The sequence below is a fragment of the Emydura macquarii genome, unplaced genomic scaffold (assembly GCF_026122565.2).
Source record: "Emydura macquarii macquarii isolate MOO-44397 ecotype Brisbane River unplaced genomic scaffold, CSIRO-AGI_Emac_v2 contig_1375, whole genome shotgun sequence".
Classification (NCBI taxonomy): Eukaryota; Metazoa; Chordata; order Testudines; family Chelidae; genus Emydura; species Emydura macquarii.
Window position 1 is genome coordinate 3,514 of NW_027131512.1, and position 141,922 is coordinate 145,435.

Sequence of the window (141,922 nt, forward strand, 5' to 3'; positions counted from 1 at the left end):
ACCTCATCAGATTTCTTTTGGCCCAATCCTCCAGTTTGTTTAGGTCCTTCTGTATCCTATCCCTACCTTCCAGGGTATCTACCACTCTCCCTAGCTTAGTGTTATCTACAAACTTGCTGAGGGTGCAATCTACCCCATCCTCCAGATCATTAATGAAGATATTGAACAAAACCGGCCCCAGGACCAACCCTTGGGGCACGCCGCTTGTGACTGGCTGCCAGCTAGTTACAGAGCCATTGATCACTACCCGTTGAGCCTAAAGATCTAGCCAGCTCTCTGTCCATTTTACAGTCCATTCATCCAACCTATACTTCTTTAACTTGCTGATAAGAATACTGTGGGAGACTGTATCAAAACCTTTGCTAAAGTCAAGGTATATCACATCAACCGCTTTCCTCACATCCAGAGAGCCAGTCACCTCTTCATAGAAGGCAAATCAGGCTGGTCAGGCATGACTTGCCCTTGGTGAATCCATGTTGACTGTTCCTGATCACCTTCCTCTCTTCCAAGTGCCTTAAAATGCATTCCTTGAAGACCTGCTTCATGATTTTTCCAGCGATAGAAGTCAGGCTGACTGGTCTGTAGTTCCCTTTCTTGAAGATGAGCACTATATTTGCCTTTTTCCAGTCATCAGGGACCTCCCCCAATTGCCACGAGCTTTCAAAGATAATAGCCAATGGCTCTGAAACCACATCAGCCAACTCCCTCAGCATCCTTGGATGCATTGCATCTGGCCCCATAGACTTGTGTATGTCCAATCTTTCTAAATAGTCCTGAACCTGTTCCTTCAGCTCTGAGGGGTGTTCACCTCCTCCCCATTCCGTGCCGCCCAGTGCAATAGTCTGGGAGCTGACCTTGTCTGTGAAGACAGAGGCAAAAAAGGCATTGAGTACTTCAGCTTTCTCCACGTCCTCTGTCACTAGGTTGCCTCCCCCATTCTGTAAAGAGCCCACACTTTCCCTAATCTTCCTCTTGTTGGTAACATACCTGTAGAAAACCTTCTTGTTCCCCTTCACATCCCTTGCTAGCTGCAACTCCAATTGCACTTTGGCCTTCCTGATTTCATTCCTGCATGTTCGAGCAGTATTTTTATAATCCTCCCTAGTCATCTGACCAAGCTTCCATTTCTTGTAAGTTTCTTTTTTGTGTTTAAGATCACCAAAGACTTCTTTGTTAAGCCAAGCTGGACGCCTACCATATTTGCTATTCTTTCTGCACATCGGGATGGTTTGTTTCTGCGTCATCAGTAAGATTTCTTGTTGTTTTGAAGATAATCTCTATTTCCTATGTATACACAGGTAACTAGTGCTATTCATTAGCACAGTGCAATTAACCATCCAAACAGTTCACAGGTAGTTTACTGTGTGGAGTTACAAATTTCAAGGAGAAATGAGGATGATAATATTATTGTAGTACAAGTCACATCTAAATGTTAATACCTTCTTTTGACTCTGAATCAATAGAATACAATAATGAAGCATTGTGAGATTGGAACAGAATTTTATCATCTACTAGCTAATTAGATCACGTTAAACTTCTAATGAGACAGGTAAACACAGAAAATATACTTAGTATCTACCTTTTGATTCTATGACAATACAGCCTGTGGGCAGGGGGATGCTCCATGCTGCTCCCAGCTGGGCTGGCTGTGATGTCCTGCTTTGTGCAGAGGAAAGCTGGCTGTCAGTGCCCATTGTTTGCAGTGACTGTGAGGGATTAGGGCAGGAACAGTGACACCTGGAAAGCCAGAGAAGTGTGTGAGTTGGAAGGGGGCTAAAGAGGGGTCATGGGCTCTGAGAGCAAGCAGGCAGTGTGGGGGGGGGAGGGGGGTGACCAGGGATGTGTGAGGGTGCAGGAGGAGGATGACTGGGAGACAGGATGGAGCCATGGGGATGTCCACTGAAGAGAGGATGAGGGAATACACAGGAATTAGGGGGCAGGGGGTGATTTATGGGGCTCAGGGGAATAGAGGGAAACTGAGGGGGAGATAAAGAGAAGGAAAGGGGATGTGGAGAGAGGGGGGACTATGGGGAGACTGGAGGGAAAATACAAATATTCAAAAAAGAGCTGCAACTTAAAATGGAAACTTCATTTTTGACTACTTATTTTTTAACTTTCCATGAATTTTTCTAGTGTTTTTGTGTTGTCAAATGAACATCATTTTTTATGAACAATTTGAGCAATCTAAAATAACATCTTTAAATATTTGCTTTGTCATATTGGACCTATGCAGTGAAAGGATACATTTGAGACCTGGAAATTTTCTTTCCACACTCGTGTTGCTGGATCTGCCAGTACAGTTTTTGTTGGTTGATACAGCTTGGGCATAACATTCTTCTGATGTTCCCAGTAGTTTGACATGTTTTCTGTCTTATTGAGACGTGGCTTATCTGCAAATGAATCAAGAATTGGCCCAATCCTTTTTTGGGCTTTCTTTGTCCAGATATCGCTTCCTTTTTGGACATTTCACAAGCTTTCAGAAGAAGTTCCAATTCATCGTTCAATTTCACACGTGTCTGACATTCATTCTGTGACATCATTATTTCTGACTCAAACATTTTCCATCTTCATCTATGTTTTGGTTAAGTAAAATTTTGCCTTGACTTTGTCCTCTTGTAGCAGTGAGAATTGATATCTAGGCTCAAGAGGTATATATGAGAAAGATATCATTCCAACAGTTTTTTTTTCCCCCTCATTTTTTCATTGACGCTAGTAAGGATTCAGTAAATGGAGAAGAAACTTTTGATATTTTCAGTTGGCATTTTAACCAAACACCATAAAATCACCCATGGTCAGTGCAGATTGAAGAATCTTTTTCATCACTTGATCAAACTTAAGTGCAATTATGATGCCTTCAGCGGCCCTCCGTTCTGCTTTTGTCAGTTCATGGCTTGAGGTGGTCACGTGCTGGCAGAAATCCCTGAGCTCCAGGAGTCGCTCAGGCATGCTCACTGCAGCAGCAGGGCTGGGCCAGCAGCACCACCAAGAACACACTGTGCTGCATACAGACTGGCCTGCCTCCCATGCAAAACTTGGCTCTGAATCTGAGTCTGCCATAGCCAGCTAGGATGGGTGAAGAGAAAGATCAACTCTGGGAGTGGAGTGGGGGGTTGGAGGTGGGTATCATATTGACCTGGATGGGTTGGGACTGGGCTCTGCAGCTGGCTTCAGTGGGGAATGGAATTTGGAGCATGAACCCTGCTTCAAGTGGAGCAACTGAAGGGAGCAGCTGCCCCAGGCATTGGGGATGGTGGGCAGAGACCTGTCTAAGGGGAGAAGGTTGGGCAGCCATTTCCTTTGCCCTTGGGCTTGAAGAGTTGTTAGGAACTTCAGATCCAGGGAGCATCCCACCTATTCTGTCCCCAGGGGACATCTCAGAGATGGTTCATCTACATCTGGCCCCTCCTTATTCCTCCAGGGTGCGCAGGAAGCTCCCAAGCCTCCCCTCTCCCTCCCTGCACATGTGGGCTGCCCCCTTCTATTCTCGTTCTCTTCTCACTGTCCTGGAGCAGCCGTTCTGGGAGCCAGCACCAGCCCATTGGCTGTTTTGTTGTTTTCTGTTCACATGAAAATAAGATCACTGTAGTTTTTTTTTTTTTTTTTTTTTAAACTATTGAGTTTAAAAAAATTCGGAATCTATTTCAACAGGTCCCCCACCCGCACCCTTTTTTTGTTCAGTTCAGGTTCTGTCGGTAAAACAAAATTATGGTTCAGATTTGGTTTCAGTTCAAATACGAAATACCGGTTTGAACCGGTTCTCCGGTTTCATTCTGAGTCCAAATGGGCAAATGAGATCAGCATTGACCAGACTGTCCCTGGGGACTGCAGGAGCAGCACAAGGAGGCTCTGTTATTAACTGTCCCCAGCAGTGGGGAGTGTGCTGCCCCAGGGACAGTGTCAGTGGGAATTCCCCAAAGTGGCTCCTTTAAATCTGCTCTTTTCTAGTGTTTCGCTCAGAAACTCTGTTATTGGGAGCGTTGAAAAGTGTCTCATGGGTTTAGTCTCAGTAGAAGGGGTCAGCTCTGTTTTGTAATAACATAACAGGGTTTTCCAGCGTGGTGGAATCTAGAGTGTCTGTCTACAGGGAAAAAGCCTGGGGGGAATCGGGGTGTGAAATGGACTGATGCTAATTTGGAAACCTCCCCAATTGTCTTTCTTTCCCTGACAGGCTGCAGAATAACAACCACATTTTGCTCCAGATCATCCCATTTTTCTAGGGGACGGGGAAGGGAAATGGCTGTGATGGATCCAGCTCAGGTAGGGTTTTTTGGGGGAGGGCTGTTGTAAAGGGGGAGGGACAGGAAATACACAGGGAGAGGCAGGGAGAGGGACAGTTTACGATAACCTGCTGGGATATGCTCAGCCTAGGGCCTGGTTTATGAACAGGCCCATGGGGGGTAGGGGTGAACATTCCCCCATTTCTGAAACAGGAAACAACCCCCCCCCTGGACAGGGCTGGGAAAACAGACCAGAGTGCTAGAGCCTGAACCCACTAGGCAGAGACTGCGGTGAAATACAAAAGGAAGGTGCTGGGATTCCTGTCCTTGTTCCCAGCGTAGAACTCTACTTCCCATACCCAGCCTGCACCTAGTAAGTGTGTGGTAAATGAGAAGATCCTGCCCTCCTCTATCTGCAGGGAGGGACAAGGAGCTCTCACCTTCTCTCTGTTCCCTGGAGCCTCCTGGCCACTTTGAGCAGAGTGGGGATGAGATTCTGCTCCTCTGGCCCTCCGAGAGCTGTCCTGTTTTGTGCTTCTTCCCCCATGAACAGTGGGATTGTGGCTGGGCAGCAGGTACTGAGTGGGGAGCGCCTGTTGTTTCAGATGCCGGTGACCTTCGAGGAGGTGGCTGTGTATTTCACCGAGGGGCAGGGGGCTCTGCTGGACCCCAGTCAGAGAGCCCTGTACAGGAACGTGATGCAGGAGAATTATGAGACTGTGACCTCACTGGGTAAGGATTCCTGCCCCATCAGCTATCTGAAGCCATGGGGCCTCCATTTCTGAATCTGGTCAGATTTTTCCCTGGTCAGTTAGATTACAGGGAAATGGGTCGCCTAGTCCACAGCTCCTGTGTGAAAGAGACATTCACTTCCAAACCCTTTCCCAACTGGATAATGGAGTCGTAAATCTAATGGACATGCTAATTCATCCCCATCCCTCCAGCTTTCATAGTGGCAGAAGCAGTGTATTATCCTATCTGCATTAATTCTCACTCTCAAACTGGATCTCTGTTCACTTCCCTTTATGGGACTAACTCCCTGTGTGGGGAGAGCTCTGGATGTTTAGACAGAGGCGGGGTTTAGCACGAGCTGTGTGTGCCTCAGCAAGTCCCCCAGAGCGCACACATCCTGAAAGCTCCTAGTGAGAGTGACATCCTAGTGAGGGGCTCAGTGACCATGTTCCCATCTGTTCAGATCTCACAAACCCCCCAGAAAATCATGGGGTCAGTTTAATCTCAAGATGTGTTCTTTGTGACAAATACTCCACCTTTCCTCAGTGCGCTCTGCTCATGCCTGATTTCACCCCCTGAACAGGACTCTCCGTTTCCAAACCTGACTTGATCGCCCGGCTAGAAGAAGGGGAGGAGCCGTGGGTCCCAGATATTGAAGGCTCTGAGGAAAGGAAGATCCCAAGAGGCACCCGCACAGGTGAGGAGTCAGTGACACTGACACAGGAACTAAATGGCAAATGAAAGAAAAAACGAAAAATTCCCAAAACTGAGCACTCACTTGTACCTCATCTCACCCAGATCAGGCTGTGGTCAGGAGGTGTCATATCATCATGGCAGACATTGCTCATGGCAGGAGTTTTCTCCCTCACTCCACTTCACTTTCAATATTTGGATGGGATGTAGAGGCAGAATCCAGTTTCTCAGTCTCCACCACAGTTATTGCTTCATGTTTTCCCTCTTTGCTATTCCCCTTTCTGTCCTTTGTACCAGCCCAGGCAATGACTCCTTCCTGGATTCTTTGTCTCCCCCCCTGCAGGCGATGAGACAGTGAGTGGGAACGAGGAGGGAAATCCACAGCAGGAAGATCTGGAGCAAGTGGAACTGCAGGGGACGTTTTTGAGAAGAGCTGGAGGGAATTTTTCCCAGTGCTTAGACCAGAGAAAAGCCTGGAGTAATTGGCACAGGTCAGAGGGGACGCTGGGAAACCACCCAAGGAAGAAAAAGGATGAATCCCTTGAAGGTGAGGGAGGAGGCCAGGATCCCAAGGAAACCACAACCCCGCAGACGTATCAGAAGAAAAAGAAACCCTTTAAATGCTTGGACTGTGGGAAAAGCTTTAGTCGGCGCTCAGTCCTTATTAACCATGGGAGAATCCACACAGGAGAAAGACCCTATAAATGCTTGGATTGTGGGAAAAGTTTCAGTCAACGCTCTGGCCTTATTAATCATGGGAGAATCCACACAGGAGATAGGCCCTATAAATGCTTGGACTGTGGGAAAAGCTTCAGTCAGCACTCAGGCCTTATTAACCATGGGAGAATCCACACAGGAGACAGACCCTATAAATGCTTGCAGTGTGGGAAAAGCTTCGATCGGAGCTCAAATCTTACTACTCATCAGAGAGTGCACACAGGAGAGAGACCGTATAAATGCCTTGAGTGTGGGAAAAGCTTCAGTCAGCTCTCAGGCCTTATTAGTCACAGGAGAAACCACACGGGAGAGGGACCATATAAATGCCTTGAGTGTGGGAAGAGTTTCAGTGCACCATCAGCCCTTATTACACATCAGAGAACCCACACAGGAGAAAGACCCTATAAATGTTTGGAGTGTGGGAAAAGTTTCAGTCAACGCTCACACCTTATTAGCCATGGGAGACTCCACACAGGAGAGGGACCATATAAATGCCTTAAGTGTGGGAAAAGTTTCAGTGCACCATCAGTCCTTATTATACATCAGAGGACCCACACAGGAGAGAAGCCCTATAAATGCCTGGACTGTGGGAAAAGCTTCAGTGAGCGTTCAGTCCTTATTACCCATGGGAGAATCCACACAGGAGAGGGACCGTATAAATGCCTTGAGTGTAAGAAAACTTTCAGTAGACCATCAGCCCTTATTATACATCAGAGAACCCACACAGGTGAGAAACCGTATAAATGCTTGGACTGTGGGAAAAGCTTCAGTCGGAATTCACATCTTATTAGCCATGGGAGAATCCACACAGGAGAGAGACCATATAAATGCTTGGACTGTGGCAAAAGCTTCAGTCAGCGCTCAGGCCTTATTAACCATGGAAGAATCCACACAGGAGAGGGACCATATAAATGCTTGGACTGTGGGAAAATCTTCAAACGGAACTCAAATCTTATTATGCATCGCAGACTGCACACGGGAGAGAGACCCTATAAATGCTTGGACTGTGGGAAAAGCTTCAGTCAGCGCTCAGTCCTTATTAACCATGGGAGAATCCACACAGGAGAGAGACCCTATAAATGTTTGGACTGTGGGAAAACCTTCAAACGGAGTTCAAATCTTATTACCCATCGCAGACTGCACACAGGAGAGAGACCGTATAAATGCTTGGACTGTGGGAAAAGCTTCAGTCAGCACTCAGGCCTTATTAGCCATGGGAGAATCCACACGGGGGAGAGACCCTATAAATGCTTGGACTGTGGGAAAAGCTTCAGTCAGCGCTCAGTCCTTAATCGCCATGGGAGAATCCACTTGGGAGAGAGACCCTATAAATGTTTGGATTGTGGGAAAAGCTTCAAACAGAGTTCATATCTTATTACCCATCGCAGACTGCACACGGGAGAGAGACCGTATAAATGCTTGGACTGTGGGAAAAGCTTCAGTCGACGTTCAGGCCTTATTAGCCATGGGATAATCCATACAGGAGAGCGACCCTATAAATGCTTGGATTGTGGGAAAAGCTTCAATCGAAGCTCAAATCTGAATACCCATCGCAGACTGCACATGGGAGAGAGACGATAAAAATTCATTGTATGGGAAAAGCTTCATTGAGAGATCAATACTCATTGCACATCCAAAAACCCAAATTTCTGTGAGACCTCAAAGCTTATTAAATGTCAAACAATCCACACAATAGAGGAACCCCGTAAATGCTTGGATGATGGAAAAAGCTTCAGTTGCAGCTCATACCTTCCTGAACATTGGAGAATTCACATGGGACAGAATCTACAAATGCCTCAACTGTGGAAAAGATTTTCTTCAAAGATCAAATTTTGCTTCACATCAGACAATCCATGCAAGAGAGAGATCCCATAAATGCTTGGATTGTGGGTGTGGCAGGATCCCTAGAGTACAACCTGGAACTGTGGGACCACTGTGCCCCCTTAACTCACTATACTGGGTTGTCTCTCACAATGCTTTGTTAATGGCAAGCAGCAAACCCCTCCAGGCGCTGTTATCACTCAGTACAACAGCATGTGGAGCTCCACACTCTGCTAAATTGCAAGAATGCTCCCTGAGCCACTCGTGAATCATACAGAGAAAAGCACCAGCAAATCTCCCAAGTCCCCAGCCTTGCACCCCAGGAATATACCATCTTGCACTGCTCAATACCTTCTCTTGAGCAGTGCAAGTTTATTAATTGGTTCACCAATTCATCAAAGGAAAGTGGACATGCACCAGCCTTCATAACCTGAGGTGATTTCCCAAACACTTTAGACAAACTCACTGGTAAAGATAAAACATTAAAATAAGTTTATTGATTACAGAAAGGTAGATAAGTGGTAGGCATGAAAGGTCAGAGATAGTTACCAAAAGAAAATAAAAGATAAGCCGCAGTCTAAATCCTAAATCTTTGTTAAACTAAGCCATATTTGTATCAAGCTGTTTTTATCACCCCCCTAGATGTTATAGGTAGGTTACAGTCCTTAATACACATGCTTTCCCTTTAAATTTAGGATCAGTCTCCTCAGTTCAAGTTTTTTTGTTCCCAACATTCTTGTTGCCTTCAGCGTAGGTGGAGGAGGAAGAAGGTGTCCTTATGATGCCACTGTTCCTTATTTTATACCCTCAGTCCATGTGCCTGGAATATACTGGTCCAGACATGTCCTGGGGGGCCTTTCTGAGTCACTAAGTTGAGCAATCTCCCTGGTGTGGTTTTGTGCAATTGAGTCATAGAATTGAATTGTAAATCCCTTGTTTACTATTCCCCTGCTGGTCAATGGCTGGTGGTGATCATTCAACACCCACACAGGTGTTGGTCATCTCTTTTGGTGTTGTCACTAAAGTACTAGCATTGGGCAACTCCCAAACTCACAATAACAATCATACAGCAAAATCTCATAATTTCATACACACAAACGATATATATATTTTGACAAACCAATGGGTTTCAGCAGATCGTGACCTTTCTTATGATATCTTACATGGTATGCTTGGTATGAAATATTACGACCAAAAATAAATGATGAATATGGGGGTCACGGTGCTACTTTGAGTTATCACTGTGGGAAAAGTTTCAATAAGTGCAGCAAAAGATTCAGTCTGAGCTTGCACATTATTCCACTTTGAATAATTCACAGAAGAAAGAGGTTGAATGGGCAGGGAAGCTTCCCACAGTATCTAGGATTGGCAAATCGACATAGGGAAGAGCCCTTTGATATGTCCTTAGCATAGAAAATGCTTCGTTTGGAGCTAACGCAACATTGGATATCAGAGATTCCTCCATATAGGAGAGAAATTCTCTCACCATCCTAAGGCTGTCATAATAAAAAATCAATTTCCTAATTGCCACATACATCAGTGGTATTTGGCTCCCAAGTATCCAGCTGCCCATCTTTGGGGGCAGGTTCCAACAGCAACTGACCTGGAGCTGCTCAGTAATCCTCTGCCTTTATCTGGTCTAAGCAAACCCCCAAGCAGAGGAGAAGTACCAGTCAGCCCCTTCTCCCTGTTGTGGCCCTGACTGATGGGCTTTCTTGCCTCCTGCTGGGGGAAGGGAGAAACTCCTCCAGAAGCTCCTTCTGCCTGGATGAGTTCCACGTTCTCCTTTCCCTTCCTAGACATAGAATCATAGAATATTAGAGTTGGAAGGGACCTCAGGAGGTCATCTAGTCCAACCCCCTGCTCAAAGCAGGACTAACCTCAGCTATATCATCCCAGCCAGGGCTTTGTCAAGCCTCAGCTTAAAAACCTCTAAGGATAGAGATTCCAACACCTCCTTAGGTAACCCATTCCAGTGCTTCACCACCCTCCTAGTGAAAAACTTTTTCCTAATATCCAACCTAGACCTCCCGCCCTGCAACTTGAGACCGTTGCTCCTTGTTCTGTCATCTGCCACCACCGAGAACAGCCTAGCTCCATCCTCCCTGGAATCCCCTTTCAGATAGTTAAAGGCTGCTATCAAATCCCCCCTCATTCTTCTCTTTTGCAGACTAAACAAGCCCAGTTCCCTCAGCCTCTCCTCATAAGTCCTGTGCTCCAGACCCCTAATCATTTTTGTTGCCCTCCGCTGGACTCTCTCCAACTTGCCCACATCCTTTTTGTAGTGGGGGGGGCGCAAAACTGGACACAATATTCTAAATGCGGCCTCACCAATGCCAAATAGAGGGGAATAATCACTTCCCGTGACCTGCTGGCAATGCCCCTCCTAATGCAGCCCATGGAGACTAGAAGAGGGATGCTTGGGCCAGGTCCCACATTCACTTTGAACACTTGTCTTTACCCTCTCACAGTTGGTCCCTGCAGAGTGAGTGACCCTGGAGCTGGCAATTCTTCCCCTCCCTAAATCCCCTGAGGTGCTGGGTTCTGGAAATCAAATGTGAAGGGGCAAGAAGGAATGGGTTTGGGGGAGGAAACTGGAGGATTCAATGGTTGAATCTTGTGGATGTCGGAAACAGAGGGTGCTGATGAAATCAAATGTTAAGGATCATGGGATAAGAGAGTATGGGGAAGAGGTGCTGCTTGTTATTGCTCCCCCCCCCCCTTGTGCCTTTTCCCAGCCCCCTCTGCATTCAGAAAACACTATTGAGAGGAACTGATTTCCACAGGGTCTTTTGTGGGAGGCCTATGTGCCTAGGGATCCCACTTCTGCCTCCACAGCATCGGCCTGTGAGATCAAAGTGGCTGGGATTAGCTAGCAAATCTCTTTTGACCCTCCCCCGTTTTTCCTAGTCTAGACTAACCCTAATTATTTTATATATTCTGATCCCCCCCCCACCACCACACACACACAGTAGGAGAGTGATCGTTAGAGTCACTGAGTTCTCCCTTTAGGTAGAGATTGTCTCATTCCCAGATTCTCACATTGCTCCAGGTTTTGCCAAAAAAAAAAATCTTATTTTTTGTGCATTGATTCCCTTAGAGACCAGATTTAAATAGATTCTAAAAGTGCTGGAGCAGGGATAGCAAAATGTGGTGTTCTGGGTTCTATTTTATTTGTGGGTGAAGAGGAATTGGAGGGATTCCCCATTCACCGTCATGCTCCACTGTGATACATCAATCTCTGTCCAAGCCTTGGATAGTTTATCCTTTCCCACTTCTACCCTCCAGCTCCCAGCATGACATTTGCCACAATGTTCTTTGCTCTCCATGCTGAGGGATCACACTTTGAGTTCTTCGATCCTGAATCAGACTCCTGCGGGCTAGAGATGAGTGTCCCAGACCTGGAGGGGGAATTCAAATGAACCCCAAAGCTCCATTTGAGCATTCTAATCTTAAATCCCTGTTTCCATGTACTGGTAAAGTGGCTTCTGGACTTTTTCCATCGAAGTCCAGAACATTGGGAGATGGGCAGATTTTGGTTTTGGTTTGTTTTTTTCTTTCTTACATTATGACTATGCAAAATCTTTTGTAAATGACACAAACAAATAATGAGGTGCTGAATACAGCAGGCTTAGCCAATTCAGAAGAAAATGGAGAAATTTGTTTTCTTTTTTTTTGGGAGTTATGATTCTGTGGGATTTCACTTTATGAACCTGAAAGTGTTTTGTAGCCTTCCTTGTAGTGTTGGTTTTTCTTTCTTTCTGAAGGCCACTTGGTCACATATTTTGATATTAGCTTAGTTTGACAGGATGTAGCACAGCTTTACTGAGGACAAATGATCATCTGCCAGAAGAGTCCTTTTTTTATTTCATTTTATCCTTTACCCTTTGTCATGAGATTTTTGTGTTGTTTGAACAATGAATATTATAAATATCTCCCAGCACGAACAGCTTAGGGTGAGTGCTAGATTCACACTCGGAGAGGCCGAGACCTAACAGGGCATGAAGTTACTACCTGATCCCTTCAGAGATGTGAGATACAGTCAGGAGGAGAGAGGGTGGGAGGTGAGGGGAATAGAGCTGGGAAACTGCAATTTTCTCTTGAGAGTCAGACCACTGAGGCTGCAAACTATGAACTTGCTGCATTAATGTCATAGATAGAGGAATTGCCCCTATTAGTATTGGGTGAAGCCATCACTGAAATCTAAAGGGCTACAAATGATGGCCCAAGAGGAATTACGATGGTAGGTGGCAGCGTCTCCCGATTGCTGAGAGAACGAGGCTGGGCAGAGGCAAGAAGGAAGCTGGGAAAGTCAACAGGCCTGGGCCAGCCTTGAAATCAGGCTGACCCCATCGTTGATGCCAGAGGAAAATGAGCCTGACAGCCCAGCTGATCACCCCTTCCCCATTTACCGCAGTGTGGTGTGGAGATGACAAAGACTCTCTCTGCCCCACTCACCCCACACTGCGTCCCTCTCATCTCAGCTCCTTGGATTCCCTGCCCTTGAAGTGTTTGCATCTCTTGTGGACTCTCTACACTTTTCTACCAGTTTGTAAATGTTGCTCTCTTGCAGGTGCACGGGGAATTTGGATGCAGCGATGTGCTTGGCTGAGATGAAAAGTGCCATGGTGAGCTGGGTGGGAGTGGGGAAAGGAGTCTTATCTTTGTTTGACTTTTGAAATAATAAAGTAGAATTTAGTTTCTCACACTTCCAGTGTCCTTTGTTTTGCATTAAATACCCACCAGATTCAAAGCAGAGATTAAAAGTTAGATAAGTTTCATTTACTACTGTGATCTGTATTTGTTAATTGATTTATTGAACTGCCCCCACTCACTTAAATTAGTGGTGACATTTAATCTGTGCTATATATCCTGTTTCCTTAAATTGTTAAGTAAAAGTGTGTTAACTCTTAACTGTATATTAATTATAATTGGTATTTTTGAGTTAGATCCATTGCACAGATTAGTTTAGGTTTATTCCTGGAGGCTCCCACGGCACGCCATTGAGTGTGTCCAGGACCCAGCCAGGTGCAGGCATTGCCAATTTTAATTTCCATTACAAAAGAACTGCAGCAGAAGGGTGGAAAGAGAATTTCTCGCCTATCCAACACTGCCACTGGAATACTCCTCAACTGTCAACAGCATCAGGTACCTGGGCATGCAGGGAAGTGTTGCCTGTTCCCATGTAACCCAGGAGGAAAGGGGGATTAAATATATAATATGGCTAAAGTGACTGGTTTCTGAGCTGGGTTTCATCCTGCAGACTCTTAGTTGGCTTGGCAGCGGCCATGGCTCCTGAGGAGAGAAACCACCCCTAGGTTTCCTTCTGAGCCTCAGCCTGGGGCAACAGTTGGATGTTCTCCTCCCTGAAACAGACTGGAACTTGCTGAACAGGAGCCCATGTCTAGGCAGTGGTGCAGCTCCTAGGGGTTGGGGTGAGACTTGCCCACTCTAGCTAAGGACTAAAGGAACGAAGGCCTGGAGCCACAAAGGGACCTCACAGCACTGAACTTTTAGGCAACTAGAAAATCACTAGAATCCACACAGCCTGACTTAGGTGCCCAGGCTCCCATGCCTCTACACTGAATGGGAAGAAGGAAGTGCCTGAGAAGGGAATCCACAAAAAACTGCTAGGCATTGCCACACCCAAGCTAGCCAATGGGAAAGGCCAATGAGAGGGGTGTGTCCTAAGCCCCACCCGCCTCTGGGACTTCGGCACCTAAGTCTGGCCTGGAGGGAGGTGCCTGTGTCTGCTTGGCATCCATAGCTGGGACCCCTCTCTTGGCATTCGGTGCTTAGGTCATTCTGTGCAAAAACCAGCCACCAGAGAAGTGAGAAACCATTGTGCTGCTGCCTCCTGATAGCAGTTAAAGTACTCAGCCAGGATGTGGGAGTTCAGGGTTCAATTCGCCCCCTTCCCCGCCTCTCATGGGGAGAAAGGATCTTAACAAGGGTCTCCCATGTCTCAAGAAAGAACTCTAACCCCTGAGCTATGAATATGTTTGGTAGAAGTCACTTGTTATTTTTAAAATAATATTGGTTGTATTTTAAGGGGTTTTTTTTCTTTTTGGTCCATTTAAATTTTTACAATTGCCCCCAAAACATGGGTTTCACTCATTTTTGATTATTTAAATTTCACAGTGGTGGAAGAATAGTAGGGGGCTGTCAATCCCATCCCAATGGTTGGGGGGGAGGATGAGAATTATTTCATGACATTAGATACTGAGATTCAAAATGTAAAAGCATTAAACCAGTGAAAACACAAATGGCCAACCTGCCCCGTCTCAGACTTTAAGGCCAGAAGGGACAATCATGATCATCTATTCTAATCACCTGTTCACTGCAGGCCATAGAACCTCACCCGTCCAGTCCTGTAATAGACCCAAAAATCTCTGGCTGAATTACTGAAGTCCTCAAATCATGATTTCAAGACTTCAAATTACAGAGAATTCACCATTTACTCTAGTTTAAAGTTGCAAGTGACCCAGGCCACATGCTGCAGAGGAAGGTGAAAAAACTTGCAGGATCTCTGCCAATCTGACCTCAAGAGGAAATTCCTTCCCAACCACAAATATGGCAATCACTTACACTCTGAGCATGTTGGCAAGACCCACTAACTAGACACCTGGGAAGGAATTATCTAACTTAGAGCCCTTCCTATCTAGTGTGCCATCACTGTCCGTTGGCGATAATTTGCTGCTAGCAGTCACAGATCAGCTACCTGCCAATGTAGGCAGTCTCATCATACCATCTCTTCCATAAACTGGTCTAGCTCAGTCTTGAAGCCAGGTAGGTTTTTTGCTCCCCACTGCCTCCCTTGGTTGCCTGCTCCAGAACTTCACTCCTCTGAGGGTTAGAAACCTTCTAATTTCAAGCCTAAACTTGCTGATGGACAGATTACATCCATGTGTTGTGGCCACACCGGTGTTTAATTTAAATAACTCCTCTCCCTTCCTGGTATTTATCCCTCTGATGTATTTATACAGAGCAATCGTATCTCCCCTTAGCCTTTTTTTGCTTAGGTTAAACAAGCCAAGCTCTTTGAGTTTCCTCTCATATAGCAGGTTTTCCATTCCTGTGATCATCTCAATAAATATCCTTAAATCAAAGTCTAGTAAGTTCTCAAGGAGCATTTTTCTTACTTTGCCTATCTCTAATTGATTATTCTTGATTAAAATACTTTTTCATTGGTTTGTGTGTGTATGGTAAATTGACGTTTGTCTAGAAGGACTTCTCACAATAAAGTAGCTAGTACTTAACTGAAAGTGAATTAGAATTAATTTACTATTATTTGTGAGACATCATATCAAGTGCTTTACTAAAATCACAGCACATACCCAATTGCAGCTGCTCTCTTCCTTTCATCCATTCACTCTGTAACTCTGTAGTTATGTCACATGAATGCAGTCAAGTTTTCCTGACAAAATTTAGGCCTTGTCTACACTACACAGTTAGGTCGATGTAAGGCAGCTTACGTCGACCTAACTATGGGCTGATCTGCACTAGAGAGTTTTGTCTACAAATGTCAGCTTTTGTTGATAACAGTGGAGGGGTACACAGTGAAAGGTGCCTCCCACTCATGTAACTCCCCTGCTAGGCCGATATCATAAAACCACCTCGATGAGAGGTGTAGGGCCTCTCGGAGCCCTGAAATTGACAAGAAAACCACCTGGGAATGAGGCGAAAGTCCCTGGGTGGGTGGATCCCAGCTCACAGCTGGGACAGGAGAAGTTGTGGGTGGCTGGACCCTGGCTCCCAGCAGGGAGGGGAGAAGCCCTGAATGGCTTCTCTGCCTGCACCCTGCAGGGAGCCTGGCAGTCTGGCAGCCATGAAATTGATAAAGCTGCCTGGCTGGTTTGGGGAGCAGGCAGATGGCAGGGAGAGAAGCAGGGGCAGTTGGACCCCACTCCCAAGGGGCGAGAAGCCCCAGGCTACTTCCCCCTGGGAACGGTGGCTTGCCCGAGCTTCTGGTGGGGAACGGAGATGGGAGAAGCCCAGCACTGGCTCCTGGCAGGGAACGGGGGTGGGCAGGAGGGTTGCAGCCCTTGGGGGGCCAGCCTGTGTGGCTCCCAGCAGGAAGCTGAGAGCCCGGTCTCAGTAATTACTGCGTTGGCTGTAGGTTGACATACGTTATGTCGACTTAGTTTTTGAGTATAGACAAGGCCCTAATTGTACACATCACAGCCTTGCTCCCGCAGATAAAAGTGCCCTACTACGCTGATATAATAATTCCGCCTCCAGGAGCGGAGTAGGCTGTTGGCTATCTTGTCAATTTCACAGCTCCACTGCCTTTCGGACTTCTTGTTAATCAGTGTGGCGAGACAGAAGTTTATTTTGTTGCTGCCTTGGTGTGCCTAATGGTAGGATAACCACCAGTCTTGGGTGTGTCTGCCCTATTTTTCAGCAGTTTCTCCTGAAATCTGGCATCCTCAGCTGTGACCCACTGAGGCACGGTGACAACCCCTTTGAGGCACCACATACCCTGGGAGAAATATGGAGCAAGCAGCGACAACAATTTTACACTTGCCACACTAGGGTAGGGATAGAGTGGAGCTCCTTGTGCCCTCCTGCCCCACTTCACACCCATGTAAGGGCCAGAGACTAGCTATTTGCTACCTTCATATTAGGCTATGTCTACACTACAGAGTTAAGTTGACTTAATTTACATTGACAATCATAAGCTGCTTTAATTACATCAGCTGTACATGTCCACACAATGCTTCTTGTGTTAGTGGAGTGTATCCACAGTCCTTGCTCTAGCATTGACAGAGACAGCATTGCATCGTGGGTAGCTATCCCACTGTGCCAATCACCACAGTCTGTCACCCTCTGCTTTTTGGAGCTCTGGGAACAGATTGTGGTGCCTTATGGGGCCATGCTTGTCCTCCTGTGATGCAGTTCTTTCTGTCACATCATTCCCTGGGTTTCCAACTTCATTTTGTGCTATTTTTCAACAGCACTTGTAAACTGTTTGCTCACCGTCTCTGCCTGACAGCATGGATCCTGCACTGCTGACCAGTCTGGTGATGAGCATTATGAAGACAATGCCACTGGTCCTGCAGCATTGCATGAGCTGTTCACTAACAGAGTCAGGAGGCAGGAATAGAGATGTGTGAATAACAGATTTCGGGGGCGGGTCACTAGCATTTCCAAAAAAATTATAAAACAAATGATTTTGGGTTGAACCAAACTCATTTTTTCCAAAATTTCTGGCATATTGAAGAGTTGAAAAAATTTCACTGCCAATTGAATAAGAAGTTTTCTTATGCCAAAATCAAAATGTTTCATTTCAATTTTGAACATTTTAACATATTTTGGGGGTTTTTTTTAAATAAAATGTAAGGACATTTTGAAACAAAAAATTAATTGCTAACCAAAACATCAAAATATTTAAATTCAGATTTTCTTTTTACCCAAAACAATTCAGTGAAACTGACAAATTCACAAAACATTTCAGAATTGCAGAAAATCAGGGTTTTTCACTGAAGAATAGTTTTGGCTGAAAAATTTCACCCAGCTTTTGGAGACGAATAAGTTGCTTGATTAAGAGTACATCCACACTGCATGCATAGCCTGCCAGCACAGGCATAAATATCAGTGTAGACTGAGACACAGCTTAGACTAATAAAGACACCCTGAAGAATGTGGGTATAACCCTGAGTCCATACCCTACACGGCTCTCCACTCCTCTAAACTGTCTCCCCCTGTTGACACCGCTATTTTTAGCAGTGTCATGTCCCACTGCCTTCCTGGTGCCGGAGCCTTTCCCTACTGCAGGAAAAGACTCTGGTAAAGGGGACAGGTTCAGCCTTTCCCTGCTGCCTCCCCTCTTCCCAAGCCTTTCACTGACGTGTCACCTGCAGTATGGACACATACACTACATCACACTGACAATGGTGTGTAGTGTAGATGCACCTCCCCCAGTCTTTGTACCTCCCTTACCAGGGTTCTGCTCCTTCTCCTAAACCCTTCTGGCTTCTGACAGCATCTTGACTGCTCACATGCTCTGGTAGCGTCACCTCACTCTCACAACTCCAGCCACACCATTAATGTCGAATTACGTTACATTCTGTCTACACTGACGCAAAATTGACCCATGAAATTCGAATTATGCGCTACGCCACTTGTGGAGGTGGTTTTATTACGTTGACTTTTGCTGCGCTTTAAGTTGATGGAACTACTGTGCCAGTATAGACGCTGGCTTTAGGAGATCAACATAAGTGACGTTATGTCGACCTCCATTGCCAGTGTGGATCAGTCCTCAGAGGCTGAAGGAAACTGGGCATCTGGCCAGAGCCACTGCTCTTCACTTGGTGCCTCCGTGGCTGTGATTGACACCCAGAAAAACCTGGTAAGGCCAAGAGAGAGATTCTCTGTGAGTTGCAATTGGGGAGATGTGGCAGAGTAGACAATGCTGCAATGAGGGCCTGTCCTGCCCTGGGGCACCTGCACTGAGAGCTTAGGCAAGAAAAGTTGAGGGTTAGATAGTTTCCTGGATTACAGAACAGTCCTCCCTTTGTCTATTTATACTCTGAGCTCTTTGGGACAGGGACCATCTCTCCTTGTGTGTCTCTGCAGCACCTGACACAGTGCGGTCCTGATCTCAGCTGGGGCAGGGACTGTCTCTCACTGTGTGTCTGGGCAGCGCCCAGTGGTGTCCTGATCTCAGTTGGGGCTACTGCCATCCACATAATACTAAAATACGTGAATCTATGTTCAAGATTATTATTAATGGGCTCCATAATTGGGCCTGACATGTCAATCTGACCACAGTCCAGGTTTGGGTCAGTTCTGATCCCGCCCAGCAAGGAATTCTACATGGCACTGCCCCTAGTCTGTGTCTTGGAGGGTGGAGCAGCCTCCAGGGTCCCATTCCATTAAAGGTTTTGTAGGCAAAGACCAATGGCCTGATTCCCTGTTACCGTCTTGGGACAGGGATGGTGGAGGTTGGGGAGGTGGCCTTCAGCCAGGGCTGTGTCTTTTGCTCATTACACAACAGTGATAATATGAAGGACCTGCACAGGCATAGTGTGTGGTCCTGATAACCATGTTCCCTCACTGTATGCAATATGCCAGGCCTAGCTACATGTACGTCCTGCTGCTCTGGTTGGGTTCTGCTGGCTTCTAGAACACCGTGAGTGCTACTAGAGGGCTTACAAAGTACTTAAAGGGATACTACCCTATTCTGAGACATTACAGATGGGCTGTGCAGGGCCCTATTCAGCCTCACAAGTGTAATCATGAGCAGCCTCGGGGTTGCTCTGATTTACAATCTGCTTCCCTGGGCTCTGTATCATGGTATTTTTCTCAGTACGACATTGACAGCGTACATTTAATCATTTTCATTTGAACACGCTGGGAGATGGTACTCATGGAGACTGTCTGCAGTACTCTGATCGTCTAGAAAGCTGGGGCTCTGGGACCTTTGGTTTCTGTAGCCACACTCTGCCATAACAATGAAAGCTGCTTTCCATCCCTATGGCTCCCTGGGATGCAGAGAATAGCCACAGTGCATTCTGGCCTAGCCTCTATGCCAAGGGCTGGGTGCAGAGCCAGTACACCTGATCCACCTTGCAGGGGGATTCTCACGGGGCTGTCTGTTGCCACTTTAAGGGCTCCTTAGGCTTCCCAGTGTGGCCTGAGCATAACCGAGAATCAGATCCCAGGAGGACTTTATTTCTCTCCTTAAGTGAATGACAAGTTTGCTGACCCCAGGTGTGCTGTGAGCATCATCACCGACATTTCTCCCTTTGGTGTTTTTAAAGGATTTCCTGCTGCTACATAAAGCCTTCCTTCTCTGGAAGTGGGCGGATGGTACAGAGTTCAACAATGTGTGAGTGCTTTATTCTAACAGCTTGGTCACGGTTGAGGCAGAAACGAGGGCTCTCATCTGATAGTCAGAGCTGACGATCTTTCAGGTATTAAAAGGTGCTGCAACAACCTTTTACTACAGGGTGTCACCCTCATTCTGTGTGGAGGGTCAGATCCCTTCTCTGAGTACACAGCCTGTGGGGTATAAATGTCAGAATCTAATTCCCAGGACATTTGTAAGATAGCTGCAGCGCCTTTTGTGGGAAGATAGTGCCCTGAATAACAATACACCTGGCTGGGATTGAGCTGTGGCTCTCTGGATGTAAAACGCGAGTTTCTACTACTTGAGCTAAAGAACAAAGTCAGTTAAAAGGCAGTAGCACACTTATAAATCTTTTACTTGGTCCAGCCACTAGCGAGGGAAAAAAAGCTGCACTGGGTTAGTTAAGGTTCCCCTTGCACCTTGTGCAGTGATTTTTACACCAGTGCAAAATGGCTGAATACTTCCATTCTAATTCAGCCAATTTCCAATGGTGAAAATGTCTATGCAAGGTGCAGGGTCACATAGAATGAGCCCGAGGTGCATCACAAAGAGAGCTGGGTGAAACTTTTCAGCTGAAAACATTTGGCTACACAGAAATGGTTGGTGAATTCCTGTCAGTTTAACTAGATTGCTCATTTAAAAAAAACAAAACTCAAAAAAAAAATCAATGTTTCAGTTTGAAATAATTTTACATTCAACATTTCCTTTAATTTTTTTGTAATTCAAAACATTAAAAAATGGCTGACATCCAATACAAACATTTCAATTTTTATCAAAACATTTTGTTTGACCCCAAATAGTTTTGGGGTTTTTTGGACTATGTGAAATTGCCAAAGTACTGAAAAATCTGTTAATTTGCCCCTTCTAGGGGTTAGAATGGTTCTTACCATGGGGAATATCCTTAGTGTAGAAAAAGCTTCTGGGAGAGTCTCCCATGGGAAAATTAAATCTGTAAGTGTCGTTCAGGTGCTCTAACACTTGAGGTGGAGATCTTTGAACGTAGATTTCCTGAGTTCCAGCCTAGTGCCTTACCCCGAAGGCCATCCACTCCAGCACAGCTGCTTAGACTTTCCCAAAAAATGTTCCCAAAATACAGATCAGGCAGTGCTGAAGGAGCGGCCAGGCAACTTGGTTGGGCTATACTGATTAATTGAATTGTGGTAGCATGTAGGAGCCACATTCATGGAGCAGGACCCCATTGTGCTAGGTGATGTACAAACATAGAACAAAGAGATAGCCCCTGCATCTGTAGACCAGACCTGTCAGTGCAGCAATTACACAGAGGTCTGGTGTTTGGATTCTTCCCATGTGATTCAGATGATGAGTGACTCTACCTCCACTGTAGGTTTAAGGTGAGTGGAGATGGACAATGCGCATATCTCAACAGACACACCAGCAGCTCACGGTGCTATACGGACATGAAATGGATCTGCAGCCAGCCAGATGAACTTGCAAAGAGGAAACAAAATGGGGACCTGCGAGCTTAACTGAAGTGAAGCAAATCCCGTCTCTACAGCTACTGCTCCCACTTCCTACATAACAGACATTGAATAACTGCTTTAAGTTCAAAACTCAACCTTAATTGAGGCGCTATGACCAGCACCTCCATAATTAGGAGTCTATTACAGGAGTGGGTGGGTGAGGTTCTGTGGCCTGCGATGTGCAGGAGGTCAGACTCCATGATCATGATGGTCCCTTCTGATTTTAAAGTCTATGAGGCTAATTAAGCCATTGCTCAGAGCCAACCACCAAGTTCAAGGCCCACTGCATGGGGAGCTGTACATACACAGTAAAGAGACAGTCCTTGCCTCAGAGAGCTTACAATCTAACTAAGGCCTGCTTTACACACACATTTTGTATGGGTCTAAATAGGCTCGCCAAGATTAGATTTTTATTGGTAAATGTCGGTAAAAGTCGATTTCACTGTACACACACACACACAGAGAAACTAATGAAAATATATTCCAGTTGATAATAATTGAGGATACGATTTGGTCATGGAGGTCATGGATTCCGTGACTTTAACAGATCTCCGTGACTTCTTCAGCTTTAGCCCCTGGCGGTGGGGTTAGGGCTTCAGCTTCAGCCTTGCTGGGACCAGACCCTGATTTTGTACATTTTTACCATGACCATTCTGTGAATTTTGCCTAATTTCACAAAATTGTATCCATAAGCATTGAAATTTGCATCTTGGCAAAATAAGAAAATTGCTGCTTGAGAACCTACGAAGTCTATTTATTTTGTCAACATCCCATATCAAAATATACAATTTGTGTTTTAACAGTCAGAAAAAGCTTTAACTTCTTGAATCTTAACGTCTACTGCCATTAAGTAATTATTGTCAGGCCACCCCATTATCTGGACCCCCTAATTTCTCACAAATATGAAAATGTAAATAGAAAAAAATGCTTAAAAATAAACTGATATTATCCATCAAAATTATAAACATGGAATTCGGCCAGGCCTAGCTGTAGCTACATGGGTTAAGGACTGAGACTTTTTTTTTTAACCAATATGGTTATCCTGCTATTGGGACAGTCATGCCCTTCATCGTTTGTGTAGGCTGAGCTCATTGCATGCACCAGCAACTCCTTGCATTCCTCCATTCCCTCCCAAGGGCCACCCTCCCAACCTCTTCTATTTTAGGCAACCCGGCCCCATACTCTCCCCCCTCTGCCAGGGGCTCTGTGCACACCCCCTGCCACATCACAGGGGCTCTGTGTATCCTCTTGTCCCCCTCCCCCATACCATTGTACCTCCCTGCCAGGGGCTCTGTGTGACCCCTCCCATGAAGAATAGGGATGGGACACTGGATTCTGACACTTGGGTTTCTTTCCTGCCTTAATCCAGGACTGTCTATAACAATGTTACTGCCAGTGGCAAAATCTCCAGCGGGTCACCTGGCTTAGTTATCAGCAGTGAGCTACTCTTACAATATACTAGAGACTCTGTCATCTTTGGGATATCATTCAGAGTTTTCCTGTGGTGCTTCTGTGTCTTCTGGAGAAGGAAGTCTTGTTACATATTGCTATATATCAAGTTATTTGTATTTTCCTGCAGGCTGGCCAACCCCCTATATCTCAAACCCAGGGCTACAGAGTTGCTAGGTGGGCAACACCTCCACTCTACCACCCAGCAGCAGCTGTAATTTGGGCTCCCCTACCAGTGACCTGCTATGGACACAGATCACAAGCAGTCCCGCCTCAAGCAGTTCGAGAGACAGCAGCCTCATGGAATCTGATTGGCTCCCCACCCTATATAAACCCAAGGAATGTTCTAGCAAGTGTCCAGGCAATAATGTGGATTGCTACTTGGCTGCTGCCATGACAACCCTGCATTCTTTGTTCCTGAGCTCCCGATAGTGAACTTGGCTCTGACTGGGACCGTGTCTCCTTTGTGAGCCCCAGCACCCCAAAGTGCCCTCTGATACCTGACCCTTGGCCCGATCCCCGCCCTGTCTCTGGCTCTGTGTTTGGACCTGACCCTCAGCCCGATACTGACTCTGAACCCTGGTGGTTGTCCCTGCCTAATAAACTCTTGCCATTAGTCCTGCCTACCTTCGCCCAGGATCCTGACACCGGCTATGCAATTAGCACCAGTAGATTCTTTTCTCATAACAGAGGGTTTGGGTTTAATGTAATTGTTAAATCCCTCACTCAAGGGGCTGAATTTTCAAAGAGTTAGGCTGAGAACGTCATAGCCGCTGCAGTGATGGGGCTCAGCTCCTGCTAGCTAGAATGGGAATGGGGGTAACCACAGTCTCAGCCTCTTCAAGGTGGCTTTTAGGCATCAGCAATAGCCCAGAATGCCCAGCCAGTCAAATATGAGTCAAATAGGGACACTGCACAGTGAATGAGAAATCTGCTTGGTTATGTTTAGCCAGATCTTCTCAAATGAGGAGACAGAAGTAGGATGGTAGGACTCAGATTCTGTGACTGCTGTGCCTCAGTTTCCCCACTTATGAAATGGGGCTAAGGATACTGAACTCTGACGTGATCAAGGGTCCCTTGGGTGTTAAGTGCTGTGCAGACAAAAAGTTAGATAATTCCCAGAAAGTTCATTAAGTTCACAGGATGGACGAAGAGAAGATTATTGCGCCCAAGAACCACAGTGAGATGAATGAGTTGCCCAAGATCAGGGAGTCAGCAGTGGAAGTGGCAACTAAACACAGGTCTCCTGAGTCCTATATTGATACTTGTAGCTCTGTTGCACATTATGAAATGCAGCCTCATGTCCCTTTCACCTGGGGCAGGCCTCAGTATGTCCACACCGCAGCAGGGAGCATGCCTCACAGCCTGGATGCACAGACTTGTGCTAGCAGAGCATGTACTAGTGTGCTAAAAATAACTGCAGTGATGTTGCAGCTCAGACTCTCCAGCCTAGGGGGAGTTGAGTGGGTGGGAGAGCCCAAGCTCCTGCCTGAGCTGCAACACCCACACAGCTATTTTTAGCACAATTCTGTGTATCATCTCTGGGGTGCTCACTCCCAGATGCAGTGTAGACACACCCAGTACGTCCGCCATCATTTACTTGTCCTAAGGCGTGTGAGCTTGGAACTCCCACCTAAAACTGTTGCCTCCATAGACCTCAAAACACATCACAGAGTTCAGTATTGTTACCCCCATTTTATAGGTGGGGAAACTGAGGCACAGAGCGAGACAGAGATTTGCTCCAGGTCACACATATGGCCATACCAGGAATACAATACAACATTTGTGGTTTCCTCTTTAGCCACTGGACTAACATTGATCCCATCTTTTGTTCTGCTCATAGCAGCGCTAGGGACCAAAGGGATCAAGGACCCAAATACCCTTATTTTGGCAATTGTGTCTCTACATCAGCTCAGAGGATGACAGAGGTGTCCCATCATCATGGGGTAGGAGCACTTTCCTGGGGTGTTGATGTTTTCCTTTGTTTCATACCACAACAGCGTCTTTCTGGCAAATCCACTTGAATTCGGCTCTGCAGGTTTCCGAGTTTATCCGGTTCCCCTTTACCACTCCACAGCTGTCGGAGGCAATATGGCCCGAAACTGGGAACCTGCAGAGCAATGGTTGGATTAGACTCTCCTCTCACTGCTCTCTCATGGGAATGAAATGCTGGAATGGGAGCCTTGATCTCAGCCTAACTGGGTCTGCCTATGTTTTGAGATGCTGATGATAGTGTAACCCACAGTTGAATCCCTCTACTAACTCTACAGCATGGCTCTTTAGCACAAGCTGTAGCTGCTCCTGTTCTTAGGGTGGGAGATCTCAGGTTCTATCCCCAGCACATCAGCCATTGCAGTAGAAACTTCCAGTACATGAACTGAGTTAAGGTGTCTCAGCATTCCTTTCCCCCCATTCTAATAACCACATCCCATTGTTGGTGAGTTCAGGCTCCACAAGTCTTTAATGAAATTCTGGCCCCATTAAAGTCAATGGGTGCTTTGCCAGGATCATTTCACTCCTGCTCTCTTCCTGTGGCCTGCTCACTGCTGATTTAATAATTAGGCCCAGATCCACAAAGGTATTTAGGCTTCTAAATCTCATTGATTTCAATGCAAATTAGAAGCATTATAGTGATTGACACAAGGAGCTCAATCTCTTTAGTTTAACAAAGGGAAGATTAGGGGCAACTTGATCACAGTCCATAAGTACCTACATGGGGAACCATTATTTAATAATGGGCTCTTCAGTCTAGCAGAAAAAGGTTGAACTTGATCCACTGACTGGAAGTTGAAGTGAGACAAAGTCAGACTGGGAATAAGGTGTACGTTTTTAACAGTGACAGTAAATAAGCATTGGTACAACACACCAAGGTCCATGGTGGCTTCGCCATCACTGAGAATTTTTAAATTAAGAGTGGACGTTTTTCTAAAAGATCTGCTCTAGTGTGATCATATAGTCTGGTCCCTGCTGGCCTTGGACTAGAAATCAGGGCTCTTAATTCGTAAGCCTCTACTTGTTTTAACATTAGACCATGCTTGCCTCCCGGAGCTGGGACTAGAATCCAGATTGTCTAATCCAATGATCTGACATCAGTAGAAGCAAAAGGAGAAACAAGGCTCTTATTTATAGTCTAGTTGCAGAGGAAATGGTTAAGAACATTTGAATATCCAAGTCACCTGTGAAACCGGAGTCCATGCCGCAATGCTAGAAGAAAACTCCTTCCCAAAAACACACAGCCCCCTGCACTTTAGCTCTGTGGAATCTAAGCCCAAATGTGCAAATATTTAAAAGCAAATCTACAAATGCAGAGGAAAAATACATCTTAGTCACAGTGAATCCTCAGGCAATACTCACAGAGTTTGATTGAAAGGGGAGCCATCTACCCAAGTCCAGTTCCTGGTGAGGGATGTGATGGTCAGACCGATCCAGACGAGGTTTGTGCCTTCTGTGATAGATTGTATGAAATCCTGGGGAGTGTAAGGCAAATGTCTGAATGACTCTCACCAGGTCTTATGCCCCCTGCATATACAGAAAACCCTCCACCCCATCTCCCCCGGAGATTTATCAGAGACTCAAAACATGCAAAGAAAATGGCTTCTGACCCAATGGGGCCAGCATACTGGATGATATCCTCTCACTGGAGAGCTTCAGTGGTATTGAAGAATAGACCAGTTTCCCTGAGAGTGGCTGCATAATAAAGGACACAATAATTGGTTCACACTAGCAGGGAATTAGCCTGCCTTGTATATTTCACTTTACCATCTCTTCTTGATCCTGGATCACAAGCATTTGTGAATGCCTCAATTCACAGTCTTTCTGGCTCTCGTTCCAAAATTTACTCCCTTTAGAATCCCAGTAGCACTTTCCCCGGTGTGCCCGCCAGTCGCTAGGGCACAGTTTGCACCTAGGGCTCCCTGGAAGAAGAAACAGAGATATCCGTGAACTCCCATAAAGCCAATATAAAATATTTTTTAACCCAGTCAAAAGCGCTAGCCCTCATTGGGCCAGATTCCCAGCTGGCGTAGGCCAGCATGGTGCACATCAGTTTACACCAGCTTATGATCTGGCCCTGGAGCAACCTTGTTCAAAAATTTCCATCAGATTTTGCCATGGTGCCGGGGGAGGGGGAGGAGTGTATCCCTCTCTTCTTTTTCTCTTAATTCACAAACAACTGAAGGGATACTGCTCAGAGTCCTCTACTCCAACCCCGTACTATATACATTTTGGTCACAGAAACAAAGGAAAGGAAATTTTGTGAATATCTGAGCAGGGGAGGTCTCCTGATTCATACTGAGAAAGTAGGGCAATCGGCTAGTTATCTCAAGTGCCTATACACAAATGCAAGAAGCCTGGGAAACAATCAGGAGGAATTGGAAGTCCTGGCACAGTCAAGAAACTATGACATGATTGGAATAACTGAGACTTGGTGGAGTAACTCACACAACTGGAGCACTGTCATGGATGGGTATAAACTGTTCAGGAAGGACAGGCAGGGGCGAAAGGGTGGAGGAGTTGCACTGTATGTAAGAGAGCACTATGATTGCTCTGAGCTCCAGTATGAAACTGGAAATAAGCCAGTTGAGAGTCTCTGGGTTAAGCTTAGAAGCAAGAACAATAAAGGTGATGTCATGGTGGGTGTCTGTTATAGACCACCAGACCAGGAGGACAAGGTAGATGAGGCTTTCTTCAGTCAACTAGGGAAAGTTTCGAGTTCACAGGACCTGATTCTCATGGGGGACTTCAATCATCCTGACATCTGCTGGAAGAGCAATACAGCAGAGCAGAGACAATCCAGGAAGTTTTTGGATAGTGTTGCAGACAACTTCCTGGTGCAAGTGCTGGAGCAACCAACTAGGGGCCATGCTTCTCTTGACCTGCTGCTCACAAACAGGGAAGATTTGGTAGGGGAAGTAGAAGTGGGCGGCAACCTAGGCAGCAGTGACCATGAGACGGTCGAGTTCAGGATCCTGACAAAAGGAAGAAAGAAGAACAGCAGGATACAGACCATGGATTTCAGAAAAGCACACTTTGACTCCCTCAGGGAGCTGATGGGCAGGATCCCCTGGGAAGCTAATAAGAGGGGGAAAGGAATCCAAGAGAGCTGGCTGTATTTTAAAGAAACCTTATTGAGGGCACAGAAACAAACCATGCCGATGTGCAGAAAAAATAGCAAATATGGTAGGCGTCCAGCTTGGCTTAACAAAGAAGTCTTTGGTGAACTTAAATTAAAAAAAGAAGCTTACAAGAAGTGGAAGCTTGGTCAGATGACTAGGGAGGAGTATAAAAATACTGCTCGAACATGCAGGAATGAAATCAGGAAGTCCAAAGCACAATTAGAATTGCAACTAGCAAGGGATGTGAAGGGGAACAAGAAGGTTTTCTACAGCTATGTTAGCAACAAGAGGAAGATTAGGGAAAGTGTGGGCCCCTTACAGAATGGGGGAGGCAACCTAGTGACAGAGGATGTGGAGAAAGCTGAGGTACTCAATGCCTTTTTTGCCTCTGTCTTCACAGACAAGGTCAGCTCCCAGACTACTGCACGGGGTGGCACAGAATGGGAAGGAGGTGAACATCCCTCAGTGCTGAAGGAACAGGTTCAAGACTATTTAAAAGGATTGGACATACACAAGTCCATGGGGCCGGATGCAATGCACCCGAGGTGCTGAGGGAGTTGGCTGATGTGATTTCAGAGCCATTGACTATTATCTTTGAAAGCTCGTGGCAATTGGGGGAGGTCCCTGATGACTGGAAAAAAGCAAATCTAGTGCCCATCTTCAAGAAAGGGAGGAAAGAGGATCCAGGGAACTACAGACCAATCAGCCTCACCTCAAGCCCTGGAAAAATCATGGAGTAGGTCCTTAAGGAATCCATTTTAAGGCACTTGGAAGAGAGGAAGGTGATCAGAAACAGTCAACATGGATTCACGAAGGGAAAGTCATGCCTGACCGACCTGACTGCTTTCTATGATGAGGTGACTGGCTCTGTGGATGTACGGAGGACAGTGGACATGATATACCTTAACTTTAGCAAAGCTTTTGATACGGTCTCTCACAGTATTCTTATCAGCAAGTTAAAGAAGTATGGGTTGGATGAATGGACTATAAAATGGATAGAGAACTGGCTAGAGCACAGATCTCAACGAGTAGTGATCAATGGCTCCATGTCTAGCTGGCAACCGGTCACAAGCGGAGTTCCCCAGGGGTCAGTCCTGGGGCCGGTTTTATTCAACATCTTCATTAATGATCTGGAGGATGGGGTAGATTGCACCCGCAGCAAGTTTGCAGATGACACTAAGCTGAGGGGAGTGGTAGATACCCTGGAAGGTAGGGATAGGATACAGAAGGACCTAAACAAACTGGAGGATTGGGCCAAAAGAAATCTGATGAGGTTCAACAAGGACAAGTGCAGAGCCCTGCATTTAGGACAGAAGAATCCCATGCACAGCTACAGACTGGGGACCGATGAGCTGGGCAGCAGCTCTGCAGAAAAGAACTGGGGGTTACAGTGGATAAGAAGCTGGATATGAATCAGCAGTGTGCCCTGGTTGCCAAGAAGGCTAATAGCATATTGGGCTGCATTAGTAGGAGCATTGTCAGCAGATCGCGGGAAGTGATCATTCCCCTCTATTTGGCATTGGTGAGGCCGCATTTGGAGTATTGTGTCCAGTTTTGGGCCCTCCACTACAAAAAGGATGTGGAGAGAGTCCAGCGGAGGGCAACAAAAATGATTAGGGGGCTGGAGCAGAAGACTTATGAGGAGAGTCTGAGGGAACTAGTCTTGTTTCGTCTGCAGAAGAGAAGAATGAGGATTTGATAGCAGCCTTTAACTACCTGAAAGGGGGTTCCAGGGAGGATGGAGCTAGGCTGTTCTCAGTGGTGGCAGATGACAGAACAAGGAGCAACAGTCTCAAGTTGCAGTGGGGGAGGTCTAGGTTGGACATTAGGAAAAGGTTTTTCACTAGGAGGGTGGTGAAGCACTGGAATGGGTTACCTAGAGAGGTGGTGGAATCTCCATCTTTAGAGGTTTTTAAGCTGCGGCTTGACAAAACCCTCGCTGGGGTTACTTAGTTGAGGTTAGTCCTGCTCTGAGCAGTGGGTTGGACTTGATGACCTCCTGAGGTCCCTTCCAACTCTGTGATACTATGATTCAATGATTTGCAAACAGGCAAATTAAGCTGAAAACTGCCTTGCTCTATTTACAGCAGTGTGCACTGTGTATAGTGAGAATTACCCCATCTGACCACTAGAGGTCTCTGCTGCCATTACATGACAACGCAGGTTGATCACTGGTGGGTCTGGCTATATTGCAGATCTCTGACTGGTGCATTGAGGCTATTAGTAGTAATTGTTATTTTATTGATTGTGTGTGTCACAGTAGCCCTTAGAGGCTCCAGCCCCATTGTGCTGGGCAAACAAATTTGTCACAAGAAGACAGTCCACACCCCAGAGGGTATTATTATTCTCTGCATTGTAGTATATATGCAGTAATGCTGCCTTTACCTAGGACATAGGGGAATTGGACTGCTACTCAAGAGGTCTAGGGTCTTTTCCCAATTCTGCCACTGAGCTGCTGGGTGACCTTGGACAAGTCACTTCCCCTTCTGCCCTTTCTTTAGATTGCAAATTCTGATGGGCTAAGGCTGTCTCTCCTGGTGTGTCTGTGCAGCATCTGGCAGAAGAGGCCCTGATCTCAGCTGGGACAGGGATTGTCTCTCACGGTATATCTGTGCAGCACCATGCACAATGGGGCCTGATTTCAGCTGAAGTAGGAACTGTCTGGGTCTTTGTGTGCTACTATAATGAACATAGTGAAAGACAGTCCTTGCCCCAAAAGCTCAGTCTAAATAAACAAAGCATCCAAAGGAAGGATCATTTTGCCTGTTGTACAGATGAGAAAACTGAAGCACAGAAAGATGCAGTGATTTGCTCAGGCTCAGACAGCCAGGCATTGTGCCCAGGTCTCTTGAGTCCCACTCCAGCATGTGAACAGTGAGCTTTTCCACCTGATTTTGAAAAGCGGGCTGTCTATACTCATTCGCCCTTTATTCCCTCCTCCCCACTGGGACTCCACAACTCGGGTGTGCCCCAGACTCTGACCCCTATAGGGAAAGCAATTCAGAGACAACTTGAGCTGAGGTTACCTGATGGGCCGCTCCGGACTGCATCACACAGACTCTGCTTGAGATGAGACATGAAGGCCTCCTTCTGAATGTTGCATTCTATGCTGCAACTGGCCTGTCCAGCATTGAAACCTTCAAATAGCATCAGTGCAGAGTGAGCTTAGGAAATGGAGGGTAATGATGCTTTAAAGCGCTAGGTCACATTCCATAGCACAGTGGGCAGGAAAGAGGGAAGGGGAGTGAATCTGGTCCTGATTCTCATTATTCTGCACCTTGTATTGTCATTTAAACTAGTGCATAATGCTGCTATTCTGTTCTGCTGGAAGATCTAGTAAAAATAATCAGTATTTTTCTGTGATTTAAAAAAAAAATTTCAATAAAAAACCCAAAAAACCCTGCAGATTTTCACATCTGTTTCCCCTACCCCTCCTTTCTTCCCCCCTTTCACTTCCCCATTTTGCCACTAAAAATGGCTGGTGGAAGGAGAAATGGGGGAAGGGAATGGGAAAAAATATTTTTAAATTTTTAGTTAAAAAACCCCCCAGAAAATTCAAAAAACCTTTAGTCAAAAATAAAAAAAATATGTTCAATTTTTTTTTTTTAATTGGAAAAAAATGCATTTAGTAGCATTTTGCGCTTATTTTTCAATGGGGTAAAAGGCTGCTGTGCGACAATGTATCAGACCCATTGATCTGACCTGGTCTGGAAAATACGGTGGAAACCTGGCCATATTAATGCTCCCATGGGAGAAGCTGAATCACAGCTAGTGAGAGAGTCTAAGAAAATTACCACTGCCGGCAAGAGGCCTGATTCTCATTTATCCTGTTCCTGCACTTGCAATAGGCATTGAGGTAAAAGGGTTCTCTATGTCCACCGAAGGTAGGACAAGAAGTAATGGGCTTCATTTGCGGCAAGAGAGATATTAGGAAAAGTGTTCCAGCTCTAAGGGTAGTTAAGCTCTGGACCAGGCTTCCAAGGGAGGTTGTGGAATCTCCATCATTGGAGGTTTTTAGGAACAGGTTGGACAAACACCTGTCAGGGATGGTCTAGCTTTACTTGGTCCTGCCTCAGTACCTGGGATTGGTCTTGCTGACTTCTAGCCCCGCATTACTATGATTCTATAAAAACTGGCCCCATTGAAGCCAGTCGCAAAATTCCCATTGACTTCAATGGGACCTGAAGTTCTCCCTTTGTATGTAACAAAATTAGCATCTAGACACTTACCCCAGACACTCTGAGCAATCACAGCTGACAGCAGAAGGATACACACAGCCCCTAAAGTCCCCACAGCAATTTTATAACAGTGGAGACTGGGAGGAGAACCTGTAAAATTCAAACATATAGGGAAACCACTTGGTGAAGGATAAAAGTAGTCAGTGAGAGATTTACTGCTCTAACCCACAAACTGGATTGTTGTAATAATCCTTGTGCATTCCCTGCAGTTTTCACATCTAGTTTTGTGGGCCTAACTTGCAGGGTTATTGTGACCATTACAATGTAAGATCTTTGCGGTAGCAGATGTGTTAGTTACACAATAAATAGAAGTAATACAGCTGCACTTAGAAGGTACAGCTGAGATCAAGACCCCATTGTGCCAGGCATTGCACAGACACAGTCCCTGCCTAGAGGATCACATAATATAATTAGACAAGACAAAGGGGAAACAAAGCCACAGCAACTTACCCCACCTCACAAACAGGGATAGAACCCAGGTCCGCTGGCCGTTATTCTACCCACTACACATAGCATTCCAGAGACACACTGCTATTTCAAACCAGTCCAGCCAACAGTGCATCACACCATTTTTTCCAACTAGTGTCAACAGAACCAGCAAACAATAAAATTAAGCATTCCACTGTTTAATTCCTCCTTATCTATCCGGGTAGGAGCACGGGACTTGCCAAACAGGATCAGACCATGGATCTATCTAGCACAGTCTCCTGTCTCTGATAGGGACCAGTATCAGATGTGATAGGAGGTATAAGAACCCCATAGCTATAGCAACCATTCTGGATACTGAGAGCTCTGGATCTCACCCGGTTCACTGACAAGTCTCCTTTACTGATCTCCGTAGAACTGTTCTGAACAGCCACTACAATGATTTTGCACAATCAAAAGCTCTGTCAGAAAAAAAACACTCTTTCACTCCCCTCCTTGAGCTATTCAAAAAATGTTACAGGCATTTCAGAAAATTCAACGGAGTTTTGTATATGAAAGGGAAATAAGAAGAGTCAAAATGGAGTTTGAAGAGCAAATAGCCAATGGTATAACATCAACTGACAAGAATCTTTAAATACAGCAGAAGCAGGAACAATTTGTGAAAGTATAAATTGGTCTGTTGCATAACAATGATTTTAAGGGAGCAATTAAGGACGATAAGGACATTGCTGAGACAGTAAATTTTTCTTTGCCTCAGTCTTTCACTAGGAAGAATGTGAGGTAGATTCTGACCCTAGCTCAGTTCTTTCCTGGTAATAAAGATGAGCTCCTGTCAGCGACTGAAATGTCAGAACAGGAAATTGATCATTCAAAAAATGTCACAAAATCACTCAGCTGTGGCTGAAAGTTTTAACCCCAAGTTTCAAAAATGGCATTTTTCTGTTTTAGAACAAAGCTCTCTATCTGAATCTGTTCACCTACCAAAACTGACTGAAAGAAAAACATTTTGCAGAACAACCAACAGGCAAAAACATTTTTTTTCTTAAGTTTCTAATTCATTTTTTTAATGAAAGGTTTCTTTTAATCAAGATATTTTTGCAAAAAATTTCATGTTTGAAGGGGGAAAAAGGCCATTTTTTAAAAAAGAAAACCTTTATTTTTCTGGAGGAATTTTAACCAGCTTTGCTCGTGCCCGCACTGAAACACAAAGGGCAGAAGCCATTACTGAGGTACTTCTAAAGTGGAAGGTGTAGGTTTGTTTATAGAATAATACCTTGTCTCCCAGGTGGAAATGGCTGGGTCGTGTTTACTCTCTTTCCCTGGCGTTTCATGACAATGTAACCGTCTTCATCTTCCATCTTCTGATGCCTGTGTCAGGTTTGGTGTCTAACAGAGGATTGGAGAACAAGAAGAGAAGCCCGTAGATTTGGACTGACCTCAAGTTGGTCACCACAAGCTGCAGAGAAAGCACTGACACCTCCCCCAGCATCAGGTGAGAAACCACAGCATGCAGACATCTGGTGTCTGATGGCCCCAGCAGGACAATTAAGCTAGAGGCTTAAGGATATGTGCGCAGGTTTCAGATGGCCATATTCCTAGTCGGGGCCAAATGTTTGTATTCCCAGCCTGAGGGCCAGATGTTCTTTGGAATATGGCAGTGTAGCTCTGCTGAATTCAGTAGAGCTGTGTCGACTGCCACACGCTGGGGGTCTGCCCCATTGACTCCAATGGAGCTACAGTGATTCACCCCAGCCGGGGAGCTGGTCCCATTGATGCCAATTGAGTGATGGCTGATTGATACTGGCCGGGGATCAGGTTCAGAGCAGTTTGTGGGGAGGATAGGCTGATAAGAAATAGCTGATAAGAACATACGAATGTCCATACTGGCTCAGATCAATGGCCCATATAGCCCAGTATCCTGTCTCTGACAGTGGTCGGTGACAGATGCTATAGTGATCCATCTGTTGTCCAGTCCCCACTTCTGGTAGTCAGAGATTTAGAGCCACCCAGAACATGGGGTTGCCTCCCTGCCCATCTTGGCTAATAGCCACTGATGGACCTATCCTTCATGAACTGATCTAATTCTTGTTTGAACCTAGTTATAATTTTGACATTCACATCATCCCCTAGCAATGAGTTCCACAGGTTGACAGTGCATTGTGTGAAGAAGTACTTCTTTCTGTTTGTTTTAAACCTGCTGCCTATTCACTTCATTGGGTGACCTCTAGTTTCTGTATTGTGTGAAGGGATAAATAACACTTCCCTAGTCCCTTTCTCTACACCAGATCTCTATCACATCCCCCTTAGTTGTCTTTTATAGTTGTATATATTTTATAGATCTTTATCATATCCGCCATTAATTATCTTTTTTCCAAGTGTCATAATGGGTTAAAATCATTGTATTATGTGTGTGCCCTGAGTCCATGTTGAGAGAGGAACAAGTAACCAATTTTTATGTGATAAATGAAAGAATCTATTGAAAATTGTTAATTGTGCTTCAAGATTTTGTAACCAATTATTTTTGTAGTTGTTTCTAATTATTTTTGTAGTAGATAAGGGGAAATTGTTAGTTTTGAGATAAGGAAGTATGAGTTATGAGCCACATGGGGGAGAAAACTCAAAGGCAGCAAAAAACCCTGGCCTGACCGAAAAATGACCGATTAAACTTGAAATAAGGGGGACTTGTGAACCCAGCAGTTCCGGGCCCATATTTGGAAGTTTGCAGTCGCTGCAACGTTTAATTGGCAAGTTACACTTGATCAAGAATAAACATCTGGCCTAGGAATTCGTCAAGGAGAGACCGACAAAGTGACGTAGAAAATGCCCATAATTGGTTTGGCGGACGTATAGGCTGGAGTGGAGATAAAAGGGTTGTCAGACAAAGCAAAAATTGAAGAGCCTTGTCGTGAGGACCACCGAGCCTCCCCAAGGGGTACACCAGAATTGTACCTGCAAGAGGGTCTGATCAGCCATCCTGCCTCTTTCCAGCTCCGTCGTTGCTACATTTCCTTAGAATAGTTAGATAACTGAGCTGATAACCCATTGGGACTTGTCCTGTGGGTGATAACCTGGGTGCGAATACAATAGAGGTTCCACCTAGATGAAAATAACCTGGGTGTGAATATGATAGAGGTTCCACCTGGATAAAAAATAGAGCTCTAAATAAAAAGACCAGGTCATAAAATATTTGTTGTTTTGCTGCAGCTGAGTTCATCTCTGTATGTGGTGAGTAGTGAATGTGAATGTAAAATTAGCAATAATTCTACTTGTATTCCAGGAGTGATTGTGATTGTAATTGTTGGAATATCTGTTTTTTATATTTGCTTTGTAATTGTTAGTTGGTTTTTTTTTTAGTTTTATATCTGTTTTGAAAGTTTGTAAGAGAATAAGGGAACAAGATTTGTGGTAAAATAAATTGCTTAAGTTACTAGTTGTTATATTAGTAAGTTTTGTGTCTAGAATTTAATCATTGTATTCAAATTTTGTTGTTTGTAATTATATAAAAAATGAATCAGTAAAAGAAAGATTCAATTTAAGTAGTTGTAGCAAGTTGATAAATAAAGGCTATTAAATGGTTAAGAATCTGAGTAAGCCTGTCAAATTTTTCTGGGAAATTTGCTAAGTTTTCTAAGTTAACATTTCCAAGTCTTACACTCTGTCTTAAAAGATATACGATATACGAATCGCCTTAGTGCCTTAAAGCACCCTTCAAACTGCTCCCGTGATTTAGGAGGCCGTTTGTCTCTGGTAATCTTGATAGCCTTATCAAAACACGGCACTTAGGCATGTCACCAAGCTGACCAGTCTCAGTCTTTTTAACCTCTCCTCATATGAGAAGTTGTTTCACACCCTTTATCATTTTGATCATATCTGCATTAACAGCCACTGATACCAATCGCACTGTTGGGCCACATGGCAGCTGAGATGAAGACAGCTTCCTGTGAGTCAATCTTTGCTGATGCGTGAGAAGACATTTTCCATCTGAGCACCTTAGAGCCAGTGCTGATTGGCCGGCATTCTGCAGGTTAACACTGGGCACAGCCAGCCCTTTCTGTGGAAATAACGGCAGGTGGGGGAGGAGAACGCTGTGGTTTCCTGCCTGGAGTGGGCCCTGACTCATTCTGTCTGGAGTGGGGTTCGCTCCCATGCTTTCATGGCATAAGCTGGGGGGCTCATCGAACACCTGGATCCACAGACAGATGTGCCAATCTTGGCAGATCATCTGGAGGCCATGCACAGAAGCCAGATACCCTTATCCACCACTCCCAGAGCTGTTCATCTCTCCTCTCCCCACCTGTTTCCTGGCAGCCCAGCTCCCCCAGAAGTGGGTGTAATAACCCCAGATCAGTCATTTATTTCTACTGCCATCCTCCATGCAACCCCACTGAGGTTGCCAGAATGGCACAAAGGATTAATGCATTAATGGAGTTAATTAATTGGTCGATAGATGTGTTTGCTCCTGATTTCCTAGCCTCTGGGGACTGCACTAGGGCACAAGAAGTAGGAAGGGGTTAATGAGCTAATGATGGCCCAATCAACCCAATTGAGACAGGTGGAGGGAGACACTTAAAAGGAAGAGCCCTGCTCATTTGCAAGCAGAGAGAGCAGATCTCAGAATAATACGTAACCCAGCTAGAGAGCTGGGTCTCTGCAGCCCAGGCAGTGTTGGAGGGTGGGTGGAGAAGACCAGCTGGGAATCTGAGGCTGAGTGGCTCACAACACCAAATTTGGTCCTGCCATGAGTGAGTGAGACTCCCCAGGGAGGGAATGACAATAGGGCACACTCCTGTGAGGGCAGCCTGGAGCTTTTAGCTCTGGGGATGGTGGGCGTGAATTAAGTTTGTCACTTCACTTTACACCCTGCTGTTATGACTTCCTTTACAATAGCAGCCAGAGCATACTCTGCTTTGCCCTTGGTTAACAGATTGGAAGTGTGTTATACAGCCACCTAGTGCCGAGTAGAAATTTGATCTCACTGGTAAATGGTGATGAAAGCCTTTAGGTGTTAGGACGCTTGGACAGCAAGGATAATCCAATATTCTGCCCTGGGGGGGAGGAGGGGGCGGAGAAAAAGGAGGACGGAGTGCAGACCAAAGGTAGGGGAGAGGTTTGCATTTGAGGCTCTAGAAAGCTAGCGCCCATGATCACTGCACAGAGAGTGGAAGCTTTTGAAAAAGCTAGGAAGGTTTGCAATAGGTTAAAAAAAATTCAGACAGATGTGATTTTTATTATGTGTATTGCAGTAGCACCAAGAAATCTTCAGCAGAGATCAGTGCCCCACTGTGCAAAGATAATGAGACACACTCCCCCTGCTGTACAGCTTACAATCTAAGTAGAAATCTTATCACAGACAAGAGAGAGAGGGAAATAAGGTACAGAAATAATTAAATACAGTAACAAAACAGATTTAAAACAAGATAAATGTGATTTTCATTTTGATTAAGGCTACGATTTTGGCACAGGATTTTTATTAAAAGTCACAGAGCAGACGCAAGCAATAAACAATAAATCATGAAAGTATGAGCCCCGCCACCTGTGGCTGAATTATTGGAATTTAAGAAGTTGCAGAGGTCTTGTTTAAAAAAAAATATCATAGAATCTGTGACCTCCATGCAAGATTCATAGCCTTACTTATGATTTCTCTCACTCACACACACACACACACACAGTGAGAGACAATCCCTGCCACAAAGTGCTTACAAGGTAAATGGAGGAATATCCTGTTTTAAAGAGGGGAAACTAAGGCACAAGATGATGAAAGGCTAGATTTTCAGAAGAGCGACTTACCCAAAGTCAGACACGGAGTCTGCGGAAGAGGCAGGATTTGAAGCCAGTTCTCCCAAGTCCCAGACTAGAGCCTTAAGCTCAAGGGCATCCATGGCCTCGCACGTGGAGAAGTCACAGCCGTATTCAAACGACCAGCTAGTGCAATGACTGTAGCCACCCAACACACAGAGGAGGCTGTTACCAGATTTGCCTGTCACTTTGGGGCATGCTAATTTATTAGGGTTACGTTCTGGGGTCTCTGTAATTTTATCAATGTGCTGCTTGTGTCACTTGTGTTTCTATACGGAGCTCTATTGTTCCCTTCTGCAAGTCCCTGCCTCCCAATGGAGCTACCCAGCAGGGCTTAGTTCCTCCAGCCCCAGAATCAGTCAAAACACACACAGAGAGAGCGTGTCTGAGCAGGCAGGGTTAGTCAGCACTTCCAAACTGACACCCTCATAGGCTACGGACTCAGCACAGAACTTTGTTTAGCAAGGCAACAATAAAATGCAATTTGACACATGCACACGGGTTAACGGAGCATCTGAGCAGGCAGGGTCAGTCAGCACCTTCCAGCTGACACCCTCATAAGCCCCAGACTCAGCCTAGGAACAGAGGGTCTGAGCAGGCAGGGTCAATCAGCACTTCCAAGCTGACACCCTCATATGCCCCAGACTCAGCACCCTCCCCCTAGTATTATGTCACACTTGTCCTAGTAGTAACCCCCTTGATAAGCAGACCGCACAGGATTTTTGGGCTTTACAGGGATCTTTGGCTTAGGTAAGAAGCGTTGCTGCAGAGCAAATAGGGAAGCCAAGAACATGAAAGTGTAAACCAAGTTTGGAGAGAGTCTGGCAACCAGCTTGACCATAAAAGTTATTTTATTGCCAGGTATATAAAACTTATGATACTAAAAGCCATACAAGGAGCGACAAACAAACCAAACAGTTACAATATTACAAAGTTTCAATTGGAGTATTGGGGAAATCTAGTCCAAGTTTGATTACAAAAGTCAGGTTTAAAAAGTTGTATCTGGAATAAGAGAGAGAGAGAGAGAAAGAGAGAGATCAAATTAGATCTGGAGGGGCGGGGGGGGGGGGGGAAATGGGCTTAACTAAAGAGAGAGAGAGAGAGAGAGAGAGAGAGAGAGGGGTCTCACCACTCAGTGCAGCTTGAACCAGCTGAAGGCAGTTTAGGGTCCACAGTGCTTGAGACAGGCAGAGCCCCCAACACGATCAGTGAAGGTATTTCAGTCAGAAAAAGGTGAAGTCACAGTGGAACTGGTGCAGTGTTTGGATCCAAGCACCAGAACAGAGTTTTGAACTTGGGTAGGGGTTTTGTAGGGAATTTCAAGGGAGAACACTAGATTTGTTTATGGGTAAATGATGGCTCAAGGGAGTATACCAGAGTTGTTTTGTTTGGGCTGGACACTAGGAACTGATCATTCCTGGCTATGGGCAATGTTACTTCAAGGGAGCTCACAATGCAATCAGGAAGATTCAGTATTTTGGATACCCATAAAGGATTCATTACTAGAAGTGGTCTGTAACTGCTGAGCTGGGTGTGTGCAGGCGTGGGTTCATTAACATTTGGAGCAAAGATTGGTCCCAGAGTTCAGTGGGGTCCTTGCCTTGGAATCTCTGTTCGCTGCTCTGAATGCTAACGGAGGTGCCTTCCTGTCCCATCTATGATGAAAATGAAACTAGGGGAGTTGCTTTAATCCTGTCACCCTTGTCCAGAGGGGTTTAGGTGTGTCTCCCACTGCATTTTCATTGCTTTTGGTAAGTCTTTCCTCTGATCAGTTCTGGTTCAGGCAGAGATGGAGGGAGGTGGGGAGTCCTTCATGAGGCAGACAGGCTGGGTACTGCTCCAGTGTCGGCCCAATCCTGTTTTCTTGAAATACATGAAAGAACAGAGCCACAAACACCGCCCCTCTCCCTTCCTACCACGAGACAGTTCAGCCTGACACATTGTAACTTTAATCAAAAGTTAAAACCTCAACTGACTCTTATTGTTCAACCCTTTTAAATGTTCACTTCAGCCTTTTTAAAATATCCATTTACTGCATAATAATTCAAGTCTGTCTTTACTTTCTATAATTATTGTTTGTAAAACCATCCACTGACCATTTTATCTGTGAATTTTACCCACTTTCAATATATTTGTAAAAACCCTATTTTAAGTATAAAAAGCCACAATGTGAAATGTAATATACCTAATTGTAAAAGACACTGGCAAAAATGAAATAATGTTTGCTTTAAAAATAATATGTGAATTCTTCAGCTAGGAGTTGGCACTGAGTGACTGGAGTGTGAATGGCTGAGCAATTGAGGTGGGTGGAGACAGGGAGAGTGATTGAACAATTGGTCTAAGGAAGGGATGTCGAAACAGACAAAGAAAACACCAGCCTCATCTCAAATGTTTGAGGGAGGAAGAAAGGAGCAAAGATAATGACTTTTACCACTCAACTGGCTGAAGAGGAGTCCACCCTGATAACTTTGGAGTCAGCCCACTTCAAAGAACAAAATCTGATCAGGCTTGCAACAATGTGGGTGATTAAGGATCACACCAAATGCAGATGCAGCATGACAGTGCAAAAACCCATAGACTTACATGGGGTCTTTTTCCTATAAAATGGGACAGGGAGATGAAGGCTGGAGGTTCGTGTCTACATCACCACATCACCCAGGAGTACTGGTGCGCATCGGCAGAACCTTGCTCCTCACCCCTATGCTACAGTCACCTGGCCAGTGACTATCACAAGCACCAAGAGGCTGGTAACTATAACATCTGTGAGACCCCTATGTATGTCTGTCTGTCTCCCTGTCTGCATATGCCTGTCAGTGTGTGAGAGTGTGAATGAAAGAACCAACAAACGTGTCAACGAAGTATATTTTATTAATAAGAATCTCTGTAATTGTAGTATTGATACAACGTTGATACTGTTTTCCTAGTATTTACATTAATACTATTTCACTAAGTAAAGAACAATATTGATGTTGTTACAGTGTTGATACTATTTATCAAATTTCTGTATTCACAATAAATGTGGCTTGTTGCCTTATCCCCTGAAAAAGATCCTGTGATATTTGTTATTTGAATAATACCAGTGCTCTCCAGGAACACAGAGCTGACAGGTAATCAGGTGCCTGCACCTCATCCATTCAAGTTTACTAAAGTGCTGCCTCTCAGCTGCATTGGGGCAGACAGCTCAATCCTTGGGGCTGTCCCACCTCCCCAGTCAGTCAGTGGGATCTCTTCGCTAGCCTCTCCCTTGAGTACTTCAGTTCTGTGGAAACGGAGAGAAAAACTCTCGGATAGGTTCGGTTTGGGATACAGGGGGTTAAGCAAGACAGTGATGATTCTGGGGGTTTGCTTAATCAATAAACCCTTTATTTTACAATAAACAATCCTATCCTTATAATAAAACAGTTCTATTTCTATAATAAACAGTTTCACAGCAAGCAATTGCACAGCAAACAGTGATAGCAAAGGGCAGGAGAACTCCGTGCACGAAAGGACAAAATGTGCCATCCAAGACTTCAGCGTTTTGTGATCTCTCCTGGATCAATGCATGGCTGCCAGCATGTGACACTAGGGTGCCCAGTTTTGGAGTTCCCCAAAGAAGTTACAAGACAAACACAACAGAAAACAGTTAGTTAATCCATACTCACAAACATTATATACAGGTATACCATGCTGGCCAAATTCAGTTGCCATTTGCTTTAGATACTGCAGACAGGAGAGAGCCACTGTGAGTGATCAGTTCACAGTGAAGCGGGCTGGGGAAGATGCATCAGCCCACCAAGCCACCACAACCAAGAGATGCCCAGAGTGCCAAGTAGATTCAATTCCTCTCTGCCTTCTGCCACCTGGGTTTGAACTTTTATAGTTTCCCCTGGTCAGCAGAGGCTAAGCCCCATTGGTTGCTATTTGCTGCATGACCTTCTAAGGTCATGGCTTGGAGTTTAGCCAACCAGGTGCTCCTGATTTACTGGGCAGGTATGAACCAGCCAACCAGGTGATTACAATTATCCTGGGCAGTTGCTGACCACGCACCAGCAGGTGGGGTCACTTCATTTCCTTATAAGGAGACAGGTACAGGTGGCTCATGCTGCTGAGTCAACCCTCCCTAGGCTGCCTCTTTATCCACGGGGGGCAGTGCATGTGGTGCTGCAGACGCCACTATGCGATTCAGTCTCCACAAGTTCCAGCCTTGTGCTAGCACGAGACACAGGCTAGCACTCAAACAGGTGAGTCTGCTGAATCCGAGGTCCCTTCCTCTTCACAATGGTGACAGGTTTTGGGTCCTTCTCTTCCATCTTTCCAGCAGACAAAGTACAGCAACAATAGATAAAGTAGCAACGAACTGGTCAGTGATGCCCACAAGCAATAGCGATCCCTTGACTCTGGAAATGAAACAGAGGATGAGTCAGGTTAAACACATCTAGCGTAAGAGAAGAAAAAGGCCCAGTGGTAGGATTTGGGAGACCAGAGTTCACTTCCCCACTTTACTTCTAAGTCTCCCTCTGTGCCTCAATTCCCCAGCTGTGCATTGTGGATAACAGAACTCCCCTATTGGAGGAGGATGTTGTGAGGCTGAATACGAGGTGCTCAGATACTAACAGATCTGCCACAAAGATCTGTGTTTGTACAGCACCTAACACAGTGAAGTCCTGGCCATTCACTGCAGGCAAACAACAGATGGTAAATATAGTCACTTAGTAGACTAGAGCAAGGATAATCCTGTGCTGCCACCTCTCTTGATATTTAGTGTTTTCCTTAAAGCCCCAGCTCCTGGAGTCCTGTGATTAGAGGAAACTCTCAGATTTCATTTGGCTTTCTAGCCCTCGTGGCTGTGGAAAAGGAGTTTGAAAACACAGCCCCTAGGGCTAGGAGCAAAAGGGGGATGGAGGCTGAACATTGCAGTGCCCTGCCACCCAGAGTAGGCACCCAGGCTCCCTATACAATTCATGGGGAAAATCAAGTCCCTGAAAAAGGGATACACAGGAGCCAGCACACTAGGTGGGGAGATGCTGCCTAAGGTAGCCAGTAGGAAATGCAGAGGAGAAGGCTGTGAATTCGGCACATTCTTAGGACCCTCCCTCCACTTGCAATTCACAGCCATGCACCTTCCCCTGGAGTTGGGCGCATTGGCCAGGTCAGTCCTTTTTGAGAAGAAAAAAGATGGTGGTCCCTAGTGGTTAGAGCATTTGCCTGGGATATCGGTAACCAAGGTTCAAACGCACAGAGAGAAGCAAAAGACTTGAACCCCAGTCTCCCACCTCTCAGGAATCAGCTCTACCCACTGAACTAGGGCACCATCTGATGCAAGGCTCCCTCAGTCCCGCCCATTGAAGCTGTTCCACTGTGAATAATTATCCATAGTGCCCCAAGAAATTCATAAATACGAGACACCGTGAAATAAAATGAAACACCAAGGTATAAAATAAAAAATCATTATTAGGATTGCAGGTTTGTCACAGTGGTATACCTGTCCCATGGGGCTGTGCCTGGCTCTCTGCTCCCAGTGTTACAACCAGGTGCATGGGATCACAGCACCGCTGAGGCATGGGGGTGGCCAGGCCAAGCCAGGCTGGAGGGGTGAGCACAGCCCCATAGGAGAGGAGCTGCCACTGTGGTGTGAGTACACGGCCCTTTCACTCTCCATCCGTTCCCATGCTGGGCCCCTTCCCTTGCTCAGGCTGGCCCAGTCCTGCTCTGGGCCTTCTCCTCATGCCCCCCACAAGCCCGTCTGGTGCAGGACCTGAACCCCCGCTCACCGTGTGGATAAAACAAAACAACACACAATTCCCCCAAATAAGACAAAATATTACCCCCCCCCCCCCCCCCAAAAATAAATAAATAAATAAATAAATTTCCCCCACAGGGCTCTAAGTATCTGATAGCCCTTGGCTGCTGGGATCAAGACACAAACACCCAGAGTTCTGGGTTTAAAAAAAAAAAAAAAAAGGATGATCAGACCCTAACCCAGAACTCCACATCCCGTGTGGGGGGCTGGCTCTTGTAAAGAAATTCAGGTTATTAATGCTTACTCCCCTCCTGAGAGCCATTACTGCCCGCTCGTGTCTTATGAGCAGTCCCCTCTCTCATTGGGGAGTTCTCTGATATAGCCGGTAAGAATGAGACAGGATCTGCAGGCAAACAGTAGGTCATAAAATTTAAGGCAAGATGGTGGGACCATTAATCAGCTGGTCTGACCTCCTGTATAACCCAGGCCAGAGAATCTCACCCAGTGATTCCTGCATCCAGCCCATATCTGGTGGCTGAGCTAGAGCATTCTTTTAAAGTCATCCAGTCTTGACTTAAAGACTTCAAAGTGATGTGAGGGTGCAATATACAGTATCTTGCAGCAAGTAGTAATGCAATACCTTGGTTCTTATTTAACTCCCCCACCCCATCATCGTAGTATTGCGCACTTCACAGTCGTTTTAGAGTATTTATCCTCACAACATCCCTCCATGGTGGTGAAGTGCTGCTATCCCCTGTAACAGGGTGGCTTGCCCTTGGACTGGAGAGCCTAGTCATGTGCTAAGCCTGCCCTGATCACAGGAAGAGTCACACCAGAAGGAAATCAGGTGATTCCGACATAAAGGACAGCAGGAAGGTGTGGTTGAGAGAGAGCAGAGCCTGCAACGAGCTGGAGGACTGCCAGCAAGCTAGGTAAGCCCAGGAATCGGGAGACTTGTTGAGCTGGAACTGATGTAATACTTTGTGTTTGTTCTGAGGCTATTGAATTCTGTGCTTTTGACAAACTCCATTGCCAGCCTGGTGAAGTGCACAGAAAGTGACTGGAACCTGAGCAAGTTCTGAAAAGGCCCCTGCTGAAGTGGAAACAGAGGCAGGGTGGTGGCCATGGTACTATAGCCCCTGACAGAAGCACACAGTAACTTAGCCACAGATTTCTAATGGTATTGAAGGGTTTTTGTGCTCAGTGCTGCAATGGCTAACTGATTTAGGACCCTATACCTCATTTTTCAAAAGGGACTTAGGCACTTAAGAGCCAAGCTCCCTTTGACAGCCAATGGCATTTTGGCTTCCATGTGCCCAAATGCCTTTTGAAGGAGAGATCAGTTAGGTATTGCAATACTATGTGCAGTAACACCTAAACACCTTTACAAATTTGGGCCTAAGTGACTGGCCCAAGGTCACACAGTCAGTCAGTGGCAGAGTTGGGAATTGATCCTGTGTCTCCTGAGTCCTGAGCCAGCAGACCAAGCTCAAGGCTATCATTCCTCCCTAACTGTGGGAGGAGAAACATAGGCACTGAGAGAGAGTCATAAACAACGCTGAGCATTTACACAGAACTTCTCATCCACAGATGTCAAAGTGCTTTACAAAGGAGTCAGTATTGTTATCCCCATTTTACAGATGAGGAAACTGAGGCACGGGGGGCAGGGACTTGCCCAAGGTCACCCAGCAAATCAGGGACAGAACTTTGAATTGCAACCGAGTCGTCTAAGTCCCAATCCAGTGTCTTACCCACTTGCCCAATCTACCTGCAAGAAAGCATCTCAGCCGTCTACAAGGATTTCAGGGACACCCAGGCCAGAAGAGCAGCTCTGAACTACATCCTTAGGAATTATACACCACTACCGCACATCTGATGGAGAGCAGAGAGGCTCTGAATGAGACTGAACTGGCCACAAACCTTGCAGCAAGTTACCTGGGAAACTTACCAGGCACCGTCAGATTGATACGAGCTATGCAGATTTCATAAAGGGCACTAATGACTCGGTATTCTGTGGCCATCCATTTACTTGCATTTGTCACAGTAACAAGTCCGTCTGATAGAGAGAGACGTCCCCGGAATGTGCTGTTTTGGTAGTTGGGGATTCCTTTATTTAAAATCATGATGTGGTTACAAGCAAAGGAGGCGGCAGCAGCGCTGGTGGCCGGCATTTGACACAAAAAAGATGAATTCTTGGGCATATGAATAGGAATAAACCCAGAGGAGCCTTCGGTCACAGACAGTTTATAGAGGGGACAGTCTTCAAGCCCTAGGAGGAAAAAGGTGCATTAGTGACAAATGGACTCTAAACTGCTCTTGTGGAAGATGAGGATATCACCTGGAAAGGAAGCAGTGGCAGTCGAAGTCAGTCTATGTGCTGCAAGTCAGGACTGAGGGGTGCTGGCAGCTCTGGGCTGGAACCATTGTGGAAGTTGTGGGTCAGGGTTGAGGGGGATCAGCAAAAGTGTGTGTAAGCAGGTGTGACCCTAGATCTACAACAGGAACAGGGGCTGAAGATCAGGAGTGAGGAGCATCAAACATTGCGATATTGCGTATGGGATGGGTGCAATAGTCTAAGCAGAAAGGGAGACAGACTGCTCCTGCTACTTCAGCCCTGGGCTCCCCCATCTCCACCGATATCCCTCAGCCTAGCACATCTGGGGAGTGTTAGAAGGGGAGGGCAAGTCCAGTCCTGAATGCCTGCTGTGAAATACACACTGCTATCAACATAGATGGGAGGATACAATCCCAATTCAGCTTCACCCAGTGACGAAGTTTGCAGGGCTGGATTCCTGGCTCATTTAATCACCTGGCTAGGAGCCACATCTAGAGTACTCAGCATCCAGCAGCTCCCACTGTGACACTTCAAAGAGCTCCAATATGCAGCTCAGCTCTGAAAAAAATCTGGCTCTAAGTGTCCAGCTTGTGCGGGGAGGGAGAAGAAAGCAAGAGGTGAGAGCAAATAAATATGGTTAAGAGACACCCTCGCACCTTACCCCTCCCCCTGCAAAACAAACACCCCATCTCCTTCTCTAGTATCCCAAGCTGGCCCATAAAAACAATCAGTGCCTTGAATCCGCCCGCGCGCACGCACGCACGTACACACACACACACACACATACCTGCTACCATCAGCAAGAGGCTAACCCACCTGTCAATTCAGATCATATCTTGCAATTCCCCCACCACCCACTCTCATATACAGGCCCAACTCCTTATTTTCTAGCCCTCCTTTCTCCCCATAACACTGGGGAAAGACACCTTCTCCAGACCTCTAACTCCCTGTCCCCTCCCCCAAGCAGGAAGAAACCTCTCTGCCCCATAGCCCTCATCTCTCTACATGCTATCTCCTCTCACAGCAAAAGGGATACCCTTTCCACCCACCCCCATATTCTCCCTAGCTGCTGCTACCCTGCAGGAGGAAGGACCACTCCCCTCCACCCATCCCTAGCAGCTACAACCCCCATCCCCAGCAAGCAAGCAAAGATCTACAACCCCACCTTCTTATGCTTCCACTCTGTGAAATAAGGATTTCCACCCCATTCCATCTCCCCATTTACTACTCCCCCCCTACCCACCACCCTATACAAACCTAGCACTTTGCCCAGCCCCTTCCCCAGACAGGTCTCCCCCAGGTGTTATCACTTTCTTCCTCTTCAGGCCGCCCGTGGCGCAATCCCGGTCCAAAGCAAGCAGCTGTATCTCCCTCCCTTACTCATCCACGCTCACCTGCCATCTGTCCAAACACTACAACCAGCAGGGGTGACAAAAGGATCAGTATCTTCTTGAGTCCCCACATTGGCCCGAGTAGTCCCAGTAACTGCGGCTGTCAGGTGTGTCCTTTCCAAGGCAAATGGCTCTTGTTGTCTTTCCCGGGATGCAATTCCCAGGGAAACGATTTAGATTTATTTGCTGATGCGCAAGAAAAATGGCTCCCGTCTTGCAGATTGTATTTCCCGGGAAAAAACACTACCGGATACATGTGATTAATTTGCATAATTCAATCCGAAAGCGGACGAATAGAGGGAGCCAGCATCTATCTACGTATTTGGAGAAGGGGAGGGACAATTGGGAGACGCTCCAGTGTAAAACCTCGAAGAAGAGTCAATCCACGTAGGCTGGAAGACAATCAGGTTTTGGAGACCATGAGGTTGTTCAGAGGGACGCTGGACTAGCTTGAAATAGGGACAGATCATCGTACACCAGCTTCTCCGAACTCCCCACTCCACCAGTAGCCAAGGACAGCTGAAACTGACACACATGCTCAAAGGTAACAGCAAGAAGAGACAGAGAAACGGTGGTTTAGCTTGGAGTGGAGGGAGTCGGGAGAGAGAGCAGCTATCTTTCAGTTTTACTCATCTTTAAGGTCAGCTGCAGCTGCATGATCTCCCGGATCCAACCCTGCAAATACCAGCCCACATAAGTACTTTTGCTCACGCGGGTCCCAATCCTCTGATCAGTTGTGCAGAGGTAAACACTTATGTTCCCAGCAGAGCCTCCCCCCCCTACACACACACACACTTTAAATTCAGTGCCGAGCAGGCACGAGTGTCCCTACAAACGGCTCTGACTGCACTCCGTTCCACCGCACACATATCTGCAGAAAACAACCTACCACTGAGTCAGCGTTTTCAAACCAAAGAGAGAGAACCCAGGAGTGCTGATTCCTAGCGCCCCTGCAGCTCTAACCACTAGACGCCATTCTCTTCCAAGAGCAGAAATTTGCTTCTAGCTGAGTCCTTACTAAGAAGCTGCTTTGGTGGTCAGCAGAGACGCACGCGTGCAAGCAGGCGGAACTGAATGAGAAATCTTCCCTTTAGAGATTTCCTTTCACTGAAGCTTGGAGGACAGGGAAAACCCTGGGTGTGAGATCCTTCTTTCCAGGAGCAGCCTTGGACAATGCAAGTTCATGTAGGCAGCACCCACCCCCTGGGAGCTTTGAGACTCCGCAGAGCTGTTAGTCCTCCTCTTCCCTGAACAGATACCAACCATTTGGGGGGTGAGGGGAGGGGAGGACAGGGGAAGGAGACCTCTCAAGGCACTGCTATAAAGGAAGTTCACACTTACCTGCTTGAAGATCCCCTTTCTGTGCAGTATCCCCTGCAGATTACACCCCCCAGCCATCTCCCCCTCTTTGGCAGCAAGGAATGGGCTGGACTCCCCATATTCCTATCCAGACAATATAAGCACCTAGAAAGAAACTAACAACTGCACTAGATAAATATCCAAAAGCGCGCGATTTAGCCATGACACTGACTGGCTCTCATTAGCAAAGAGTCCCCTGATTGGACACAGGATAGGGCTGGTGTATCAAGTAGCAGAGAACAGAGTGTAGTAAAACAACGTGATCAGCATAACGCGCGGGAAACCGCCACCGCCAGGCTGGGAGGGATCCCAGGCAGTCTCTTGCACTTAGAGACCGCTTCTCTGTATTCCCTCCCAAACCGACGTTGGGGTAGATCGGCAGTAGCTCTATTGGAATCTGTGGGCTACATCCCCAGGAGCAACCATTACCCTAACCATTAGCCCACACTCCCCTCTCAAAGCCAAGAATAGAACCTGTAATCGCTCTCTGCATTCTGCTGCCTAGGAAATAGTTTAGGTAACCCACTGCCGATGTGTATATCATGTCCCCTTCCCCCCACCCTCCCTACATACACAAGGAATTCCATCCAAGGAAGCGAGAGTATTTGTACAGTAGGGTCCTGGTCCATGACTAGAGTTCCTAAGTGCTACCCTAATACACTTCAGCAGGAGACACTTCCACACACACACAGAATCTTATTTCCCTTCAGTAGGCTGTAAACACACACACACACACACACACAAATATTAAATTTGTTAGTCTTTAAAGTGTTACAGAACTCTCGTTGTCTTTACTGTATACAGACTAACAGGGCTACTCCTCTGGAACTAAACACACACCAGGTCTAATTTCCCCCAGCAGGGGCAGTTTTCTCTCTCTCTCTCTCACACACTCTCACACACACAGTCTGATGCCTCCCAGCAGGGGGCAGTAACACACAACAGATTTGCAAAAGAAGTTGGCACCCAGCAGCTCCCACTGAGAACCACTTGTGTTGTGTCGGGGTAGAGAGGCCGTGAATTCTCCACTGAGAAGAGCTACTGAGCATTTTAAAAAATCTCTGGACAAGTGTCTCTCACAACCACATGAGAGTGACAGGATTTTGCTATATGCCCATCCACTAGGGGCAGGCATGATGTAGTCGCTGTACAGCACCCCTCCCTCCACACACACACTTCCCACTAAGGTTCATAGGGATACTAATAGGATGTAATGTCCTATTCCAGCATTTGCACCTTTAGCATCCTAGTTCTTCACTTCCAGGGCATTTCATCGGGATTAGTAAACTAGGGAAGTGATTGCTCACTGCTGCTATTACCAGCCCCAGAAGGCAGAGAAGCAGGCCATTTTCTGATTGGTCCTTGACCAGAGAAGTAGCAGCTGAGAGCATTGGCTGCTCAAGGAAACTGAGGGGCTGGCTCTTACCTTTCCCAGCTCCATTCCCCTGCCTCCCACTGTCCTTCACTCCAGCTACACATCTTCCCCTGACTCCCTTTCCCCACCCACCCATTCCAGCCCTCTTCCCCTTTTGACAGTGTGGGGATCTGTCACACTGTGTGCAGGGATGGAGAAGTTTCACTGTACTGTGTCACCGTTTCCCTTCTGCAGTCCCCTCCCATCTCCTAAACTGATACAATGGGTCCCATGCAGGGAAGTGGGACAGTATTTGTACAGTGCCTAGCACCATGGGGGTCCTAGTCCATGACTGGTGCTCCTATGCACTACCATAGTACACCTAATAAAAAAAACCAACAAAATGTTCCTTAACTGTCCTTTGTGTGCAAATCACTACAGTCTTAGGTGAAATAATGGCTAACAGTGTGATTAATTTGCTTTTATTAAATGGTGATTCATAGACTCCAAGGCCAGAAGGGACCATAGAATCATAGAAGTGTAGGACTGGAAGGACCTCGAGATGTCATCTAATCCAGTCTGCTGCTCTCAAATCAGGACTCCGTAATAACTAGATGATTTTGATCATCTAGTCTGGTGGTTCTCAACTAGGGGTACACGTACCTCTGGGGGTATGCAGAGGTCTTCAATAGGGTACATCAATTCATCTAGATATTTGCCTAGTTTTACAACAGGCTACATAAAAAGCACTAGTAAAGTCAGTACAAACTAAAATTTCATGCAATGACTTGTTTACACTGCTCTATATACTATACACTGAAATGTGAGTACCATATTTATATTCCAATCAATTTATGTTATAATTATATGGTAAAATTGAGAAAGTAAACAATTTTTCAGTAGTACTGTGCTGTGACACTTTTGTATTTTTATGTCTGATTTTGTAAGCAAATAGTTTTTAAGTGAGGTGAACTTGGAGTACACAAGACAAATCAGACTCCTGAAAGGGGTACCATAGTCTGGAAAGGTTGAGAGCCACTGATCTAGTCCACCCTCCTGAATAACACAGGTCAGAGAACTGCCCCCAAATAATTCCTAGGGCAGACCTGCCCTGTTTGAAGCCAGTGCACTGTGCATGAGAGACAGCTTGGCTGGAATTCCTCTCTTCCGCAGCTGTAATAAATAAAAACAAGCAGCCACGTGGTACCCAGCTCCACCCACTTGAGCAGCCTTGCCTCTGCCTGATCTCTTGTGCTTCTTGAGCGAAGAACAGCACGGGCTGCTGCCTCTGCTTTCTCTCCTTACAATAGAGGTGCTTTTGGATTATTGCTGCTTGTCTATCTGTGCTGCCCTGGACCCCAATCCCTCCCTCTAGTCTAGTCCTAGTCTCTGTAAATTATTATCCCACAGCTTGTTGGATTATTGGTGTTTGCCTGGAGTCCAGTGAGAGTATGTCTACAGCAAAGAAAAACCCATGTCTGGCCCAGCCAACTCGGGCTCATGGAGCTGTTTTATTGCTGTGTAGACTTCCAGGCTCAGTCTGCTGTGTGAGCTGTGAGACCCTCCCACCCCGCAGGGTCCTGGAGCCCAGGCTTCAGCCCTACCCCAGATGTCTACACAGTGATGAAACAGTCCCACAGCCCAAGGGCTGTGAGCCCAAGTCAGCTGGCATGGGCCAGTCACAGGTGTCTATCTGTGTGGACATACCCTGAGTTTCACGCAGGCCCACACAGCGCTCTCTCTGCCATCCAATGGCCTGTCTGTCTATCTCAGTATTTATCTTGTGCTCATCTTCCCATTTGCCATCCCCACTGAGGCTCCCCTGTGATATTTCAGAGAGGGAACAACCAATCACAAGGAAACAAGGGAAACATGAGTCACCCATATGTGACTGCAGAATTTGAGCAGTGTAGTTGTAGTGTAGGCCTGTTGGTCCTAGGATATTAGAGAGACAAGGTGGATGTAGTGATATCTTTTATTGGACCAACTTCTCTTGGGAAGAGAGACAAGCTTTCTGGGCACACAGAACTCTTCTTCAGGGCTGGAAAAGGTACTCCCAGCATCACAGCAAAATGCAAGGTTCCAAGATTGCTGTGATGTTGAGGGTGTCTTTCCCAGACCTGACGAAGATCTCTGTGTGCCTTGAAAGCTTGTCTCTCTCTGCAGTAAAAGTTGGTCCAATACAAGATATTACCTCACCCGGATTGTCTCTCAGAATTTAAGCAGCAGACATTTTAGAGGAACTGCTGCACCTTTTGCCTCCAGGAGCTCTGGGGAGCTGGAGCTGGGGTGTTCTGAGGTAGGGGTGAAAAGGTTAATGAGGTTTATTTGTGCAATAGGAATTCAAACTCTTGGGCTGAAGATCATCAGAGGCAGGGATGGAGTGATGGCTGGGGACATTCTCTCTTATAGGAGAATGAGTTAGGAGCATAGGTATGGATTGTTGCATAGCCCCTCTTTCCCCTTTGTTGCCCTACTTTATATTGGGTCAGTGAGATTCACCAATGAGTTATTTTTAACTCCCTGATCAACACCAACACCATCACATTTTACCCTTTGTTTACTGTAAACCTTTTTATCTGCTTGATAATATTTCATTTCATATATTAATTCTGCTTCACTCTCTACAGGCAATCCCTGGGGGCTGAGTGTGTGGAGAGGCTTTTCCAGAACAGTGACTAATCAGTTAAGAACTATTCCATTAGCCTTACATAAGAAGAAATTCAATTCTGATCTAAGCACAAGTTCTCTGACTCATTGATTCTTTAGGGGATGTTTCTTCTCTCTTCTGAGATTCAGCTCAGGGACTGGCTCTGTGTGTGTTCAAGAAGAGTGTAGTCAGCTGAGTGAGCTCCTTTCTGTTTTCAAGTCTCAGAGCAGAAGCAATCAGCATAGTTAAGGTTACAGTCCAGTTTCCATGCTAATCCCCTGTGCTCAGATAACTTTGCAGGTTTCCCAGGCCATGGAGCTGAGAGATCCAGGCCCCAGGAGAAGAAGCCCAGCAAAGCAGAATCCCCCGGATGACAGGATGCAGGCTCTCTGCAGACTAAGGCAGATCTCATTGTGTCAGTTACACTTGGCCACTTGGGGGCATTTTTGGAAGCTGGTCTTTGCAACCATGAGTGGAGAACTGAGTGGGGAGCAGGAGGGTGCACAGAGAACCTGTCCTGGGGGGGAAGGAGGAATGGAGTCAACCCAGAGCACCTGCCAGGGTGGTGAGAGTAGTATGGGGGACACAGAGACCCTGGTATGGAGGGGCACACAGATTCCTGCCATGGGAGGAATGGGGGTGCATAGAGACTCTGGCCTGGGGGAGAATGAGGGAAATCTCATCTCAGGTGTATGGGAGAAGGGGGATCTGGGGGCACAGCACACAGAGGAAAGGAGGGGGCAGTTGCAGGGGGTCTGTACAATAGAGGGGGATGGGAGGTTTGCTCACGGGCAATTGTGTGGGGTGGAGGGAATGGAGGATACAAGGAGCTATGTTGTGTGCAAGGAGCTGGACACAACTGTTAAAACGTTTTATTTTTCATAAATACCTCTACAAAAAGAACACATGGGAAAAGCAGAAAGTCCCATACTTTGTGCTTGGAGAGGTTTATGCAGTGTCGTTAGCCAATGATTTCCAGGCACTGAGCGTTTGCAGTTATTCATTTTAAATCCACTTAAGGTGGATCAGGACAGGATATCTGAATCTAATGCGAACTGCAGCATGGTGCCAAACATCTGTTCTCATTTAGCCTTCTAGTCATCTGGTACATGACAGGCTGCAATAGCTTAAACCTGGAGTTGCTACAAACTAGAACTAGAGCACTTCTAGTTTAAGCTCCCCCTGCCTTTTCTTAAAGTACTACCAAAAAGCATTAAGATAGGATTGCCAGACAAGCCTGTAAATGTAAAGAGTAAATGCAGAATTAAGGCTGAAAGCCTAGGCAGACACTCCAGCACTGAGATCCAGCCTATAAAATCACACCTGAACCAGTCTGAGTTACTTTCTCAGAATTGAAAAAAATGGTCAAAAATAAACTGGGCAGTCTGGTGAGTTCTCCGGGAGCAAAGACAAGCCGAGATTTTTGCAGGGGGCCCTTGGCCAGAACAGATTCTAGTTTGTGACAAGGGGAGTGACTCGCTGCAAGCTCGGGTCGGGAGGGAATTAACTGGGGTCTCACAGCAAGGAAAGGGGCGGGGCGGATGCGGAGCTGTGGGGCGGGAGAGCTGTTTGAATAGCAGCTACAGTGGTCGGCCCTTGGCTGGTTTCGTTTTCGATTCCTCGATAGTCTGCTGCGTAGGGGCTGGTTTGTTTGGTTGGTGTTGCTCGTCTCTCCTGGTCGTGCGAAGGCTGGCAGCGCCTCCCTGGCACAGCGAGCTGACTGGCGGGTGAGTTTGTTGCATTAGGTTCCTGGCTGGGGCAGCACCCCATTTTGCTGTCTCAGTGCCCCCCAGCTGCCCTGAGAAGGGCGGTGCTGGGGGGAGTGTTTCCTCTCTGCTGCCTTGGGATGGTGGGGGGCAGGGGGAGTTGCATCTCTCCCGCTGAGCTCAGAAGCTGCTTGCTGGGAGGAAGCTCAGTCACCCACACTGGGGGGCTGCTGCTGCCTTGCACTGAACAGTGGAGACATGGGGGGCGGGGTCCTGCAGCCCTGACTGCTGTGTTTTGCACGGAGTCGGGGTGGGACTTGAGGCTGTTGCATTGGAGGACCATCTTGGCGGGGGGGCTGAACTGGTTTGGGGCAGGGGCTGGCGGGGGAGGTCCCAGCGTTATATGATACCGCACGTGTTATTGTGGAACGACACACACCTCCCATATGATGGTTTCCCAGACTGGCCCTTCAAGGATTGTCTCTACGTGGAATAACGGCCTCTGCAACCACTGCTCCTGATTAGCCCCGTCTGTGGACACTTGACATTCACATGCGAGTGTCATCGTGATTAACTTAAGCCCTTACCTTGTGACCCCCCTATTGCTTTCTTCCTTGCCTCTCCTTTATCCAGGCAGCTGGAGAGGGGGTGTTCTCCTCTTCCAGTCAGTGTCGGAAGGGCACTAGGGGGCGCTGTGCTGCAGGCAGTGGGGGGAGGGGGGGTTTCAGAAGGGGGCAGTCTCCCCAGCAGTCATTTCTTGCCCCCATGCGGTTCTAGGGGGCCTGTGGGGAGCGGGGGTGGGGATCCAGCAGGGGGCAGTCTGCCTTGACTGCCAGTGCTGAACCCAATGCCCTAGTGTGGTCCTAGGGGCCTGTGAGGAGTGGGGTTGGGGACTCAGTAGGCAGTCAGTGCAGTCCCCAGTGCGGAGCTAGGGGGTGCTGTGCTGCAGGGAGTGGGATGGGGGGGCTCAATAAGAGGTGCGCTCCCCTTGCTGTCAGTGCAGCCCCTAGTGCCCCAGAGCTTTAAACTGCATCACTGTAACTAATGTAACCCGCTGGCGTTAAGAAAGCCTGGCCCCTTTAAAGCCTTGATCTGAGGAGGAGGAAGGGAGTGACAGGGTGGGTGTGTCTGGAGCTCCTGACAAGAGGGCTACAGGCAGCAGGCCCTCACTCAGCGAAGCAGCCGAGAACCTGCTGAGGCCGGGAGGAACAGAGCTGCCGACCAGGGACACCCCAGGACAGGAGCCTGGAGCAGCACCAATTCAGGGAGGAATTGCCTGAGAAGGACTAACTGGAGCCTGGACCCATTATCCCTGTTGCCCAGAATTGTATGGGTCCATGAGCACTGGGGCTTGTGACCTTGTGTTGGGAATAAAGGGGGAGGCTGTAGCTAGCTAAGGAGTGAAGTTGTTGCTCTGGGAGGTGGGGGTGCAGAGAGCTGCAGAAGAGGGCACTGGAGGGGGGTGTTGGGGAAAGTTCACTGGCACCAAAAGTGACCAGGAGCTCCCAAGACCCACTGCTGGACCGCAACTCTGCCCAGGAGTCCTGACCTCTGAGCGTAGACGCATTGCTCCGTGTTTGTTATTTCCCTGTTCAGTCTGTGGTACCACTGGGCCTCGTGTTGGAAGTAACCCTCTTTTACCGCTCCCCGTCTTCCCCTCTGTTCTTCTCTGTTCATCGCTCTGTAAATAAATACTTCTCTTTCCTGTATTCACTGGACTATTGTGTGTGTGTGTGTTTGCGCCAGGGTATGTGGAACAGGTGCCCCTGGAGTAGAAGGGACTTTCCCTGCTGCGTTTCTGTGCATGCCATTTCTTGGCCAGAGCTGCCTGGCAGAACAGACTCCCTCTTGGCCACAAGAACCCTGTAATTACACTAAACTGATGTTAAAAGTTGATCTAGTTACACCGAGGCAAATATTTAATGTAGATGCCTTAAATGATTTGTTTCCCTTCAACTGATTTAGTTCTAATTCCAGATTAAACCAGTTGAAGAACACCTACATTAGGGATTTACACTGGTGTAATTGGAAGATCCATTTTAAAGCCGATTTAGTTACACTGCAACAACGTTTCTAATCTACACAAGCCACTAAATGAGCACATTCCATTTCTTAGCAAGCCGTTGGTTGATGATTGAAAGTTGCCATTATCCAGTGCTGGCTGACAGTGGAAGTCAGGTTTGCAGTGCTGCAACCAAGGAAGGAATCCCTTTCCAGCACCACAAACTTGCCTGCAGAGGGAGCTTTCCCCATGGAGTGGAGATGCTGGGAGCTGACGTGCAAATTATTTTAAAAAAACCCCAAAACCATCAATAAATGCAAGCCTGTTGTCAATATCCAGACCAATTAATTTTATAGTCAACTGGAGGGTATTGGTTCCAGGCAAAATGTTTCTTTTCTTTTCTGAAGAGGAGAGGGACATTCTGGCTAAATTCCTAAAAAGAATTGGCCTCCTTGAAACCGTTCCTTGGACCTGGGCAGTTCTCTTCTTTTACCGTTGTGGTGGGTGAATGAATCCCTGTGTATAATTTCTGTATATCCATTTTAGTTTCTAAATCACTGTGGAGTCCAGTGGTGGGGAGAAGGGCCAGGTTTCTGATGAAATGTGATGCTGTTTGTTACACTGATAACACCTCTGCATGTGTGTTCAGGACTGCAGAAGGAACTAGGGGTACAGAGAAACTCAGACAAACAGCCAACCCTTGAAAATCGGGACTGTTTCTGATTTCAGTTCAGTCCGGTAGCTGCCAAGGAGAGAGGATCTGGCAGTGGGATCTCTGCAATTGATTGCTGCCTCCAAATTGGACACAACTGCAGCTAGGGAGGAACTGATCAGAGCCCAGCCTGTGCCCCACAGCATTCATCTGTCTCGTTGAGTGAAGAGAGATCGGAAAAGGAGTGGATCCCATGGATTCAGAGCAGCCACTTAATGGAAGACAAGGTAACCGAAGCTTTGCTGGGTCTGAACATCCTGGAGAGGGACACTATAACTACACCTATACTGCCCTTTGCTGGTTGGCACCAAGAGATTCCTGGGTCACAGGCCCCCCAGTTCAGACCTGCAGCTGCTATTTTTCAAGCACAGATAGGAGATGATGGCTGTATGGGGGAGCGCTGGTGCTTTGTGGGCTTGCACAGTGTGCGTATGTCTGACTGGGCTTGTTCCTTCTCAGCTTTACGTTATGGACACATGAGTCAAGTCCAGCATTGCTGCACCTGCTGCACCCCTGGAATCCCACAATGGGCATTGCTAAGAATAGCTGTGTGGGGGGAAACTAGATAGCTTGTTATGCAAACACAGGTTTCTGTAAACATCAGTGCACATCAGTGCTCCTGTGTGTTCATCCGCTGGGCCCTCTGAACTGCTTCTGTCTGGAATATTTTGACATTCATTAAGCATTAAATTCTATAATTGAAGGATTTCAAAGAAACCATTATCTTCTGCCCAAAGCAGTTTTCATGGAATGGACACAGTCGTTTATTCAAACAGTGCAATGGCACCCTCCATCCAGGGGTCTTCGCACACCTTACAAACAGCCAGAAATAATCCTAACCGCTCACGCTGTGAGGTATAGATCATCTGTACGTTACCAAAAGTGAGGAAACTGAGGACCTAGAGAGGTGAGGAGTACAACTTTTAAAGGTTGCTGAGTCTCACTTTCCAAAGAAAGCTGAAGACTTAGGAGACTAAATGTCATTGATTTCCCCCTCGCCCCCCAACCAATGAAATTTAGGCTCCTCTGTATCAAAGTGAAGTTACTTTTCAAATGATTAAGTTCCTAAATCACTTTGAGTAAAAGTGTTTCAAAAGCACCTAAGTGATTTGCCAAAAGTGACACAGAGTCTGTGGTGGAATCAGGCCTGGATTGGTTGGTCTAGACTGGTAAAGAGTGACCAGTGCAGCCCCGAAATTGGGAGCTGGCACGTCTGCTCTCTGAGGGTCCTATGTGTGTGTGAGAAGGGAAAAAAAATGATCTTTCTTCTACAGTTTGGTGCCTTCGTTATTTTGGCTGGATGTAACTAACTTCAGAAGTAATCACATGAAGAGCCTTAGGGAAGCTAAAAGGAGACAGGGCAGAAGGAGAATCTTGTGGCTAACACACAGGACTCAAGGTCATGAGATCACAGTTATGTAGTCATGCTTCTGTCGCTCACTCACTGTGATCCAGGGCAAGCTGCTCCTCTCTCTGCCTCAGTTTCCCCATCTGTGAAATGGTGATGATACCTCCTACTGGATGTGCAGAAAATCTCCGTGATAGCAGAGGGCCTCGAGCACTGGAGGGGAAGGGTCTATGGAAGTGCAAAGTCAGTGACACGTTGGGATTCCCCACAGTTTTCCTGCTGCTGAGTGTAAACCTGGTTCGTTGTAGTAAATGTGGGAATACAGACCTGTGCGTGTCATACTGTGAGGGGCTCCATGCTGGGAGCACTTTCTCAGCTCGCCAGCAGCATCAATACTTTATTTGCTTCTCCTCCTATGGCAGCAGGGCCTGAGGTGGGGGAAAATTACGTGGCCTAGTGCAGGGCTTATGAACTGGATGCCTGGGAGTGTCTGATCTCCTAGGCAGGGGGCACAAGTGTGAAGTAAGGAAGCAGAGACACAGCCCATCCATTCTCCACCTGGGAAGCCAATTGTCAAGGTGATGGGTCTTCCCAAAGCAGCAGGCTAATAGAACGCTACCTGGTCTCTGGCAACTTAAATTGCTGCTGGTGCTTAATCCATCTGGTCCCTCCGTCACCACCCCAGACGACTGAAGGAACATGAACGGGTTTTGTTCTCTTTCAGGTTCTCTGTCTAACCTCAGGCTCTGGAAAGCTGCTGGATGGAAAGCCCCGCTAATCATCGGCATTGTAGTCGTAGCCATTGTGGTTGCTGTTGCTGTTACTGTTGCTGTGATATTTTTGCACAGTGAGTTGTCAGCCTTCGCTGCCCCGGTCTGATTCCCAGCCACACGTTCTCTCCTCCCTAGTCTTTGGCTTCAACAGTCAAACCAGAAATTACACATATGGGATGTTTCCGCTGACTGCCTCTGCTGGTCCCTTTTGTTACCCCCCCCCCTTACACTATGACTGCACTGGCCCTTTAACAGACACTAGCTTAAAATAGCCCATCTCTCTGAAAGTGTTTTCCCAGCTAGTGGGGACAGTCTGTCCATGTGAAGGCTCAGGAGACTCATGGGATCAGATTTTAAAATGTTCGTGGCCAGATTTTCAGCAAAGTTCAGCACCCAGCACACTGACCTCTTTGGAAAATCTGGCCCTGAAAGCCTGAAACGTCCGGCAGCTACACTGAAAGGTTATGGAGAGAGGAAGTCCGGACACTGTGCGCTATACCAGAGGGCAAGTCCTCCCAAGCCAACAACAAAAATTCCACCTTTAAACAGGCAAATCTGGGCTTGCATGTAGTATGTGAGCTACCTCAAGGAGAGAGTCAGTGTCAGTTGGTTCATTGGCACACGAAAGGGATACACACAAGATGGCATGTTTATCAGCTTGCTATAGATTTCTCCCTTGAATTTAGAGAAAGCAAAGGGACAAGTCTCTTATCACTGTTACTCTTTTAACTTCAGTGAAGTCTCCTCCAGAATCCCAGATGCCTAATGCCTCTGCAAATGCAAAACTGCCTGCCGCCTGCTGCCCGGATGACTGGGTCGGGTACAGAGGGAAATGCTACTATTTCTCTGAGACCGAAGGGACCTGGGACTCCAGTCAGAGCTTCTGCTCTTCAATCAATGCCTCCCTGGCTCGGATTGATACTCAGAAAGACCTGGTATGGAAAAAACAAAAAATAAGACCGGGATAGGCATCAGGGAGCATGTTGGCATGATCTTGTCCCAGGTTCCTTCTAGGGCTTTTTTTGATGGAAGATCAGATGGAATGAAAGCTCTGGCAGCTGAATCCTAACTCCAAATAGATACAAATATTTATATATTTTAAAAAAATCCAGCAGTGCCTATAAGAACATAAGAGGTGTCATACTGGGTCAGACCAATGGTACATCTAGCCCCAGTATCCTGTCTTTGATGGTGGCCAGTACCAGAGCTTCAGGGGGAGTGTACAGAACAGGGCAATTATGGAGTGATCCGCCCCCCTGTTTCCATTCCCAGCTTCTGGCAGTCAGAGGCTTAGGGTCACAAGCCTGGATTTAAATCCCTGACTATCTTGCTAATAGCCATTAATGGACCTGTCCTCCAGGGACTTATCTAGTTCTTAATGGTAATCTACAAAGGGTTTTTAAATAAAATTGGATTTATGCCCTTTTTTATTGCTTTGAAGGATAAGGAAGTCCTGAAAAGTCAACGAAGGCATATATGTGGGGGGGCTTAAAGATTTTTTTCTTATTTAACTGCAGTGACTAACAATCTGACTGTAAAAATCCCTTCTCTCTCAATTGCAACTTCTTCTGGCTTTTGCCTTGCTGTTATTTCCTTATATCTCCAGGGCAGAGAGGTCCTGAATTTCTACTGGGGAAGGGGTGGAACCCATTTTTTACAAACAAACTTTCTCTACCAATCAGAAAGGAAGGAAAGGGCCCAGTTTCCTTTTATGTTTGTCTTCTCAGGTCACCTTTTCGGCTATGAACTCCAGTGCACTAAAGTTGAGAAATTAGAATTCTGAGGTCTATCCACTTTACCGTGTGTACAGTATGAGCAAACTAATGTCACCACAATCTTTCTAGCCTTGTCTACACTAGGGAATTCTTACAAAATAGCTGCATCTGTTCTATCATCAGTTTGGCTGTCCTGGTTGGAGCCCTAGTATAGACAAGGATCCAGTGGCTGGATCTACTTTGAACCTCTTTTCAGAAGGTTCGGGTAACAGTGTCAATGATACAGGAAGCTGCAAGAGTCTATCCTATCCAGGAGCTACCAATGGTACCACTTTTTCAGCTGCACCAAGGGAAACTCTAGGGGAGAAGTATTCAGCCCAATGTTAATTAGATTTGCTCTCAGCAGGGTTATAAACTATATTAGAAGTCTAGTTCATAAAGTTACAAGATACCTGCCAGTTTAAATTCTGCCGTCACACCCAACTAGGAGCACTAAATCCAGGGCAGAAGAAAGATTTTTGTAAAGTCTCCCTGTCACATAAGTGATTTTTGTGACGAGAGAAAACCAGGAAGTTTCAGAGTCAGGGTGGAGATTTTCCAAAGCTGTCTAAAGCATTTAAGGTAAAATTTTAAAAAATGCCCAAGTCTCATTGATCTTTAGTGGGACGCGGGCTCCAATATCAATGAAGAGCTTTTGTAAATTTTACCCTTTAAGCACAACTTCCATTAAAATCAGTTCACGGAAGATTTGTACTCAGATCTCACCCAGCAGTTGAGAGGAGGGGAAGGAACTTTGGAAACCGAACAGGTACAGAAAAGGATGGAAGAAGTGGGAGGGAAAATATTTTAAAGTTTCTTTTTTAAGCAGTTGATAAAGTTGTTTCCACAGCCCATGGTACGGCCTGGCCTTTTCCCTGCCTTACCACCAGAGGAGGCTCCAGGAGTTTGGTCTGATTAGCCTAACCAAACAAGGCTAAGGAGAGATATGATTGCTCTCTCTAAGGGATAAATACCAGGGTGCCAGAGGAATTATTTAAGTTAAGTGCCAATATTGACACAAGAACAAATGGATATAAACTGGTCATCAACAAGTTTAGGCTTGAAATTAGATGAAGGTTTCTAATCACCAGAGTTGTGAAGTTCTGGAATAACGTTCCAAGGGGAGAAATGAGGACAAAAAACCCAACTGGCTTCAAGACACATATTCCAGTCTTGCCAAGAGTACAGGGGACTGGACTAGATGACCTCTTGAGGTCCCTTCCAGACCTACGAGTCTATAAAGACTGAGCTTGATAAGTTTATGGAGGGGATGGTAGGATGAGATTGCTTGCAATGGTGCATGGCCCATCTGTGACTGCAAGTAGTAAATATCCACAACAGCCGGTGATGGGACACGAGATGGGGAGGGCTCTGAGTTACTATAGAGAACTCTTTCCCACGTGTCTGGCTGGTAGGTCTTGCCCACATGCTCAGGATCGAAGTAATCACCATATTTGGTGTTGGGAAGGAATTTTCCCCCAGGTCAGATTGGCAGAGACCCTGGGGTTTTTTTTTGGCCTTCCTTTGCAGCATGGGGCATGGGTCACTTGCAGGTTTAAACTAGAGTAAATGGTGGATTTTCTGTAACTTGAAGTCTTTAAATCATGATCTGAGGACTTCAGTAACTCAGCCAGAGGTTATGGGTCTATTATAGGAGTGGATGGGTGAAGTTCTGAGGCCTGTGATGGGCCAGAGATCAGACTAGATGATCACAATGGTCCCTTTTGGCCTTAAAGTCTATGAGTATTGCAGATAAGTGATATCTGTCCCATTCCTCCATCAGACACCTGCCACTGGGCTCAACAGTAGTGAGTAAGTGTGTTAGCTGGATGTTGCTATTAAGACAATTAGCAGCAAAATAGTTAACATTTAGTTCGACATTACTAGGTTTCAGAGTTAACACAAGTGGAGCTGAAATGTGCAGTTCATAGCTAATGTTTGAGGCCCTCTGCAGATTCAGGGATAATCTATGCTAGGAATTGGATTTGTTTTAGGCAACAGGTCCCCCTGAAGCAGTGACTGAAAATAGCTTAACTGCTTCAACAGCATTACAGAGTATAATGAATAATGTGCATTTTTTTTAAAGGTGTTCATTATGCAGTATAAAGACGTCTCTGAGTACTGGATTGGCCTGAAGCGAACATCAGCACAGCCCTGGAAATGGGTGAATAGTGAACAATTCAACAACCTGTGAGTCCTTTTCTAACCAGTCACTTTGTTGGGTTCCAGATGGGAAAAGGGCTGAATTCGGGTAGATAAAATCATTATTCCCAAAACACTGATTGCTTTTCTCCTTTGTGATGTGTCCCCCTCAGTCTTTGGGGCTCATCCCCCTTGTGACCTAGCAGATCAGCGGGCTGTATGCCATTCCCTTCCCACCCTTTAATGGGCAACTTAGGTTGAAATGAGACCCATGGTATTTTCTGAAAAGTTCAGTGCGGATTTAAGCCCAGATTTTAAAGGTACTTAAACATTCACTTCCAAGACAAATGCCCAGTCCCTGCCTGTCTCTTATCACCAGGGCATCTGTGTTGCAGGTTTATGGTAAGAGGAGAAGGCGACTGTGCGTACCTGAGTGATGGCTTTGCTACTTCATCGTGGTGCTCCACAAAGCGATACTGGATCTGCAGCAAGCCTGATGGAATGCAAAGAGAGGATGCAATGACAGGGGGCTGAAGGGCTGGTAGAACACATCTTGACACAGCTGCTTGACACTCCAAATGCTGCTCAATAAGATCCTCAGTAGAGCTTTGCCTATTTTTTTTAAATAAGCCTAAGTTCTAACTTGCTGTCTGTTGTGGCCCCTGTATAGCCCTCCGCTTCCTAGTTGTGTAACTAAGACCTGGTCTACATTTAAAAGCTAGGTCAATGTAGCTACAGCGCTTGTGGGAGTGAAAAATTCTCACCCCGACCACTATAACTGGACCAACCTAGTCCCCTGTGTAGACACAACTAAGTTGACCTAGCTACTGTCACTTGGGAAGGCAATGTTCCTACAGCGATGGGAAAACCCCTTCTGCCACTATAGGATGTGTCTATGCTGTGCGGTTATGCCAGCATAGCTATGGCACTGTAGCTCTGCTGTCGTAGTCCCCATACCGTAGACATGGATTAAAACCCCTTCCTAGCTCCCACTGCTGTTGTCTGTCAGGGTGAGTCTACACTGCAATTGGGGGATGTGATTAAAGCTTGGGGACCAAAGATTAAAGTTGCCTTGGGTATGTCTACATGAATTATGTCGACATACCCTCACCTCGGATGTGCTGGCAGAGCGGGAAGGCAGCACTACTTAAAGACAGGTTGAGACAATCCTAAGCAGCAAAAGGCGCAGAAGATCCACTGCAATTAGGGATGTGGATGTGAAACAGCCGCTCCCATGCACCCTCCCAAAGGAAGAAAGCTGCGGCTGTGGGTTTTCTTCGACTCTTGCAGAACCAGGCTCCGTTAGGAGACAGCATGAGCTAACATTGTGCAACCGTTGTGAATTAAGGCTAACTGGGATTGGAATCCAAACTCATCGAAGGGCCCCTTGTTAAGGCTTCTAGCTCATTTAGTGCTGTCTCCTGCATATGGTCACCTTTGTTGCATTGTCTCATGGATCAAAATGTGGTAGCTTCACCTTTGATGGCGAATCTCCTTTGTGGAACCAAAAAGATAATTAAAGAGGGCCAGAAATGAGATGCAGGTTAAAATGGAAATCGAAATGTCTGTACGTTTGAGAGTGTTAGGGGCTTGCTGTGCTTATTGAGACTGTAAAGGGAAGGCCAAGAGTGCATGCTGGCCAGAAGTTGATATCTAGCTAGATTTGCTAGAAGAGTTATAGAGGCACCACCATGGGCAGTCAGGAATTCCTGCCCTTGCGAAGAGGCTGTGGAGATGCTCAGGAGAGATGTTTGCCCTTATGAGAAGGCATCAGGTTGTGTACTCTGTACTAGCAATAAGGAATTGTGGATAGGTGTCACCATTGCATTCTTGCCATGAGAATTTGCTTACAAACTCATCAGCAGATTAGACACCTTTAATGTAATTGAGACATCTTTCAAGATGAATTGCAGGCAGAGAAGCTTAAGTATGTAGAATCCTTTTGATTGCACTTGACTGTCACTGAGTTTCTAGTCAGTGAGAAAACAAACCACCAAATCTGTTTCAGGGTAAGCGGGCGGGGGGTTTCCTGACGTTGCTAAAGAAATTTAGATAAGGAGAAAGGGCAATGTTTGTGTAACATCCTTAGACTTAGTGTCTTCGTATGCTCTAGGTTCTTTTGCAAATGTTGCTTAAGAGCTTAATTCCCCTTGGACTTGCTTGCCAGCTATGTTAAAAATACTTTCATGGAGGATAAGATGCACACTATCCCCTGGCTTGAGGTGGCTGGGTATTTTCTAGCTGCACCATGTATTCAAACGATGGTGGCTGAATTTAAATAATTGAAATGTATAAAGTCTTACAACTAATGAAAAATGAATCATGATGCCCTGGAGAGTTCACTGTCACCATTAGTATCATATGTAACGATTTGCTGTTTATGACTTTTGTTTTTTAAAGTTTGATATTACTTTGTCAGTGTTATATGCTAAAGGTAACCCCCCCCCCAAAAAACCCTTGGTTTTTTCCTTCTGTTGTAGTTTGCTCACAGTCATAGAGTTTAAGGCTAGACAGTCCCTCTTGTTTTATTCAATCTGTCTTTCCTCATTCTAACTTAAAAACAATTGAAAACTTTCTAATGAAAAGTTTGTCAGAAAATAGGATTTAGTTGAACATCTAATTTTTTTGGCAGAAACTTCATTTTCAATTACTTCATCTTTTAGTTTTCTAAAGGTGTTTCCCCCCCCCCCCCCCAACACAATTTCAGGGGTAAGCCCCAATGTTTTTCAGAATTTTGTAAATGTTTTGAAATTGTGTCCTTTTTTTGTTCTTCTCTCCACTTTCTGGCTGCCTTCCAACCTCTGCCAAGTGGAAAACAAGTAAGAGTGTTTCTGAAAATAATACTTTGTGTTAAATTAACATTTAAAAGTGAAAGTTATTTAAAAAAATATTTCCCCCACCCCCTTCACAGAAACATACAAATCCTTTCTCATTCACTGTCTCCAAAGTGGAAGACATTGGGAATGAGTAAGAACATATCAGAGGGGAAAGAAGTTTTGCATTTACATTTTTCCATGTTTCAAAATGTTTGAAAAGGGATTTTTTTCTGTGAAAACTTTTGCAGGACAAAGCACTGCTTTTCCAGCTAGTTCTAGTCTGTATTGTTTTTGATCTCCTTTTATGTATGCCTCTGTGTTACCTATTTTCTGTATTACTGCATCTGAAGAAGAGAGCTGAAGTCTCTCAAAAGCTTATGCCTGCAAATATTAAATTTGTTAGTCTTTAAAGTGCCACAGAACTCTCGTTGTTTTTACGTATTGGTTTATTTTAATTTTTTTCCATGGCCTAGCTCCACCTGATAGGCCAGAGAAGACACTGCAGTATCTAGGTTTGCCAGAGAACACCCTAATCTTCTGCTGTGTAAATAGAGTGGAGACCAGGGCTGGGAGAAAGGTGGATTTGAGACTAGTTGAGTGGCTCTTCCATGCTATCCCAGCAGGGAAACGCCCACTGCAAGGATTAAAATGGGGGGGGGAGATAATATACTAATCAGTGGCATAAACTCAATACAGGATTTATTGTGCAGATTTAATGTCCCTTACTCTGTAACTACTTGCACTTGTAATTATCATCATTAATAAACACTCTGAGGCCCGTGTTCCTGAAGATGTGTCCTCTGACAGCCGTAATTTCACATCTGTGCCTGTGAAGTGCAGCTCTGTGTGGGTTCCATTTGTATGTGCATTTGCCGGCAGGTAAGATCATTCTGTGCTTACACGTGCCGCCTTGGGCCATTGTTTCTCTTGTGTCATTTCTAAAGCATCCCAGCACTGACAAAGAGGAGGCTGGTGCTTTTGCAGGCCCAGCGATGGCCCTCCACCTTTGAGAACGTTACCCACAGCGTGGACTTTAGTCCTGTGTGTCCCTTAATCAAATAGGGGATCCGTTAATGCCGTTTATATCAGGACAGCATCTCTCTGGCAAATCCATTTAAAATCACCACTGCAGATTTCACCACGAATCTGATTCTCCTTCCACACCCCACAGCTGTTTCCAGTGTCAGGGGCAGATAGTGAAACCCTGCAGAAAAACAAAGGAAGTCACTCTCAGAGTCTAGATCTATCACATAGCTCTTAGAGCAGCGCTTCCTTGTTCTAACCTGTGGACTGGATGTGGTTTGTTTATGAGTACTTGATTTTTTTCCTGCAGAGTTCAAACACCTCACCGAGTATGAAATGAACTGGCAGGGAGAATGAGAGAGAAACAAACCACCTGTGATTGACATTAGTCGTGTTACTTAATGCATAGTAGAAACGTGCATAGATGTGGGGATAACGCTGGCTGCAAGAACTTAATCAGAATAGAATCTTGGTGGCCTGGGATAGCTGTTGTATGTATGTGACACACACACCCAAGCAGAGTTAATGAGAATGGATGCTGCCCATCTCTCCTCCACAACTTTGTTCCCTCTAGCTGTCATCTGCTCCGAGTCCGCCAGATTAATTATAAACTGTATATTCAGCTTCTGTATAGCACCTCCCATCAGCCAAACTCTTCTTCAGAGAATAACAGAGCCTCAAACTTCTGCCTTGGTTTTGTTTTTGTAGATTGCAAGCATTGTTTCACTCTTTAAGCAGGGAGTGAGGGAGAGTTAATATTACTGTAGTTCCTAGGACGCTATATGTTATTTATCAGGTGTATTACAGGGCCCTGGTCCTGAAGCAGGACCTCATTATACTAGGAGCTGTACAAACACAGAACGAAAAGACAGCCTTTCCCCAAAGAGCTTCCAACCTAAGTTTTAAGACAAGAGACAACAGATGGAGACAGACAGATGAGGGAGTACAAAGAAACAAGGAGGTGAGGATCAATGGGTGAGACGGCAGGTTGCATGCACACCTCTTGCATTGGAGTAAGACCATGTCTACACTCCAGAGCTTACAGTGGCGCAGCTGTACTGATGCACCTGTCCCTCAGTAGAATCTCTCGTGTAGCCACTCTACGCCGACAGGAGAGCACTTTCCCATCAACATAATTATTCCACCCCCAACAAGTCGGCGGCAGGAGGAGCTCTTCTGCCGACATAGCACTGTCCACATCGGGGCTTCTGTCATTGTAACTTATGTCACTCAGGGAGTGGGTTTTTTCACACCCCTGAGTGGCAGAAGTTATACCAATATCAGTGGTAGTGTGGATATAGCCTGAGACTACCATTCCAGGTGGAGATGTGCAATGGCTACTTTTTTTGTGGCTCACCTTGAAAATGTGGCCCTTAGAATGTGAAGCCTAGAGTGGCCATTCCCTTAGAGTGCCAGCTCTGAAGGAGTTTGCATCTGGCCACACGAACATCTAGAATGATCAAGTTACCTGGTTATTCCAGTCTTAAATACAAAACAGGAAATACTCACGTTGCTTGATTTAACAGGGAACCATCCACCCAAGTCAAGTTTCCCTTCGAGGTTGTCAAGTGAAGTCCACTCCAAACAGGGTATTTCCCTTCTGTGATGTTTTTTATGAATTCCTGTAATGGGCATGGCAGGGATAGTGATGAATATAATAGCCTGTAATTCACTATGGTCCAGAACCTCGAAAGTATTTAGGCTCCTTTCATTGATTTCAATTGATTTGAAGTCAATGGATGCTAGGAGCTGAAATCTCTTCAAGTATCCAGGCCTAAGCTTTGAAGTTCTGTGCCCAAAATAAATCTGAGAATCTGACCTGCAGGATCCTAAACACTCATTCTGGATGTATATTTTGTAATGAGCGAACAGACACAATTGCTGCACTATGAATTTCTACCTGTCAAGTTGTCTTCCAACTACACCTCGGTCGCGTTTGGAGCTGTACTTTTTTAAACAGTACATGCATTTAGGCCCAGATCCACAAAGGTATTTAAACCTGTGTGTACAACTTTGTGGATGTGGGCCTTCGTTTATTCTCAGGATAAACAGAAAATGGGGATAATGGTCAGTGGGATTTCACTGTTTTCAAGCACTCCATACGGCTTCTTGAGCCCCCCTCTGGTTGCCTGCAGCAGTTGTTTTAGTAATTCCTCCTCTGCCCTGATCTCTGTCGATGTGCCTAGACAGCACTCATGCCACAAATAGCTTTTATATCACCCACAGTCAGCTCATGGAGCATGACTTTCCTCTTAGCTGCAGTCTTTTCTCCAGCATCTCCAGACTTCATCACCCCTCTGACTGAACTCCTGCAATGCACTCTACTCAGCGCTCTGGAAATACCACAGAAGAACCCTACCTTAAAGGAGGAGGTCTAGAGAAGCAGCAGTGAATAGGGACGTTTGAACAACATAGCTCTGGAGAGGGGGGAATGGGATCGGGTGTGGGCTTGGAAGTGCAGAGGGTCCTGATTTCCTGTAGATCCTCCCCCAACATTCACACACATCCTGGAGGGCCCAATTGGTACTATTCTGTACGTGTGGAAGCAAACCACACCTTCTGCAGTGGAATGATTCTAGGTTCTCCTGTGGGTGTTTCATAAAATCATAGAAGATTAGAGTTGGAAGGTCCCTCAGGAGATCATCTAGTCTAACCCCAACTAAATCATCCCAGCCAGGGTTTTGTCAAGCTGGGCCTTAAAAACCTCTAAGGATGGAGATTCCACCACCTCCCTAGGTAACCCATTTCAATGCTTCTCCACCCTTCTAGTGAATTTTTTTTTCTAATATCCAGCCTAGACCTCCCCCACTGCAACTTGAGAGCATTGCCCCTTGTTCTGTCATCTGCCACCACTGAGAACAGCCTAGCTCCATCCTCCTTAGAACCCCCTTCAGGTAGCTGAAGGCTGCCATCAAATCCCCCCTCACTCTTCTCTTCTGCAGACTAAATAAGCGCAGTTCCCTCAACCTCTCCTCATAAGTTATGTGCTTCAGCCACCTAATCATTTTTGTTGCCCTCCACTGGACCCTCCATCCTGTGGAGAACTCTTCTTCCGTGAGGGGGAACCAGCTGGGCCTTCGTGAGTCTAACTTTACAGTCCAGGCCTTGGGCTGGTGGAGTTGCTAACATGGCTCCAGAATAACCAGTTGCCATAAAGTGAATGACAACCTACCTGTCCAGTGGCTGTGACTCAGGATGCCAGGTTCCATTCCCTGCTCTCCCACAGACTCACTGAGTGATCTTGGACAAGTCCCTCTGTTTCCCCATCTGCACAATGGAGAAACCGAGGCACAGAGGGAATTGCCCATCTGTATATCAGAGATCATACTGTCCCATCACCCAGGGGTGTTGAGATTAAAGAGTGGGAGGTGGTCAGATACTACAGTAATGGGTGGTGGGGAAGGTCAGATAAGCAATGCGTTTTGTTAGGTCAAGCTAGACATCTCTCCAGCTCAAGTTTCCACAGCCTACTATTACTTTACCCTCTCATCCTGGTTCTGGAACATGAGCATTTGAGAGTTCTTTGCGGAGCAGTAATCATGGCTCTCATTCCAGTTTTTGCTGTCTTTGGAAACCCAGTAGCACTTGTCCCCATGCAGCAGCCAGTTCAGGGGGCAGAGTTTGCACCCGGAGCCCTCTGGAAGGGGAAATGTAAAGAGACACCATTAATGGGACTAAAGACCCAGCAAAACAGTGGAAATGGTTCTGGAGCCTTCCTGCTAAATATTGTAACCAGGACTTTTCTCTCTCATAGAATTTCATCTGCTGAGAGAAGAGCCAGAGATGGAATAGCTGTGGGGTTGCGGGTCCAGACTGAGGGGCACCGCAGAGATGTGGGGTGTGAGGAGCCCAGGGCTGGGACAGCACGGGCTGTGGGTCAGGACTGAGGGTCACCAGTAGACCCTGGTGTGGGAGGGTAGAAAAGGGTGGCAGAGGGCCTCCAGACCCCTCACAGGTGTTTGAACATCCCTGGCCCATCAGAATCCTTTGCTCAGTAAACCTTGCTCTGAACAGTGGGTCAAATGCCACCAAAATTCCTTCTGGCTGGAGATGGGGGAGGGGAAATAATCCCTCAGTCCTCTCTCCCCCATTCTCAGCTCGTTGGCCATTTCAACACCTACAGGAATTGGTGGGGGAGGAGGGAAACCCACACCCAGCCTGATCTACCCTCATCCTTCTCTAACCAGAGGTAAGGGGAAGCCAGTAGCCTGTGTGGGAGGATCTGCTGGGTCACGGAGTAAGGCCAGAGGGGACCCTTGTGATCTCCTGTGCAGTGCAGGCTGGAGACTTTTCACCAGCTCAAAAATGTCTGCTTGAGCTGGAGCAAGGGGAGGCAGAGGCTATTCAGATGTTCATTTTCAAATCAAGGGGTCTACAGAGGAGTATACAGAGGAGCAGCCCTGAATGGCAGTAGCAGCCATGTCAGAATTAAGAGGAGTTCTCACAGCTCTCCTGAGAAAACCTTGATGATGCAGAGGATGAGGCACAGCTCTCTGCTTGACCTCCACCCCTCCAACCCCTAGCCTGTGAACAGGACCCACGTTTTGAGTCACAGGGAGTTCTTCCACAGAAAGAGAAGGGCGGGTGGACAGAGTGAGTTGCGTTTACCTGCTGAGCCATTCTGGGGTGAGTCGCACAGACGCTGTCTCAGGTGAGACACCAAGCAGTAGTCTGTACCATTTCCATTTCTCCCAGTGACCCCGTCGCTTTCGCGGGCCCTCAAGGCTGCTCCAGTCTCTGCTTTACTGCAGGGGCCCTGAAAAACTTCATAGCAACATCAGTGTGAATGACTTAGGGACTGGAATGGTGAGAACATGGCGTTGTAATAAACTATTCACAGGGGTCTATTGATTGGTGGGGAGTGAGGGGATGGATATAGGGATAGATAAATGGAGGGCTGTGAAGGGATAGATTAGCCATCTATCTATCCATCCCCCCCACATACTGCCTAATCAATGTATGGGGATAGATAGATGGCTATATAGATTAGATGGTATTGGGGTGAGATGGATGGATAGATAAGGCAGTGTGTGGGGCAATAGGATGGTATGTGGGGGAACAGATAGACAAGGCAGTACAGGGGGATGGACAGATAGACATAAGGCAGTGTGTGGGGATTAATAGATGGATGGATAGATTGTTCATTACAAATGTTCAGATCCATTCCACATTAGCAAAGGGAAAGTTATCCTGAATGGGTCATTTTAGTGTCATACATCAATGTTATCTTGCTCATGTGACATGTCATGGGGGAAGTAGCGAGTCATCTCTTAGTAACTGGAACGAAATCCTAAATCAACTTCTTGCCCAGTGGTTAGAGTGTTAGTCTTGGACCTGGGAGATTTCCCTTCTGTGTCACAAGCTTCCTATGTGACCTTGGTCAACTCACTTTGTCTCAGTGGGCCTCAGTTCCCCATCTATAAAAGGGGATAATAGCTCTGCTTCACAGGATAATTGTGAGAATTAATTCATTAAAAATTGTGAGGGGCGCAGTATTCGGGTAATGGGGGCCTAAGGCAGAATGGCATTGTGGAGGGATACAAGAATTTTGGAGGCATCACTGTACCCCCCAAACAAAAGTGGTTGTGTGGCCTTGAGCTACTCACCCCAGACACTCAGTGCCATCACAGCTCCCAGCAGGATGATGTTTCCAGCCCAGCCGACCCCCAGAGCGATCCGATGCCAGCGGGGAAATTGATGGCATTCTGAAAGATGCCATTATGACTAAAGCACCGTCTGCTAGGGCAGCCAACTCTCTAATTTGCGAAAAATGGATACTGAGCACGGGAACCTCCCCGGCCCCCTGCTCCACCTCTTCTCCCCTAAGGCCCCGCCCCTGCTCTACCTCTTCCCTTAAGGCCTCACCCATGCTCCGCCTCTTCCCACGAGGTCCTATCCTCCTGCTCATCTCCCTGCCTCACTGTTGTCCATCGCTGTTCTCACCACCTCCCTCCCACTGCCAGCTGAGCTGGGCTCTAGGGGTGGAAGGGTGAGTGAGAGAGGGGGAGTCATGCTCTGGGGAGGGAGATGGAGTGGGTAGGACGGAGGAGCCACCAATACCTCTCTTCACCAGAGCAGGGCACTTCTTGAGAGCGGCTCTTGGCTCCAGGAGTGGTTGCTGCTCCCCCCCGCCGCCCTATGCCCCCCCCGGTGGCAGAGACTGGTTACTGCATTTAACTGGACACTGCCAGGTCCCCTTTTTGACTGGACTTTCTGATAGAAAACTGGACACCTGGCAACCGTACCTTTTCTAGTATTAAGTGAGCTAATAATAATAATAAAAGGGGCTGGAGCTTAGTTTTTTCCTCCTAGTTCTGACTAAAAAAATCCTCCCATGTGGGGCAGGTCTCCCCTTAGCATGGTCCAGAGGCCAATTTGTAAAGCTGTTAGACAGAAGTATGCCATTCCTAGGAGTCCCTTTGTGACTGTCTAGCCAGCATGTTGCATTGTAAATTTTGGAACAATAGAATGGATGAAGACTATGAATTTTCAACAAAAACAAAACAAATGTTTCAAAAAATCGTCACCCAAAACTGAAATATCTCAATTTGGAAATGTTGCTGTGTTTCCTCATGGGAGCTATATCTCCTATCATGACCTATGGTCTTGTCTTTTGGGGAGGAGGAGATGTGCATCATAGAGCCTCTGGCCCTGCTGCATCATGGGACATGTGGTCCAGCTGGGGAGCCCAGCCCATAGAAGAGACTGGGGACATGAGGAAACTGAACTGCAACGCCCATGAGGCATCAGGGTAAATAGTTTTATTTTCAGACATTCTGTTTTTTAACCAAAGAACCCACACACATTTTCTGCAGAAAGCAAATGCGGTTTGCAAAAACAAATTAGTTGGCTGAAAACACAATTTCCTACTGAAAATTGATTCAGTGAAAAAATTTCAACCAGCCATTCCCGTGAATTAGTAGCACCTGGGTTTATGCATTTGTTGTCTAATATGACTCTGGATGTTCTCACTATCCATCTAAATAACAGATTATTTGTACTCCTGCTATGAGTCACGTCTCAATATTTGCTGCCCACATTTTTTCCTGCATTACCAGGCCTGCATATGTGGTTATGACATATACAAGAATGTGTTAAATCTTGTGGCACCAGCACTGGCTTGCAGCCCTGACTGGTCGTACAGTCCAGTCCCCTGTGGAAAAAACGAAGAGACACGCAGTCTTTGCAGTCTTTGCTCCTCTTTGTGCTATCTGAGCCTGTGACCTACATGAGGCTCAGCACTGTACCTGAGGTGTGAAGTGAGATCTCGGTGTGGGGAGGTGTAACTGAGCTGAACGTCCAGTTGTCACTGAGCTGAATTTGTTGCTGGTTTATGATGTCAGGTTAATTTGGTGTCAGCGCTGATGGAAACGTTGGGTGAATACTGTTGCAAAAAGGGCGAACGTTACTCTCGCATTTATTAGCTGGAGTGTGGTAAGCAAGATGCGAGGAGTAATGGTTCTAATCTATTCGGCACTGATAAGGCCTCAACTGAAGTGTTGTGTCCAGTCCTGAGTGCCACACTTTGGGAAAGCTGTAGGGAAACTGGAGAAAGTCCAGAGGAGAGAAGCAACAATGAGTAAAGGTCTAGGAAACCGAACCTATGAGGAAAGATTAATCAAACCCAATTTTTTCAATCTGGAGAAGACTGGGGGGTAGGTGAGGGGGGGGGGAAGAGGGGAGGGTGACTTGACAAGTGACTTGTTATAAAGAGGAGGGTGATAAATTGTACTCCTTAACAACTGAGGACTGGACAAAAAGCAATGGGCTTAATCCTCAGCAAAGGAGATTTAGGTTAGACGTTAGGAAAAACATCCCAACCACCAGGGTAGTTAAGCACCAGAACAGATTAACTAGGGAGGTTGTGGAATCTCAGTCATTGGAGGTTTTTAAGAACAGGTTAGACCAGCGGTTCCCAACCTGTGGTCCGCGGTCCGAGGCTATTACAGGGGGTCCGTGGAAAAGAAAAATAATAAACATCCTCACCAAGGAAATGTACACTTTCAAATAAAACTAGTAGCATGTGGTGGTCTGCAAAATGTTTGGAGGTTGAAAAGGGGTCCACACATTCGAAAGGTTGGGAACCGCTGGGTTAGACAAACGCGTGTCAGGGATGGTCTAGAAAATACCTAGTCCTGCCTCAGTGCAGTGGACTGGACTAGATGATATATCATGGTCCCTTCTGTGAAATTCTGAAGTCAATGGGAGTTCTGCTATTGACTTTAGTGGGGCCAGGATTTCACCATTGGCTGATGGGCAGGGTTGGGGATGTGCAGAATTACCGCTACTCCCCTTAGGGGATGAGGCGGATGAGAGCTTTAAAGGGCTATGCTTTAAATGAGGGACAGCAGCAGAACAGGAAGAGATGATTCAATGTCGCCTCTGAGGGGCTCCCAGTGATGGAGCCCTTGCACAAAATAAATTTGCCCCCTTGCATCCTTCAGTTGGAGAAGAGGGGCAGATTTCACCACCCCTAGAGTGGAGGGGAATTTTCTCCAAACTGCACATTGCGTGAGGTTTATGTGATCAATGCATTTTGAGCTTTGGTCCTGCATAAGAGAAGAGAGTGATTTCTCTCTATCCTATGCAGATTTGAACATCTCCGGCAGTAGACGCTGGAATCGTTACACCTCATCTCCTCTTGCTCTCAGCCCCCAGAATAGCTACCACGGCTTTCTGCATCTGACGCCCCCAGCTATTTTCATAACCAATCTCTCAACTTCTCTCCATTCTCCTCTGATCTATATCTCCGCAGCCAGACTGACAGCATTTTATCCCAGTTACTCTAGGGTACATTTAGGGTTATGCAGTTAACTCAGGGGAGTCACTCCAGATTTACACTGGAGTCATTGAGATCACAATCTGTTCCTGACTCTACTGAGTGCAGTGATCCAGATCAACTAAGATCAGACTCTGTACCTGAATCTATTGACATCAGTGGGGTCACTCCAGATTTACACAAGAGTCACGTAGATCAGAATCTGGTCCTGAGGACTCACTTTGGATTTACACCAGTATAACTGAGATCAGAATCTGGCCTTAATTCTACTTCTGTTAATTAGGCAATATTTGTGTTATAGTAGTTCCTAGAGGTCCCCCTTGTAGTGTTGTACACACATGGTAAAAGAAGAGCACCTAAGATTTTGCAGTCTAGTTTAAGACAAGATGTCACAGGAGGATGAATCAACAAGCCCGCTCCAGACTCAGACTACAGATACCAATCCAGACCCAGGAGCTAGTGCTTCACACTACACTGAGCTGAATCTAAGTGCTGTACAGTGTCCCTCTAAACTCCCCATACTGCAGTGTGCATTAGAAATATGGCATCATGACCTTTGTGATAACATAGGTAATAAAATCCACTTACCGAGGCACTGAGGAGGCTGGGGTCGGCTGAGGGGGGACGAATCTCCATGGATGTTTAAATCAGCATAGATTGTTTCTCCAGCCATGGCTGGTTCAACTGGAGGAGAATGCACACCCAGGGACCAGGGCTCTGAGAGAGGGGCAGCTTGCTTCTTTATACGTAAACTGAGACAAGTGACACATCCAACATCAGGAAGTGGCGTCAGGCAAAGGCTGCTCGGTGGTTTTTTCCTTCATCACTGAAGGCTAATAAAGACACCAAGCCCAGGTTCCGCTCTAAGGCGATTATGTTTCAGAGCCAGAATGCATTAGACTTTTTGGGGTGACAAGCATATTGTTATGTTCATGGCATACCCAGAGAGAAATTAGATTAAAATATAAATGATTCTTTCTGGAAAGTTGCAACCTAACTTTAATGCTTAGAATTTAAAATGTGACACATAAAAACCCCAAAACAGTGACAGACAAAACAGGCTGCTCCCTAAGACAGAGAGGCCCATCTCAACCCCAACTTGTTCAAGGCTAGCTCTTTGCAGACTGACAACTGAGACCGACATTGCAGGCTTCCTTACAAAGTGCCTTAGCCTGTCAGCAGGACCAGGAACTCCCCTGTGAATTTTGAGTGATAGCATATAATTTTTTGCACAGTTTTCAATACCACACATATCATGGCTTTTCCTGCACTGGAAAGAAGCTGTTTCCTTTTGTGCTGGAAGCAGCATATCTGAGCACTCAAGGGATGAGATGCAGTGCATGCAAAAGTGGGAAATGGTTTGACAGTCATGTAGTAACTGGCATCCAGCAGGCACCTCAAGCCCTGTTCACCACAGCTTTAAGAGAGACACGCTCTTGCACAGATGCCAGGAGTGCTCATGGCTAAGTTCCCCTTTATGGTCTCTAGCACAGGCTACTAGGCAGGTGGTTGTGAAAATGTGTGTGTCTCCTTTAAGCCTGTAGCAGGAAGCCGGGTGGGTGGGAGGGCTAGGGAAGTTTCTAAAAAGCAAAGCCCATCTATGAAGCACACCATGCCTTTCGCGAGGCAAGAGTTCCTACCAAGCCCTGCCTCATTCAGTACACACCTTCCAAGGCCATTAAAGTTTTGGGGAAGCTGAAAATGGGGCTTGTGACAGGGTGCTCCATTCACTGCTAGTCTGGCATTTCCTCCTGGTCACTCTGGGGAATAGCTCATCAGGGCAATGTCCCTTCTTGTGGTTGCATGCTGTCACCCCATCTCTCTCTCTCTGGTCTGCAGTCCCTCTCTCACTCCAGGAATCACATAACTCAGTTTTCTGGCCATGTCACTCCACATCCCCCCTTCCAGGATATAGCAAAGTCTTTCCTTCAGGAGCCCTGGGCAGTCTTCCCATTCACTGCTTCAGGTGTCACTCCTTGAGTGGCTAGTAGGGGAAACCAGACCCATCCTCTATTCCCAGTTCCAGCCTAGGGATTCTACACCCAGCAGTTCTGGGCTTTACTTTTCTAGTCCTCACTGCTCCTTCCCTGGACTGCTTCCTATCACCTGTGGTCCCGCACCACAATTTTCTCTGGGTGTTCCAGCTCCAAACCATTTGCCCTCTTCCTACAAAAGGACTGCCTTTTCCCAGCAGCAGTGCCTGTCTGTTACCAGCTTCCTGGCTTAGGCTTTATAGGTCCCACCTATTCCTGCCCCAGCTGAGCCTGACTGCAATCAATTCCCTGTTCCCTAGCTCTTCCTCCAGGTGCAGCCTGTGGAGTTAATAGGTCACCTTAACCCCTTCCAGTCCTGCCAAATTCCCAAAACCTTTAAGAAGCTGCAAGGAGATAGAGACCCCAAACTCCCTGGGAGCCCTTAAACTTGTAAGGGAAGCCAATACTGGCTATGCAATTTATTGTTTTAGATCCTTAGGACCAGGGCCTCAGCTGTTTTAAACAGACTGTGAAGTTAATGGAGCCACTCCACTCTACACCAGCTCCAACTCTTAATATTTTACATATATAAGTAGAGCTGGGCAAATAATGGAATTTTTCAGTTTTTTGAGGGAAAGGGAAAACCCAAAACTCCAGTTCCATTCAAACTGAAACAACTTTTTCCATCAAACTGGAAAACTTGAAGAAGAATATTGTTTAGACTTGAATGAAATTCAAGACTTGAATTTCAAGCCAAACTGAAAATGAAATTTTTGCTGTTTCTTTATTTGTTTTCAGTCAACCAATTTCCAAAAAAGAAAAAAAAATGTTAGGGGGGATGTTTAGTTTTTCATTGCTGTTTTGGCTGTTTTGGAAGATTTTTCTCCTGTGTGTGGGGGTTAGGGGGAGCTTTTCTTTAAAAAAAATAAACTGGCCAGATTTAAAATCAAAACACCATTTCAAATAAAAAAGTTGAAACAAAACTTTTCAACTTTTTTTATAAAAAATAAAACAAATTGCCAACCAAAACTATCTGCTGAATACAACCCAAATTCAGTTAATAGTTCCTGATTTCTGATCCCCCCAAAATGAATTTTTTGGTGGAAAAACAATTTGCCAAACTATTTTCACTCAACTCTCTATAGAAGCTCCTAAGTGGCCCCCACAATCATTATAAGCTCTGCAGGGGTTCTTGCAAACAAGAAGTGAGGAGGCAGTGGACTTTTCAGTGGAGGTGTTTATGGTCACACTACTTGTGTGTTTGGTGAGGCAGGCAACATCCTGTACATGCAGGAATCTGGGCATTTATGGTCAGTAGATTACATTGCTATGCAGAGAAGTAAAGTGAAGAGGGTATATGAAAATTCACTGCCACGCTCTCTACTATTCTGCATCACACCAGCTCCTTCAAACATTAAATCCTCACTCAGCTCACAAGGGAAAATGAGTCTAAACAGTCACATTCTGCTCTCCATCTTGGAACCAACACAAAGACTGAGGCTTGATCTATGCTCAAAAGGTAGATCGACCTAGCAATGATGTTCAGGGCTGTGAAAAACTGAACAGCTTGTGCAACATAGTTAAGTTCACCTAATCCCCATTGTGGATGCAGCTAGGTCAGCAGAAAAATTCTTCCATCAACCTAGCTACTGCCTCTTGGGGAGGTGGATTAACTGCATTGACGAAAAAACTTCTCTTGGTGTAGGAAGCATCTACACTACAGTGGCAAACAACAGCAATGCCATAGATGGGACATTGTAGTGGCTGTAGTGTAGATGTACCAAGAGAGAGATAGAGTTGGAACAGCAATGGGGGCTGTGAGTCAGGATTGAGGGGCACTAGCAGAGCTGGGGGTGGGAGGGCAGAGCTGGATTAAGAAGAGGTTATGATTTGGGACCAAGGAGCATCAACAGAGCTGTGTGTGTGGGGAGGCCAGGACTGGGATATCAAGGGGCTGAGAGTCAGGGTTGAAGTGCATCAACTAATCTGTATGTACAGGGCAAGCCTAGACAGCTTTCCATTCCCTTGTGCATTGAACCTGCGATTTTTAAAAGGCATCAGAGGGTATGTCTATACTGACGGCAGCAAAGTCGCAAATCAACCTATCTGGATCGACTGAGCAGTCTGTGAAGACCCTCTCAATCGATCCAGAAATCGACGCTGGTAAACCACCCCCTCAAGTGGCATAGCGCTGCCTCGATGGGAACATGATTCCCATTGGCACAGTGCAGTGAAGATGCAGAAAGGAAGCACAGCAGTCGACAGGAGTTACACAAGCTACTCTGCGTAGCTGGTGTAACTCCCATCGACTGCCGCCAAATCATCAGGTAAGTGTAGACCAGGGCTAAGAAAGTGAGGCCTGGTCTACACTGGGAAATTAGGTTGGTATAACTATGTCCTCAGGGGAGCAAAATATCCACGCCCCCGAGCAATGCAGTTAAACCAACCTAATCCCTGATATAGACAGCGCTTTTCTCCCATCAACATAGCTACAATCTTTCAGGGAGATGGCTTAACTACAGTGATGGGAGAACCCCTCTCATCGGCGTAGGCCGCATCGTCACTGAAGCGCTGCAGTGGTGCTGCTGAAGTGGTTTGTGTGTAGACAAGCCCTTAGCCACCCAAATCCCACTGGACTCCTACCCTAAATTCACTCAAGTCTTCATCTGAAGGAGCAGGGTCTTCCATAGCAGCACTGCTCAATGCTGCCAGTTCATTCCCCTCTATGTCAAAACCATTTGTATTCCCAAGTATTTCTGAGGTGGGTAGGACCAAAGTATTACAGCCTTCAGGAGATGAGGCTATTATGTGCCACAGGCAAAGAACAGGAGGGACCCAGGTGCACCAGTGCTCGAGGTCCCAATGGCCAGGAAACGATTAAGCAAGATACACCCAGATAAGCCTGTAAATGACTTGCACCCATATGTTGCAGAGGAAGGGGAAAACCCCTCAAAGTCACTGCCAATCTGAGCTGGGGGGAAATTCCTTCCCAACCCCACATACAGTGACCAGTTAGCCCCTGCGCAGGTGAACAAGAACCAGCCAAGCACCAGAGAGAGAGAATGTTCAGTGCCACCTCAGAGTCATTGCGCACCGGGCCAATGTCCCGTCTCCAGCCTTGATGCTGTTATCCAAATAACAAATATCACAGGATCTTTTCAGGGGATAAGGCAACAAGCCAGGACAGAAATTTGGTAAATAGTATCAATAATGCAAATACCAGGGAAACAGGATCAACACTGTAACAATACCAATATTGTGCTCTACAAATACAGAGATTCTTGTTAATAAACTATACTTCATTGACACATGTTTTAATTGGTACTTTCATTCACACTTATGCACACAGACAGGGAGACAGACAAACATACATAGGGGTCTCACAGATGTTATAGTTACCAGCCTCTTGGTGCTTGTGGTAGTCACTGGCCACGTGACTGTAGCATGGGGGTGAGGAACAAGGTTCTGCTGATGTGCACCGGTGCTGGCTGGTGTGGTGATGTAGACCCGAACCTCCAGCCTTCATCTTTCTGTCCCATTTTATAAGGACAAGACCCCATGTAAGTGTATGGGTTTTTGCTCTGTCATGCTGCATCTACATTTGGTGTGATCCTTAATCACCCACATTGTTGCAAGCCTGATCAGATTTTGTCCTTTAAAGTGGGCTGACTCCAAAGTTATCAGGGTGGACTCCTCTTCAGCCAGTTGAGTGGTAAAAGTTATTATCTTTGCTCCTTTCTTCCTTCCTCAAACGTTTTAGGTGAGGCTGGTGTTTTCTGTGTCTGTTTCGACATACCTTCCTTAGACCATTTGTTCAATCACTCTTCCTGTCTACACCCACCTCAATTGCTCAGCCATTCACACTCCAATCACTCAGTGCCAACTCTTAGCTGAAGAATTCACATATTATTTTTAAAGCAAACATTATTTCATTTTTGCCAGTGTCTTTCACAATTAGGTAGGTATATTACATTTCACATTGTGGCTTTTTATACTTAAAATAGGGTTTTTACAAATATATTGAAAGTGGGTAAAATAAACAGATAAAGTGGTCAGTGGATGGTTTTACAAACAATCTTAAAACAAACAGAATTATACAAAGTGCAGTAAATGGAAAGGCTGAAGTGAACATTTAAAAGAGTAGAACAATAAGAGTCAGTTGAGGTTTTAACTTTTGATTAAAGTTGCAATGTGAAGTGCTTCTTGGTAGGAAGGGAGGGGGGCGGTGTTTGGCTCTGTTTTTTCATGTATTTCATGAAAACAGGATTGGGCCAACAATGCTTCAGAGGAAGGAGATAAAACAAAACAAACAAACAAAAACCAGAATACATTGAGGGGAGGAATATCTCTTCCTGACCCCAGGAGGTGGCCTGCTCAAACCCTGAAGGAATAACAAAGGGCATAAACCAAAAATGAGTTCCAGGCTGCGGAGCCCTGCCACCCACCTTCACAAGCAACCCTATCATACAGTTGCACTCACAAATTTGTCCAATGCTCTCTCAAAACTAACTAAGTTGTTTGCTCCACAAGGCCTACTGGGAGGCTGTTCCAGAACCTCATGTCTCTGACTGTTAGAAACCTGACTGTTAGAAACCTTTTTCTAATTTCCAGTTCCCTGAATTTGTCCGTGGCCAGTTTAGAGCCATTTGTTCTTGTGCCAACATTGTCCCTGAGCTGAAACAGACTTTGACCTGCAATGTGAGCAGACACAGGAGGTGAACACACACACAGTGTGTCAACTGGGGCTGGCTGGAAATTGTTCAATTTGGAAATACCACCATGGTGCCCCATGGAAATTGTAGTCCAGTTTGTTCATCTCTCTGGGATTCCCGATTGGACTACATCTGGATGCACCACAGCCACAGACTCATAATGCACAACTTCCTGTCACCCAGAAAGAAGGCTGGGCTGCATTATGCTGTTATAGAGAATGGGAGCATGAGGCATCCAAACTACAACTCCCATGAGGCACTGCGCTGGCATTTCCAAATGGAAATGTTTTCATTTTCAATTTTTCACTAAAAAGACAACATTTGCTGAGAGTGCAGGGAAAAAATCAATTTTCTGGCCAATTGTCACAATCTGTTTGGTGTTTGATAAGGCCTCTGACAACGTCCAAGAAAGAGACTATAATGCAACTAAACAGTGATGTGGTGAAAGGCAAAGTATGGATCAGACATGGCTAAGAGACAGGCAATGAACTGTAGGAATAAATGGGTGAAAAGTTAAGGGTCTGAGCCCATGTCAGCATAGGCGTGTGCAGCACATTTCATTAGGGTGTGCACCACGGGAATTTTCATTAGGGTGTGCACCCGTGATCTTTATCTGGGGTGTCAAACTCAATTCCACCGGTGGGCCAGATTTGAATTACCTGCTGGTGGAATTCTCGTCGTGTTCTAGTCTCCGACACAAAATGTCGTGAGGAGCGGTATTTCGGCAGATCGCAGCGTGTTCCCATCCACCGCAAAATTTCGCCGCTCCTTCTTTTTCGGCGGCAGCTCGCTGTGTCCTGCAGTCTGCCGAGAAATTGCACGGACAGCACTCTTTCGGTGGCACCTCTACCCTCTACCACGGGCCGTATGTTTGACACCCCTGTATTATGGTGTGCCTGGGCACACCTGGCACACCCCGTGTGCACGCCTATGCATGTCAGTGAGGAGTTTTGCTTTTGATTTTAATGGGAGCAAGAATGAGGCCTAAGTTTATGTAAACGGGGTAAATTCCTGTAGGGGGTTTCACTGAAATACGAGCTTATCCAAAAGCAAATACTTTCTTGAAGGCAAACACACAGCAGAAATGAAGGAAATTTAAGCAGATGGGACATAGGTTCTTGGACCCAGATCCTCCAAGGTGGTTAGGCACATAACCCCTATTGATTTCCATTGGAGTTAGGCACCTAAATGTCCAATCCCACCCATTTCTAAATCATTACATTTAGTGGGACGGGGTGTACCAACAACCACACTGGACAGGCGAGGGTTAATGAATAGCTTGGGGCTGGATCGGCCTTGCTTCTCCATACCTGCAAGGTGGGTCAGGCCTGGAGGGATGATCTTAAATGGAGTAGCCCCAGCTCAGATGCTGGCAGCCCTTTAGGGTATGTCTACACTGCAAAGTAAGCCCAGGGTTAGTGGGACTCAAATCAGCTGACCCGTGTTAGGGCACTTGGGGCTTGAGCGTCTATGTTGTATTTTAACCCTACATCAAGACTTTTCTAACCTGTGCTCAAACCTAGGGCTCTGGCATCGGCACTGCAGTGTGCAGACTCATGTCAACATAACCTAGGGTTACCACCTTTGAAATGCAAAACAACTGGCACCGCCCACACCACAAGGCAAGCCCCTTCAACTCCAACCACAAGGCAACTCCACAACCGCCCCCTTCAACAGTCACTTAAGGTATCTAGAGAGATAACACTTATAGATAAGAGTGACATCATTTGCTTATCTTGGTCGTGGTTCTCCAAGCCGCTTTGTTTGTGCCCGGCTTCACTGAGATTATTTTTTCCCAGACTGCAGTGATTCTATATTTTAACTATATACTTGAATATGAATGATGTAGAACTTTATACATAAAGAAAATTAATTGAGTCTAGTTCTTGAATTTGTATTTGCCCTTTGATTTTGCTGTTTCCAGCAATTTTTTATTTTTAACAGCAACATCGTAGAATTCCAGACAGAAAGAACTGAGGTTGCATCTAATGCAAAGCTCACTTTCGACACTTTGACATCTAGGCAATTCCTCTCAGGAGTCCCAAAGTTTGGTGGTGGGCAGGCAACTGCTGTACTGTCAGCAGTTTTGATCTATTGTTGCTTAAACTGCGGAAGTGGGAACACTGCAGCATCTTTAGCTGAATGCAGAAACTTTTCACACTAGCTATCCCAGTGTATTGTGATAATAATGCAAATCTTTAGATCCATGTTAAAAAAAAAAAAACACTGGCAGATTAAATTTTTTTTCTGGCAACAGGCATATCCAAAAAAAAAACAACTGGCCAGGCCTATCAAATACTGACCGGGTGGTAATCCTAACGTAACTATATCCCAGAGTCCTTAGCGCCCTCTCCTCCTCCCTTTGAAACTTGGCTGCTGTAGACCAACGACCTAGGTGCATTCTGGGAAAATTTTACTGTCCACCATGCACATGGTCAGGAAGCAACCCCCTTTGCAAATGGCTTGATCGATTCGCTCTCCATTGCAGGTCCAAGGGGCTCTCTGGCAGTGTGCTTGCAGGTGATCAGAAGAGAAGAGGTTAATGCTGACCTGAGCTGCTGCCATTTGCAAAGGGGAGGTAGCTTCCATTTTCAGTAGAGTGGATTGTAAATTGTGGGGACAGAGAGGACAAAGGAAGTTGTCTGTGGAATCAAAGAATTAATCATAGAATTGATTATAGAATGCCTGGCCTGAAATTGATTATAGAAGGCCTGGCCTGAAACTGGGTAGCCTGAACTGTGATGGAAGCCCTCAGGTTAAATCAGTGACAGAATGCCCCAAACTGAGACTGAGATAAAGATGCTAAAATCCCACAGGATGTCTCAGGACCACAATTTAAATGCAAACTCCTTTTGTGAACTCTAGCCCTTTTGAAGTCTGTGAATAGACATCTCCTGTTCTGGTAAGTATCGGGGGTACGTGCCCTGCTGTCTTCCTGGCCCCATAGGAACTTACTCCATACAAATTAGCATTTTGACATGTATTGTGTAGCCACCCATCTTTGGGTGATAGCCAGGGTACCTGAAACACATTGTATAATCAAATGGCTCTTTGGTCTTTCCTGTGAAAACATCTGGTGTATCCCATTGTACATATAATTTTCTTTCCTGAACTGTTAATCAAATTCCACTATACGATCAACATGTAAATGAATCTAAGCAACCCCTATATAAGTCTTTTGTATCTGGTAGCCAGGGGAAGTACATTTGCCCAGCATCCAGACATGCTGCTTGACTTCCCTATAGCCACCTGGGTTTTCCCTATGTCTATAGTATTCCCCATAGCTATGGTTATGTGATTGTGTGTGTGTGTCACAATTAAAGCTGCACCCGACCAAACTCTAAAATGTAGCAGTGTGACTTTATTTTTCCTCAACACGTCCCATGGAAGTGTGATCTGAGTGTCCCTAGCTAGTCTTTGTTTGCCAGAAGCTGGGAATGGACAACAGGGGATGGATGATTTGATGATCCCATTCTGTTCATTCCCTCTGAAGCACCAGACATTGGCCACTCTGAGAGACAGGATATTGGGCTAGATGGACCATTGATCTAACTCAGTATGGCCGTTCTTATGTTCTTATTGTGGAATACCTCCAGTTGACTCCCAGGACCTGAGTCTGGCACCCTGGGTCTGAGCCCTGAGTTAACACAATTGCAGTGTAGACACAAAGGGGGTTAGGCTTGTGCCTGGGCTCAAGCACAGGCTTACGTTGCAGTGTAGACATACCCTTAAACTGCAGCTCCCAGAGAAGGCTCAGCTGCCGGACCTCCTTAAGGGGAAGGCAGGCCTGCAGCGGAAAAGTTACTGAAGGACTTCTTACTGCTGATGTGCTAAACAGGACTGCAGCCTGCTAGAGGCTCCCTGGAGGAAGAGAGGCCTGCTATGGGCATGTGTTGGTTCACTTCTGTTTTTTGTCCCTTTGGATCTTTGCTAGTCAATGGGGCTTACAAGGCTGAGTCTCCTGCAGCTGGACTTGTGCAGACACTGAAGCTCAGAGTGGGATGTGGCTGGGTCATACCTCAAGGGGGAGCTGTGGGAGACCAGATGCATGAGTGCTAGGTACATATTTTTAGTCCTTGCTTAACCCTGAGGGTAATTGGAACAAAGAGTCATGAAATGCTAAAACTGTATTGTAATGTTCAGCCACCAGGAAGCACCACATGTAACATACCTGACCTAAGCTGGTACCCACATTCCTGGCCGTGCAATAACACCTCGTGCATCTCTCTTCCTGATGGAAGCTCTGTCGCCCATCCATGTCTGGTACAGAAGCCTGATGGACTAGGAGAAGCCCTGTAGCCTCCCGTGTACAAGGAGTACATGACGCAAACTCTCAAGAAAACAGGTGGATATTGTCTCTTGATATCTTCAAATCTGGACTGGATGCCTTTCTGGAAGATGCTTTCATCAAACACAAAAAATTGGGCTCAGAACTGGGGTAACAGGGTGAAATCCTCTGGCCTGTTCTGTACAGATCAGAAGAGATGATGAAAATGGTCCCTTCTGGCTCTAAATATCTATGAATAAAAGAGGGATGAGGTGGGTGAGGTAATATGAAATGTTGCTGTAGTAGCCATGTCGGGCCCAGGATATTAAGAGGACAAGGTGGGGAAGGTTGGTCCAATCAAAGATATTACTTCCTCCTCCCCTGCCTTGTCTCTCTAATATCCTGCAACTGACACAGCTGCAACAACACGGCATATATGAAAAAAGCAGCATTTAAACATAACCTGTAGCAGGGATCAGCTAAGGCAGAAGGAACCCTTGTACACGCCCATCCAAGAGAGAGTTAGGCCTGGTGGGCCGGTTTCCTTACACAATTACTATCTGGTTTCTGGGTTTAACTTTCTTTTCAGACAACACAATATAATGTTGCCTCTTTTCACCAAAGTGGCAATATATGGAGCCTTTGAAGCAGCCGGCGCTAGCCTCTGTCGGAGACAATATGCTGGACTAAAGGGACCTCAGGTCTGATCCAGTCTGGGGATTCCTATAGTCCTTCTGGTTGATAAAACTTTTGTGGTGTTGCCGGGGCGAGATCGGATCCCAAATGAATTACGGGTCAGTTACCAGAAGACAATTCACATTGTCTAGGAGAGGGGACACTGACTCTGAGCTCAATGATCAGGGTAGAAATTCAGAGTGGTCCCACAGCAATCAGTGGAGTCAGATCTGGATTCTGATCTCAGTGACACCAGTGTAAATCCAGAGTGACCCCACTGCTGTCAATGAGGCTAGATTCTGATTTTATTGACTTCGGTTTAAATCCAGTGACCCCACTGCTGTCAGTGAAGCTGGATTCTGATCTCATTGACCCCAGGATAAATCCAGAGTGACACCAGTGAAGTCAATGGAATAACTCTGGATTTACCCCATTGGGAGACCAGAATTTGGTTTATTGAAGGTACTGAGGTTATTACTCTGGATTATACCAGTCTAACGGAAAGCAAAATTCAGCCCATTGCTGGGCTCAGAAAGATGCTGATATCAGTCAGCAATGCTGTAGACTTTCTGTTTCTTTTAGACGCTGGGGAAATCCCCATGCACTTGCTCTGGCCATGGTCCTGCTCAAGCCATGCTCTTGGTTCATCAGGGTTTTCCCAGCCTGTGCTTCCCCTTGAGAAGGTGACATTAACCGCTGCCTTGCCAGTGACCTCATTGCCTTTAACACTTTTCAGAGCGCTGATTGGCTCCCCGGGTCCAGTCTGTTTATCAGCTCTCCCAAAGTGAGCGGCCTCAGTATAATAAGGGGAGAAAGGGCATGTGTGTGTAAACTAAGGGCCTGCTACCAGGGCAGGAGCACATGGGTGGGGAGCATGTACCCTATTACATGATAGGCCCGTTACCTGCAGAGAGGGTCTATGACCTGGAGCTTGTGCAATTAACCATTTTGACTCCAGGGGGAGCAGATGTGCCTGAAAGCCAGGACTGTCCCATGGTTTCTGTAACGCCTGCAGCCTCTGGCACTTGGCTGAGCCTCTGATGTTAGCCATTGAGTGCTTGTGTGCCCCAGAGACCAACCCTCTTCAGGTGTCCTCCCTCCTCCATTCTAGTTGACACCCCATCTTGTGCCAGCCCTGCCCTGCATGCAGTTCCAGGTCCCTTCGCTGGCTCCAGGCCAGCATCCAAGGCCAACTGAGAGCCTGGATCCTGATCTTCAAATAACTAATGGATCAAGCCTCAACTACAGACCACATTTCAATCTATGGAACCCTCGCAACAGGTGCAATCCCCTGGGACAATGCAGCTCACAGAGACCAGAACAAAAGCTAGCAGAGCTGCGTGCAAAGCATGCTCCATCCTGGGGCTCTGGCTGTGGAACAATGTTCCAGAGGAGATCAGACACATCTAGAGTCTGGCCATCTTCAGGAGACGTTGCAAAACCTTTCCACCATAAGCAAGGCTCATAATTTGAACACCCCATTTACTCCCAATGCCCCACCCTCCAAAAACAAAACACCCTCCCCCAAGCAGGGTTCTGATCCCATACAGGGAGAAGAGCCAGAGACTCCAGGAAATCCACTAGGGACTTTGCTATTGATTTTATGTGGAAGGTGCCCATATACAATGGTGATGGGCAGCTGGATGGAATTCTAAGGGTATGCCTACACTGCGATAAGGAACCCACAGCACCGAGTCTCACAGCCCAAGGCAGATTTCTCGAACCTAAGGGGTTGGGGCTGTGGAGCTATAAAATTCGGGCTCAGGCTGGGGCCTGTCCTCTGAGATCCTGTCCCCTCACGGGATCTCAGAGCCAGGGCTCAAGCCCAAGCTGCCCTGGAGCCCAAGTCAGATGACGTAGGCCATTTGGGGTCATGCTGCATGTCTTTTATCGTGTGTAGCCATACCCTCAGATGGTTAGATCTGCAGGGTGCCAGCAAAAGAGAAGGGTCTGGTGGGCTGAGGACAAGGAGCAGATACCTTTCTCTCTCTCAACCTCCAACCTTAACTCTGCCTCTCTTCACCCCTTAGGGAGATCACAGCACCATACCAGCCTCTGCCAACCAGTAGCGATACCTACTGGGTCAATATCGCTGCCCAGTTCACAAGGGATGACAGGGTGTATGAACAGGAGTGGCGATTGCGACCAATGCTGGGCACAGAGAGAATGACAGGTCTATTTAGGGAGGAGATTAAATTCTGTTATCCCTGATCCCACCACCATTCTCAAGGGAGCAGCGTTAAGCTGGTGTGGGAGTTTCTACCTTCGCTTTGCATTTCCTGATTTCCCCCAAAGTTTCTGGGGAATTACGTCCTTCCATTCTGGAAGGGCCCAGGGAGCACAGGACAGTGCAGAAGCTGCACCCTTAACTCTGCCTTCATGATTTTTTGTTGCATGTGGAGCTTAATTTCTATTTACGGTGCATACCTGAATTTAATGCCTTACCTCACAGTCTAATTAAAGCACAGGCTTAAATTTCTCCCGCTCTTTCCCTTGCTAAAGCTGATTTCCAGTTAGTGACAGTGAAAGGTGAGTCAGGCTTTGGCACCAAATTTTTCAGTTTATGGGAAATCACTGGAGAGAAAATAAGACTCTGGTCAGGATCAATTTGGCAGAAGGCTAACTTGGCTGCCCAGTGCTGTTCAGTTTTCTCTGTTCACCTCCCTCTCCACTATGGATCGCAGAATGTGGTTTGTTTAGCTAGCAAAGAGAAATAACAAGTTTAAGGGGGGGGGAATAGTGCACCTGGTAAACAAAGGAGACAGAGAAGAAGCATGAGTTGTGTGAAAACCAGTTTATTGTGTCGGCAGCTGTCAGAAGCCACTGGTTTCAGATAGATAGTGATCCCATATGTCATGACCAGGGAGAAGGCCAACTCCCTGCTCCACCCCTTCCCAGCAACAAGGGGATTTTTGCTTGACTCAGCAAATGCATGTTATGTGAGGGGCTTCCCCACTGCAGGCTCTGGGGAAAGTTATTTCATTCAGCTCAGCCACCAAAGAGGAAAGATGTCGAAAGAATGTCTGCTCTGGCCACTGCTGCTCCTTTTGATAGTAAGCACACAAGGGAAGCCAATCACCATCTCAGGTAAGTGACCTACCACTTCAGGAAGGGTTCGTTTTCCCCACCAGAAAAACAAAGAGAATCACAGCTGCAGCTTCCTGTCTTAGCATAGGGAACCACAACCTCCTGACCGCTAGGGCTCTTTATAGCCAGACCACCCCAAAAGCCACCTCCACCCCCCTTGGGGAAACAGAGGAAGGTCCCCCCCATCCCTACTCCAGCTGGTGTGGAGATACATGGGGAAGGGAGGCATGTATGGATTTCAGAGGGACCTGAACAGACCCAGTGGCGAGGACGGAGGGTGTGGATGATGTGAGGGAGGGTGGAGGGCTGAGGGAATAGGTGAGAGAAGAGATGGATGGATTTGGCATGGAAAGGTTGGACTGAGAGGGAAGGAGTCTCAAGAGGAATGAGGAGAGGGCATGGATGGGGTTGGGGAGGCAAAAGGAGGCAGGTTCTGAAGGGAGGCCAGGGGTGGAGGAGGTTTCTGAGTGGGGATGGATGGATTTTTGGGAGACAGGGAGCCGTGGGGTCCTGAGAAAAGAGCTGAGAGGGGATGGATGGATTTCAGGGGTCCCAAGAGGAGGATTGGGCAGCATAGATGTATATTTGGGGGGATTATGGATGGGGTATAGAGGCCTAGATGGACTTGTGAGGTTCAGGCTGAGAGGAAGGAGGGGATGGATGGGCATTTGGGAGGCTGAGAAGAGGGGCAGGATGTGTTCCTGGATTGTGTATGTACTAGCTCTTTGGGCCAGGAACTTACTGGTATATGAATGTACGGTGCCAAGCACAGTGGGGTTCCTATCCCTGATAGCACCACCACAACATCAGCCTGCAAACCAAACAGGAGACAAGATGCTGAGTGTCTCTGACACAGAGACATTAGAAAGGGGATTCAATAGCATCTAAGGGCTTCTTCACAGCAGCAGACCCAAAGAGAGGGGAAATCTGCCAAAAGGGGATCTGGAAAATCCCCAGCTGGGAAGTGTAACTTTCAAAGACTATTTTGGGGTGGCAAGGAGTGATGGTGGAATAATAGGGGAAACCCAGCATGATACAAATTAGAGATGACTGAATTTCTTTTTTTTGTCAGAAAAGATTTTTCAATGGAAAAATAGCTTTTCAAACCCTATGAAAAATTTCTACAATAAAATAATTGTACCAATCAAAATTTTATGATTTTTGACAACAGAAAATGTGTAATGAGTTGATAAAACATTAAAAATATTAATTTTGATTCAAATCACATGGAGTTAAAATTATTATTTTTTGTTCCCTTTTTTAGTGGATGTATGTTCCCCATTTTTGCCCCTTTTTACCAGTGGGGGTGGAAAAGAGGGGACGAAGAAAAAGAGAAAAAGGAAAAAAAAATCTCTAAAAAAAATGAAAATCAAAACATTGGTTTTGATTTGATTCATTTGATTTAAATTGAAGAATTGGTTTTGGTTTGAACTGAGTCAAAAATCAAATTTTGATGAGAATTAGAGATGCTTAAAAATGTGTCAAGAAGTTTTTATTTAACAGAAAAACTTTTTTCAAACTGTATGAAAATTTAGATTTTGACAAAATGGAAAATGTGTTTTGAATGGATTCAAAATGAAAAATATTTGTGTATATTCAAATCAAGTGGAATTATTATGTTTGGGGCGGGGATTGTATTTATTTTTGCCTTATTGCCACTTTTCCAGTGGAAGAAAGAGGGGAGGCGGGGAAAAGAGAGAAAAAAGGGGGAAATAGCCTTCAAAAATGAAAAAAAAAAATGTTATTGTTGTTTTAATTCCCTTTGATTCAAACTGAAACTACAATTTTTCATTTAGTTTTGATTGAAACTGAAACTAATATTTTGGTATGAATACATTCTAAAGGAATTTTTTCATTTGGTGGAAAAAATCTTGGAACATGCAGCAAGAAATTTTCAAATGAAAGTATAGTGATAGATTCAAAGAGCTCAATCTATTTAGTTTATAACAGAGAAGGCTTAGGGGGTGACAATTACTGTCTATAGGTATCTACATAGGGAACAAATATTTAATAATTGGCTCAGTCTAGCAGAGAAAGATAAAACATGGTCCAGTGGCTGGAAATTGAAGCTAGACAGATTCAGACTGGAAATAAGATGAACATTTTTAAAGAATGAAAATAAATAACTATTGGAATAATTTATCAAGGGTTTTGGTGGATTCTTCATCAATGACAATTTTTAACTCCAGATTGGATGCTTTTCTGAAAGATCTGCTCTAATAATTATTTTGGAGCAGTTTTCTGGCCTGTTTTCTGGAGGTCAAACTAGATTATCACAATGGTCCTTCTGGCTTTGTATCTATGAAACACATATTTTTGGCAAAAAGAATTCCTGGTGGAAAGCTTTTGGTTTAGGAACCCAGAAATTGTGGGCAAGAGATATAGGATGTGATAAGGGACTCTGATTTTGCTGCAGAGGAAAACATGGCCTTTGACAGTTTTCAGGCAGTATCATTCTAGAAACCCCAGACCAGCTTCCATCAACCTCACACAGCTGCTGCCTCATCCGCACACAGAAACCTAACTGCAAGCCCACATCCAACCCACCCGTGATGGTGATTAACCATTAGAACAAACTGAGTAAAGTGGTGTCTCCTCCAAATTCTTGGTGTTTTCAGATCCAGCCAGGACATCTTGCTGGAAGATTCTTTAGCAAATACAAGCTTCTGGGTTCAAAAAAAAAAAAAAAAAAAAAAGAAGAGTAATTGGGTGAAATTCTTTGACTTGGAATCAAAACAACAACTTTTATTTCTTAAAAATTTTGAGGGCTATTTTCCCCTTTTTCTCTCTCTTCTCCCTCCCCCCCATCTTTCTTCCACTGGAAGATACAGGAGATCAGACTAGATGATATAATGGTCTCATCTCTGGCCTTGCAATCTATTCCTCAAGCCACAAGCTCCTCCCACCATCTCTGCATACAGTGTGCTCCCCTCTCTCCTATAATTAGCTTTCTTTTTAACCCTTGCAGTTCCTGAGGTTTGCTGGAAGGTTTCCTGGACCACGACTGAAGGGGATTCTGTGCTCATCCCACTTCACACCATTGAGACGTCCTTCCACGTGTATTTCCTCAATGGGTCCAGCTCCCACTGGGAGGAGATCCTGGTCTCCCTCAATGGGATCTCGCAGCCTCTCCACACCTCCTATGCCGAGATGATCTCCGTGTCCAGCAGAGGCTTTGAAGTGGAGCACATGAGCAGAGGAGCTGAAGGGAGCTACCAGGTTGTCTCCACCGTCTCTGGGGAGTGCGTGGCTCACATAGACCTGGGAGTGCTGGGTGAGTGCTGTGCCATCCCCCTGAGTCCCCTAGTAACTCAGCTCAGTGCATGGCCTGGGACCTGAGACATGCCTGGGACCAAGCAGCTCAGGTGACACTTCTTTCCCTCTCTAGTCTGTGGACGGCTCTCTGGGAGCATAGACGCAGTGGCCACATTCCTGGCTGGACAAACGTGGCTGGAAATGACTAATCTGCCATGGGCGGCAGGTATAAAAGGCTTGGGGAGGCTAAGCCTCCCCAATCAGCCACCAGATGAAGCTACTTTACCCCCACACTCGTGGCCCCGTGCTCGCTGCCCCATTTCCTGCCCCTGCTCCACCTCTTCCCCTGAGGCCCCTCTCCATTTGCCGCACGTGCCTCTTTCCCCCTCCCCTGACGCCGCTCACAGCTCGCACCTCGGGGGAGGGAGCAAAGAGGCGGGAGTGATGGGCAGGGGGACCTCGGGGGCGGGGCCTGGGGAGGAATGGGGGTGGGGCCTGAACAGGGACTCGGGGGGAGGAGGCTGAGTGGGGGTGGAGCAGGAGGCGGGGCCACAATCCAGGCACCAGTGCCCCGCTGCCCAGCCTCCCCAAAGGCAGGAGTCATACGTCCCCCATGCACATTCTAGGCTTGATTTTTAAAGGCCCAGCTGGGTGCAGAATTTGGGGAAGGAGGTTAAAAATAAATCAGGCCCTTGCAGCATGAGACCATTTTTCTTTGTCCTGCCTACCAGAGAGCCCGCAGCCGCAGCAGAGGATCAGTAAGGGGATCATCTCAGCTGGCTAGATCCAGCCCTGGGGGGTCAGTGCCATGGGAGAGGTTGTGCCCCAAATCCCCCCTCTCATCTTTTACCTCTTCTCATTTCAGAGCCCACCTCATCTTCGCCTGAATGGAGAACCCTGCCTCTGGAAGAGGGAGATCGCAGCGGAAAGGGAGGTAAGTCAGTGTAAATGGCAGTCAATGTTAGACAGTGGTTAGAGAAGAGGAGTGGGCATCAGGACTCCTGGGTTCTGTCCACAGTGCTGGGAAGGGAGTGAAATCTAATGTGTTGGGGTGAGGACTCCTGGGTTCTAGCCCCAGCTCCATGATGGGAGTGAGGTCTAATGGGCTAGGGGGAGGGGTTGCTGAGAGTCAGGACTCCTGGGTTTTATACCCTGCTCTGGGAAAGCTGTGAGATCTAGTAGGCTAGGGGTGGGAGAAAGGACTCAGGACTCCTGGGTTCCATCTTCACGTCTGGGTGGGTAGTGGGATCTTTCCTGAATAAAGTCTTGGTTTTGCCAAATCTGCCTTTTCCCTACAGAAAAATGTTTCAGCGAAAAATTCTGACCAGCTCTAACTGCCAGCTCCCAGGGGCAGAGTTAAGGTGAAGTTACCAGTTAGCATGTACCTTTATTGTATTTCCTGATTTCTAGAGGTTTATGCTTAGCCTTTCTCCATGTGCTGGAAGGGCATGAGACAGCGCTGTGCAACCTTAACTCTGCATTAACGATGTTTGGGGTCCGTTAATTTGTATTGCAGCTGCACCTAAGAGACCCTGTCATGGCCCAGGACCCCAGTGTGCTAGGCACTGTACAGATGCAGAACAAAAAGGTGGTCCCTGCCCCAAAGAGCTGACAATCTAGGAACCTCTTAGTAATGCCACTGCTCTTCTTTCATTTCAGGGTCTCTGAGTGACACTTCCGGGATCGCGCTGGTGGTGGCCGGAGTGATTGTACTGGAATTCCTTCTATTGCTTCTGGCTGTGTGTTTGACACTCCCTCTGTGTGTATAAATAAAGGAGCAGCCCAATGGAGCTAACACCTGAGTTGCTACCGATCAGGAGACAGAACCAACAATCCCTTTATCCTGTAACAGGGCATACTGGTCCTTTAGGACAGAGGAGGGACATTTTGGGGGTCATATTATCCTATTCCAGGGATTCAGCTGCGAAGATATGGGAGGAAAGAGATCCACCCTAGAGAACCCAGGCTGCTGATTGTACCTAGAAGAACCAGAGCTCGGGCCAGCAGCAGCGCGACCAGTGCCATGGGTACGTGCCGTGGGCTTCGTACCGTGAGAAAGCTTCGCAGCCATCGTCGTGATCAGAAATGGCATGATAAGCATTACAAGAAGGCCCAGTTGGGCACTGCCCTGAAAGCCAACCCTTTTGGAGGAGGTTCCCATGCCAAAGGAATTGTTCTGGAAAAAGTTGGTGTAGAGGCTAAACAGCCCAATTCTGCCATCAGGAAATGTGTCAGATTTCAGCTGATCAAGAACGGCAAGAAAATAACAGCCTTTATTCCTAATGACGGTTGCTTGAACTTCATTGAGGAAAACGATGAAGTTCTAGTCGCTGGCTTTGGTCGGAAAGGTCACGCTGTTGGTGACATTCCTGGTGTTAGCTTCAAAGTTGTCAAAGTAGCCAATGTTTCCCTCTTAGCCTTGTACAAAGGCAAGAAAGAGAGACCACGATCATAAATTCCTGCTATGCCATCTAAGGTACTAATAAACTTCAGTTTGATTAAAAAATAAAAAAAAAAAAAAAAGAACCAGAGCTTTGAAATGTGGGTGGGGCAAGGACCCCTCTTCACTCAGGCAGAAGGAATCCTGGGAAATATAGTTCCAGAGGCATGTTGGGATTTGTAGGCCTCCACAGCAGGGCACCCTGGGAACCAGGGACAGCATATAAAGAACCACCTCCCTCATAATGAGGGTGGCTGTGGATGTATCTGTGGTTGTTCAATAGGCAATTGTGCATTTAAAATCTGTGAGCTGCTTTGAAAATTTCAGCGTTACTGCTACTGGGTGTTGAGTTAACCACCCAAATGTGGGTATTTGATGCTGCTATATGCTTATTGTTATTTGATTGCAAGTTGAATTATTAGGGCACCTATGGCTTTTTCTGTGAGTCTTTTATATTCTAATTTATAGTCAAATAAATATTCCTTTACACCAGAGGCTCCTGTTGACTCCTGCCGTTAATCTTCAATTGGATAGAGAACAAGGGATTCTAGACAACCCAAAGGAAAATGAAGGACATGAGGGTGCCTCCCTCCTTTTTGAAGCCCATCTATTGCCATTTATCCATACATGCCTTTCCCTTCATTCGAGCCAGGAACCAAATACTGCAACAGCATCAGGTTGAAGTTCTAATAATCAGGATGTGTGCTGTCTTTCATGTAAATGGTGCAATTCATATTAATCAACATGCAAATCAGGGTGTTGCAACATTTGCATGAAGTCTCCAGCTTTCTGGACCTTCAGCCATTAAATGGTATAAAACTCCTTGTCCTGTGTGAGCTGTTTTCCTGGCAGCTACATTTGAGTCAGTTTCAGGCTGCAGCATTGAATTTAGCTAGAGTTCATGGGAAATCATCCAGCAGAAGATATGACACAATATGGCCTCAGCTGGGCAGGAAGCTGTTGGCCTTTGAGATCTGTTTCTGTCCTTTAGCTGAACAGATTCTTGAGCTCAGCTGGCAAAAGAAAAATAACAAGGGTTAGAAAGCAGAACTGCGTGATCAAAGTCCTCAGGACAACAGAATAATCCAAGTGTCTGCCAGACGGAGGTGGGGAGAAATTACTTCTCTATCCTTTCTCCCTTACCATGCGCCCAGTGGAAGAAAATCTAGAGGCAGTGTAAACTAGCGGATAGGGCATTGGCAGGAGTCTCAAGATGTTATAGGTTCTATTCCTGGCTCCTAGCTGTCTCAGGCCTACCCATTCCTTCCCCTATTTCACAGCAACCTCTGGAAGGAAACCTAGAGGCAGTGTGGTCCAGTGGCTAGAGAACAGGACTGGTAATCAAGTAATGTAAATTCTATTCCCAGCTCTGATGCTGCATGACTTTGGGCACAGTCTAAGTCTCTTTTTCCTCTCCGTGCCTGTCTTGGCTATTTTCTATGGTAAGCTTTTGGGACAGGGGACTCTCTCATTGTGTGTCTGTGCTGCGCCCGGTACAACGGGGCCCTGATGATCTCAGCTGGGGCTTCCATGTGCTAGTGTAATACACATTATAATGAAGTCATCTGTATCGTGCATTGATCTCTGGGAGATCAATTTCACATGGGGGAAAGTTTTTGTCTCCCATCAGAGATGCAGACCTAGGCACCCCTGTCTGAGCAAGAAATACATTTTAAAAATATTTCCTACTTTGAAACCAGATAATGCTCAATTAAAAAAAATGGATGGAAATAATTCAAAAATCCAAAAGTTATGGAGTGCTGAAAATTTGCCTTTTTTTTTTTTAGATCTAATTTGGCACAGGCTGATACACAATGGAAAGCCAACAGTCTCAGCCCTGGACTGGGTCTTACTTTCTAGCTGATGTTTTTCCACAAGCAGAACCATGCAGGGTGAAGAGGCCTCACAGATGCTGCCTCTGGGAAGAGAGTTGCCCAACGATGGGAAGCAGGGAAAAATGAATGGGGGAGAAATAATAACAATCCTGACCTTTTGTCTAGGGCTTTTCATCTGTAGATCTCAAGGCACTTTATAAGAGATCAGTATCATTATCCTCATTTTACAAAAGGAGAAACTGAGGCACAGAGAGGGGACGTGTCTTGCCCAAGGTCATCCAGTGGACCAATGACAAAGCGAGGAATAGAGCCCAGGTCTCCAGATTCAAATGCTTATGGTGTTGGAGCTCATTGGAATCTAGGGTGACCAGATGTCTTGATTTTATAGGGACAATCCTGAAATTCGTGGCTTTTTCTTATATAGGTGCCTATTACCCCTCACCCCCCCAACCCCAATTTTTCACACTCGCTATCTGGTCACTCTACTGGAAGCACATGGACCATGGCAGAAGGTGCTGTGGCCAGCGTGCTCTGCATTCCAGACTGTGAATGTGCAATAAATGACAGCACCCTTGTGGCTGCTCTAACTTACATTGGGGTATGCATCAGCCTCCAGAGCTGCCCAGAACCTGGGAGGTGCAATGGCAGCTAAGACTGGCACAGGCAGCTTGCACCACCCTTATTCATAGATAGCCAGGGGCCAATTTGGCCCCTTTCACAGACCGGAGGGGGGGAAGGAAACAAAATCATCACATCCCTCCCACTTCCAGCCTTTCCTGCTCCAGTCCACCAATCCCTCCTGTACCCCATGGCCATGGCCTCTGCTGGACCCACCCTCCTCCAGTCCATAATCTTGCTCTTCAAAATACCCCATGGCCATGCCCCTTCCTCTTCCTCCTGTGATGGGGCATTCCTCAGGGGTCTGGGGCTGACTAGTGGGCCAGTACAGCTGGTGCAGTTGCAGGGTGGGATGGGAGCCAGTCTATCCCACAGCAGGAGTATGTGGGGAGAGAATATAGAGTGGAATATTGCCTCCTACTCCAGGTGCTTGCTGAGAGATAAAGTATCTGGGAGTCATTGTTGCAGACACACCAGGGGGATATAATCTGCAGGGGGCAAGGATGCTGCATGCTCCTGTAATGCAAATCAGTGTTTCTCAAGGACCGGTCCGTGGACCAGTGCCAGTCCCTGAGATCTCCCTGACACAGTTTAGGAAGGCAGCAAGCCAGTATCAAAAAGGTTGAGAAACACTGCTATAGATAGAGTGCTTTTCAGAAAGACTTGCTTGAAGAAGGTGGGAGGAGTTGCGATGACACATTAGACCAGCCATTGGCCAGCTTCGATCATGCCACTCACTGAGTTAGCAGCTGGAGAGAAGGGGTTGAAGAGAAATTGACTAGTTATAGAGACCCACACCCTTCTGCATCGCTAAGGGGATGATGCTCTCTACACCTTCAAACAGGGCAACGTGGGGCTTTTACACTGGATGGTGGGTCTTCGATCTGAGGAAGAGGAGGCTCAGCCGATTTTTTTTTAGCATGTAGCAGATTATTGGGGGATTACTGCTCAGCCAGGAAGGCAAGCATTTACACCAATGAGCCAGATCCCCAGGGGGAGCAGATGGAGCTAAGTGGAGCAACAGCTGATTGACAGCAGGCTGGGATCTGGACCTGTTGATTCTCATGGAGCGACACTGAATTAACACAGGCTGGGGGCCTGGTCCTATTGACTCCAGTGGAGCTGTGCTGATTCACACCAGGTGGGGAATCTGGATTTATTTTTTTTTTAAAATGCCACTAAAAATGCTGCTGGTTCCTGTTGATAAAGAGGCCAGTGGGGGGGGGGGGGGGGGAATGCAGGACAAACCTGCCCTGATTGCTACATCTTGGATTTCGGGACCTCTTCCTGGAACCGGCCCCCTGAGTCAGACAAACCAACATCTGGAGAGCAGTGGAGCAGAGCCCAGCACCTGAGATAGGAGGCATGAGGTGGGGAGGTGTGGAAACCCCAGCCGGAGGTGTTTCCTAATTGCAATGGAGACCCAGCTGGGCAATCTGATCCTGGCTTCCTGGGAGCTATGGAGGTAACACTGCTCTTCTTCCTTTTTGCATCCCACTTTCTCTCTCTATTCACCATTCCTCTTAGGGACCCATTCAAACCTCTCCCTGGTATTAGGAAGGTGACTATGTGGTGAGGGTACTGGCTTGGGGACCTGTGTTCATATACCAGCTGTGGCGGTGACTTTGGGCAAAGTCATTTTAGCTCTGTGTGGCCCAGATCTTCCCCCCTCCCTTCTATGAAATAATCCTGTCTTTGTCGCTTTCTGCAAACACTTATGTCCTGTACACTAGCTGAAGATCTAGTCCAATAGATGCCTATTATTAACACCAACTGGCAGGCCTCTTGAAATCATGGCTCATAGTAGTAAAAGCAATCACATATGTGAGGGGCCTTCCATTGTAAACTCTTCAGGTCCATCTATACAAATCTTTGCCCTATGGGGCCCCAGTCCTAGCTACAATATAATTTCTACTGTAATATAAACAGTTTTGATAGGTGACTGCACCGCTGCTCCATCACCGTTAGGGTGACAGATGTCCTGAGATTAGGAGCTTTGTCTTATATAGGCAACTATATGCCCCTCTCCCCCACTCCAGGAAAAAAAGGGTCCTGATTTTTCACACTTGCTATCCGGTCACCCTAGTCATGGCACGGAAAGGGTTAAGTTTCGGGGCCTCTTTCCAATACATTTTCTGCTTTAAATTCACCTCCTGATTCATTAGGGGACCCAAATGTCTCTATAAATCCAAAAGTTACAAAAAAACCAGAGTCCTGTAGCACTTTAAAGACTAACAAATTTAATTTCTGCAGGCACAAGCTTTCGTGGGCTGTAACCCATAGCCCACGAAAGCTTGTGCCTGCAGAAATTAAATTTGTTAGTCTTTAAAGTGCTACAGGACTCTCGTTGCTTTTGCTGTATACAGACTAACATGGCTACCCCTCTGAAAAGTTACAACAGTTCTCATAGATCTCCGGGTGTTATAGTTTCTGAGCTTCCAGTGCCACTGTGTGGACATTTCCTGTCATTCATTGAAAATGTTTTTCTAAACGGTGCACCAAAGGGCCCTGATCTCAGTCGGGGCTTCGTGGCAGATAATAAATGCCCTGTATCGCTAAACTGATGGCCTGTTTCTAGGGGGAGTTTGTCTCCTGGCTGGTGCAGTAAAACCTACATTCATTGTGGTAGGCATCAAAAAGCAGAAGTTAGGGTAATGAGCAAAATCCACTTCACTAGGAGTTCCCCGACATAGCAGGACAGAACCAGCATCTCAGTCAATTTCAGTCAAATCAAGCTTTGGACGTAGTCCCAATTCCACCGACCATCCAGAAACTCTGCAGCCTTTGCCTGCTGAGCCCTGGGCCAGCTGATTACGCGCTGGGCATGGATGGACTGTACTTATCAACAAGTTAGCCACAGTGCTCAGAATTCTGACCATTAGCAGGGACCAGAGCACTTTGGATTCTGAGCCAGATGCTCTTCATGTACCAGTGTAACTCCTCTGACTTCAGTGGGGTTACTCCTGATTTACCTTAATGTAAATGAAGGGAAAACCAGCCCTATCAGTTCCTCATTTGGAGATTTCCTGCCACTTCCCGTCCCTTCCCCTAGGTCTGCACTAATTCTGACTCCCATCTTTTGTCCTCTCCTGAGTTTTTTATCCCCGGCTTTGATATTCCCCCTCCTCTTTGGTTTGTTCCATTGCTGGCAGGAAAGAGATTTAGCTCCAAAGATATTGTTGGTTCAGGAAGGGGAAATCCAGAGCCCTTGGATTTATGTAGGACCAGATTCTCAGCTACTGCAAATCAGCATTGACTTCAGTGGCAACCCCAGTTAACACCAGCTGACCTGCAGTAGCTCTCTTCCACCATTCTTTCCATTTCCTGGTGTTTGAGTGCCTCTCACTCTGTGACTGTATATGGACACTAAATTCTGTTTTCTGTTTCAGCTTTGCGGTGGGAGGGGGAAGGAAATTGCATTCTGACTGAGACAACTTTGAGCTGCTACACAGAAAACATCAGATCTGCAGCTGACCACGCAAAGAATAAGCAGAGTGAAAAGCTTACAAAGAAATCCACAGTACAAGAACCTGACTTGATCCCATCTTGTCACCCTCCAAGCAATGCAAGAATGTTCCCTACCATTGGTTCTCCAGGGCTTCGCCCAGTCCTGTTTAAGTGGTTCCACTAATGGGGTTTCCATTGCTTCCTGGGGGAGAATATGCCACAGCCTGATGGACCACCTCACTGTTGCTCAGTTTCACCCATCCAAACACTCCTGCCCCCTGAGCCTTGTCACTTGTTCCCATGACCCCTGTACACGCTGTTTACCCAAGTTACACACATTTTCCTCTCAATATCATTAGTCAAATGATCCATGAGCCAGGAGAAGATCAGGGCTCGCCCACCTAAGTTGCACATGGAGGTGGATCTAGTAGGCATGTGCTGAGCAGGCCTACCAAATCAGACCTCATTCAGAATGTGGCTAGAGAGATGATGGTGTGATAACCCTGAGCCCAGAGGTTCGTACACTTACCAGGGATGCGGGAGACCCAGGTTCAATTTTCCCCTCTGCAGGAGGAGGAAGAAAAGATTTAAGGCGGGTTTTCCGCCTCTCAGGTGAGTACACCGAACTATGGGATTTGCTAATGTGAGGATCCCTCAGTCACTCCTGTTAAAGCTGTTCCACTGTAGATAAATAACTAAAGAATCAGAAGGTGATTAAGAGAGCAAATGACTCTAAATCTCTAAGGAGATGGGAGACTGCAGGTCCAGTCCCTCTGCTCCAATTATGTATACAAAGTGGAACTGATTTTGCAGCCCCTAAGTATGACATTATTTTTAAAGAAGTGTATAGCCCTCATGGTGGCAAAGAAAATCTCACAAACAAGAACCAAGTTCACGTGCGGTGGTGATGTCTGCCTGAATTAGCAAACAGCTGGCTGGACCTTATTTCTAATTTGAAGTTGCCTGATTTAACTTCCAGCTGTTGGTTCTTGTTCTGCCTTCAGCCACCAGATTCATGATTTAGCACCTAATAATTTCTCCCCATGACGCTGGTACTTGTATACTGAGATCAAGTCACCTCTTGATCTTCTATTTAATAAGATGAACAGATTGAGCCCTAAATCTCTCATTGTACGGCATTTTTTCCTAGCCCTTGAATAATTTTTAGGCTAATCACTGCATGCTTTCCAATTTTTCAACATCTTTTTTAAAATGTTGACACCAGAACTAGGCACAGTATTCTAATATTGGTCTCATCAATGCCACGTACAGAGCTTACATCACCTCTCTACGCCTGCCCTTTACTCCCCTATTTATACATCCAGAGGATAATTAGCCTTTTAGCCACAACAGTGCATTGGGAGCTCATGCTGAGTTGTTTGTTCACTGTGGCTGCTAGATCCTTCTTGGAGCAGATTACAGAGCAAAGAAAAAGAAAAAGAAAAGATACAGACAGCAAGAAAGACACAGACATTCCAAATGAAATCATCTTTCAGTCCCATGACTTACTGTCTGACCTCCACCCTAAGCACCTGATGACTGGAGCAAATACCATTGAAAACAAAAATACTCATCATGTGAAATCGAAACATACAGCATGAAAATGAGTCACTGGGAAGTACGGCTCAAGTACGGATCCCCACAAGGAACTCTCCTGCTAGCAGATCCACACCTTGCCCATCATCTCTCATTTGCTATCGAGCTGCTGATTCCCACCTCTGATGGGCCCACGGTGCCACTGCTATCACCCACTTGGTAATCTTTCAAATAAGAACTTCCTGCTTTCTCCCATGCTGCCCCGCATGCTTGGGAGAAGCTCCCCATAAACATCCATGAAACTCACTTATCATCCATCTTCATCTTAACCTTCTCCTCTGCCATGATGCTTACCAAAAACTTGGCGTGTGGAGATCACTACCCAACATGTGGACCAATGCAGTCTCATTGCTTTCTTGTGCTCTCCTGTCTGTCTATAGCTATCCATTGTCTCTCATTTTATATGTAGGCTTGGTCTACACTACACAGTTAGGCTGACGCAATGCAGCTTACATTGACCTAACTATGGATGTGTCTACACTCAAATTTTGCTCCCGCTGATGTAGCTGGCCTTCTGTGCCGACTAACGCCACCTCCATAAGAGGCATAGAGTCAAAGCTGATGTAATTAGGTCTACGCAGTGTCAGTGTTCTCAGGTTCAGATCAAGTAGTCTCTGATCACTTCCTCTTGCCCATGGGGTTAGCGTGATGGCAGCCGTGTGTCCTGCTCCTGCCAGCCACCACCACCACCTCGTTGCATGTGCTGTGGAGTGAGATAGCTAAGGTTGTGGGTGCTGGCACTCAAGGTGATGGTGACTGGCAAAAGCATGATATGCTGGCACGGCAACCTGATGGGCAGCAGGCGGCCAGAGACCGATTGCAGACACAGGGAGCAGGAGGCCCACACCAGGCTGAGCCCCAAAGATTAGGCGGCGCCAGCGCTGACTCAGGTTCAGGGGGATGTGTCAGGTTTGGGTCAGGTCTCAAAAATGACTTGACCCCATGTGACCTTGGGTGGGGAATCAGGTCCGGTTCGGGCTAGGCCGGAATAGACCTCTACAAACCCCTAACGTGGATATAACCCCAATGGCACTTTCTTCTGCAATGCCCCAAATCCCAGGGAGTACGAGAAGCAGAGATCGCCTCCAGGTCTCGGGAATCATAAAAAACCATCACCCAGGAAAACCTGCACCTGACGCAGAGCGGCAGGAGAAAGACAGAGCCAGGCTACTGAGAAAGCTGCCTTGGTTCAGGCAGGCACAGCCATGACAAATGGACACAGGATAAGACAGCAGCATGCGCACACCTGTCCTAGGCAGATGGTACCTGAGGGATCAGTCTGTTACACTGGTAGCACTTGTTCTGCCATGGAATGGACTTAAGTGTGTCTCCACCAGTGCACTTTCCAGGCTACTCTGCACCTTCACTGGTCACAACACCAGCTCAGGGGTTGTGCTGTGGAAACCCCATTCCCCAGCGCAGCGTGTTTACATGGGAGGAGGAAATCAGAGGCTTGGTATCTCTGCTTCCCCTAGTCACCCCTCCTCACCAGCCAGAGGGCCTCTCTACTCCCGCCCTCTCTCCTCAACACCGGCCCCTCCCATGAACTGGTTTGGTTTCCTTTCCCTCATCCTCACAGCATTTCTGAGAAATCACGTGTCCCTTCCCCTCCCCCCTTTCAAATGCCAGCCAACCCTCAGGGTTCTTCCAGCCAGGAAGTGAAATGAACAAGCAGATTGCAGAGTAGGAAGCTCACCCATCCTGTTCTATGTATGGGCTAGTGGGGAGATTGTCCCCCTGGGGAGAGGGGGGAATACCCACTGTCCCCTAATGGATCCCAGGACGACTGTCTCACTGGCAAGGACTCTGCTTCACTCCCAGGGAGAGTGAGGGATCAGGATGCTGAGTTTCTGCTTCTTTGTTTTCAAGCCCCTTTATCAAAGGGATTTGTTTTAGTGAGCAGGTTTGTTCCCCTCTTCTAGGGGCTCCTGCAGAGTTAACTCCTGTTATATCTCAAGTGCTGCCCTTAACCCAAATCCCAGCCACATCCAAAGCCTGTTCACTCCAGTGTGCTGGTGCTTTTAGCTTGTCGGCTGCTAACGCAACAGCTCCGTGCAGTGCAAGTGTTAATTCGCAGAGTGGCCGCTCTCACTCCAGCTAAGGTGGCTAGCAAGGAGTTCACTCAAGTGTACATACCTTGAGTTAACTCTGCAGTGAAGACCTAGCCTACGTTTATTCCTATTTCCTGCTTATTCCTGCCCATTCTCCTCTTCCTTCCCCCAAAACACCATCCCCCTTTTCTCTTGCCTTCAGTAGTGCCAGTCCTAAACTCGTGAGCTGGGCCCCCCTGAGATTTTTTTTTAAAGAGTTGTTTGTACAGTGCCTAGTGCAATGTGGTCCTGGTCCACAGCTTAAGGGTCCTAGATGCTACCCAAATATAAGCAGCAATACATTTGGGATTCTCTCTCTTTTTTCTTTTTTGCCTTCTGTTAGCTGATCACATGCTTTTCAGGCTTTTCTCCACAACTGTGAGAGCTAGAAACTCACTTTTTTTAAAAATGAAAGCTGAATTTTCACCTCACACATCTCACATTGAAGGGATCAGTGAAAAGGAGGGAATACAGCTCAGCCCCAACAACAGGGGAGTGGAGTCAGATGAATTAAGGTACTCTCATATATACACACACCCATGAGACTCGTCACAAATTGTGGGCTGAGTCTGAAAAAAGCAACTGCTTTCCGGAAGGAGGGGCAGTGTTTCAGTTGACATAGTCACTGCAAGGACTGAGGTAAGCAAAGGGGCCTGTAGGGAGGGTTTGTGAACTAAGTTCTAGGGCAGCGAGAACAGGGGCTCTATCCCAGGGCCAAGGGAAAAGGGCTGGGGGGCGGTGCCTCACCCTAACCCCACAACACTGAGGAAGGAAGGGATATAGGTGGGAGGAAGGAGGGGGCAATGGGCGGGACTCCTCTTGATTCAGTTTGGGATTCGTTTGCATCTTGTATTTCAAATCAATGCAGCCAGTGTCTCAAGTGGGGAAAGTGCCCCTGCCTTGCTCTGAAATTTGGTCAGGGGCGCAGAGCAGGAAGAAAGATCTGGTGCAGCTGCGGAAGCAAGAGGCAGGGGAGGAGGAGAAGTGGGTGGAAAATCTGCACTCCGATTGGTTGTACAGGGTCGAGTTCCATGTTGTTGTCATTTAATCTTGTGTTAGTTGCTTTTTTTTGTGGCTTTCATTTTCGAGCCTGACCTTTTGTGCCACGTTCTACAGACCCCCGAAAAGCCTCATTTTTCCTCCGCCACTGACTCACAGCTCGTCTCTCTTTGCTGCTCTTATGGTGATGATGGATTCTTTGTATTGCAATCATGCCTGGGAGCCGCAATCATGAATTAGGACCTCATTGTGCCTGGGCTGAGTACAAACACAGAACAAAGATCTTAGGAATCTCTTAAACACACACCCAACATGGGTAAAGCTCCACTGCCTCCATTTTTTTTTGCTAACATCATCTTCATTACAGAGCAGGCACCATTTCAGGAAGAGACTTCCTTCCCCCCACACCGGCTTTGAGAGAGGAACTAAAACCAGCCAATAAAACAACAAATGCAAAAAGGACACACAGCGGTTCCTCATAGCTGAGACATTTGTCAGAGGCAATCTAGATGAAAAGTACAAGATTCTAGAGCCTCCTTGGGGCAGGGATTGCAGGCTAAAGTCTGAGGTGATATGAAAGGGGTCTAAGGCTGTTGTTTGTGTTACCACTGGTGAGTGTGTTATATGTGGGCCTCAAAGCTGATCCAGAGGCTATGAGTCTAATACAGCCCTAGCTACGGGGCTTTATCTTGAGCTGTAGCAGCTTGTGGGTTTTTTTACTCTGGTGGTCCCTGGTTCTATCCACAATGCGGCCTGCTAAGAAACTGACAGGCACATTTTCAGTGGGTGTTTACACTGATTCCAGCTATTGGGGTCAGGTGCACCACTGCAAGCTTATAGCATCTGATTTCTGTTGCCCTGCATTTTGTGCAGTCATTTCCACAAGTGCAGAGGGGGTGCAACAACTTTGTACTGGTATCAGTTACTGTCAGACGTGCTGGGTGCTAGGGTCAGGCTCCTGAATTGTCCCAGGAAAGTTTGGTTTTGCTCCAAACTGGGATTAAATGCATGGATGCAAATTGTGGTTTATAGCGCTTCACTCTGTCTGCATTTAGGGTTTGGACTGATGCAGCTACACCAGTGACTGCAATCTGGGCAGATCCCCCAATGTAGACAAAGCCTTTACTAGATCAGCATCACACCCTCCCTGCCACCCTTACTCACAGACCCTGCCTTTACAGAGGAATCCATCAGCTTAACATCATTTGACGGAGTCAGCCCAATTGCTCTGATTACTATGGGAGTGGCCATGCTGTCGGTACACCGCAGTGTTAAGGTATCACTGACATGGTGCATTGCCCGACTCCCAGAATTCCTGGGCATGTTGCATTGTGGGTAATTTTACAGGCCCACTCTGTGATGGCCTTGGCCCCCTGGGACAGCAGCGTAGGAGAGGGAAGGGCTGTTTGCCCTGATGATGTGACCACAATAACACCAGATGCTTCCCTCTGCTTATACCTGGGGGATCTCAGATGGATGGATGTGCAGTAAAACATTGACTGATGCAAACTGGAGTGTGGATACGAGGGAACGGGCTGAAGGATAGAGCAGTCCTATATTTTCTAGTGCAGACAGGCCCTTGGCTACACTCCCTTCACTTACACCCACTCCACACATGGCCAGGGGAGTTTCTCGGTAATTTGCATGATGTAGGCTTTCTACATCCTCTTCCAGCTACTTGGCAGCTAGGTTAGATGGGCTGCTGCCTCCCATTAGAGACTTTGCCTTGCTTTCTCCCGCCCAGTGCTTTTTTCTTCCTTGCTGTGCCCCTTCCCCAGCTCCCACATCCCTCCAGCATGCCACTTAGTGCCTCGGCTTTGCAGTCTCCAAGTTCCCATGTGCCTGGCTATTCTCCACAGCTTCCTCTCCTTGTGTCTGGGCCTTACTGCCAATCCCCACACTCTGTCCTTTGTGTTGTGCTTCTGCCTAGCTTCTGTCTCTTTCTCCTCCTCCAAACTTAGGGAGAGAACTGAGGTTTACCTCTCTTCCCTAGTCCAGCAGGCTGCAGCACAGCATGGGGGTGGGGGTGCTGCTGAGCTCTTTAGAAAAAGGAAGACATTTTATTTAGGTTCTCGGCTTCTCTTGTGGGTGCTGAGCCCCTTTGAAAATCCTCGGCTGGGCTACATTGTTTGTTCCACCGGCAAGCATAATAAGAAGAGTTTGGAGTATTGTTTAGTGGCTTTCATTTCCATGGCGTCACTGTATCTATGGTCACTCTATCAAACAAAGGCCTTTTTTCTAGTTGAAAGGTTGTGAGTGTTGTTAACACTGGGAGCAGCTATTTAATTACCATGATGCAGCACATAAAGCTCCAAACCAGTCCAGGCAAGTAGGATTTAGCCCTGGGGTAGCAAACCTACCCCATGGTATGGTGTGCTCTGTATCAGGTCATTTTTGACACAGACACTGGTTGTTAAAGCATCTGGAATTCTCCAGAGTAGACAAGTCCTAGAGCTAGCTCTTTGCAGCTGCAGAGGCAGTTTGACCTAGTGGATACTGACTGATTCCAGTGGCTCTGCCTCTGGTTTGCTGGGTGATGTTGGGTAAGTCACTTTTGGGCTCTGTGCCTTCATTTCCCGCCCCTGTAACATGAGGATAACGATCCTGACCTCCTGTATAAAGTGATTTGCGATCTACTGATGAAATGCACGAGGTATATGAAATTGGGTTTGTCAAAAATGTGACCAAGGAGCTGCAAAAGAAGATCAGTTTAAAAAAATAAAACAAAAACCCCCAGACTAGGGGGACTTAACATACGTGATAGATACAATATAAAATAGTTAGAGGTGATTCCTCGTATATCCCTCTTATTTGTTTCCTCTGTGAGATAAACAGTCCTAGCCTTTCTAGAGCATGAAGATTATTTTTATTTATTATGTGTATTAGGGTGTTCTTAGAGGCCCCAGCCGAGATCAGGGCCACATTGTGCCAGGTGCTGCACGGACATACCGCGAGAGACAATCCTTGTCCCAGCTGAGATCAGGGCCCTGTTGTTCAGGGCCCCATTGTGCTAGGTGCTGTACATACCAGTAACGAAGCAGATAGTTCTTAACCCAGAGTGCTTAAAACCTAGGTGTCTGACAGGATGCAACAGGTTGTTGAAAGGGACAAATGGGGCAGGAGTGAGTTTGGAGGATGAGGTGCCACTAAAGCAAACAGTTTTGCCGAAGTCACAGCTTGCAAATCTCTTGTTATATTACAGAGCCTACAGGTTCCACAGCCGGGCACTCCAGCAGATTGGACAGGCACCAATTCTGGAATAAGGCATTGCCCATTGATCAGAGTGAGGCATGCCCCAGAGTGCCTAGGAGGAGATGGGGAAAGGCACACAGAAGGAGGCAACTGATCCAGAGAAGCTGCTCAAAGTCCCAGGAGATGCAGAGAAAGGAGCAAAGCAAGGTAATCAACTGAGTATAAATGCCTTGGGGAAAGGTTAGGGAGTGTCACTGAATCACAGAGAGGGAACCAAATTTTCTAGAGGAGGAGGGGGGACAAAAGGTGTTTGGGCCCAGATCCATGGACTTTAGCAACCTAAATTCCTTTGTGGATCTTCTGCACTAGCACCCAATGTATGTGCAACCTGTCACTGTTAACCCCAATGCCCTTGAGAGCAGGACGAGATGTGGGATCGGAGAGAGTGAGCCATTGGCACAGAGATGATACTTAAAGCCATGTGAGATCAATACCGGGCAGGGTGTGAAGTTGGAAAACCAGAGGGCCGAGTTCTTTAAGCTTTAAAATGCAGCTGGCACATCCCTAAAAAGCCTGTCTTGGCAAAGGTTGTGCACACCAACACCTGACATGTATGTATGCAATTGAACAGTGATTGGAGCTAGCTGAGCAACTGGGACATGTAGCTACCCGAATGAATTGGGATTTCTGTGGGTGTAACAGAAACGTACCCTGTTTTTTGACTGATGCAACCTTTCAACTTTCTGGAAATTTGGGGCCGAATACCAAAGGAGGGGTGTCTTATAGACAACATCTGTATTTATGGTGGGAAACAAGATATGTCTGGAGGGGGGTCATTACAAAGTGCAGAGGTGCTCCCATGATTTTTGGAAAGCACGGGCACTGGAAAATAATTTGTGGTCATAGCTGGGAACCAACCAAAATGAGCTCCCAAGGTGATGCTGGAATGAAAAGGGTGAAGTGGAAAGGTGAAGTCTTGTGTGTATACAGCTCTGATGAGATCATTACTGGATACCATGTCCACTTCTGATGTCCACACTTGATAAAAGGATGTTAGCAAACTGGAAGGAGTTCAGAGAAGATCTACAAGCCTGATTTGAGGTCAGGAAAACCTGCCTTAAGAAGCTCAATCTATTTAGCTTAACAAAGGGAAGGTTAAGAGTTGACTTGATCATGTTCTATAAATACCTGCGTAGAGAGATTTCTGAGAGAAGAGGGCTCTTTGACCTAGCACATTAGGGCAGAACGAGATCCAGTGGCTGGAGTCTGGAGCTAGACAAATACAGGACTAGAAATAAGGTGTGAAGTTTTAAGAATAAGGAATATTTTGCCTGGAGACATGATGGATTATCCAGTGCTTGGAATCTCCAAGTCAAGAGTGGATGTCTCTCTACCATCTCTGCTCCAGCTCAAAAAGACATTATGAGCTCAGCGGGTGGAATTCTCTGGCTCGTATTAGGTCAGACTAGATGGTCAGGGTGCTTCTGGTTTTAGATGCTATGAAGTAGGCATCAGAAGCACTTCAATTCCGCTTCTTCTCGTAACATAAACATAAACCTGCTTGGTTTATCAGGGGGATTGAACCCAGTATCTCTGGCTCTAAAAGCATAAGCAGGGATGGCCTGTAGCACTACCCTAAACCCATACCCCTGAAGGCCTGCTCACATGCTGTCTGCCCACCTATGTCCCAAAATAACCTCTGGCCATCCATAATGCTGGTCTCTAGAAAGCAGCACAAAATACCCCTGGGTTCCCTATTTCTGAGTAGAGCTGGTGAGTCAGAGCAGAACTAGCTGCAGAACTTAACTGGACAGGAAAAATAGCTCATGATGAATAAACGCAACCACTGGTTTTGTGTTGACATTTAAAAAGCAGCAGATGTCTGAGCTGTTAATGGAAGGGACATGGGGTGGGGGGGATGTGATGAGCGACTGTATTTTCCAGCTACAGGGCCCCCCCCAAAAAAATCCCACTGAACTGTGGCCCTCAAGTATGACTGTGCTAATTGGAGGCTGAAATGACCATTCTGCAGAAAATTCCAACATTTTGAAATGTCCTTTTGTCCCACATGGAACAAAAAGTTGAAATTTCCCACAAAATGACTACATTGGCTTCCCATAGAATTCAAATCACTTTCAAGATCTCAATCCTTATTTCAAGGCGCTTGATGGTCTGGGGCCAATATACCTAAGAGACCATCTAAAACTCCGGGACAAAGACCGTGCTCAACATCTCTTGTCCTCTGGCTCAATGGAACGCTCAACTATAAAAAAGTAAAACTGGTCTGGGTGGAAGACAGAACTTTCTTCGGGTATTAAAATACATTCTTAACAATGAGACATTCCACTGCACATGCCTTTCCCTCTGGGGAAAGGATGCAAGAACAAACATGCTAGATGTGTAGTCACATTTTTAATGCATGACTGGAAGGCACTCAGATACAGTGATTAGCCTAGTATAAAAACCAATTTTAAATAGAATAGACCTTACTGAAAGGTTTTACATTTATTATTTAATTAGAACAAACTGAAAATGATGAACTTTTCAGTGGAAAGTTCAACTATCCTGAAAATGATATACTGAAAACAATATAGTGCAAACAATCTACTTCAATAATGTTCCCTAGACATTTTCAACAAAATCAATACATTCCCCCCAAATGCTTCAATTGCACCAGATCAGAATTTTCCAACAGAAAACTGTTCTATCAGAAATTTTTCAATCAGCCCCCATGTCAGTAGAACTAGTTGAAATTTCTCATTCAAAACTTCCCCCCCAAAAGTGTCCTTTTTAAGATTAAAAAAAAAAATAAAAAATCCAAAATACCTGAAAATATTTCATTGCTCAAAACTGGAAAGTGATTTTTTTTGTGTGTGGTTTGTCCAAAAAAACAGAACCCTCCGCCCACAGTTTTCACACAATACGTTTGCCACTGTCCAGCCTGCTCTGTGTGTTCAGAAAAAGCGTGCATTGGATTATGACTGGAAATGTGTTTTCATAGCCCCATAACCTTAATCTGAAGTGTCTGAATCTGACCTACTGCATTTGGGTAGAAATATGGGGCACGACCTCTCCGACTCCTTACCAGCATTCCTCCTGTAGCCCAAGAGGTAGATTCGTAGAGTTAAAAGCTGGAAGAGATTATCAGATCACCTGACTTCCTGTATAGGACAGATAATTAAACCTCACCCAAATACCTCTATGTTGAGCCCAGTTAAACGAAAGCATTTTATCCTCAAGAGACAATCAGGGATCAGGAGAGACTGAAGTGTCACCAGTGCCCACATCCCCCTGGAACACCAGAGAGATTAGAGTTTCCTTGGCATTCAAAGATGATTGTCTTCCAATAAAATGATAACCAGTTATTGTTAGTGAATATGCAGGTACCTAATGAGATTGATCCAGAATCCACAGCTCTTGTCACAGTTGGGACAGACATTTCCCAATGGAAGGGGTGGATCTGGATTAAGTTGTGCTATGGCACGATCCTTCCTCCTTTCCAATTTCTCCATTTCCTGTTGTCTCCATTGGATCTTGAAATACTGGCATCCTTGCCACAAAGTCCTTTTCCATTTTGGTCGATCGAGGGCTGAGGTTTCCCATGAGTTTGTCAATATTGCACTTCTTTATGTTGGCTTTGAAGGTGTCTTTGAATTGCTTACTTTGCCCAGCCCTCGACTATTGGCCATCGCTCAGCTGTGAGAACATGACCTGCTTCGGGAGTCAATTTTCTGACATTCGAAGAACATGAGCTATGCAATGGAGTTGGTGTTGGAGGATCATAGCTTCAGTGCTGGTGGTTTTGGCTTGGGATAAATAACTGATGTTGGTGCATCGATCATGCCACTTGATTCAGAAGATCTTGTGGCAGCACCATTGCTGGTATCGTTCAAGAACTTTGTGAAACATGTCTAAATGGTCCCAACAGGCAACCCCATACGCTAAGCTACACAGGAGGGCAAGACCAACTCCCCCAAAGCTCCTGCCAATCTGACATGGAGGGAAATTCCTTCTTGACCCCAAATCTGATAATCAGTTACATCCGGAGCATGTAAACAAAACACACCAGCATCTAAAGCAACTCTGGTGTGAGCCCAGGGTTGCCAGATTTGGTTGGACATATTCATGGAGGTTTTATCACATGTCAATCTTTAATTAAAGAGTAATCTTTAAGTCCATGCTCTCCCTTTTGGTCTGCAGCACCCCCCACTGGCTGCTTGATGCATTGCAAGGGGAGGGAAAGGAGTGCCAGCTGCTACATAATTGCTGCCTCCCTGCAAAGCTGGACTGGCTTTGCTTGAACCTATAGGGGTGTCTGGCAAAGGACGACCCCTTAACCTTTTGAAATATGTTCAGCTGTCAGACTGAAAAGGTTGGGTGCTCCTGTTCTAACTCGTCTAGTCTGATAGCAAGGTATAATCTACATTCTACACTAACACACTGTGGGGTTTCTGGAGGCTGGATCATGTAAGAGATTTATGAGCCTATTACTGCTTCCTATGTTAGAGAGCATGCTCATTTAGCTCAAGCTGCAGCAACTGGTACTTTTTTTTTTTTTTTTTAAATCCAGAGGCCCCAGGTTCAAACCCCACTCATGACCTGAAAATAGAAATTAGTAGATTTGGCTACCTATGACTGGTTTCACAGTAGTTAGTGTAATTCCACCTGGAGTTGACAGACTCCATGGCTGAGCATTTAGCTGGCAGGGGCAAACGCTGCAGAGGGAAGGCCAGCATGAGACACATTCCCAGCCAGGAAGCCATTGTCCCTGCTCTGGGTGATGGCCGCAGACAGCAGGAGCCAGCAGAATTAAATAGTGTCATATCACATGTAGTGCCTCTAGTGGCGAGCCAAGGTACATGCACGGGTCTACTGCAGTTTCTGAACTTAGGCCTGGTCTACACTGGTGACGGAGGGTGACGTAATGTCACGTTGATCTCCTAAAGCCTGTGTCTACACTGGCAGGGTAGTTCCGTTGACTTAAAGCGCAGCAAAAGTCAATGTAATGAAACGACCTTCGCAGGTGGCTTAGCGCGTAAATAAAATGTCATAGGTCAACTTTGCGTCAGCGTAGACAGAGTGTAACATAATTCGATGTTAATGGCCTCTGGGAGGTATCCCAGAATGCCCCGATGTGACCGCTCTGGACATTCACGCTCTGTTGTTATGTGGCCAAGCAAACAGGAAATGGCCCCTCCCCTCATGCCCTGGGAACACTTGAATGTTCATTTCCTGTGCAGCCAACATGGAGAGAGCTTTGTAGCTGAACTCGTCATGGCTACTGCAAGGCCCAAACGTGCTCCAGCATGGAGTCAACCAGAGGTCTTAGATCTCATTGGTTTGTGAGGCGAGGAGTCCGTTATGGCTCAGCTCTGAGCCAGCAAAAGAAATTTGGACATTTGCAGCAAGATATCCCAGGACATGTTGGAGAAGGGGCACACCATGCTGCCGTGTGAAGATCAAGGAGCAACGGCAGACATATAAAAAAGCCAAGGGAAGCTAATAGCCCTTCTGGCTCTTCGCCCAAAACATGCCGCTTCTACGAGGAGCTGCATGCAATTCTTGGCGGTGACCCCACCACGGTGCTGCCACGCAGCGTTGATACCTCTGCTGGATCCCAGTCCAGGGAGAATGATGAGGACTCCATGGACGAGGAGGAGGACAAGGACAGCAGGGTGCAGGAGAGTGAGGTGTCTGATCTCCCAGACAGTAAGGACCTATTCCCGACCCCAGGGTAGTCCAGCAACACACATGACAGCAATAATGATCCCAGGGAAGACACATCTGGTGAGGTTTTTTTTTCCTTCTTAGCAACTATGTCCTTTGAAATGGGGGGGAAGAGATTTCAAGGGTTTAGTGGACTTTATGGGGGTGTTACTCCTGGAACAGATTATTTATGTGCAGAGGTATGCTGTGAGAATCATCCGTTGATATCTCAAGGAAACTTTCATGACGGTAATCTGTTATCCTTTGCACAAGGTTTCGGGGGAAGGGAAGGGGGACAGTCTTGTTTCTTCCTCCAGGGTAGGATACTTTGCTGTGCCATGCTGCAATCAAGTGAGCTGGAATCATGGCGGAACACAGCATAGCAGGATAAGGGCCAGGCTGGTATCCCGCTGCGTACATCAAATCTTCCCTTTCCTACTGTGTTACCGTCAGGAGACCGATATCGTTTATGGTCACCTAGGTAAGACGGCGCATGTTTAAAGTACCTGAGCTATACAGCTGATACCCTGTACCTCTCTATTCCCCTTTATATTGTCCTACTGAGTCCCTTAAATAATTTTGCTGAAGTATCTGCTGAGACTATTAACCCGCCCGCACTGTCCTCAGAGCCACTGTGGCCACCTTGTCCCAAAACGGTCATCTTAATTAAACTGGGGTGCCCAGTCACCCCTCTCATGCAGGGCGTTTGAAATGAGCTTTTAAGAGGTCATTAATCCTCTCTATAGCACAGTAAAGTGCCCTTGGCTTACCATCTCTGTAACAGCACAGCGAGCCGACCCTTCTGAGATGTTCAGAGTGGATGCGAGTCTGGCTTAGTCTTGTGCACACTAAGGGGAGTATTTTATACATTGCTGCAGTTGCTTCATATTCCTGGGTCTGCTAACAGTGGCAACATTGTGTATTTCTTTTTGTTCTGTAAACACCTCGGTCTTGGCCCCCCCCGAACTGCTGCGGAAAGATTATCGAAGATCAGAAAAAGGGGAAAAAATCACGGGACGACATGTTTGGCAAGGTTATGAATGCCTCCGTGGCCGCTGACACAGAGGTCCGAGCGTGGCGGCTTACCTGGTCCCAGAACATGAACGGGGAGAATTGAAGACCAATGCAGGAGCATGATCGCAGTACCCAGCAGGAGATGCTGATAATCATACATGATTAGGCAGACATGCTCAGATGGCTTGTGGAGCTTCAGGAGGAGTGGTGGCCAGACAGAGTCCCACTGGAGCCCCTCCAGAATGCTCCTCTGCCTATGGTTTTGCTGCCCTCATTCTCCTACACCCCCAAGTGGTCTCAGAGGAAAATGGTCAGGCTGCAGTACGTGGTGCACTCCGGCCCAGTGGAGGCAAGTAGAAAGCAGCGGCGGCCACACTGACAGCTGTCCTGCAAGAAACCACGCTACCCCTTGAGACTGCGAATGAACAGCCGTCACTCCTAGCGACTTGAATGTTCATAAATAAAAGTTTTACATCATTTCAATACATGTCTCTTTATTCATTCATAGATTGTTTTGGGATGGCTTTGGAGGGAACTGATATTGATGGTAGGGGGGATGGTAAGCAAAGGCACAAAACATACAGAAACAGAAAACATTACTTCATCTCATTGCAGAACCTGGTTTTCAATGCTTCCTGAAGGTGAAGCGCTCCACGGTTGGCTCTGAGTATATTGCTGACATCTGGCTGCTCAAAATTGGCGGCCAGTCTTTCTGCCTCCACAGCCCAGCCCTGCGGGAACCTTTCCCCTTTTGCTTCACACACATTATGAAGAACACAGCATGCAGATATAACTGATGGGATGTTCTTTTCAGTCATGTCCTGCCTACTAAGGAGACATCTCCATCTGGCCTTTAAACACCCAAAAGCACATTCCACCACCATTCTGCAAGTGTTTAGCCTGTTATTAAAATGCTCCTTGTCACTGTCAAGGTGCCTGGTGTATGGCTTCATTAGCCAAGGGAGCAAGGGTTAGGCAGGATCCCACACGATCACTATTTGCATTTCCACATCACCGATGTTAATTTTTTGGTCTTGGAAGAAAGTGCCCACCTGCATCTTAGAGAACAGCCCTGAGTTCCTAAATAAGCACACGTCATGCACCTTTCCAGGCCACCCCACACACGTCAGTAAAATGACCTTAGTGATCCATAAGGGCCTGCAGCACCATGGAAAAGTACCCCTTGCGGTTTATGTACTCGGTTGCTAGGTGGTCAGGCACTAAGATAGGGATGTGTGTGCCATCAATGGCTTCCCCCGCAGTTTGGGAACCCCTTCGCAGCAAACCTGTCCACTATGTCCTGAATATTTCCCAAAGTCACTACCCTTCGTAGCAGAAGGGTATTGATGGCCCTGCAGACTTGCATCACGGCAGCTCCCACGGTACATTTACTGATTCTGAACTGATTCGCAACCGAGCGGTAACAGTTGGGGGTTGCCAGCTTGCACAGAGCTTCTCCACCATTAGAGAATGTCTCAAGCGAGTATTCACATGCTTCAGGGAGGGGGACAGTGCGGCGCGAAGTCCAAGGAAAGTGGCCTTTTGCATATAAAAGTTCTGCAGCCACTGGTCATCATCCCACAGCTACATAATGATGCGGTCCCACCAGTCTGTGCTTGTTTCCGGGGACCAGAACCAGTGCTCCACGGACTGCAGATGATGTGTTACAGCTTGCAGCAATTGGGAATTGTTACACTCAATGGCTTGTAGCAGGGCAGTTCAGTGACATCGCTGTTGCCTGTGCTTTGGGTTCTCGCTCTCCTTTGAAAATACTCAAGGATAAGCCACAAGGCATTTGTGATGCTCACAATAATAGTGCAGAGTTGAGCTGGCTCCATGTCTCCGCAGCAATGGCAAGTGTGCGGCATAAACAAACGGTGCAAAAACCAGTTTCCTGTTTGGGGGAAGAAGGGAGGGGGAAGGAGCGTTGCAACTCTCAGTGCACTGCTTTGACTGTCGACACAAGCGTGGTGAGTGTGGATGCATGAAGTCGGCGTGTGAAAGTCGATTTTAAGTAAGTTGACTTCACTCTTCAGTGTAGACATCCTCAGGAAGCTGGGTTCTTCCGCTCAAACAGAGGCAGGTGTTTAAATCCTAAATTTGAGCCCCACTGCCAGCAACCCAGCCAGGCATGTTGTGTTAGAGGAATTGTTTAGCTAATTCCTATGGCAGCTCAGCTGTCCCTCACATGGGAGCACTAATAGTCTTTTCTCTTTCAGATTATGCACGCGACGCACTTTGCAGAAATCACTCCTCCAGTAAAGCCATAGCTGCAGTCATAGTCTTGTGTTTCATCATCATCATCATCATCATCACCACCGCTCTGACAACAGGTCTGGCAGGTGAGTTCTCAGCCATCCGTGCCTCGGTCTCTGCATTCCCCTGTCCCCCTGGAGCTGCTGCAGCCACAATCCCAGACCTATAGCTCTTGGCCCTTCAATGCTTCAGGGCCAAACATCCCCAATGCCGAGCAGCTCATCATCAGTCACCACATAATGCTGCAGCAATCACTGGTGCCCCAGGTCCTCTGTGCACCTCCGTGAGCCACCAGCAGCAGACCGGCTGACCCGAGAAGGAGGAATGAGGCAGAGACACCACCACCCCTTGAGGATAGTGGGACAAGGGAGCAGGGTTGCTCAGGGTTGAGATTGGGAAGGGCAGCAACAGGCTTTGCACACTCTTTGCATTCTCCATCCCTCATCGAGTCCCAGAGCAGAGCCCAATGATGTGCTCTAGCAAGCTTTAGTGCTAATGCTGTCATCCCCTCCATCTGGGAAATGGGGACCATGACCTCAAGTGCTCCTTTGCAGATTGCTCCGAGAGCCATAGACGAGTAAAGCTATGGAAGAGCTAAGAATTATTGTAATAAACCTCCCCCCAATAATCTAATTTTAGCAGAAATGTAGACTGCGAGCTTTTTGCAGCAGGGACCATCTTTTTGTTATATGTACGTACAGCGCCTTGCACCTTGGGGACTTGACCTATGCTGGAATCTCTAGGCACTAATATAATACTGATACCAAAACATGCCTATTCCATCGTCTCAGAGCAGCACTCTCCATGCCTCCCCAGGCGCCAAATGGCCCAGGACACACAGCAGATACTTGTATGGCAGGAGGCAGGCCTTAGAGTAAAGGCACTGGGCTGGAACTCAAGAGATCTGAATTAAACTTGTGCCTCTGCCACAGGCTGTCTGTGTGACCCTGAGCAAGTCATTTCATCTCCTTGTGCCTTCGTTCCCTGTCTGTAAAATGGGGTGAATGAGCCTTCCTTTCTCCCAGCCTTTGTCGATCTAGATTGTCAGCTCTTTGGGCAGGGACTACTTCCCCCTGTGTGTCTGTGCAGCACCTGGCACAACGGGGCCCTGATCTCAGTTATGGTCTCTAAGTGTTACTATTATATAAGTAATAAAAAGCTATTGAAGTGGCCCTTTAAATCACCTCCTTAAAGTCAGTCATGGGTGACTAACCCACTGCTGGGTCTAATTTCAATGGGGGGAGGGCACATGAGATAATTTTCTCTCACTCTTGTCCCGCCCTCGTACTTAGATGTAAATACCTCTTTAAATAAAAGGTGGATTGAGTTAAAAAACATGTTCCCAGGGCCAGCCTGCTTGAAATGGAGCAACCCATTCCCATTTGTGAAATCATGGTACCACCTTGTACCTGTGTCATGTCACTGAGTAAAGCGACAGCACTTTTCAAAGCAGGGTTTTGCTGTACAGCGTGCTAGGCACTGGAGAGTCCAATCTCCTGCTCTATAAACTCTACAAACTAATTGGCCCCTTAGTCACGGCTGAAAGAGTAACGGATCCATCTGTTAATTCTTTCCTGGCTGTCACAGGATAGGTTCTGCACACCCCATCGCAGCCTTATAAAGGCCTGTATCGTTATCCCTCCATTTTATACAAAGGGAAACTGAGGCACAGAGCGCAGGGGAGCCACTTTGACCCTGATTCACTGAGTGACATCAAAGTCCTGGTGATAGAACCAGTCAGTCCTGACTCCCAGCTTCCCTCCTGGTCTAACCCACTATACCCCACTCCCTACCCAAAGCTGGCAATAGAACCCAGGAGTCCTGACTTTCAGGCCCCCCCCCCTTTAATGCACAAGACCCCACTCCCCTCCCAGAGGTGGGGATAGAACCCAGGAGTCCTGACTCCTCGTCCCCCCTGCTCTAACACACAAGACCCCACATCCCTGCCAGAGCACCCCTGAAATCAGGGGCATGTATGCCTGTTCAAAAGCTTTGTTTCTAACTCCCTCTGTCTTCCAAGCCATTACCCAAGCTCTCAGCAAGGCCTGGATCTGAGGGGATTGTTTCAAATTGTTCCCCTTGGATACAGAAGGTCCAATTCCCCATGGCGCTGTGCCTTGTTCAGTCACGGACACAGCTCAGAGAGAGTGAAAGATGCTGACAGTCACATTGGGTGGTGTTGCCCATCCATGCTGCATGGCAATGGAGAATCAGGCCCCTGCCCCGTGATGGAAAGGGAAGGATCTCTCACCCTATGTTGCTTTCTTGTTTTCAGTGGTATCATCTCGTACCCTTGAATTTCCTCTTTCTGAGCCCTGCTGCCCAGACGACTGGGTTGGGTACAGAGGGAAATGCTACTATTTCTCAGAGGCGGAAGGGACCTGGGACTCCAGCCAGAACCACTGCTCCTCACTTAATGCCTCCCTGGCTGAGATTGACACCCTGCAGGATCTGGTAATAGACCGCAGCAAATAACGTGCTTGGGGTTTTTTTGGTTTGCTGACAAGTCAAAAAAAAATTGTTTTGCAGTTGTGATGGGGCTTAACCCCCAACACCTGCAAGGCGAGGGAAAGGACCCAATCAGTCATTTTCTGCACCTTTGGATTGTAACTAACTGATTCCTCAACATAGGAGGTGGAGTGAAATTTTATAAGTAGACTGAGGGAGCTCAGCTGGGGACAGATTGCAGAGGAGAGAGGTTTCCTGGACTAGCGTTTAGCAGGCAGGATACAGCAAGGGAAAGGGGCAGGAGGGGTGTTAATTTAAAGACTTGTTTGGATCTTTATTTGGACTTGTTCATGCTGCCCCTGGAATGGGTTTAAACCTTGCTGTGACTTGGCCAGACGGGCAAGCCACAGAATATCCTGAGCGGGAGTTGGGAGAAGATGCGGGTGGAGAAAGGCTCCTGCAGGCCAAGGAAGTGGCCGCTGCAGGCATGAGAGGTGAAGTCCCCTGCAATGCCTTATCCGGGCAGGAGAGCAATGCCCTAGATGTGAGGGTGTGTGCCCACAGGGTGAAACTGAAAATGAAATGTTTCATCATGAAACTGAAAAGTTGGAGGGGAAGAATTTGTTTGGGGTAAACTGAAAATTTTTTTTTTTGATGTCAAGTATTTTTTTAACACTTTTTAGAAAAATAAAATGAAAGGTAACTTCAAAATACCCTTTTTAAAATTGAAGCAATCAAAACATTTGGTTTAGAAAATGTCAAAACGAAACAGTTCTCATTTTTTTAATGGGGATTTTTTTGCCCCCCAAAACAAACAATTGGGTGAAATTGACATGAATTCACAAAATGTTTTGGTGTCACCAAATTGGCATTTTTTTTGATGAAAAATACGTTTTGGCTGAAGAATTTTGCCCGACTGTAATTGGAATCAGCTGGGATTCAGTCTCTTTAGTGCAGTGAGGGACCCTGGTGCTTCTTGTATGGGAAGGTGACTTTGTATGAGAGTTGTGGCCACTAAACCCAGCCCTAGCTAGACCCAAAGTGCTACAATCAGTGTGCGATTGCAGGGATCTCAGATCTAGCTGGGAGAATCCCTCTAAAGAATGTCCCAGCAGAGCTCCAGACCTGGTCATCTCTCGGAGCAGGAAAGAGGACCTTATTCCTTCTCCAGCTTAGGACTTCAATGCAGATTGGCCACATAAGGTGAATTTAGCTGAGAAAGTGACTTGATTTGATTTACACCTGAACCTTCCCAAGGAGAGGTAGAGAGGCTCTTGGGTAGACATGGGCAAAGGCTGTATATTCAGTGCATCAGCCACTTTGAAAAAAATCAATTTAAAAAAAACCCAAACAAACCCAAAAATCACCCCTCATTTCAGGTCAAATCGCAAAAGAAAATTTCAGCAACTAAAAATGTTGAAAATAAATTTCTGGGTCAAACAAAATGTTTCTTTTAGGTTTTGAGCATTTTAAAGTGGTGCTTTATTTTTCTTTAAAAAAAAAAATCCAGAAGTTTTTAAATGAAATCAAATTTTCAAACCCAGAAATCCCAACTAAAGGTTTTTTAATAAAGTTTGTGGGTTTTGTTTTGTTTTTTGTGCACAAAATGGACAATTCAGTGAAATTTGACAAATTTGTGAAATGTTTCAGTGTCACCAAATAAGCATTTTTCAAAGGCGGGAGAGGAGTGGGAAAATATTTTGTGCAAGAAGTTTTGCACAATTGAACCTCTGGCCTTTTCAGAGCATTCTTTCCTTTCCCTACAAAGCTACTGTCTGCCCATAGGCTGTACACAGAGCTCCATGCAGACTGCAGAGAGAGGCTTAGTAGATCTACATATTCGGGTGATGGGACCCCTGGAAATGCTTCTAAAAAGAGTAATCTAATGTAGACTCTTTGTTTTAAAGGCTTTCCTACTGCGCTATAAGGGTTCCGTTTACCACTGGATCGGCCTGTGGAGGGAAGAAGGCCAGCCCTGGAAGTGGGTGAATGGGACAGAATTCAACAGCATGTGAGTCCTGCTTTCTTTCTATGATGCTTCTCCATGTTAGTTCACCAGTGCTAAATTTGTTCAGATCAACAACACGTACACAAAAAAAGTTTACTTTTCATGTGTAACCTACACCGTAGTGTTGGCAGCAGGGAATCAAACCTGGGACCTCTTGAGCTAAATACATGAACTTCTACTGCATGAAGTAAAAAATTCTCTTAGCCAAGGCTGTAGCTGGCTCATTAATCGCTAGCTAGCCTAGCCTAGCCACCACCAGAGGGGGACACTACCACGCCCAGCAGGCTAGGGTTACACATTGATTGTCAGTGATACTCAGACCTCAGTGTCAGGAGCCAAATTAGTGATCAACATTACCCAAAAGAGCCACAGTAGTGTGAATGCATTGTTTCATTTACTATATATTCCTATTTAAACAGTAGGACAGGAGAAATAGCTTTTATATCTCATAGCAAAATGAGTGACCATGTATTATTATTTTATCATCTGCAATGGTAGTGACAGAAATCTTAGCGTTATTTAAACCATACTTACTCAGAATTAGGTGTTCTCCGTACATCAAAGGATGATCTTTACCTGTGTGGCTGTCAGATTCGTGGCACTCCTTCTGTGAAACAAGCACTTTGGACTCTCTGCTGGAGACAGAAATTCGAAGGCGCTTTTGTGTTGGAGACTGGTTAATTGGTTAATAACATAGTAAAAACACCCTGATTGGTTAATAATTTAGGTTAATTAAATCACCCAGTGTTTTAACATCATGTGCTGCAAAGAGCCGCAGGAGACACATTAAAGAGCCACTTGTGGCTCACAAGCCTGGGTCTGAGTATCACTGAGTTAAATGATATAGATTCAATCACCACATCATTGTGCTACAGGGCTCTACTCACCACTGTATGGCGCCATCTCCTGGTGGTTCTGGGGATTAGCTTTGCCAGGCCAGTACTCCTTCCAGTGGTGGCATGCCATCACTCTGTCTCTCTCTCTCTCTCTCTGTAGCCCCTCTCTCGTTTCAGGAACTGCAGCCTTCTCTTCATGGCTCAGCCCTCTAGCCAGGTCACTACATGGTTTCCCTTCCAGGGGGTGTTTATTAAAGTCCCTTCTCACCAGCAGTCTTCCCATTCACTACCCCATAGTGCCACTCCTTCAATGGCTGGTAGGGGAGCTCTGGCCCTTCCCCTCCTCCAGGTTCTAGCTCAGGACCCTCTACATCAGTGTTTCTCAACGACCGGTCCATGGACTGGCACTGGTCCCTGAGATCTCCCTGACCCAATTTATGAAGATAGCAAGCTAGTCCGAGCCGGTCCCTGGTATCACAAAGGTTGAGAAATACTGTTCTACACCACAGCCCCAGTCTGCTCCCTCCTGAATCCTGTGGCCTTTCCCTGAGGCCTCTTTTACCATCTTCTGGGTCTACTAGCCCAAACTCCCTCCGCCCAGGGAGTAACTATAGGCTACCATGGCTCTGTAGACCCCAAACTCACCTCCCTTCTCTCAGGAAATACTGCAGTCAACTTCCCTGTTGCCAGCTTCCTGCCTTTATAGACCTTCCCCAGCTCCTCCCCCAGCTGGACTTCATCACCAGATCAGGCCTTAGCACACTCTGGCTTTCTGCCAGGTGCAGCCTGTTGGTTAATTGGCCTGATTTACTACTTCAGGCCTTGTGTGGGGTGGAGACCCCATGATAGCCATCAAAGAGGAAAGTTCATCTTGTGGTTAAGCCCCTGAGGTGAGGTTTAAGAGATTGGAATTTAATTCCAAGCTTTGCCGCAGATTCCCTATGTATAATCTTGGGCAAATCACTTCAGTTCAGGCATCAAAAGGATTTAGGCCTCTAATTCCCACTGATTTCTATGGGAATTAGGGGCCTAAGTTAGTGTTACCACCTGGCCAGTATTTGACCTGCCTGGCCAGTTTTTTAATGGATTTGCCAGTTGCTAGAAAAATAATTGAATCCACCAGGCTTTTTTTATGTGGGTCTAATGATTTGCATTATTATCACTGTACACTGGGATCTCTAATGTTAAAAGTTTCTGTGTCCAGCTAAAGATTCTGCGGTGTCTCCACTTCCGCAGTTTAAGCAATAACAGATCAAAAGTGTTGAAAATACAGAGACTGTCTGCCCACCAACACGCAAGTGCACCGTGTTTGTGTGTGTGTGAGAGAGAGAGGGTTTGAGTCACTCTAAGTGGCTGTTAAAAGGAGTGGGTTTGAGGAGTTGCCTTGTGGTTGGAGGCTGGCGTTGCGACGGACTTGTCTCATGGGCGAATGGTGGGGGACTGCTGGCTTATTTGCATTTCAAAGGTGATAACTCTAACCTAAATACCTTTGGGGATCATAGCCTCTCTGCCCATCTGTAAAATGTGGATAAGGATCTTCTTGTTCTCCCAGCCATTGCTTCTCTTATCTGCTATAAATCCTGCAAAGATTTACACACAAGCTTAATTCACATACTGTGAATAATCCTGCTGGCTCCAATGATACTACTGACAGTAAAAGAAGGCTCATGTGGAGGGTGGGGTGTCTTTGTAGGATCAGAGGCTTAAACTGGAAGCTATCAGGGCCCTCTTGTATACCCACAGAATGAGAGACAGACCCTGCCCCAAACAGCTTGAAAGACCAAAGGGTGGAGGGGAAATGGAGGTAGAAGTGCCTAAAGTCACCCAGGCATGTCTTCTGACTCCTAATCCATGCATTACTCACTAGCCACATTGGGTGAGAGTAGAGGGAAGAATGAGGCTAAAGGAAAACATCAAATATAAATGCTGAGCGAAGGAGTCAGCATGAAAATATCAGTCCAGAATAAAGATTTAAGTAGAAGCCACCTGAGGTAAAGATCAGTAGGACTTGGACCCAGGCCCACCAAGCAACCCCAACCCCTCGCTGCCACTTGCTGTACCCTGGCTGCTTCCTGTGACACACCATCTACAGAGGTTGCATGCCACAAGAAGTTCCGCCTCAAGTGATCTGACTGACAGTTGTCTTTGCAATCCCTCCTTGATCCTATATAAGCCCTTGGGGCGTAGCAGGAAGTGTCCAGGCAGCTACCCTGCTTCTGAATTGTTGGTACTGACCTTGGATTCTGACTCTTGATTGACCCCTGGAATCCCAACATGGACCCTGATTTCTGATTCAGGCTTGACCCTCCTCTTGATCCTGCTACTGGCTCTGACCCCTGGCTTCAGTTCCTGGCTCCTAAGATCCTGTCACTAGTCCTGCCTTCCTTTGTCCTGACAGACAGCCACTGGCCTCTTCCTCCCATGGCTCCCATTTTGGCCCTTGTTACATTTCCCCTTCTGGATTCACTCTCTTCCCCCCAGGAAGGAGCTTGGCGGTGGTCCAGGAAAGCAAAATCCCTTAACAAATCTGAGCTGTTTCCAACTTTGACTGTCTCTGCCTCTGTTTAGCACTGACTGGCTCTTACCCCAGGCTCTCCTGTTTGCAGGTTTGAGGTGAGGGGAGGAGGAACCTGCGCTTATCTCAACGATGTAGCTGTCAATCCCTCGAGGTGCCAGACAGAGAAGAAGTGGGTCTGTAGCAAACCCAGTGGGCATCTGAGGAGGAAGAAGAATGGGATGGAACAGAAGGGGCCTTAAAACACTGGAAGTCATCCTCACCGAAAGCAGCTTACAGGAGTATATCGCATGATAATCACCGTGTTGCTTTTCCTGCTAAACATTGTGAGCATATAAATGACACCCCTAATGTAGCTTGCAACACCATTTATGCTGCTTCAGTGCCACAGGTAGAGCCTGCGTTTTTCCTTTAGGGAGGTTACGGAGAACCAGAAGCTCCCTAGAAGTGGGAGGGAAGTCACTGGTGCCCAGATCATGGCCCTGCCCCCCATGAGGCCCTGTCCCCACTCCACCTCTTCCCCTAGGCCCTGCCCCCATTCTGCCTCTTCCCCCCAGGCCCTGCCCCCGCTCCGCTGCCCAGCCTTATGCTGTGCCATGGGGTTCCTCACTGCCTCCTGGGCTCCTTTCTGTCCCCTCCCACCTCCCATGGGCTTCTCACTGACGCCCCATTCCCCAGGCTCCTTACTGCCCTCTCCCATCCCCCTGGGCTCTTTACTGCCCCCCACCGGCTCATTGCTGCCCCACCATGGCCCCCAGGGGCGCCATTTCAGACTGGGGGGCGGGCATCTTTAACTATGATTCCAGTGGCTACTTGGGCACCTGAAAACTCTAGGTTTTTTTAAGGTAATAACATAGACATTCGCTGATGGGAGCACTGTACCTAATTCCTATATAAAGAAAGAAAAATATAAGAAACACCAGTTAAAGTCATATTTTAAATTTATTTGTAAATGTAAAACAATCGGGAGATAATACAGCAAAATATTTCCAATCCCAAATCTGACTAGGCGGATAATAATGACAACACTGATTTAGGCACCTACAAATGAAAGAATTTTAAAAATGTAATATAGTCTGTAACTACTTAGAATCATAGAAGATTAGGGTTGGAAGGGACCTCAGGAAGTTGTTTAGTCCATCTACGTATGTGCTTTGCCTTCTGCATTTCTCTAAGTGTAGACAATGATTGATGGATGCATCCTCCATTAACTTATCTAGTTCTTTTCTGAACCCTGTTATAGTTTTGACCATCACAACATCCCCTGGCAATGAATTCTACAGGCTGACGGTGAACTGTGATAGGCAGATTCCCTTCTGCCTATCCCCACAGTCCTTTTCTTCCACTAGGAATTTCTGCACCTCCTGAGATTCCCAATTTCCCCAGCCATATAATCCTCCTTCAGCACTGACTGTTGCTTCACATGGTTTACATCACCTACCCAAAGCTACCACTACCATAGAATCATAAAATATTAGAGTTGGAAGGGACCTCAGGAGGTCATCTAGTCCAACCCCCTGCTCAAAGCAGGACTAACCTCAGCTAAATCATCCCAGCCAGGGTTTTGTCAAGCAGCAGCTTAAAAACCTCTAAAGACGGAGATTCCACCACCTCCCTAGGTAACCCATTCCAGTGCTTCACCACCCTCCTAGTGAAAAACTTTTTCCTAATGTCCAACCTAGACCTCACCTACTGCAACTTGAGACTGTTGCTCCTTGTTCTGTCATCTGCCACCACTGAGAACAACCTAGCTCCATCCTCCCTGGAACCCCCTTTCAGATAGTTAAAGATTGCTATCAAATACCCCTTCATTCTTCTCTTCTGCAGGCTAAACAAGCCTAGTTCCCTCAACCTCTCCTCATAAGTCTTGTACTCCAGCCCCCTAATCATTTTTGTTGCCCTCCGCTGAACTCTCTCCAACTTCTCCACATCCTAAAACATACACAACCATCAGAAGAACAAATTTCTGGGAGATTACTAAAAGAAAGCCCTTAAAGGAGGATTGGGACCACATAATCACCTACTCATTTGTTATTGTGACATTTGTGTATATATTTGCAAATGATGCCAGCCGCCTGCATTTAAAAATTAGTCAGGTCAACAAAATCACTAGATTATTGTAAACAATTGTGTGATTTTTTAAAAAAAAACCCTAAATCATGGGTTCTTTTATTAGCTTTCAGTGCCTTCCGGGGTCATGTTTCTAGGCTTTTCTCCATAACCACAAGAGGTGGAAACTTAGGGCCAGTAGCGAATTAACACATGGGCCCATGGAGCCCATGCCTAGGGGTTCTGGCCAATTTGGGGGCCCCAGCAAGAGCTCCAGAACATGTGTAGAAGTGGGGGGCCCCCAGCGCTGGAACTGTGGCCTCACCCCCTGCTTCCCCTCTCCATCCCCAAGGTCCTGCCACTGGCCAGGCAGGAAGCCAGACCTGGGCTGTGGTAGAGAGCCACCCAGGGAGACAGGACTCTGTGGGGAGCACTGAACCTGCTACCTGGCCAGGGTGAGGGGCTGGGAGCCTGAGAGCAGCCCCTGGTCCATGTCCCCCCTTTGGGGCATGCTGCCCAGGGCAGGTGGAGGATCCAGGGCTCCTTACAGCGCCCTGGGCTCCCTGGGTGACTCTTACCACAACCTGGCTCCAGCTTCAGGCCTGGCCAGGTGGTGGGACCTCAGGGGAGAGAGGAGGTGCAGAGGGCAGGGCCCCATCGAGATCAGAGTGTGGGGTGTCCAAATGGTCTGTGTGCCCAGTGCCCCAATAAATCGTAATCTACCTGATTACGTAATCTGCTGAGGGCTTGTATGTGCTACCACTTATGTCGGTATAACTTATATCACTCAGGTGTGTGAGTAAGCCACTCCCATGAATGATATAAGTTACACTGACCTAAGCGCTAGTGTGGACAGTGCTATGTCGCTGTCTGGGAGGGAGGCCATGCCCCCTCGCTACTTTGCTCCTGTGGGTGCAGACATTAAAAGGGGGAATTAGTGTTTGGGGCAGAGGTCCTGGCCCCTTCTGCAGTCACAGGCATCTATGCAGTCTCTAGCCCTAGGCAGGGCAAGCAAGGAGTCTATAGCCCTGGCCCTTCAGGCAAGGTGGGCAGGCAAATAGTCTATGGGTCTCCGAGGCTTCATAGGCCAGGATGAGGCGACCACCTTTGCTGTCTATCTGTGATGCCTAGTTACAAATAAATAGCTTTGCATTGAAGAAATTGAATCTGAGTTTTCACTAGTACAATTATTGAGTACTCTGCAGTGGGTGTGTGAATTGATCGCAGCCCAATACTGTGCAGCAGCCTTAGCATGACTAAGCCAGGAGGGGATGGGAACTTCTTGCTCAACCTTTGTCTGACCTTGCACCCTCCCTGATGAAGTCTCCATTGAAAGTGCTGGTGTCTGTGTTTTAAAGAAAAACAAGAAGCTTTTCTATATTTACCCTGTGGGATGTGTTTGTCAGGGCCTCAAGGCGTGCGGATTCTGCAAGAACACATCTGGCTAATTAGTAATTTGAGGAAACCTATTGCCTAGCCTTTGAAAACTGCTTCCCAACAAGTTTTTTTATTGACGCATTATTGTCTGCTAAATAAATAAACAAGGGGGGAGAAGTTTGGGCTACTTGGATCTCTTTATGGATGCATCTTAGGGTCTCCGCCAGCAGACAGAAGATGGCCACTGGAAGGCTTCCGGTGAACCACTTCAGAGTCATATAAAACTTTGCTATTTATTGAGGGTTGGGGGGTGTTTCACTAACCTGTTGGAAACATGTGTAAGTGATTGAGATTAAATAAAGTATAACTTTAAATGAGAGCACTCCTCTCATGTACTGTATGTGCCAGCCACCTATTGATCGGACAGCCGTGTCTCCATTGATTTATTTCCTTACAGCACCTCGAGTTACGAGTTACGAGTCGAAAGAACCCCAGCTCACGTCATTGTCACTATATAGTCATTTTATTGTTTAGGCCGTGATCTTGCAAACAAGGGTAAGCATGTACATAGTTGCTTACATGGTCAGAATTTTATACTGTACGCTCCTTGGGGCAGGGACTGTCTCTCTCTGTGTGTCTGCAGCGCTGGGCACAAAGGGGCCTCGATCTCAGTTGGCGCCTTTATCTCACTTTATGATATTAATAAATAAATAAAAAATATTGAAAGCAACACACTGTTCTCAGAAATATTTATTTTCACAAAGAAGTGTACATTCCTCACATCCAAGACACACAGAAGGGCTCTGTGACAAGGAAAAGGTGGTGCAGCCTGTAAAGGGTTAGCAGATCACATGGCAAGTTGGGGACAGCATATAAAAGGAAACTGGGTTAAAGGGGAACTAGGCAGAGATGGGGGTTTCCTGGGAATGGGGGCAAGGAGATAGGAGGGGAATTGGGAAGGCAGGTACTGAGACTTACTGGTGTGGAAAGGTGGCTCCAGGCTGGTCCCTACCTGCTCCCAGGCCTGATCCAGCCCTCCGGGTCCCGCTCTTGCCCTCCACTCCCACAGATGTGTGCCAATTATGCAGGCTCCTAATATTTCTGTGGAGAGAGGTGTGTGTCCTCTTTATTCCTGGGGGGCTGAAGTGGGGAAAACCTATGGGAATTATGGCCCTTGGTTCACTCTTCTTTAGTGGACAATAAAACAATTAACTCCAAAGGAGCAGAGGTACATCAACTGGGGATCTGGCCACTTGTCCTATGGCTGATATACACATAGGGATATGTTTAGAGAAGATTATAGTTTAGAGATGCTCCCTCATAAGGGAGAGTATTATGAACATATGAATTTGGGCACAGTGCTCTGGAGGCAGAGGTGGGGAAGGGGGACAACACATGGCTGTGTGCAGCAGCTCACTGAGTTCTCCAGTTTCTTTTATTAAAAGTTTTATTCCTTTCTCATTTGTTTGGTTTGTTGTTTAATGAACCCCAAGATCCTTACACACACCAGCTGGGGATCTGCCCCCATATGTGCAGCCCTCTGAAATTATATTTATAAGTAAACCTGTACAGTACAGTCTCTAGATGTTTCAGAGACTGAAGACTTTTTACTTTCCAGATCATTCATGCCACAGTCTATAACAGGAAAGCTGCTTTCTGGCAGATCCATTTTAATTTATTGTCACAGATATCAAAATCGATCTTCTTCCTTTTTAACACTCCACAGATGCTCTCTTCAGCCTGACTTAATCCTGGGAACCTTTGGAATGAAGCAGAAAGTCCCTGTCAGTTTGTTTAGACTGATTAAAGAGAGCCTGTAGCAGCTCTTCCTCATGGGGCATAACTAGGTTGTGATATCTTCTTTCATCTCTGTACTTTCCCCCAGAGCCCCACTATGGAAAATGGCTGGTCAGTTGAGGGTCCTGGAGAACCCTTGTTTATCCTACAAAAGCTTAACAATGGAATTGACCCCACTACAGCTGTAACTTGGGTGGTCAGGCTGCAAAATCCTAGCCGTAATCCATGCTTACAGTGTGACTCTATTTCCCCCTAATGGCTGAATGATAGATATTAGGAGTCTCCTAAGGGGTTTAAGTTAAGTTAAGTTAAATTAAGCCACATCCTTAGCTCAGCCAGGTGTCACTTGTGCTTTTAGACACACAACTCCTGTGTTTTATACCTGTAAACCACCCAGGAATATTGTATGGATGCTAGTAGATCAAAACTGTTTATTTATACATCCAGGAAAAACCCTAAGCACAAAGGTAGACCCAAATATATTCTATCCCTGCTTGCATCCCGTCAGCTACCTTTTACTTCCTCCCAGGGTACCTGTCCCATCAATGTCAGCTGCTAAATAGCTAAATAATCACGATAGGGCTGTGAAAGCTGAGGAACAGAAAGGTGAAGTCTTAGAATTTTCTGTGAAACAAAATTTTTCATCTTTTTTACTCTTATTTTATATTATACTAGTAGCAGTTGCATGGTTGTGGCAATTGGGCCAAGAAATTAAGCATCTGTGCCCTTTCCTTCATGCACACAATGACCCTCTTATTCATATTAGCTCTAGAATAAGGGTGGTGATTGGCTGTTGCCTCCGATATCACAATGGCCTAGGACTCTTGGCATGACATAGATACATGCCTTGTTGTCCCATGGTGTAATTCATAAAGTACAAATGGCTGAGAACTTAAAATCTGGATTGTAGCAGACCACGAAAATTCTGTGCACATGCACTGGGCACCCAGAACTTTTATTTACCTTTGTAAATGGGTGTTTGCATGTAGAGATTCAGGAACATCCATTAGTGAGCATCAGCATCAGAACTGCATGCACAAATACCCATGTAGGCATGTAAATGTGGACATGGAAATAGTGTAAACTTTCTGAATTTGTGTCATGTCACAAATCTGGTCGGGCTCCCCCTACTGGCGGCTCACCAAGTTGCTGTGAGAGGATCCAGGCCCTGAATCCCCCTTAATTCTGTTTTCTCCCTTGGCCCCTCTGTCACATTTCCTGGACAAGAACCCTTAGTTTGCCACCCCTTCTTGGAAATGGTGCCCTCAGCCCACCTGCCCCGGGAATCCACAATTAGTGCTGACACCTGAAATACCTCAGTATCTTAAACACGCCCCTCCCAGCATTCCACTGAAGGTCTGAGCCTGACCTAACCCCTGGGTCACCATTTAACGCTCTCAGGGACACGTGGCAGCTGTGAAGCGTGAAATGCACAGACAGGCTTAGCACGGAATTCTACCAGTATTGCTCTTTACTTAAGACATAAAGCACAAGACAGTACAGATCATTGAGAAAAGAACTGACATGCACTCTCCCTCACTAGCTCACCCTTCCCTTGGGAATCGTTAAGGGGTCTATCCAACATACCTGCATGGCTATTCATGTAAAATGGCTGAAGACAATGAGAGGTCAGCTGAGCTCCTGTCCTTTTATAACCTTCCAGATCCTCTCTCACGTGACCTCCAGATCAATCCCAACAGCTGATCTCACTGCTGGGTAACCTCTCCCCTGCTAAGCTAGTTCTTCTGGGAAGGGGCCAGCCTTTTGTCTAGACCAGAAAGTATATTTCAGTGGTTGGGCACCTAAGTCAATGACCCTTTTTTGCTAGTCCTTTTCTACTCCCCTTTGGAATTCCAGTTCAGTCTGGAAACAAATGCCCAACAAAGAAGAGAACAAGCACACCCCATTCAAAATGGAGTTTGCAGCTTGGTAAAAATACCAGGGTGGTTCTTAGTGTTGCTCAAATTCCTAAATTTTACAGACAGATTCCACAAAGCATCACAGGTGCTCGTTTAAGTAAGCAGCGGTTTAAGGAGGTGGCGTATAAAGTATCCTTAGATGATCATAACATCTGAGTCACATGTGAAATCCTTTCCAGTGACATACCCTGCAACTTTCAATGGCTAAGAATTTCCGAGGAATGGGTGTGTGACTCTCTGCATGCTCCGAGTCAGGAAATTACACAGGAAGGCGTTTCTCAAGCATCAAATAGTAAAACTCAGGAAAAACTCACCGTTCCCCATTGAGGTGGCTACCGTCCACCCAGATCCATTTCCTCTCTGAAGCATTAAATGTTAATCCAATCCAAACTGGATTATCATCTGGCATGAAAGGCTGCAGGTAATCCTGCAACAGATGCATGTGAGTGAATGTATTGCTCTGGAAGTCTTATTTCTGCCCCAACCTCAGCAGCACATGGTATTAGACAGAGCCCTACACGTTGCAGTTCAGAACATCCTCATGGCAATAAACCAGCACAACACACTGTACATGAGAAAGTCGCTTGACTTCTCTGGGCCTCAGTTTCTCTTTTGTAAAATGGGGATAATAAGCCTTTGTTTGACCATCTGGTCTATATGGATTGTAAACTCTTTGGCTGAAGGAGCATGTCTCACCACAGGCACAGCTAGCTGCCACCAGAAGTAGGCCCCCAACCTAACTGGGCCCACTAGTTGTGCTACTATTATATAAATAAATTATTATTATTTTATCATTATTATATTATTTTAATAATAGATCTAGAATCTTAGCACTCTGAGCTGCTGATTTTTAAACAAAATATCCATAATTCACTGGTGAGGTTACCTATTAGCTGATAACGGTCTCTTGAAAGCAGGGACATTTCCTGTATGACAGTGGAAGGTTTACCTATGAGCTGAAATCAGGCTCATGGCAGCTACCTCGGCGGAGGGGCCGGGCACAGTCTCGGTGCCAGCCCCGGACTGATAACGGCCGGGCACAGTCGGTGGCAGCTGCCAGCCTGCCAGATAATCATCGTTATTTGTGCTCTCGTAGAATTTAGGAACATAAGACTTGCCAGACTGGATCGGACCCAAAGTCCATTTTGCCAAGTGTCCTGTCTCTGACAGTGGCCAGCACTAGCTACTACAGAGGAAAGTGTAAGCTCCCCACAATTATATTATTTTAATAATAGATCTAGTAGCACACGTTAGATAATCTCACCCCACACTGGTTCCCATCCTGATCTCTAATAGACAGAGTCTAGATCTCTAACCGATTAAATGCTTAAGTCTTGCAGCAGTAGGTTCAATACAGAGCTTTTCCAGCATTAACTGTAATAACCCTGGATAGGCTCATTATCTGTATTAGTGGCCAATCCTTTTTTGACTCGTGTTTTTGTATCCCAATCCATTAGCTGGGCCGCATTGCGCTAGATGCTATGGAGAGAGGTAACAGGTATAACAGAGATACGATGAACGGCTCTCTGTGCTCCTAACATAAAATGTACATTACCATCTGTTCCTGATGCTGGATAACTAGCATTTGAGATCCCTTCTTTGAACAGTCGTCACTGCTCTTGCTCCAGATGTTAGTCTCTTTAGACACCCAGTAGCACTTGTCCCCATGCAGCATCCACTCCGTGGGGCAGAGTTTGCACCTGGAGCCACCTGCAGGGGGCATTGGGAAGGACAGAGGTCATTAACGCTTCTGCAGCTTCTGAACACTGAGGAATTTTTCCACTCCAGTCAACTGCAGAGTTAGACAAATCTTCCCGAACTGGACCTTGCCGCCTTTCTTGTGGCTGGCCTGCTCTCCCCTCCTGGCTCTTCTGAGCTGAGGGGCAGCTGACAAACTCATCATTCTCCTAATTCCCTGAGCTAAAATGGGGATTTCTCAGAGCAAACGGCCCTGTGCAGGTGCAGCAAGGGATCCTGCTGAAATTTTCAGAGCCCAGTTGCTGCCGGATGGGATGGAGGAAAGGTGGGGAAGCCGCCTCTCCTGTTGAATAGGCCAATGTGATATCCCCCACACGGGGCTGAGGTCTTTCTTTTTTGGCTAAGCAGTAGCAGCCACATTAGGAGAAATTGCAGCCAGGAGCTAAGTTGCAGGTAGTTGCATCCTACATTCCTGAAAGAACATCAAACAATGCAACAGCAGGCTGTTAAAAGGCGTTCCTGTCCTTAATAGTACCTACCACCATCTGATAAAGAAACAGATCTCAAGATGTTTAAAGAAAACATTGTTTGTTAACAGTCTGTCTGCAACCATGTTTGAAAAATTTTCCCTTATGGTTGCAAGTTCTAAACATTGCATACTTAGTTGCAAGTTTGACTAAGGGGGAATATGATAGAGGTCTATAAAATCATGACTGGTGTGGAGAAAGTAAATAAGGAAGTGTTATTTACTCCTTTGCATAACACAAGAACTAGGGGGCCATCAAATGAAATTAATAGACAGCAGGTCTAAAATGAACAAAAGGAAGTATTTCTTCACACAACGCACAGTCAACCAGTGGAACTCCTTGCCAGAGGATATTTTGAAGGCCAAGACTATAACAGGGTTCAGAAAAGGACTAGATAAGTTCATGGAGGATAGGTCTATCAATGGCTATTATTGCTCTGAAGGGTCCCTAGCCTCTATTTGCCAGAAGCTAGGAATGCGTGACAGGAGATGAATCACTTGATAATTACGTGTTCTGTTCATTTTCTCTGATGCACCTAGCATTGGCCACTGTCAGAAGACAGGATACTGGGCTAGATGGGCCATTGGTCTGACCCAGGATGGTCGTTCTTATGTTCTTAACACCTCCACAACTAACCTTTCAAGATCCATGAGTCCTGCATACAACTACTACAACACATGGTTACCTCCTCCAGAGCACTACATGCCCCATTAAATCTGTGGCTGAAATCACGCAATCACTGCGCTCTTGAATTAACTCACACAGGAAAAAGATAAAAGACAAAAACACCCCATCATCCCTGGGCGAACACTTTTCACACCCTGTATCCACCTTGTCTGTCCTCATCCTCAAAGGAAACCTGCACAACTCCTTCAAAAGATGAGCCTGGGGGCTTAAATTCAAAACTTTGCTCGACGCTAAAAATCATGCTCTTAATAAAGACATTGGATTTATGGCTTATTACAACAATGTGTATAGTAAGAAGTGAGAGCAACAAAAAAGATGACCACATAAGTGTTTAGCCCACTGGGTTACCTTTAAGTCCAGGCATTATGCTTTTCCGGGACGATGGGTAAACATCCTTCCCATAAAAAGACAAAAAGTGGGGGAATGTAGTAAGAAGTGAGAGCTTAAGGCCTGTAAAACAGGCTAAGGCCTAAATGGAAAAAGCCGAGTGAACAGAAGTATAAGGGGTCATTCAAGTTAACTGAAACTGGTACAGGAAAGTGCTGATACTGCAAGATTGTAAGACTGCCAAAATATTACTAAAATATGTAGTAGGTATAAGAGGTACCAAGATACTAACTCTCTGAAATGACACTTTTATGGATAGAAATGATACATGGAGTGGCGGTGCCCAAATCAGCCAATCAACGGAAAAAGGTGGTATTAGACTACGTCAGGAGGGTGGCAACTACCTACGTCAAAGGGGGCAGAACGAAAATGTATGTAACAGTGTATAAAAGAGGGTGTCAGAGGGAATACCGGCATCCGGTCTAGGGGATAACGGAAAGTCCCGCCGTTGGGACGAGACCATTGTAATGCCGCCTATGCGAAACTGATCCAGAGATACTCTGTAAGTCATTTCTCATTGTGCTGCACGCAATAAACCTGGCCTGGGTGCTTTCGTTGCTCAGCTAATCTGTGGTCGTGTCAACTCATTCGATCGTGAGAGCCATCTCAGTTTCCTGATCAGAGCTGGGACAGCATCTACACAGGGATACATGCACGCAGCCTACACTGATAAACATCGGTGACCAACACACACCGATTACGACAATGTGTAACGCTTTCTTGTCCTGTGACTGCAGAGGTGTTAATTGGCTACTTCAGCTTGAATGGTCTCTTATAATGTGTGTTAACTACTTATGCTAAATAATCTGTTCTCCCTTGCATCCTGCTGTGACACTCGGGGTGTGTCTTCACTTCAATAAAACACCCATGGCTGGCCTGTATCAGCTGACTCGAGTCCAGACGTCTACACTGCAATTTTATAGCTGACATGGGCTGGCCATGGACATCTTATTGCACTGTCAACATACCTTCGGAGTACTCTTCCCAGACCTGGCAAAGAGCTCTGTATAGCCTGAAAGCTCCTCTCTTTCACCAACAGAAGTTGGTCCAGTAAAAGATATTACCTCATCCACCTTGTTGGTAGACACACATAGCCTACATTGAACCATTGAGTTATACTAGCAAAGTGGATTTAGATGGGAGGGAGAATTCCTAAAGACACTTCCCACACAGCACAGTGCAGTGGTGAGGGGGTCAGATAGCAACCGCCTGGACATGCAGGTGTGAATTGTGCCACAATGAGCTGAGGTTACCTGCTGGGTTTATTTGGACCGGGTCACACAGACTCTGCTTCAGACGAGAAAACAAATTCTCCACACTAGCATTGCATTCTCTTCCACTTCTAGGTCGCTGAGTGAAATCATCATTCCTCAAGGCTAGTCCATCCTCTGCTTTATTAGAGAAGCCCTGAAAAACTGTGGGAGAGCATCTGTGTGAAAGATTGTTATTGCTTTGAACAGCCAGAGCATGGGATTGTGACAGGTTATTCAATAGAGCTCAGGACTCTGGCCTGGTCTACAGGTAGACTTGCACTGAAAGAACAAAAGGCTTGAGTTAAAACTGATGTAGTTGCTGATGTAGTTGCTGTAGGTGCAGCAAGGGATCCTGCTGAAATTTTCAGATCCCAGTTGCTGCCGGATGGGATGGAGGAAAGGTGGGGAAGCCGCCTCTCCGGTTGAATAGGCCAATGTGATATCCCCCACACGGGGCTGAGGTCTCTCTTTTTTGGCTAAGCAGTAGCAGCTACATTAGGAGAAATTGCAGCCAGGAGCTAAGTTGCAGGTAGTTGCATCCTACATTCCTGAAAGTACATCAAACAATGCAACAGCGGGCTGTTAAAAAGGCGTTCCTGTCCTTAATAGTACCTACCACCATCCGATAAAGAAACAGATCTCAAGATGTTTAAAGAAAACATTGTTTGTTAACATTCTGTCTGCAACCACGTTTGAAAAATTTTCCCTTATGGTTGCAAGTTCTAAACATTGCATACTTAGTTGCAAGTTTGACTAAGGGGGAATATGATAGAGGTCTATAAAATCATGACTGGTGTGGAGAAAGTAAATAAGGAAGTGTTATTTACTCCTTTGCATAACACAACAACTAGGGGGTCACCAAATGAAATTAATAGGCAGCAGGTCTAAAACGAACAAAAGGAAGTATTTCTTCACCCAACGCACAGTCAACCTGTGGAACTCCTTGCCAGAGGATATTGTGAAGGCCAAGACTATAACGGTTCAGAAAAGAACTAGATAAGTTCATGGAGGATAGGTCTATCAATGGCTATTAGCCAGGAATGCAGAACCATGCTCTGAAGGGTCCCTAGCCTCTATCTGCCAGAAGCTGGGAATGGGTGACAGGGGATGAATCACTTGATGATTACCTGTTCTGTTCATTCTCTCTGAAGCACCTAGCATTGGCCACTGTCAGAAGACAGGATACTAGGCTTGATGGGCCATTGGTCTGACCCAGGATGGCCATTCTTATGTTCTTAACACCTCCACAACTAACCTTTCAAGATCCATGAGTCCTGCACACAGCTTCTACAACACGTGGTTACCTCCTCCAGAGCACTACATGCCCCATTAAATCTGTGGCTGAAATCACACAATCACTGCGCTCTTGAATTAACTCACACAGGAAAAAGATAAAAGACAAAAACACCCCATCACCCCTGGGCGAACACGTTTCACACTCTGTATCCACCTTCTCTGTCCTCATCCTCAAAGGAAACCTGCACAACTCCTTCAAAAGATGAGCCTGGGGGCTTAAATTCAAAACCTTGCTCGACACTAAAAATCATGCTCTTAATAAAAACATTGGATTTATGGCTTATTACAACAATGTGTAACTCTTTCTTGTCCTGTGACTGCAGAGGTGTTAACTGGCTACTTCACCTTGAATGGTCTCTTACAATGTGTGTTAACTACTTATGCTAAACAATCTGTTCTCCCTTGGATCCTGCTGTGACACTCTGGGTATGTCTACACTGCAATAAAACACCCAAGGCTGGCCTGTATCAGCTGACTCGAGTCCAGACGTCTACACTGCAATATTATAGCTGACATGGGCTGGCCACGGACGTCTTATTGCACTGTCGACATACCTTCGGAGTACCCTTCCCAGACCTGGCAAAGAGCTCTGTATAGCCTGAAAGCTCCTCTCTTTCACCAACAGAAGTTGGTCCAGTAAAAGATATTACCTCATCCACCTTGTAAGTAGACACACATAGCCTACATTGAACCATTGAGTTATACTAGCAAAGTGGATTTAGATGGGAGGGAGAATTCCTAAAGACACTTCCCACACAGCACAGTGCAGTGGTGAGGGGGTCAGATAGCAACCGCCTGGACATGCAGGTGTGAATTGTGCCACAATGAGCTGAGGTTACCTGCTGGGTTTATTTGGACCGGGTCACACAGACTCTGCTTCAGACAAGAAAACAAATTCTCCACACTAGCGTTGCATTCTCTTCCACTTCCAGGTCGCTGCGTGAAACCATCGTTCCTCAAGGCTAGTCCATCCTCTGCTTTATTAGAGAAGCCCTGAAAAACTGTGGGAGAGCATCCGTGTGAAAGATTGTTACTGCTTATTGCTTTGAACAGACAGAGCATGGGATTGTGACAGGTTATTCAATAGAGCTCAGGACTCTGGCCTGGTCTACAGGTAGACTTGCACTGAAAGAACAAAAGGCTTGAGATAAAACTGATGTAGTTATTTCAGTTCAAGTCTCCGCAGGGACACTCTTATTTCAAAATAGAAGTGACTAAAGTTGATTAAGCTCAGTTCAAGCTGTTGCCAACATTAACTAAATTGACCTTAGCCACTTTCATTCCAAAATAAGAGTGTCCACACAAAGTGGACAGAGTCAATTTCATTAATGTCAGAAGCAAACTGAATGAAGCTAAACTGACCTTAGTAACTTTGAGTCTGAAATAAGAATGTTCACACTGAGACTAGAACGAAAATGACCACAGTGGCTTCTGAAGACAAAGGGTGGGACTCAGACAAGCGGGGTTTGTTTCCTTCCTGTTTGACACTGTGCAGATCACTTAATCTAGCTGGGCTTCAGTTTCCCATTTGCAAAACTGGGATAGTAGCACTCCTCTAC

At 46.4% G+C, this 141,922-nt stretch overlaps 6 protein-coding genes, 2 long non-coding RNA genes and 1 pseudogene across 9 annotated transcripts in view; 5 read left to right on the forward strand and 4 right to left on the reverse strand.

The window, feature by feature from the left end:
* The first annotated feature begins 4,115 nt into the window (after positions 1-4,115).
* LOC137155688 (zinc finger protein 271-like) lies at positions 4,116-8,081 on the forward strand (annotated as a pseudogene).
* A 16,869-nt stretch (positions 8,082-24,950) lies between these two features.
* Positions 24,951-34,100, reverse strand: LOC137155692 (killer cell lectin-like receptor subfamily F member 1). Its single transcript, XM_067552038.1, has 6 exons — positions 34,016-34,100; positions 32,308-32,406; positions 31,105-31,215; positions 26,724-26,878; positions 26,319-26,431; positions 24,951-25,074 (listed from the first exon to the last, which is right to left on the reverse strand). The coding sequence occupies exons 1-6, from the start codon at positions 34,098-34,100 to the stop codon at positions 24,951-24,953; spliced, it is 687 nt and encodes a 228-aa protein (XP_067408139.1).
* Positions 34,101-45,822: 11,722 nt separating this feature from the next.
* LOC137155695 (uncharacterized) lies at positions 45,823-48,786 on the reverse strand. The gene is made up of 3 exons (XR_010920594.1): positions 47,990-48,786; positions 47,070-47,182; positions 45,823-46,529 (listed from the first exon to the last, which is right to left on the reverse strand). It is a non-coding gene; the product is annotated as an uncharacterized lncRNA (long non-coding RNA).
* A 6,203-nt stretch (positions 48,787-54,989) lies between these two features.
* LOC137155693 (C-type lectin domain family 2 member B-like) lies at positions 54,990-67,016 on the forward strand. 2 transcript variants are annotated; one of them, XM_067552039.1, is made up of 6 exons: positions 54,990-55,076; positions 57,787-57,996; positions 59,842-59,964; positions 60,626-60,825; positions 63,731-63,834; positions 64,182-67,016. In XM_067552039.1, exons 2-6 carry the CDS (start codon positions 57,963-57,965, stop codon positions 64,318-64,320), a joined length of 600 nt encoding a protein of 199 aa, XP_067408140.1. In that variant the 5' UTR covers positions 54,990-55,076; positions 57,787-57,962; the 3' UTR covers positions 64,321-67,016. The 2 variants fall into 2 exon arrangements, with proteins under 2 accessions (XP_067408140.1, XP_067408141.1); XM_067552040.1 differs by lacking the exon at positions 54,990-55,076 and having other exon boundaries at positions 57,736-57,996.
* A 630-nt stretch (positions 67,017-67,646) lies between these two features.
* Positions 67,647-77,077, reverse strand: LOC137155690 (killer cell lectin-like receptor subfamily F member 1). The gene is made up of 6 exons (XM_067552036.1): positions 76,993-77,077; positions 73,232-73,330; positions 72,234-72,389; positions 71,108-71,262; positions 69,135-69,247; positions 67,647-67,806 (listed from the first exon to the last, which is right to left on the reverse strand). Exons 1-6 carry the CDS (start codon positions 77,075-77,077, stop codon positions 67,683-67,685), a joined length of 732 nt encoding a protein of 243 aa, XP_067408137.1. The 3' UTR covers positions 67,647-67,682.
* A 19,319-nt stretch (positions 77,078-96,396) lies between these two features.
* On the forward strand, positions 96,397-96,866 carry LOC137155694 (small ribosomal subunit protein uS12-like). Its single transcript, XM_067552041.1, has one exon. The coding sequence runs from the start codon at positions 96,397-96,399 to the stop codon at positions 96,826-96,828; it is 432 nt and encodes a 143-aa protein (XP_067408142.1). The 3' UTR covers positions 96,829-96,866.
* A 3,666-nt stretch (positions 96,867-100,532) lies between these two features.
* LOC137155696 (uncharacterized) lies at positions 100,533-103,031 on the forward strand. Its single transcript, XR_010920595.1, has 2 exons — positions 100,533-100,731; positions 102,656-103,031. It is a non-coding gene; the product is annotated as an uncharacterized lncRNA (long non-coding RNA).
* A 3,940-nt stretch (positions 103,032-106,971) lies between these two features.
* On the forward strand, positions 106,972-131,529 carry LOC137155691 (C-type lectin domain family 2 member B-like). The gene is made up of 6 exons (XM_067552037.1): positions 106,972-107,038; positions 110,601-110,797; positions 119,530-119,652; positions 121,842-122,020; positions 123,922-124,025; positions 127,465-131,529. Exons 2-6 carry the CDS (start codon positions 110,713-110,715, stop codon positions 127,613-127,615), a joined length of 642 nt encoding a protein of 213 aa, XP_067408138.1. The 5' UTR covers positions 106,972-107,038; positions 110,601-110,712; the 3' UTR covers positions 127,616-131,529.
* A 17-nt stretch (positions 131,530-131,546) lies between these two features.
* Positions 131,547-141,922, reverse strand: part of LOC137155689 (killer cell lectin-like receptor subfamily B member 1) — a 16,745-nt gene continuing 6,369 nt past the window's right edge. Inside the window, exons 3-6 of the mRNA XM_067552034.1 lie at positions 139,068-139,229; positions 136,071-136,225; positions 134,830-134,942; positions 131,547-132,558 (exon numbers count right to left, since the gene is read on the reverse strand). Coding sequence (XP_067408135.1) covers positions 132,435-132,558; positions 134,830-134,942; positions 136,071-136,225; positions 139,068-139,229 — 554 coding nt within the window. The 3' untranslated portion in view covers positions 131,547-132,434. The remainder of the gene's footprint in view (positions 132,559-134,829; positions 134,943-136,070; positions 136,226-139,067; positions 139,230-141,922) is intronic.

Bases quoted from the DNA above. Each gene is read 5' to 3' on its own strand.
- LOC137155691 (XM_067552037.1), top strand. From the start codon at position 110,713: ATGGGGAAAGGCACACAGAAGGAGGCAACTGATCCAGAGAAGCTGCTC. The intron at 122,021-123,921 runs GTAATAGACCGC...TTTGTTTTAAAG, and splicing joins TTGACACCCTGCAGGATCTG to GCTTTCCTACTGCGCTATAA. The intron at 124,026-127,464 runs GTGAGTCCTGCT...TCCTGTTTGCAG, and splicing joins GGGACAGAATTCAACAGCAT to GTTTGAGGTGAGGGGAGGAG.
- LOC137155690 (XM_067552036.1), bottom strand. From the start codon at position 77,077: ATGGCTGGAGAAACAATCTATGCTGATTTAAACATCCATGGAGATTCG. The intron at 72,390-73,231 runs GTGAGTAGCTCA...GTTGCTATGAAG, and splicing joins GATGGCACTGAGTGTCTGGG to TTTTTCAGGGCCCCTGCAGT. The intron at 67,807-69,134 runs GTGAGTATTTCC...GTTTTTCTGCAG, and splicing joins TCCCTGTTAAATCAAGCAAC to GGTTTCACTATCTGCCCCTG.
- LOC137155694 (XM_067552041.1), top strand. From the start codon at position 96,397: ATGGGTACGTGCCGTGGGCTTCGTACCGTGAGAAAGCTTCGCAGCCAT.
- LOC137155692 (XM_067552038.1), bottom strand. From the start codon at position 34,100: ATGGAAGATGAAGACGGTTACATTGTCATGAAACGCCAGGGAAAGAGA. The intron at 32,407-34,015 runs GTATTATTCTAT...TGAATTTTACAG, and splicing joins ATTTCCACCTGGGAGACAAG to GTTCTCCTCCCAGTCTCCAC. The intron at 26,879-31,104 runs GTAACCTCAGCT...TTCTTCTTCCAG, and splicing joins AGTCCGGAGCGGCCCATCAG to GGAGCCCTAGGTGCAAACTG.
- LOC137155693 (XM_067552039.1), top strand. From the start codon at position 57,963: ATGGATTCAGAGCAGCCACTTAATGGAAGACAAG. The intron at 57,997-59,841 runs GTAACCGAAGCT...GTTCTCTTTCAG, and splicing joins GCCACTTAATGGAAGACAAG to GTTCTCTGTCTAACCTCAGG. The intron at 63,835-64,181 runs GTGAGTCCTTTT...TCTGTGTTGCAG, and splicing joins AGTGAACAATTCAACAACCT to GTTTATGGTAAGAGGAGAAG.